Source organism: Onychostoma macrolepis, chromosome 21 (genome assembly GCF_012432095.1).
Source record: "Onychostoma macrolepis isolate SWU-2019 chromosome 21, ASM1243209v1, whole genome shotgun sequence".
Classification (NCBI taxonomy): domain Eukaryota; kingdom Metazoa; phylum Chordata; class Actinopteri; order Cypriniformes; family Cyprinidae; genus Onychostoma; species Onychostoma macrolepis.
In genome coordinates, this window is record NC_081175.1 from 11,586,851 (window position 1) to 11,704,701 (window position 117,851).

A 117,851-nucleotide genomic window follows, 5' to 3' on the forward strand; every position below is an offset into this window, starting at 1 on the left:
TTGGGACAGTCTTGCGCACTATATTTCCTGTCGCGCGCACGCGCCGTCAAGTGGCCAAGTCCGCAAGTGTGGGTATTTGAACAAGACAGAAGACCGCGAAGTGTTCAGGGTGCGATTTGGGACAGGACCTTTTTTCTTTTCCTTTTTTTTTTTTATTACAGATTTTAAAACAAAGAACATACAAGGGCAATGACATTTTAAATTAACTCAAAACAAATATTATAAAGAAAATTAAAAAGGAAAAGCAATAAAGAAATCGCATGTCTGTAAACAAGTTCAAATAATTACAAATTATTCAAAAGATAGATTTAAGGCTTCAAAATAATTTACAGTTTTTTTCGCTTTATTTATTGTTTCTTTTAATGTATACAGGTAACGTTAGTGACTCATTTCTATTTTAAAATGGGTAAAATTAGGTTTTTTCACTGCCCATTTACATTTATGAATAAAGTATTTTCCATACATAATGAGTAAATTCACAACATACCATATTTTGAAATCAACAGTATACTCATAAAAAAATAAAACATACTTTTCTTTGAGTTGCAATTCAATATCAGTATTTTGTTTGACAGGACCTTTTTTAAAAAATGGATTGATCTGTTCCTGTTCCGTCTAGTATGAGGAGGAGCGAGAGCCCATTGGCTGAGATTGTCTTCCGGATCTGACGAAGATCGTTCTGGCGGGTTCGAGACGCGCGCTCAGTTACTTCACAACAACAGTCTGCAGAAGAAGCAGCTGAGGGGTCGGTCAACAGAATAGCACTTTATCCACAAATACGCCTAATTATTTTTTAAAAATATAGTTTTTTGTTTTTTTCCCCCTGTGCTCTTTAGCGGAGACATCAATCATGCACGTGATCAAGAGAGGTAAAGTCCCACTCGTCCTCCAATTACTCGTTTATTTGCAATGTAGTGAGCAATTATTTGTATGATAATATAAATAAGGGCATACTTACCCTTATTTACACTAGCATACAAATTGTACGATTATGTTATATTTTAATGTCTAATCCGTAAATCAAAATCAAACCTTAATCGTGTAAGTTAACGTTAGCCGCGTTTATTAAACATAGAGAGAAGAATGTGAATGCCTTCGTATGAAGTCTTAAGGTCGCAGATTTGTTGATTGCGTGCTATTATATTAATTTTTCCAACTACATAACTTTACCCTTGAGAACGGTATTTGTTCATATTAACAGCACCTGAAGACTGGTGGTATTCTTTGTTAACTCAAAGTTGGCGCCAACTGCTTCTTAAACTAGGTCATCCAGTAATGAATCATGAATGATTGGCAGATGCTACATAACCAGTTACATGACGATTTATGCTAGCTTAAAATTGTGCTTTAATTATTAGCATCATATTTTTACGCACTTTTCATGTTTTTATTGATCGTTCATATCCTGTCCATCTTTCATTGAACGTGAGGTATTCTGCTTTACTTAAATTATTATAGCTCGTGTTTTTGTTCACCTGGTGTTTTTCTTGTCTCAGATGGTCGCCAGGAGCGTATTATGTTCGACAAAATCACATCACGCATCCAGAAACTGTGCTATGGACTCAATTCTGAGTTTGTCGATCCTGTAAGTTATGAAATAGCCTTCATCAAAACCTATTTCAGTAGATGCCACTGACTCCATGACAAGATCTTCCTCGTGCAAAGATTTTTTTATTTTATTTTATTTTTTTTTTTAAATTGCTTTGCTTTGCTTTAGTTACTTCTATGTTTTAATAATTTGATTTGGTTGTTTTAATCTAATTTATCCATTTACTTTTGTAATTTTAATCCCTTTGGTACTTTTGATTTTTCTCTAAACAGACCCCCACCATTTCTGTGGGGACCCCAGTTTGAAAACCCTGTGCCTAGTTACTATTACAGTTTATTATTCATCAAACAGTAGATCCATGTAATATTTAAACAAACAAACAATCCATAAAGAGTTGTTTAGTAACTTGCACAACATCCTATCCTCTCTAGGCCTTCCTTATGGCCCTGCATAAGAAGTCATTTTATTAGAGAATCACCTACCAAGAAGCAAATCTAATGCTGACCCTAAATCAAGTGGTTTTGCTTTGCAGACTCAGATCACCATGAAGGTGATTCAGGGCCTTTACAGCGGCGTTACCACAGTAGAGCTGGACACCCTGGCTGCTGAGATCACTGCCACCCTCACCACCAAACACCCTGACTATGCCATCCTGGCGGCCCGGATCGCTGTGTCCAACCTGCACAAAGAAACCAAGAAGGTCTTCAGCGGTGAGTTGCTATGCATTGCTTGTTTCATGTCTATGGGACACTTCACTTCAATTGTATTATAATGCTTTTATTTGCTGCTAATCACTTGCCTCCTCTAATCACAGAGGTTATGGAGGACCTCTACAACTATGTGAATCCCCTGAACAGCCGCCACTCGCCTATGGTTTCAAAGGAAACCCTCGACATTGTTTTGGCCAACAAAGATGTAAGTATGATGTGCTTACGTATGATTTGTCTTTTTTTTTCCCCAACAAAGTCGTATTTATAATTAATGCAATTTTTCCTTACTTCCCTAGCGGCTCAACTCAGCCATCATTTTTGACAGAGATTTCTCTTACAACTTCTTTGGCTTCAAGGTAATTCCAAAATGGAATATACAAAATATACACTTGTATATCTAAATCTAAAAGTGATTGTTAATATTAGTTTTTAACATCTCTTTTAGACATTGGAGCGCTCATATCTGTTAAAGATCAATGGGAAGGGTAAGTCATGAAATTCTTATTTGCATACATTAGGCTAATTTAGCATGGTCCAGTCGAGACAACAAAATGGAGAGGATGAAGTAATGGAGCAATAGAAAAATGGTCGAGGTAGATGACAATTTAAATGAAGGAAATGCAAGCGAGTTGAAGAAGAGCAAAGACTTGAATGATAGAAATGCAGAATGTTCCTGTGACACCTTGACTGCTTTGTTTTCAGTCGCGGAGCGGCCACAACACATGCTGATGAGAGTGTCCGTGGGAATCCATAAGGAGGACATTGCGGCAGCTATAGAAACCTACAACCTGCTGTCTGAGAAGTGGTTCACTCATGCTTCTCCTACGCTCTTCAACGCCGGCACCAACCGGCCACAGCTCTCCAGGTAGGAGAACATACAATCACTATACACCAATCAGACACAAGGGGGCAGTTTTTTTCAAAACCAATGTTTTTTTTCCAAGGTTTGACTTTGGTGTTGGCGAAACTTATAGATGATGTGTAACACAAGCAATTTCATTTTGTCAAACGTCTAGTTGCTTCCTGCTTGCTATGAAGGATGACAGTATTGAGGGGATCTATGACACCCTGAAGCAGTGCGCCCTTATTTCTAAGTCTGCCGGAGGTATAGGGGTGGCAGTGAGCTGCATTAGATCCACTGGAAGCTACATTGCAGGCGTGAGTTTTCTCCATCCTCAGCTTTAGATTTACTGGTATTATTAACCTCAGCAGTTGGGTTAATTTGTGTGTTTTTTTTTTTTTTTTTGGTCATTTTAGACTAATGGCAACTCAAATGGCCTGGTTCCTATGCTCCGTGTCTACAACAACACAGCACGTTATGTGGACCAAGGAGGAAATAAGGTAAGGTGTTTTGCATATGACTTTTAGGAGGATTTTAAGTTTGGCTTGTAAAACTGACATTTTCTCTCCTCCTCACTCAGAGACCAGGAGCTTTTGCTATGTACCTGGAGCCCTGGCATTTTGACGTTTTTGACTTCCTAGAGCTTAAAAAGAATACTGGTAAAGAAGAACAGAGAGCTAGAGATCTGTTTTACGCCCTCTGGATCCCTGATCTCTTCATGAAGCGAGTGGAGACCAATGAGGTGAGCACACTTAAACTAATATAATATTTGAGATGTATCTTAAAGGGATAGTTCACCCAAAAATGAAAACTGTCATTAATTACTCACCCTCATGTCAGTCCATATGCGCAAGACCGTCGTTCATCTTCAGAAACCAAATAAAGATATGTTTGATGAAATCCGAGAGCTCTCTGACCCTCCATAGAAAGCAATGGAACTGGAATGTTCCTAGGTCCAGAAACGTAGAAAGGACATCGGTAAAATAATCCATGTGACATCAGGGGTTCAACCGTAATTTTACAAAACTATGAGAATACTTTTTGTGTGCAAATAAAATGTCACATGGACTATTTTGCCGAAGCCTTTGCTATGTTTCTGGACCTGAGAACACTGCAGTTGCATTGCTGTCTATGGGAGGGTCAGAGAGCTCTGCGCATTTGGAACGACATGAGGGTGAGTAATTAATGACAGTTTTCATTTTTGGGTGAACTATCCCTTTAAATACAACTGTTGAAAATATAAGCTTTGCCATCACAGGAAGAAATGACATTTAAAACTATATTCAAGTGTAAAATGGTTATTTTAAAAGGTGGTAATATTTCAGGATAATTACTGTTTTAACTTGTATAAATGCATTACAACCATTCAAAATTTGGAGATTTTATATAGTTGTACATTTATTTCCTTAATCAGTTCAGTGTAGTTCAAATGCTTCATTTTAAGCGAACTCACGTGTGACTCCTATCTCATGTAGGACTGGTCTCTGATGTGCCCCAGTGACTGTCCCGGGCTGGATGATTGCTGGGGAGAGGAATTTGAGAAGCTCTACACAAAGTATGAAAATATTATTAATGCTGCTACTATGAAACTGTTAACGTCTATTAATGTCACTGGTTAATAATCACATTCAATTATATTTTGTTCCAGATATGAGAAGGAGGGCAGAGCTAAGCGTGTGGTGAAGGCTCAGCAGCTGTGGTATGCCATCATTGAGTCTCAGACGGAGACCGGCACACCCTACATGGTCTACAAGGATGCCTGCAACCGCAAGAGCAACCAGCAGAACCTGGGCACCATCAAAAGCAGTAACTTGTGCACAGAAATTGTAGAGTACACCAGTAAGGATGAGGTAAGGAGTGCAGAATATGAACAAAGTGTAATATAGCTTATTTGACTTTATTTGAAAGTGCTTTCATGAAGGACCTCTTGGTCTCTTGCAGGTGGCTGTTTGCAACTTAGCATCCATTGCACTTAACATGTATGTCACCCCAGAGCGAACTTTTGACTTCCAGAAGTTGGCCTCTGTTACAAAAGTCATTGTGAAGAACCTGAACAAAGTCATTGATATCAACTACTACCCCGTGCAAGAGGTGAGGTGTTTTTTTGTGCTTTATCCATTCTACATTATTGTAATTTGCTGCAGAGGCTGATCTTCTCTCTCACACAACAGGCAGAGAACTCCAACAAGCGTCACAGGCCCATTGGTATCGGTGTTCAGGGTCTGGCTGATGCCTTCATCCTCATGCGCTTTCCGTTTGAGAGCGCAGAAGCTCAACACCTCAACACACAGATCTTTGAGACCATCTACTACGCTGCGCTGGAGTCCAGCTGTGCGCTGGCTGCAGAATTTGGGCCATATGAAACATACGTTGGGTGTCCTGTGAGCAAGGGCGTAAGTTGGATTTTATATAGCGCCTATATAATATAAGCAGTTTCTGTGGGTCTTGAAGTATTGATTCCCATCCACAAATTAAGGTGTTAATTTTTTTCAAGCTTTGAAGTGTTGCTAATATAATTCAGTTATATGCTTGCTATTTTTATTTAAAGAACATATTGACTTGTGTTCCCATCAATTCTTCCCTTAATTTTATTGGTCTTAAAAAGGTCTTAAAGACTTTTTACCTTTTATAAAACCTGCACAATTGCTGTGTAAGGAATCTGGATATCAGTTGAGTTTTACAGAGCTCTGATTGTTCCTGGTATGATTTCACAGATCCTGCAGTATGATATGTGGGATAAGACGCCTACAGACCTGTGGGACTGGGCGGCACTCAAGGAGAAGATTGCAAAGTTAGTAACCACTTGTATGATTCGTAATTTCAACAAATCTGTGGAAGACCTGGAAATCAAATTGACATGGGAAAATGTTTTAATACATAATTTAATAATTGTAATTAAAAACACAAATATAAAAATTGGTATTTAAAAAAAAAATTTTGATTTCATGGGACTTTTTGTAGTATACACGCAGTACATTTTATTAAAAAAAAAAAAAAAAAAGTGTCCATGGTTACATAGGTCATATAATATGTATTATTTTTGCTCCCTAGGCATGGAGTGCGTAACAGTCTGCTGCTGTCTCCTATGCCCACTGCCTCCACTGCTCAGATCCTGGGAAACAACGAGTCAATTGAGCCGTACACTAGCAACATCTACACACGCAGAGTTCTGTCTGGAGAGTTTCAGGTGAGCCTGACGTTACAGTGAACGTTTGCATGAACTGATGTCTTTGTTTAAAATTAACTGGTGGGTTACATTTACCCCTCTAGATTGTGAACCCACATCTTCTCAAAGACCTCACGGAACGAGGACTTTGGAATGAAGAAATGAAAAACCAGCTAATTGCTCAGAATGGATCCATCCAGGTTAGTTGGCACTTCCAATTCGGATTACTTCCATTTTTGCATTTGTCCCTCTCTAAACTTCCTCCTTTTTGCAGAGCATTCCCACAATACCAGATGACCTGAAGGAGCTGTATAAGACTGTGTGGGAGATCTCTCAAAAGACCATCTTAAAGATGGCTGCAGACAGAGGAGCCTTCATTGACCAGAGCCAGTCCCTCAACATCCACATTGCTGAACCCAACTATGGCAAACTGACCAGCATGCACTTCTATGGCTGGAAGCAGGTAAGCTAGATCATTTCTGAGCCTGGATTTGCAAGTCTAGAACTTCAATTGAAGTCGATAGATAAACGGTACATCTGCTGCTCTCCACAGGGTCTTAAAACAGGAATGTACTACCTGAGAACTAAACCAGCTGCCAGCCCCATCCAGTTCACTCTCGACAAAGAAAAACTGAAGGAGACGCAGACAAGCAATGAGGAGGAAACCAAAGAACGCAACAAAGCTGCCATGGTGTGTTCGCTGGAGAACCGTGATGAGTGTCTGATGTGTGGTTCATGAACTCCACTCCCGTTGACGAGGACCGTTAGGATGGTTACCAATTTGCATCTTGTACTGCATTATTTACACCGTGTACTTTTTTAAATGGCTGTAAACAATATGGTAATTTTCATTATTAATTTACATTTGCAACTGTATACAATAAATAGTATGAATAAAATAAAAATAATTTTGGGGAGCTCAAACTTTATTCATGTGTATGAAAAGAGGTTTTGGACTGGAGTCATTTTTAATATGCTTCTGGTGAATTTCTATGGATTTCATGGTTGAGGGTAAATGAATAAAGAAAAGGTTGCTCATAAAATCAGGAAATTATAGTTTTGAAAGGGTACGTGTGATTGTTTGGCTTGTTTTTCGGTTTCGTGTATTTACATTCAAACACCTAAAAATGATAATGTACTAGTGCTACATATATTGTTGTCTGATGTATTCCCACCAGCATTACCCTGTGCAGTAACAGGTCATTTATTACTATGGTTATGGGAACAGGTGTGACGTTCCAGTAGAGGTGCATGGGGAGGGTCTGAGGCTGCAGGTGATTGGTTAATGAATAGTCCTGGAGGCCTCATGGGAAAAGTGGCAATTGTCACAAACAGCAGGTGTTGAACAAGCTGCAACATGTACATATGGTCTCTGGGGCGATAAATTTGCTCGCATACATTTCTTTAACCATCTCCATCTATGTATTCTGGGTTTTATATGGAGTTAAAATGATTAAATTACTGCTTTAATAGGAATTCATTTCTAGTATGATGACTTTTACATTGCATATTTATAAGTACAATATTGTGAAATGGTGCTCTATGGATTTTATTAATGACATGACTTCTACAATGATTTAATCTACATGATTTACAAGATAATTTACAGTTTCAGAGGACCGAATAACCAGAATGTTTCTTTCAAAGTACGTTATACAGCGTATGCAATGGCGGCAAAAAGTATTTTGTCACACAAGGCACACTTAAAAATAGACCACTGTTCAAAGGTTTGAGGTTGGTAAGAAATACAGCAAAACAGTAATATTGTGAAATACTATTTTCTTAGCAATGTAAAAGTATTTTCTGTTTTTGATCAAATTAATGCAACACCTTGTATTACTAAAAGTGTTATTTTCCAAAAAAATCTTGCCGACTCCAAACTTTTGAGCAGTGGTTTGTCTGCAATATCTAAGGTAACCAATTGCCATTTATTACAAAGAATATAGAACAAGTGAACATTTCAAATGAGTAGAACAATAGTATTCAAATGTCAGCATGTTTATAGTTAATGTAATAAACTACACCTCTGTGAACATTAAGTTACTTTTGAGTAAAGCTAAAAGCTCTAGAATCATTTGTTTTCAGGTGACTTGGTTTGTTAATTTATTTTCAATTGTAATGACATTCAGACATTTTTAGTGTGACAAAAGTGTCCAAATACTTTGTGAGGCCACTGTAACAAAGCATTTTATTACCTTAAAACACTAAAAATGCTCTCAGCTAGGGTTCTCATAAGCTAGTCATTTCAAACTAACTGATAACTTTTAAGGACTGCTAGTTGAGAGGTCAAATTCTTGAGAACCAAAACCGGTGTCTTGGGAGTCGTCGCTGCCAGTTGGAGATGATGCTTGGTTTCCAATGAAAGTGAAATTCTTCTCTAGCTTTTCCTCTATCCTCTTTGCTAAGAAACTCACTAGGCTTGTCTGATTCAGGTCAATCTTGATTCCCTCACCTTCATTTTCATTGACGACTTCAACTACATTTATATCATCTGTTGCTCCATTACTTTCCTCAACCTCTCCGTTTTCCTCTGTCTCTGCTTCATTTAGATCCGCTCCTCCTGTGGCCTCATCTGTATTTAATTCCTCCACATTATCACTGGCTTCCTCCGCTATCATCTCATCTTCTGTTTTCCCACTAGCTTCACTTTCAGTATCTGTGTTAGACTCTATATCTATGACTGTCTCACTTGTATTCTCTGTATTCTTTTCACCGTCCTCCTCCTCTCCCTCCATGCTTATCTCAATAATATCATCATTTCCTGTCTCCATGTCCCCCTCATCTTCTCCCCGCTCTGTCTCATTTATGTCTTCCACAGTGTTATCTGTTTCTCCCTCACTGTTTTGCTCTTCATTTGACTTCCTGTCTGGCTCTGTGTCAGCAGTCGGTGACTCTTCATCTTTCTCTTCTACAGTCTCCTCTGCTGGTTCTTCATGCAGTGTATGCTCATTTAATGGAACAGTATTTCCCTCATTGCTGTTGAAGCCCTTGAAGTTGTTTTTGGCTCCAAGGATGTACTTCCCCAGGAAAGAAGATCCGCCCGACGGGTCTCCTTTAGGGTTGTCTGAGTGGTCAAACAGGTCCGTTTGAATGTGTTTCATTTCAGTGTGTAGCTTCCCGATCACTTTGCTCAGCTCTGTGATCCTGTTCCCAACATCTGGAGGAAAGACATTCCAGATCATTTCAGTATTTTTCAGTGCATGTATAAACTACAGTAGGAATATAGTTATATACTCTGCTGTATGTAGGAAAAAAATCAAGATATTTCTCTTTTTTTCTGAAGAACCTAAATTTCTACAGTCTTGATAAAAGTGGTGTTTAAAGTATCACATCCAGACCTGGAAAAGTCATGTAAATTAATGAAATTTTACAACTCCATGTGCATTTTTATAATATTTTTGTAGTTTCGCCAAGCTCAACAGTCCTTATCAGTAAATCACAAAAAACTGGATAAGATATGGACCTTTTGAATACAAGAAAAAATACATTATCTATAACCCTTAACAGTATGAAAAGTATAGTATATATAAAAAATAAATAAATAAAATAATAATAAAAAAAAAAAAAAAAATATATATATATATATATATATATATATATATATAGTACTACATTAATAAGCATTAATTTAAGATGAAAAGAGCATAGACTTAGGGACAAGATGTATTGTTGAAAGAAAAAGAAGCTGATGTATTTAAAATGTGTGCTAAAAGAAAATTTGAACAAATATCAGACTAAACTAATCCAATCAGATTTTATGGGGTCTTTAACAAAACATGATGAACAGATTAAGAAAACCTTTTCAGTCTTACCTTTGCGTTTTGTCTCTTCAAATTCTCTCCTGGCAGATTCGATGTAGCGCTGAACCAGAGCGCGGATGACCTGCTGTCTGTAGGAAACACGGTTCTCCCCTGGACTCCCGTCATCCTTCTGTGTTGTATTTCCAAAAGAGACATAGGAGACATGGGTTTTGATGAACATGCTATACTTAAGTCATTTATTATAAATTCTCATCAAAATAGCAATGAAAAACAATACTGAGCACATCAGTATAAGTATGCAAGTAGACACTCAAAATCTAGTATAGAGTTAAGGTGAGCTGTAATCCTGAAAAAGTGTACCATAGATGCAAGTGAAGGGTAGTCTGCAGCAGAGTTACAGTTGAAGCAGCAGCAGCAGATCCGTCTGAAAATCCCTCTAAAATATACAGAAAAAAAGTTATTGTAATTACTACAATAAGTACATAGTATGTACATGAGGAACAGGACTGTAAAATAAAGTGCTACCAAAAAATCATATGCCAATTGTTTGTTTTGCCCTCAAATAAGAGCTGCAAATAAGCGACCTTAAAAGATAGAAAATGGCCTTTGGAGAGGGGATGATGTTGAACGGGACAGGCATAGTCAGTCCTTCTCTGAAGTAACTCAGGTAGAGCTTAGAACGGGCAAATTTCCACTCTACATCAGCATCATCCTACAGGGAAGAAGAATTTCAGTGAAACACCAAGCATATATTGTTACTGTAGATATGTTACACCAGAGTCAGTTCCTCAAGCTTACCTCAATCTTCTGAAAAGAGTTGGTGATCATGGCAATCAGCATGTTTAGAAGGACAATGACAATGATCAGAGTGTAGATGCCATAAAGAATTCTGCCAACAAACTCAGCCAAAACAAACTCAGGCATGTCCACATATCTCTGGTCGACCATACCAAACATGGTCCAGAAGAGGAAGCTGAAGGTTTCATTTAGCCTGTAAATGTAAACAGATGTGGCGTGGCTCCATTATGAAGATTATCTCAAACTCAACTCATTGATAAAATTTCTGAATCTTTTATCAAATGAATAAAACATAAAATACCTTCCAAGATTAGGGGAAATCATGTATGGGACATAGATATTGTTGATGCCACACAGGAAGGCGGTTCCAATGATCACCAAAATGAACATAAATCTGGAGAGAAAAAGAAGCATCTTGAGAAAAGTGTTCCTCAAATGTTCCTACAAGATACTATTAGTCTTAAACAACAGGACGCAGCTGAATACCTCATCATGTCGTCAATCATCTTTCCGATGGAGATCTGCAGGGTACCAAGAGACTCGTGTGCTGGTAGGATGTAAGCCAGGCGAGTGAAACTCAGCATGCTGGTCACCGCAAACAACACCTCAGCGATGAACTGGGGATCCTCCTGATGCCACTCATCACGCACTGTACAGCCAGAAATACATTACTGTAGTAAGCCAATGAGCTGCCAGGTTGTGGGCTAAATTGTGACAGTGAAGTATTTTTTCTCACAAGTCTCGGTGAAGTAGACACACTCGTCCTGTTTGTCAGGTAACTGGCAGACGAAGTGGACCTTGAGCATGAGGACCACCCTCAGGGCGAAGGAAGCCAGGTACATGCTAAGAACCATCACATCCAGACAGTTCCACCAGTCTAGGAAATAACTCCTCAAGCCCTCGATCCAAATTTCCTTACACTCGAACCAGAAAAAACCTGTTTGACAAGATTCATAACCACTGAATTACTGAACTGTTTCATATGTAATGTTCAAAAATGCAGACCTGAAGTTGAAGATCTTGCAGCAAAATGAATGCAGAACTGATTCCCTACCAATATCTCAAACACTTTTTCATGAAGACCTACCAACCACCCAGACCATGTGGAAGGAGTTGTGCAGGATGGTCTGCTCACGAGAGGCAAAGTTGTCTCGATACACCTCCATGGCAATAGATTCCCCCAGAAGTGTGATCAGGAACCACATGTATGAAGCCGAATGGAGAAGGAATTTAATCACTGGGATCCTCAGAATCTTCCCCAACTGAGGAAAGAAAAAAAAAGATGGTTCACTTTTTAAAAGAAAATGTCTGCTAGAATAGTCCTGTGGTGGACCATCTGTCCAGGGTGTAAAATGCAGTAAAAATGCTACAGTAAAAATCTGTTAAATGGTTAAAGGTAAGTTCCCCTACTATATATACGGTAAAAAAACTGTATTGGACATTACATGTAATTTTACAGTAGTATACCATTTTTGGAAGTGAAAAAGAATATATAATTTACAGTGAATAACCATAACTTGACATTCCCAGAATTCCCTACGTTACATTTCAAATTTGATGTTTTTTTGTTGAAATAACTGTTTTTTCTAATGTTGTTAAATTAATGTTTACTGCATTATTCAGTTTCATGTGTGTTACCATGATGGTGTTTAGTGTTTGTGTGAATGACACTGTGCACCTTCTATATATGTTATTATTTAAAAGCTGCTTGTGATGGGCTTTGGTTCATCATGTGACTCTCATCACCACCTGCATTTGCTGGGTATCAGTGTATTACAAAGGTACAAAACAGATTTCAGTACTTCAATAGGTTGGTATATTAACATTATATCAGTTAATGAAATTACGGTATTTAAATGTAAATTTAAGTTAAAATCTAAAATGTTGCTACCGTATTTCTTTTACAGTAAAATTCCGGCAACCACAGCTGCCGGTTTTTTACTGTAAATCTTACAGAATTTCTTTTTACAGTGTGCCTTTAGCCCGAGACTCTGGGATTGTAGCAACCCTACAGTGTTTTAAAGAATGAGTGGATGGATGAAAGTCTGTAAAAACAAACCTACAGAATTGACTACAACAAATTGAGGAAACTAAAATTGAGGAAACAATTTGCACTCAATTTGTTTGGATAGATTTCTTCCAATGTGTTAAGCAAAGACTGCCTAAATTAGACAGCTATAGCACACACAAAGAAATCAGGTAAAGTCTACCCAACCTTCGTCAATACTTTACACAACTAATTATGTCTAAAAAGTGAATACTATGAACTCTTCATTGTTTTTGTATGATTAAAAAGCTTCTGTAGTTAACATAGCAATCATTTGTAATGAACAAGCAAGAAGTTACTTGTGACTGCACTGACATTAGTAAAGCTATTGCTCTTTGCTCATGGAGCAACATACATGCATTCTAAATTTAATTATTATAGGCACCCACAACCTAACCACGGGCTCTATTTCTCAGCACAATGGCAACCACAAAAACTGAAACTCTTTTAAATGTCAAACATATCTGAACATTAAACACTAACGGGTCTTTCCCTGTACTCAAAAACATAAAATAACACTTCATTTCAACATTTATTCTTCTGATCCAGCCCTATGCAAAGCATGATGGAAACGAAAAATTCACTGCTCAGTTTCAGTTACTGAAAAAAAAAAAAAAAGATTTAGGTAGTTCCAACTCAAAATATTAAGTAAACTTCAGTTTTTCATATTTAAGTAGATTACATAAGTAGACTGGACACAAGTACGTTAAGTAGAAACAAAATGTTCAGCAATTCAGTGGCTTTAACTCATTTTAATCAAAGGAATAGTTGAAAAAAATGCTCACTCTCCTGGCCATCCAAGATGCAGATGAGTTTGTTTATTGGAACAGATTTGGAGAAATTTAGCATTACATAACTTGCTCACCAATGGATCCTCTACAGTGAATGGGTGCCGTCAAAATGAGAGTCCAAAAAACAGCAGATAAAAACACCACAATAATCCACAAGTAATCCACATGACTCAGTTTGATCATTTAATGTCTTTTGAAGTGAAAAGCTGTGTGTTTGTAAAAAATCCATCAACTTTAAACCATCACTTCTGGTCAAAATGTGAACCCATAATCTATAATAATGCTTCCTATAGTGACAATTCTCAGATCAAAATAAAAAAAGGTAAAAAAAAAAATGGATTTACATTTTACAAACACGCAGCTTTTTGCTTCACAAGATATTAATTGAAGGAGTCATGTGAAATGAAGAAACAAACTCATCCACATCTAAGATGGCCTCAGTGAGAATATCTTCAGCATTCTGGGTGAACTATAAGTAAATTAACCAAGCAGCCGAAATAATTTTACATTGCAGAATGCTTGAATATTTAAATATATTTGGCAAAAACCTTTGACTTTGGTGCGATCCAGTAGATGAGGCAAAGGATAGGCATGGTCAAGAAGATCCCAAAAGACACAAGGAGCTTCCAGGCTGTTCTGCTGCCCCTCCAGCCTGAAAGGGTCCCACACCAGATGGAGGAGAGCACTTGCTGGCAGATCGGGTGGGCTACAAACTAAAGTACAAACAATGGTTAGCTAAATCAATAAAAAGCAATGCATTTTTTCCCCTTGTTTTGAGGGGTTAAAGCTTGGGGTCCTACTTGTTTTTGATTATAGTTGACGGCAAGCCTTAAGCGAGCCAGGTTTGGAATGCCCTCCTCAAACGTCTGCTGGTCCAGCTCGTCCTCGCTGTCCTCATCCTGATCCCCAAGGCTGTTCAGGATGGTGGTGACCTCACTTTGGTTCCGACACATTCCAAGCAGCTCCACGGCAAACTCCTGGCACAGCTGCTCCAGGGCAAGATACTGAGGCTGAATGAAGCAAAGGAAACAGTGGCTGAGAAAAATACGCAAGAGATTCTGACATTTTAGTAATGTTTTTTTGGACTGCATGACTTTGATTTGTAAATATTAATAAGAAGTGAGGCTTTACTCAACCTTAAATTCAGGTTCCTTTTTAGACAGCTTGCGAAGATCCCGGCTGAGTCGAAAGGCACTGAGCATGGCATCTTCTGCGGTGATGGACAGGTAAGCGCGGCTGGCAATTCCTCGGTAGGTGTTGATACGAGACAGTGAGAACTTGAGCAAATCATATTGCCGTCCATTCCTGCACTCCAGACAGATGCATGAGATTTTATGCGGCCAAGGAATTTCGTGACCTTTCTGATTGAGCATTGTCACAATGTCATACAGATCCTTCTGACAGGCCAGTGTCAATGGTGTCACTCCAGGGGCAAACTGGGAATCATCAATGGAGTGGTCAAAAATGGCCATTGAGAAAGAGCGCACATCCATCTTGTTTCCCTTCTCTAGATCAAGCCGGTCCAGGAGGCGCTTGACCACACGAGGCTGGTTGGTGTCCACGGCAACCAGAAGAGATTCGTGAATCTGCCGGAAGTCAAACTTGACAGCTTGGAGAAGGGTGTCTATGGTGTCCTCGTTGCCCAGTCGGATGGACAAGTTCAGCGATTCTCTCCATAGCCTGTCCTCAGAGTCGTCCAGCTGGCGGATGATGCCGTCACCCGTCTTCAGCAGCGAAGAGACCATGTTCACGTTGCCCTCTCGGATGGCCCCGAGGAGCTCCGGAGGGAAGCGAAACTTCTTGTTCACAATCTCGCGCCATTGTTCTGGCTATTCATAGGGGAGATAAAAATAATTTTAATACACAGCAACACCAAAATATCAGTAACACAGGAATACAAGACTGATGTCTAGGCATCTGTTTGAATAAACTCTTATATGTGTCGAAATTGAGATATATGGAATCTGAGGGTGCAAAAAAATCTAAATATTGAGAAAATCGCCTTTAAAGTTGTCCAAATGAAATTCTTAGCAATGCATATTACTAATCAAAAATGAAGTTTGGATATATTTACTGTAAGAAATTTACAAAATATCTTCATGGAACATGATCTTTACTTAATATCCTAATGATTTTTGGCATAAAAGAAAAATTGATAATTTTGACCCATACAATGTATTTTTGGCTATTGCTACAAATATACCCCAGCAACTTAAGACTGGTTTTGTGGTCCAGGGTCACATATATCATCTCACAGATTGTTTCTTGTACAATTTCAGTGCTTCAAACACTATTTGATTTTCCAAAATTAAAACACTACTATGCAATGCCACACATTATACATACATTAATAATAATAAAAAAAATTAAAAAGAAGTGTGGTCCAAATGTTGAAGAGTCCATATTGAAAATTTGGGATTCAACATCTAGTAGGGAACTAGAGGGCCACAAGATGGATTAAAATCATTTTAAAATAGAGAGAAAACAAGCTTTTGATATAAGATTAATCAACTAAAAATCAAGAACTGGTTGCTTAACAACTGCCATTTTAATTTAAGAAACAGTATATTCTCATGATATTAAAATACAGGAAGGAATTTTTGATTTCTATATTTAAAAAGTCATGGAAATTACATTAATAAAATCTCAAAAGTCATTTTTTTTAATGAACGTTTTTCTAGTTATGTGAGATATTTTATCAGGTAGAAATGGCTATTTCTGAGTTATTTTCTTTTTTTCTTCTTTTCTTAATCTAAACAAGTACATTCACTGGTAATAAAAAATGTAAACTGTGAAAAATATTAAGTTTTTGAAACTTTTGGAATTTTATGATTTTAATATTGCCACTACTTTATACAAATAAGATTGGTAATTTAATCACAATTACAAGAAATATGTTGAATATATACTTTATACAAAAAAGATTGGTAATTTAACCAGAATTACAAGAATTATTAATATACATGTATTTAAATTTAGTCATTTAGCAGACACTTTTATCCAAAGCGACTTACAAATAAGGACAATAGAAGCAAACAACAAAAGAACATGTAAGTGCTGTGACAAGTCCAGGTTAGTCTAACGCAGTATAGGAAGCAAGGTTTTGTTTTGTCATTTTATGTCATTAATGAAATACGCTACCGAAATTTGTAACTTTTTACCCAAGATATTATGCTGATAATAAAATTTGTGACAACAAAATGGAAAAAATGTAATAAATTCGAAAAATACACTGCTAATTTTGTAGTGCCTTAAACATCAGGTCTGAAAAATAGACACATAATAGACACAATTCCTAAGACTTGATACATGCTTAAAAAATAAATTCACAAAATAATTTTTCAAAAGGAACAATGCATATTTCTTACCGTGAGGTTTTCCATCATCGGACACACTAAAGATATAAATATTACAGTGAGATTGTATCAATGGATGTCACACATATTCACTGTATATCCGAAAGGCAAACAAAGCAGCTCCAAAAGCCAGTCAGTAATGCTGTTTTATGAGGCTCTAATCCTGATCTGAGGAGAGTGATTAAGACACTAGTTAAGCGAGTCCACTGGTTTACCACCACTGAGGAGTCAAAACACGGGTGAATGATTTCATTCTGAACAAACCAAATAACAGATACAATTCCCCAAAGGATACGACCAATTAAAAACGCAACCGTAACATTTTGTTGCATCCCATTAGAGCTCACCAAGGACTTCTGAATTTCCACTCCCCCATCAGTGCACTTCCTCCTTTCAACACCTCTGTAAACATCAGGCCTCAACAATAAGGCTGGCCCCATGACACAGGGTCAGTGTGTGTGCGTTTCAGGCTATAACTGAAAATTAATAACAAATGATTACAATAAATGATAAAAACACATTTGTTTTATTTAAAAAGGAAAATATTTAATGAGTTTTTTCTGACACATACACTACAGTTAAAAAGCTTGTGATCAGGAAGGAAATATTATAAAGAAATGAATACTTTCATTCAGAAAGGACACATTAAATTGATCAAAAGTTACAGTAAAAACATTTGTTACAAAAGATTTCGATTTCAAATAAATGGTGTTCATTTGAACGTTCTATTCATCAAAGAATTCTGAAAAATTGTATCAGTTTCCACAATAATAATAAGCAGCTCATCCATTTTCAACATTGATAATAATAATAATGTTTTTGAGCGCCAAATCAGCATATTAGAATGATTTCTGAAGGATTCAAAACTGAAGAAATTGCTGATGAAAATTCAGCTTTGCTATCACAGGAATAAACCACATTTTATAATATATTCCAATAGTTTAAATGTTAATAATATTTCAAAGTATTACTGTTTTTACTGTAGTTTTGATCAAATAAATGCAGCTATGATGAAAAGAAGCTTCTTAAAAAACAATAAAACATCTGACCTATTAAAAACTTTTAAACAGCATTGTATATATATATATTCACTTTTAAACCAAATAAATGTATTTATTTGTGTTCTTGAACAAGTGAGACATATAACAAATCTGAACTTTCTAAACAATATATTTTATATTTATGACAATATGTTGTAATCAATTACAAACAATGGTTTAATTTAACATTCTAATTGATATCACAAAGAGAGTGAAAAGCAGATAAGACGACAAACATATTTACAGCCAGTCAAAAATGTCATAATGTCTCTAAAAACAGTCTTTTTAGGGAGGCATCTGTATTCTCCAAAATTCATAAGCCGTTTGAATGGACAAGGCCTTTCAAACCAAGAGAATACCTGATTTCTATTTGTATGTTGCTATTCTGAGAAGGTTTCTGAGACCACAGTGCTCTTCTCTCAGTTCAGCCACACAGTACCTGGGTCTACCGTGTCGCCACAGGTGCTGGCGTGCTGCTGGATACGGTCTGGGGGGAATCGGAAGGAGCAAAGAGGACATGAAACCATATGCTCATCTGCGCCAGAAGAGTACTGTGAGCTCATGACCTCTGTTTCCCTGACTCCCATGAGCTCCGCTGAATCAGAATCCAGGCAGGTGGAAGCATGGAAAGCCAGATAATCAGGACTGAAGGATTCTATGTGGACAAAAAGCAAAAGAAATAAAAGAAGAGCATGTGAGCAGTAAATTATGACCCATAGTGGGCTGCGGATCTATTTGCTTGCTAAGATCCTCTTTAATAGGCATGTACACAAACACGTTACCTCCGCAAAGAGGACATCTCGTCTCAGGAGAGCCCTGTGGAGCCTGGTGGGCACTTCTGTGTGGGCTCGTTGTGCTGGGTTTATGGGTGGATTCTGTAGGTCTGGATCTCTTTCGAGGAGCGCCACTGTTTATAAGGCTCTGCCTGAATGACCACCATTGAATACAGAATACACAGGTCTATGAAGATTACTCAGAGTGAAGTATATATACAACAGAGTCCACAGAGTCTGGGACTACTAGTGAAACATGTATTTTGCACTTTTCTCATTTAAGACATTTTGATACAAATGATAGAATTAGCATAACAATTTGAGTTCTTAGCATTCTTGTTTTAATATTTTTGTATGTCTTTTGCACCCAATCTGCATAACCTCTATAAATTTGTGTAAAACCTGACGATCACGTTATGCAGCATAATTTTAGATGTTTCAAAAGTTTAAACAAGAAATATAAATATAATAATTTTATTTAAATAATGTTTTTGTGTTTTTTAATCCTAATACTGTTTTCTTGTAAACACCACTGCATAAATAAATATAAATAAAAATATTATTTTACATGTTTTTAAAGAAAATAATACTTTTGTTCAACAATGATGCATTAAATTGAGAAAAAATGATAAAAACAGTAATACTGTTATAAAATATGTATATATATATATATATATATATATATATATATATATACATATATATATATATATATATATATATATATATATTTCAAATAAATGCTTTTCTTTTGAACTTTCATCAAAGAATCCAGAAAAATATGTATTACAGTCTCCATAAAAATATTAAGCAGCACAACTGTTTTCAACATTGATAATAATAAGAAATGTTTCTTGAGCAGCAAATCAGCATATTAGAATGACTTCTTCTGATGATCATGTGACACTGAAAACTGGAGTAATGGCTGCTGAAAATTCAGCTTTGCCATGAAATACATTTTAAAACACATTAAACTATAGAAGTTATTTTAATTATAGTATTTCATAATATTACTGTTTTAACAGTTTTTTTTTAAATTAAATATTAATATCAAATATATAAACACCGAGTAATTTTAAAGGTTTAGAAAGTCAAATTAGCTTTTTGTGGTCAGAATCAAAACAAAACTCTGCAGACCTCCATCTGTCTATGCTTCAAATCAGACTTTTTTTTCTCAATTCATACCGTGCCTTTGACTTCTTCCTTTGCTCTTGAGGGGTGTTTATTTGGTCACTGGAAGTGCTCAATCCACCTAATTCGCCCCATAAAGTCAGAAACAACATTAGTATTATGAAAAGCACAAATTTTTTCAACTCCGTCTGTGTGGTGGCCAAATAAGAACTTGCCTGGTGGGGTTTTCAACTTATCTTCTCTCGGAGGTGTTGTGCTGGATGTAGTACTGCAGGGGGATGTTGACAAGGAGCGTCTGTTAGAATGGGCGGCTTTGACCATGCGCTCTGCCCGACTCAAACTCCCAGCATTCCTTTGGCGATCTGAGGAGACATCCCTGAAAGGGAGCAGAGAGTGCCTTCTGAATATCATGCTACTACAAATCTTTTGAAATAAAGAGTGTGTCAGACACTCAATTCACACACCCTGTTATTCGCCCAAAAAATGTGTTTTGGATAGCTGGACTGGAAAGCCACTCCATCACGGATGTCATCTTTTCTGGTGTGCACTGTGAAACAATTCCTAACAATTAAAACCCAATTAAACCAGTTGCTGTGCTGCTGGATATATGGTATAAGTAAAGGCAGATTGTTTTAAACACAACAATTTGAAAAAAACCCATCAAATCTCTCACCAGATTTTCAACAGCAATATCTTCATGTTGCACTGAGGAATCTTCGGCCTGGTCTTCCATGGTGCGGATGCGCAGAAAGGACAGACCAAACTGTGACCATTTGTTGAAAGGCTGAGTGCAGGTGACTCGCAGTCTGTCCCAGCTCTCCTCAGCAGCCTGAGGGAGAAAATCAACTGGACATGGACACATTTAAATTATTACCTCAGTCTTTCAATGCCAATGAACACAATTAAATCTTACGCACTTGCATTATGAACAAAACAGGGTGGACATGATTGGAAAAGCCTCAATGGTCTTTAAAAAACAGTTACACTTGTGATCTTCACAGTCAAAAATGATAGGAAATGAATGGGAAAATCAAAAACATACAAAAATACATATACAATTTCTTGACTAATCAGCCTTGATGCAGTAGTATTTGAAAATATCTAAATATATATCCAATGCCTTGCATGTCCTATTGGATCCTATTTTTAACTTAAATGTTGCATTAACTTAAAATAATATGAAATATTTTCTAGTATTTACATTATTTTATATAGAAATAAATGATGCATCATTTAGAAATGAATATTGTTTAGTACTATGAAATCCACTCAAAATACTAAAAATTACAGTAAAAATATTATCGAAATAAAATTTTTGCATTCATTAAAAAAAAAAGAAAGTCTTTGGTCTGTTTTGACCGCAGAGAATCACAAATGTGACCCCTAAGTGAGGAATAGCAGAGGGTTGAGTTTGTAGCAAAGGTGAAGGATTTGCATGCTTTATACCTTTTTTAAACATGCGCACATTTTGACGGCCAATGCCCTGTTTCGAGTCCGCTGGACTCATGAGTGTTGCAGTGGGCAGCAGGGTGACATAAGGATGGTCTAATGACCAGGAGGAGCGGCCGACATCAACCTGAATGAACGCAGAGCCACAGTTGCCTTTACAAAGAAAAACAGGAATATCGTGAACATTAATACACCAAGAATACATATCAGATTATAATAGGTGATTTTTATGTTAACACCAACCCACCAACATCAATGAATCCTACAGCAGATACTCGCTCCATCTGTAATTCCACCCTGAGGACTCCACTGCGGTCCTGGACGCTGCACAACCACGGTCTGCTGCTGTTACTGTCTTCACACAGATTATTCACACCATTCTTACTATCCTGCAATTCAGTCATGCAAGAGAGAAAGTTATTAGACGTAACACTTTAATAACTTTCGTTAAACAGATTTAGAAACATTATTACACTACTTAATAACAGAGGTGTAAAATATTGAATAATTTTACTTGATTACTTTACTTAAGTATTATTTTGGGGGATTTGTACTTTATTCAAGTATAATTTAAACTGGTTACTTGTACTTTTACTTGATTACATTTCTGGAGGAAAAACAGTACTTTTTATTCCTTACAATTTTATTTCATCTTAAAAAGTACATTACATTTTTATTTTATCTTATGCATAATAAATATGGTAAACAGAAGTTCAAATGTACATGCAATGATCATTGTTAAAAAAAAAGTTTATTCATTATTCTTTCTGTCTTGATCGAGCCATTAGCTGTGTAATATTTTAGCTGAATGCACAAGATTGAGTGCAAATAAATCAGTGATGAGAATTTAAATACAATTGATATTTTTGTGGGAATGATTTTATTATTAATATTATTATTATTATTATTAAATGTTACAAATCTCCAAAAAAACTGTTTAAATGAACATTTTATGTTAAATAAATTGTAATTTATATTTAGTGATGTTCTTACCAGGTAGTCAAGTCAAGTCACCTTTATTTATATAGCGCTTTTAACAATACAGATTGTGTCAAAGCACTTAACAGTATCAAATTGGAGGATAGAGTGTTAGTAATGTATAATGATAAGATTAAACACTCAATTTTCAATTAAAGGCATTTCATTATTGAATTCAGAGATGTCATTGTCTAGCTCAGTTTAGTTTAAATAGTATCTGTGCAATCAAATCGGCGATAATCGCTAGAAATTAAGTGAATACAGGTAGTGAATATTATGTCATTATATGACACATTGAGTAGCAATTAAGTATTTTTTAAAAATCTTAATAATTACATGATTTGCTTATTAATTAGTCTAATTTATTTATTTATTAATTGTTTATCAATATTTGCTGAGAAAAAAACTCTAAATGCCCCAAATAAACAATTAAAAGTTTAATTATCCTTAGACAGTGGCCTTTCAAAATGTTAATGTTGTATGTTTTAATTTTATGACTCTCCTCATTAATGCAACACATTCTTGTATTCTGACTGGAATATGTTTTATCCTCTGAATCACATCTTGCTATTCAAAGGAATAGTTCACCCAAAAATGAAAATTCTCTCATCGTGTTTATGACTTTCTTTCTTCAGATGAACACAAGCAAAGATTTTTATTCCGTATAATGCAAGGGGACCAGAGGTGGGTAGTAACGAGTTACATTTACTTGAGTAAATTTTTTGGGTAACTAATACTTTTAGAGTATATTTAAAAATGGGTACTTTTACTCTTACTCAAGTACATTTTTTGTGAAAAAACGGTACTTTTACTTCGTTACTGTGGGCGACGCTCCTCTCGTTACTTTATCTTAATGCATACAAGTTAAAAATCCTTAAATTTATACCAAGCGCGCCATCTACTTTTTTTTCTGGGCAATGAGCGATGCCCGTTCGCGAATGATTCATTCTTTTGAGTCAATTCTGTTCGAAGGCTTGATCAAACCAGTTGGCAGACCAATGAATCGGTTCGCGAATCAGTTTGAATGATTCGTTCAGTTCCCTGCCGCACGCGCTGAGTCTCCTGAAGTGGCTCTCACTCAGAGTTGTAACATCAAGAGCGCTGAAGACGTGGCTTTGGATCAACAGTCAGTTGAAAGCAAATTTGTAAAGGTTATGGTTTACTAGCTATGAAGATCTTTATTAGACGAACACCGCGTGTGCTGTCGGTTCCACAGGTATAGATTCGCTTACAATACACGATACCACTATGACATTACCAGTTTGTTATACTACATGTACCTTACACATTAAATACAATGTATAATTGATTCATTAAATAAGCTGTGACAGAGTATGAAATAAACACCCGCCAAACCCGCGTTAGTTCCAGGAGGAATGCCTTGCCTAGACACAATTAATATGGAAATTTTCACAATATTTACGCTTTCAGAAATAAAGGCTACATTTGTTTACATTTTTCAGAACAGACGGAAGAAGATCCGTCAATGTGCATTTGTTTCGTTATTTAGATGTTCTGTAGCGGTCATGTGAGGAGATTTCACTCTTCTCCGTGTCAGAGGTTATATACATTTATAATACATAATTAAACTTTAAAATATAATTTAATTTAACTCAGTGATGCAAATCAGAATTTGTATCAGCTGTTACTCCAGTTTTCGGTGTAATATGATCCTTCAGAAATCATTCAAATATTGTTTTATTACCAGTGTTGTTGAAAAAAAAACAAAAAAAAACAGCATATGCTGGTTAGGGGTGAGCGTGATTTCACCAAGTACAACATGTTCCTGGATCAACATCTTTGTTGATCCTGGAACGTCATTCCAATCAACCAATCAGAATTGAGGGATAACTTTTCAGGAAATGTAAGTTTTAGGCTTATGATCAGGGTTAGGTGCTTCAACACCCTTGTTAATCAGCTATCATTTCTCACTGATTTTAGGAATAAATTATGGGTAGGGTTAGGTTTAGGGGTAGAGATTGGGTTAAGTCTATATTTTTGGACAATAATGTTGATCCAGGATCAACAAAAGATGTTGATCCAGGAACATGTCTTACTTGGCAAAATCACGGCGACCGCTGGTTAGGTATGTTTTGAAGCTGGGATGCTGGTCTTGAGCTGGTCGGACCAGCTTAGGACAAGCAAAGGACCAGCTTAAATCAGCTCAAACCAGCATCCCATGCTTCAAAACATACCATACCATCATATGCTGTTTTTTTCAACAGGGAACAGTTTTGCTGCTTAATATTTTTTGGAACCTGTGATATTTTGTTCAGGATTCTTTTATGAATAGAAAGCTAAAAAAGAACAGCATTGATAATAAATCAGGCTGATAAAAATTCTGATTTGCATCACTGAAATAAATTACATAAAAAAAAATTAAAGGTATTTTGAACGGCAGTGTGTGTGTGTGTGTGTGTGTATAAAAATGTATCTAAATATCTATATATCTAAATAAAAATATACTATATTCAGTATATGATCCAAAGTAACCGATACTTTTTATCCGATACTTTTTTACTCTTACTCAAGTAACTATTCAGACTATTACTTTTACTTTTACTTGAATAAATATTTCTTCAAGTACTTTTACTTTTACTTGAGTACAGTTTTTGGGTACTCTACCCACCTCTGAAAGGGAAAGAACCACTTCAGAACCCACACAAAGTGAACAGGACGGTCAAGTTTAAAATATTGGTATCTGTATTTTTTGTATTTATCCTTTCACTTAAGAAGACACTGATTCATTAACAGGGGTTGTATGACTTACTGTCCGTCATATTCATTTTTGGACGTCCCATACACTTGTATTAAACAAAGAGAGATGATTTTTTTCTAAAACTCTTAGTTTGTGTTCATCTGATAAATGAAAGTTATATATATTGGATGGCATGAGGGTGGAAAGGATAGTGCTTCCTTTTAATCCCTTTCCCTGTATTTGTGCGTGTGTGTGTGTGTGTGTGTGTGTGTGTGTGTGTGTGTTCCACTGTGCTGCATTTTAAATGTTGTTGTTGCACTGGATGTATGTGTTTGACCTGTGCTTTTTGTTTCGTTTTCTCCCTTTAACAAAACTTCTTTATATCTGTTAGAAAAAAAGTACTTCTACTTTTTTAATACTTGAGTACAATTTAAAGTTGTACTTTTTTACTTTTACTCAAGTATGTTTTTGGCCAGATACTTGTACTTTTAATTGAGATAAAATTTTCACTAAGTATCTGTACTTTCACAAAATCTTTAGGTACTTTTTACACCTCTGCTTAATAACATGCTAAGCATCATGTAATGCACATTCATATAGTTATAACATCCTAAGCATCATGTAACGCACATTCAAATAGTTAAAAAAATAACTTTTACTCATGTTTTTTATATATATATATATATATATATATATATATATATATATATATATTGTAACTGTACAGTTGCCAGAATAGTTTAAACATCGTTAAGTAATGTTGTTCATGAAAGTTATCAAAATAGCTTTAGATAGAGAATAGAGAAATAGTTAGATATTACAAGTATTTATTCATTACTGTCTAACTGTTAATATGACATTTCGAGCAGATATTTACCTGTGATGTAAACGAGACGATATGTTTTATTTTGATGGGAGCCATCGCAGAAACACAACTCATTCAACGTGTTGCGTCATCACGTATTTGTTTTTCCCGCCTGAACTCGATAGCTCCGCCCACAGCGCGGCCTCACCCGGCGATGATGCCCTCTCGTGGCCTTTATTATTAGTAAAAATAACATATTTATTACACAGATGCAAATTATTCAACATCTACATTGTGTACAATGCCAGTAAGAAATGGCAAATTATAATATAAAATTCGTAACAATTGTTATGAAAATTTGAAAAGGCACATTTACACTGACAAAAAGCAAAGCTAATATCAAATTAATGAATTTTCTGTAAAAACAAAAAAACAAATCTGTATCGTATTTAGGGATAATATGAAGTATGAACTCATAACTTTACATGTCATGTGTTTTTCCACTGCAGTTAATCATATTTCCAGTTCTTGCTCCAGTCAAGTAAACTCATCCTGGCTTTGATGCCAGCTGTTCTGTAAGCTAGCGAACAGAATTCCCCTAGCTGTCCTGTGGAAAAGATGAAGACAGCTGCAGACATATATTTGCCCCTTAAACACTTAAAAAACTGAAGAAACCATAATTCAAATCGTTTTTTTAAATCATATTTTTCCATGGAGAATGTATCGTGTTAAAATATGTTCACTATATGATGAAATATCTGCATATTATCTTAGTGAAACATATGAAAAACCTGGTTGGATTTTAGTTGACCATTGCATTGAGTAGGAAATGAAATTGATATTTTCGACCCTTTGCAAATGAGTTGTTATTGTGGCTTTCCCTTCTCCAGCTGTTCTCGGTCCCTCCTGTGAATCTGGTGTATGTGGGTGTGGGGAATCAGGGGGCCGCCGTAACCCACTGGCTGCTCTCCAGTAACCAAAACATCTGTCTCCCATCCCCATCATCTAAACTTCAGAAACATACCATCATCCTCCATGAAGAGGAAAACAAATAAACTCAATCTATGCATGAACTTTCCCTTTAGTTTTGTTGTTTGTAGCTCTGATTTAGAAACATCTCCTATAAAGAGTGATGTTCAGACCATAAGCTTACTGATACTGAGAGCAGGAAACAACTGGTAAACAAACCAGAGGTGAAAGTATAAATTCCAGTCTTTATGCTTTCCTGTTAGACCAAATGACTATACTGAGGATTTATTTTTTATTTAGTTAAACATGACCCATTTAATCAATTTGAATACATTTCCCACCTTATTTCTTAGAAGGTATGTTGTAAGAATGTGCCTTTACTTCAGTTTTAGTTAAAGATGAGGCAAAACACAGACTAACCACATATTTAAAAAGCTAATTTGTTATCAAAACGCATTTGAGATAGCAATGTGTGTGTAGGCCTACTCTCCTTTGCAATAACAGCTGTTACATTCATCTGCCATACAAAATGCAGCAAAACACACCTCTAAGAATAAAAATACCTGCATGCTCAATGATAAGTAACCTACACATGATAATTATTTAAATAATCATATATTTTAAAAAGAATATAATTAATTTTATGCGCGCGCACCCAACCTAGGCTTTCGATGTTTACAAACATTGAAGGGGTCTATATCAAGGAATTTTCTCAGGGTTTATCCATTTGACCTAATCAATATGTGCCTATTCATAAAATATGTGATATTTTACATATATCACAAAGTATAGTATGTAAATGTTTATGTAAATTTATAAAACGACTTTGTACACTGCAGTAGGCCTACTCCTTTTAGGCTACTTAAACTGCTTATGTAAGGGAAAATTCACCCAAAAATGGAAATTGTGGCATCATTTAGTCACCCTCAAGTTGCAAACCTTCTTTCTTCTGTTGAGCACAAAAGAAGATATTCTGAAGACTGTTGGTAACCAAACAGTTGACGGTAGCCATTTACTTCCATAGCATGGAAAGGAGTACTAGAGGTCAATGGCCACCGTCAGTTACCAACATTCTTCAAAATATCTTCTGCTGTGTATAATAGAAAAAGAAACTCATACAATTTTGGAACAAATTGAGGGTGAAGAAATGATGACAGAATTTTATTTTTTGGGTTAACTAACTATCCCTCACTCGCTGATGAAACGTTACCATATTTTATGATTAATTCAGACTAATTATATTATTATTTTATTACTACACAGCGCTTGCAGGTGAAAAGTGTGTATTGCACATGTAACAGGTAATATGGGAGGCATGAGGCGGTGACAAATGAAAACCGAGAAGGCAGGATGGAGAGCGGATGATATTGTATGCCAGTGTGTCGCCAAACTCTTTCAGCTGTTATTCCGCGCAGCAGCGTGTTTTTGCAGCTACTTCGCTGACCTGTTGTCGCTAAAACTCGAAGGACTAACTGGAACCTCAGTTTGCCAATAAGATGATATTCTTGTTATTCAAACCTATTCATCTCCTCGGACTTCTTGTGCGTGGTGGTAGGTAAAAATCAGACATTTTTAGTTAGTCCCAGAGATGGACATGGACTCTGCAGCCCCTCCTCAGAGCGTGCTGGAGTCATTCGACAGGAATGCCGCCGCATCCGAAGGCAACTGCGAATATTTACAGTCTGTTAGTAGCGAATCCAGCTCATTCATCATGGTTCAGCCCAAAAATCGTCTCGAAGTGCCATCCAGGTTGTGGGTGACAGCGGTTGTGGTCATCGTGATTGTCCTTCAAGTTGCCTCGACCACAGGACTCTTCATATACTTGAACATGTCAATGGCACAGGTAAAATTGCATTGAACAAAAAGTTGCATTGCTAATATTGTTGTTAAGGGTGATTTATGGAACAATTATGCACTGTCTATATAATTTTAAACTTTATATTATTTGCAGAAATTTTCCAAAATGCATAGCCTATGTTCCCATAACATCCTGCAGAACTAGAGCTCTTGTGCATTGTAAAATCATAATGGAGATCATCATGGAAATGGCATTAAAGTTTTTTCTTACCCTGCAGGCTGACATACTGTCATCTTGGTATCAAGTTTCCTAGTTTTCATTGTGTCAGCAATGCTTTTTCTTTGACTATAGTCTTGGGATGGTGATTACTGCATTTATTTAGCTGCCACAAGAATTAGGTCATCTTTGTCATAATCAGTTCTGATGCAATGAATCAGGTCAATGAATTTTGCTAAATTCTTGACCAAAGCTTGCATTGTATTCATCTAATCTCTGCTAAGAGCTTTTGTATGGTGTCCTTTGTATTCTGACACCTTATTTGTGTATTGTGTGGGAAAGTTGTCAAACTCCTGACAGAAAACGTCCCATGAGGCAAGCTGCGCAATGGAATGAATGTTAATGATTTTGTGTGCTATTGTTGATATTGTTTCAGCAATTTTTTTTCCTTCGCTGGCTGTTAAAACAAACAAATGCGTCCTTTTAAGCATCTCTTCAAAAAGTTAATTAAAAAAAGGTTAATAAAATTATTGGTCAAGGACTTTTCGGAAGGCTGAAAGTGGTTTAGGAAACTCCCCTCAAAGATAAACAAAAGATTTGGGGCTCTCTACCAGCATAAATACAAACTTTAATTAAACCAGAGGAAGGCTGTCAGGTTTAATTAGCATATTAATTACTTTCAAATCCTCTGCTTTATGAAAGCTCAAGGTCAGTGGTTTTGAAGAGGGGGTTTTGCAGTTTGGGCCTGTAGACACAATACACAAGGGGTCTTGAAAACAGTACTGTGCCAAAGTATCAGCCGCAGAAGCCTTTTTCCTTATCATATATTCTTGTGGTCTCTGTCAAAATAGTTTTCGTTGTGGGAATTTGTTTATTCAACCCCCAAAGGCCTCTGTTTTTTTAGTGTTTTTTTTTAGTGTGTGTGGATATAGTAAAAGTATGCAGAAATGATATTGACCAGGAAAGGCCGTTTTCTGATGTTATTTCCTAATGTTATTATTTTGACATTTTTAACCCTCCTAAGCTTTTTTAAAAAAAGGGTCACACTTTGGCTGTCATTTCTGTTTAAATGAATGTCACAACACTAACTTCCCTGACGTAGTAACAATGAAATTTTGCACTTTTGCACATTTTTTGGTCATTTCTAATTTATGTGTAAATTTCTATTTCACTATCATTTGTATAAGCAAATATGCAAACTTTTGGAACTTCAGTACAGTAAAAATATACACTTCTGTATGTACATTTGGGTGAGATTGCTGCCAAATTGTGTAAAAGAAAATTACATTTATTGTCATTTATTGTGAAAGAATACTAGATTTTATGCTTAGAAAGTTGGTGGGGTCTTTTGTACTTTGGATGTTTTACAGTCTCGCTCCTTCATTTTTGAGTGTTTCTTCAGCAATGTGGCTGATATATAGATTTTATTCAACATATTATTTGAAAATGTTTTACTTTAGGGTCTTTCCCATTCATTTCCTATGGTCGGGCAATTTTGACCACAGACAGCCAGAGTTTGACTTTTTTACAACCACTTAGACTCAGTGGGTCTTTGTAGAGATTGCATATCTAAAACAAAAAAAAGTCAGCAATTTCTGACCACCATTTGAACCACAACCATGAAACCATTTTATTAAAAAAAAAAAAAAACCTGACAAAAATTAAATAAGTCAAAAAAGACCAAAAAACCTTTATAAGAGTTAGAAGGGTGTAGTTGAGTTGAATTAGCTAATTTATAACTATACATTAGACAACTAACAAGCTAAGCTAAATTTATTTTTGAGTTATGAAAGTTCTGTCATGTATTCCTAAAAAAGAAATCTTTTTAGGATGTTTCATCAAATGAGGATACGTTTAAACATCTTTGAGTGGACTGGTGAATGTGTCATTGGCAGGCTCGGACACAAGGTGTGGTGGAGGAGCTGAGGTGTCTGGGTCTTCTGAACGCTCTGGAGAAAGAACAGGATGTACCTGATGACCTGGTCCAGCTCTTTGGTGAGCCGTGCATTAAACTGGCTGAAGGACTCAAAGCCTACATCTCCAAGGTAAAGACATGCCGTACTTTTAATAAATATGCAAGTACATCAAAAGCATGTGCTTTTTTTATCACACAAGTGATGAGAATTAGTCTGTTTATGGCAGTTCTCATGGCATTTGGATCTGGTGCCCTTTGGATATGCACATGACCAGTGGGAGACTAGCTGCAGAAAACCACAAAGCACTGGAAACCTTCAACACACAAAAACGTTCAGCACTGATCTGTTTCTTCCTCTGGAAACTAGGTTACATGCAACAGATTTCTGGTCACTCATTAGTACATTTTTGCATTTACTCAAAAATGCTAAGAATTAATAGTATGTTTGAAAAACGTTTAAAACCATTGACACATGTAAGATAAGACTCCAGTCATATCAGACACCTAACCACAGAGCACATCCCCAGCCATACTGAGATCACATGAGCAAAAAAACACATCTCTATAATCTCGCTAGTATTAAGCACTATAGCTCACTGAATGAATTAGTCATGGCTGACTGTGAATAGACATTTTTCTACAGTAGCAACAGTAGCTGGATGTTTTTTTTTCTTTTTGCTTTTGCATAATGCTACATCCACACCACTAAGTCCAAGATGACTGTCAAATCTGCAGGCTGATGGATATAATAAATATTTGATTTGGCCTGTTGCACTAAAAAATGCTCCAAATAAATCAAATGTAATGAAGCCTATTCTCTCTCAATTGTGGCTTTAATGTTTTTGTTCCACTCTGGTGTTCCAGAAAAGAGGTTGGATTGTCTTTCTTACATGGACTTGAATGTGGAAAATGTCTTAGCGATGTTGATATGTTTCAAGCATGTCACACTTTTTCAACCAAACATCTCATAAATCTGAGTACATTCATTTTTTGCTCTCTTGTAGGTCACAGAAACCGTAATCTCGAAACACACCTTTCAAGGTAACCTAAAACCACAGGAATTCAAGTGTTTCTTCCTCTTTGATTGAAGAAAATCTTTCTGCGGTTACCTGAACTAACCTACAGTCTCTTTTAAAATTTAGTACATCTGTATTTTTAAATGATTATTCTTTTGTGCTTTGTTAACTTGTTCACTCTTTGTTCTTTACTGTGTTTCGCAGAAAGAGTCGCTATCCCTCCACGTACAAAATTACTCACCACTGGCAGCCCACGGCCGTCAGCTCATCTTACTCTCAGAGACAGTGGACTGCAGGGTGAGTTTGCCAGCATGTTTGGTGTGTGTATTACAGAAGCCTGTACTCATGTCAGCAAAAAAAAAGTCTCTACAGCTGTCTTGTCCTTCTGGAAACAATCTTAACAAACCACTTCATTAGGAATTCAGTAACATAACAAAACATTTCTGACTGTTTACTGAACTGATATCTCACATGAAAACAGCAACAACAACAAAAAAATAGTTCAACAAATGCTTTGTGGTCACAAACAAATCGCAGTAGACATTCCCAAAAAAAAAAAGAGTTAATGGACCATGTTTTGTCATGGAAAAACAAGGTTTGCATAGTTTAACGATAACGGTAAACTAAAATAATGCCATAAAATGTATTGGTAACACTTTACAATAAGGTTTGATGTGTTAACATTAGTGAACTGCATTAATTAACATGAACTAACAATATCCTGAAGGCGGCTGTGTAGCCGATATGCGTAGATCTACACTTTTAACTGTTTTAATGACTTGGCCCAGTTAATTAAAGGCTTTATATTTGTATACTATACGAGTGCCTTGGAGTATTTCATCTTCTCAGTTTGAGATTCACCTCCAAATATTCAAAGAGCACCGGCGATTACGTGAAGAGACCAGTGCAGCATTCTTGACTAACAATACTTAATAATATGAATAAATAAGATTGTTTAAAATTGGTTTAATTTTATAATAATTATTATTTTATTATTATTATTAAGAGTAATTATTTATAATAATAATAATAATAAACATTAGTATTTTAATCTAATTTATTTTCCCTTTTTCCATTTGAAAAGTTTTTTTGCATTACTAATTAAAAATGAATGTTTATTACAGTAACTCAGTAGGAGGTCATGTGGACACAAATGGCTACAATTCCTCAGAATGAACCTGAAAATCTATTTAAAGGGATAGTTCACCCAAAAATGAAAATTCTGTCATTAATTACTCAGTCAAAGAGCTCTCAGATTTGATTAAAAATATCTTAATTTGTGTTCTGAAGAAGAACGAAGATCTGGAACAACATGAGGGTGAGTAATTTATGACAGAATTTTCAGGTTTACATTAATTAATGATATGAAGGAGTGTTGGAGCAGGGCTGAACTGAAGCAGAACTGCCGCTGTACACTGAGGTGATCAAGTTTTGTTGCACCTTCCTTGTTATACCAGGTACGACATCCTTAACCCCTCAGACTGACCTACACCAGTCTTGTCGCCATCCTGTTCGTTCCTGGGGGAACCAGAGTTTCGGCTCACACCTGCACAACATGACCGTGTCCAACGGACGCCTGCGTATCCCTCGCGCAGGCCGCTACTACCTGTACGCCCAAGTCTACTTCCGTTATCTCACCCTCTCCATTGACGATTACCACTCGGGCTCCGACAGCCACCAGGTGGTGCAGTGCGTCTACAAGAAGACCGCCTACGCCCGCCCTATTCAGCTCCTGAAGGGTGTGGGCACCAAATGTTGGTCTCCAGACAGCGAGAACGCCCTTCACTCCATCTACCAGGGGGGCCTGTTTGAACTTCGTGCAGGCGACGAGATCTTCATCTCCGTGTCTTCTCCCACAGCTGTGTATGCAGAAGACTCCTCCAGCTACTTTGGGGCCTTCCTGTTTGACATCTGAGGGACGCAGTTGGGCCTTGTGGTCTCATTCTAAGGGAAAGGAAATTGTTCCTGTTGGAAGGCCCCACATGGGAACCGCGAAGAGAGGGAAGCACAGATACTCCAGCATCTGAGGGGTTCAAAAGACCAAACAACTCAGAAAACCATCTAGTTATTGTGGTCTAAGGACCATTTGACCTTCATAAGCTGAATTTTAAGATTCAGTAGAGTGAGAAACTCTGGACTCCCATCTGAATGGGCAGATCATGAGCATATCTGTGAGGGCTTTGGAAAGACGTTTCTGAAAATGAGGACAATGACCTTCACTATTTAACCGCATAAAAAGCCAAAATAATTCCTTAAAATTAAGACTTTCACCTACAACAAATGCACAAAACTTTGTGCAAGCTGCTATTTGTGCACGCAAACCATGCCAGATTAATAGTTTCCCACTTTCTTTTGATGTTATACTGTTTATATTGTTCATTCTTTCCTAAAAAGACTGTCTGGGTCAGTGTGACCAATCATGGGCGTGAAGTCTCCAGTTAATTAAAGGAAGTTGTTTTGTTGGGAAGCACTGTGCCACACATACTGCATTATGAGTCAGACCAGTGCCATTCACTGATGTCTGAAGTAAAATCTAGCAAATAATCTAGAGCCAAAAATAGGGTTAGATGAAAAGTGAGACTTTGCATGACTCAAATTTGACTCAAATTTATCCAAACAATCCAAAGTTAAACTAACATTTTTCAAAAGAATGCCAGGACAAAAAGACAGACATCTTGAAATAATTTTGAGAAACATGAGGAACAACATTAATCACCAAATATCACACTGAAAAGAAACACTAAAGAGCATGTTACATGTTATATTTCATGTAATGCTTCCAAATAAATTACAATGATAATGAGACATTCATATTTAACACTAATGGATAATGCTGACATAAAAAAAAAAAAACAAGTTTACACAATTTAAACAATGAGTATAAAGAACCAAAAAAATGACTGCGCACAACCATTACATATTTTCTCAATAATTAGTATGGATGTTTTTAATAAAGTGGCCCTTTATTTATCAAAATGAGTGACATTTTGATAAAAAAAAAAAAAAAAGGAAATACTGTGAAGGTTAGCTAAGGACTGAGAACCAACCAAGCTAATGTGCCACTTGAGGAGTTTCAAGCACTGCTTAAAAGCATTCACTCTGTGTTCCACTGTGAGTTTCATAAACATAGAAGTGTTGTGGTATGCTAGCAAAAAAATGCAAATTATTAAAAAAGATCAAGTCAAACAGATGCAGGCTTAAACATTAAAATGGAAACATCTGGGTTGATATGCGTATAATAAAATTGCACGATTCAGATGACTACATATTGCATGCTCAGGTTACATTTGGACATGCATGTGATAGGAATATAAATGGTACAGGCAACGCATACAAGCAGCATTTGTTAATGGAGAAAACTTGCGTACCATTCAGCCAAGCTTCAGAAAAATTGTAATTATAGGATAATTAGAGATTGTGATAAGAGAAGTTATTCAGAATTAAAAGGCTTAAATCTGACTTATATTAACGGTATAATGTAATGCCATTTTGCATTGATTGCACATACATATTGTCCAAAAATAATGCCAACCTAACTTGCATAGAGAAATGCTACATAATGTGTCGTTTTAACAGTGGTATTAAAACATTTGATAACCACATAGTGTACTGATCAAAGGTTTCGGGTTAGTAAGATTTTTTTTAAGAAACTAATTTTCTAATTTATTCAGCAAGGACGCGTTAAATTGATCAAAAGTGACAGAAAAGAGATTTATAATCTTATTTCTGTTTCAAAAAAATGCAGTTCTTTTGAACTTCATATTCAACAGTCAAACCTGAAAAGAGAAATATTTCTTGAGCGGCAAATCAGCATATTACAATGATTTCTGAAGGTTCATGTTACACTGAAGACTGGAGTAATGATGCTGAAAATTCAGCTTTGCCACTACAAGAGTGAATTACTTTAAAATTATTTTAAATTGTAATATTATTTCACAATATTAGTGTTTTACTATGTTTTTGATCAAATAAATGCAGCCTTGGTGAGCATAAGAGACTTATTCCAAAATCATAAATGTTACTGACCCCAAACTTTTGAATGGTGGTGTAAAAATGAAGTTGTAATTTTAAAAAGTGCATGTAATCTGAAAAATCTATAGAGAATGAGTCTTTTAAAGTGTCATTTCTTGGCAGAAACTACACAGTGCTGCTTATGACTGATTACAAGTCTGGAAACGTGTTACAGACGTGACAAGATTAGGAAACTGTAAATCATCAGACTCATAAATGACCCATAAAGCATTAAGATTCAGCTAAAACAAAATAACATTTCTCCCGTGAGATTTCAGATGCTGGAATACTTGCAAGTGCTCATTTAAACAGAGTAAATCAAAAAAAGACTAAAAAATGTATATGAACATGTAAACAACAAATAATGGTTTTAACTTATGATTAACATCCATTCTGTAGTGGAAAGCAGGAGAACTCTGCAATGCACATCTGCTACCGATTGCTTGTGACTTCCTCTTGACATACACAAGAATGTCTCTTAAAATCTGAAAGATGAGGATGTGGTCTTTTCACCAGAGGTGTTTTGGGTTTGAGTAATACGATCCAACAGAGGCCGGGTAGGTGAATGTCTATATTTAGATTTATGCTACAAAATGTTACAGTTTTGCTTGTGTGGTATATATTGTTTTGTTTTTATGCACTGATATGTTATGATAGGTTGACTACCTGCAAACACCAACACTTGGTTGCACTCAATCCCACCTTTAAGCTAGTTGCCAGAGTGCATAGAACGCTGCTGAATGTCCTCCATCCTGCAGTTGTAGCGCCTGCGCCGATGAGGCTCTACAAATGGATTCACAGTGTGAATGGACGCTAACCCAGTACTGACAGTTCTGTAGTGCAAATCATTTGGCCAGACTGGTGTTTTCTGCCCAATGGGTGGTTTCAAACTGACTAGTGTTTCCTTACAGCCAGTTTGGCACTTCAGTTGAAGAGAATAGAGTCAGGGTCTCGGTTGGCCATCTGGGCCATATGTTTCAGAATGTCCTTTTTGGTGATGATGCCAAGTAAACGCCTGTGGAAAAACAGGAACAAGACTATATTGAGCTTATCCAACTATATGTGATGTGTAATAATTCTGACATATGTAAATGATGGACAAACCCAATAATATTAGTCGAGAACTTTAAAACAGACAGGCTAAGCTAAGCAAACCAAGGTTTTACCCATTGTGAGTGACGAGACACTGGCGCAGACCCAGCTTGCGGAAGATGTCCACCACAATGTCCATGGCAGTGTGGTCGGTAACAGTAAATGGGCTGAGATCCATTATACCACGAAGCTTCAATGGAGGAGGACTGTTGGGTGGCTGTGGAGGTGTGTATTCAGTGAAGAAGATTCGGGAGGCACTAACCACACCTTCCTGACGCTGACGAGCATTTTCTGCCAGAGGGAAACGGAGAATAATAAACCTTCTAATGATTGACCTACAGTATAATTCACATGATCCCTATAAGAAGGAATGTTTAAACTGCATTGTCCATACAATTGAAGTCAATGGGGTCCAAATTAACTTTGAACTCCATTAACTTTTATTGTATGGACAAATAAGACAGAAAGTCATGCAGATTTTAAATGACACGAGGTCAGAATTTTCATTTTTGTCTGAGCTACTTCCAAGATCTAAGATAGATGCACATAAAAAATGTCCACCTAGAGTTGTAATCTCTTACCAATAGAGATGACCAGATCCCTGCGCTGCACAAAGCCCACAAGTCTCTGAGACTCATGCGAGACCACTACAGGGAAACCGCTGTATGAGGTTTCAGCAATGAGCGACTCGACTTCCTCCACGCTCATCCCGTCCTGCGTGATCACAGAGAGCGGGGGGTCACTACGGCGGGGTCGCATCACGTCCATGGCCAGCGTCTTGTGGCTGAACTCCTCTTTAGGCTCCAGGAAGGGGTAACCGTTGAGACGGATGTGAGCCTCATAAATACCTTCTCGACCCAGAGCATCTGCCACCCATTTACTAGTCATGGTGGCAGCCATGAGAGGCACAATGTATTCCAGGCCTCCTGTTAGCTCAAACATAATGACCACCAGAGAGACTGTCATACGAGTTACACCACCTGTGAAAGAAAGACAGGCCTGAATAAAAGTATCTGGACAAGCCTGTAATGGTACATTTTTAATAGTAGACAGTTTGAATAGACTCTTACCCAGACAGGCGGTGGCGCCCACCATGGCATAGAGACCGGGGGTGATGCAGTCTGCTCCAGGTGAGCACCAACCTCTGAAGATTACCCAGTCATGATGGTAATATGCCAGTTGTTCCATACCCACACCAAGCAGCCTGCCTGCAATTGCTCCCACAGCCATACTTGGGATGAAGAGGCCAGAGGGCACCTGGAGGAACACAGGACACAACAGTGCAGAAAATAGCCTATGTAAACACTAAATTCTCTGAAAATAAACTGTCAAAAGGATTTTGTCAACAAATTGTCTTTCTAAGATGGAGGGAGGGATGGAAAAGTCAGACAAAATGGACAGAATGTCGGATAGAATGCATTGATAGATGGAAGAAAGGAAGATAGGATGGATGAATGAATGGACTGATGATGAAGAGAAAAAAAATAATGGAAAAGAAAGAAAGAAAGGGTGGATGGATCGATGCCAAATGAACAAAGAATGATGCATGATGAAAGGAAGGCAGAATGGAAAAAAGACTAACAGAAATAGAGAGATGGATGGATGAATGGATGAAAAGAATATAGAATGGATGACTAAAAGGAAGTAAGAAAGAAAGACAATGAAGGATGGACTGACGATGAAAGGAAGAAATAAAAAGAAAAAAATAATGGAAAGAAAGTAAAGTGGATGAATGGTTGGATGATGAAAGGAAGGTAGAATGGAAAAAAGAAGAACATGAAATGGATGGATGAATGTATTTATGGATGAAAACAAAAGGATGGATGGATGATTGAATAAAGGAAGATAGAATGGATTAATGGAAAAAAGGATGAACGATAAATTGAAGGAAGAAAGGAAGAATGAATGGACAATGAAAGAAGAGAAAATAGAATCGATGATGGAAGAAAGAATGGAAAAAAGAAAGACAAAGAAAGAAAGAAATGCATGAATGGTGGACAATTTGACAGTAAATATAAGTTGAGTTGAAATATGGATGGAAAAAAGGAATATATGGATAGTAGATGGATGGATGGATGAATGGATGGAATTAAGGAAGATAGAAATGCTGGCTGGATGGTTAGAAGGAAAGAAGGATGGAAGCATGGATAGATGCAAGGAGGGGAGAATGGATGGATGTAATAAAGAAAGGAAGGATGGATGGATGGATGGATGGATGGATGGAAGAAAGGAACATAAAATGATTGGATGGATAGAGAAATGGAAGAAAAGATGATGATGGAAAAAAGGAATATATGATAGATGGATCGTGGAGAGATGAATGTATGGGATAAAGGAAGATAGAATGGATGGAAGGATGATGGATGAACAGATGGAAAGAAGGGATGGAAGCATGAATAGATGCAGGGAGGGGAGGATGGATGGATGTAATAAAAGAAAAAAAGGAAGGATGGATGGATGGATGATGGAAGAAAGGATGGATTGATGGAAGACAGAAAAGAAGGGAGGATCAGTGGATAGAGGAAAGAAAGAAAGAAAGAAAGAAAGGAAGGAAGATAATATGGGCTTTGACCCTGTACCTTCATGCCGAAGGTCACCACTGTGATGAGCATCTTGAAGACCAGGGCCAGTGAGAGCTGCCACATGGCGGTGTACACATCTTGTCCTGCTGGTCTATCAGGCAGAGCATCACTGCTGCTCTTGGTGACGCTCACATTGGCGTAATTACACAGCTGTGAGGAATCCAGCAGACCACAATCGTTGAACAGCTCAGAGATCAGCTCGCTGGTGCTCATACGCGTGTAGCTGTTGGGGAACGCCAGCAGAGCTGTGACCGCCGTAACAACCAGCACCTCCAAAACAGGGTAGTGACCCAGCCGTGTGGTCTTACGCCGGCGACACCACGCAATGTTTGCACGGATGAAGAAAGCTCCCCAGATTCCCCCGAAAATACCCAACAGGACAAAGGGTATGAGCTCCAGCAAGTGCCAAGGGGAGTGGAACTCCACGTAGAAGAGCACCAGCCTACTGTTACCAAACGGGTTGATGGACCGAAGGGTGAAGGCCGCCACCAATGCAGCAAAGAAAGAGCGCCACAGCGTCTTCAGAGGGAAATAATAACTCACCTACAAGATAAAGTGAGAATGATTCTACTTATTAAAATGACACTAGATAATGTTGAGTGTATGAAATCATAAGTACTGTATGATAAGAATATGCTTGCCTCTTCCAGACTGAACAGAACTCCACCAATCGGTGCACCAAAAGCTACTGACACACCAACAGCTGCTGCGGCAGACAATACCTAATCAACATACAAACAGAAGAAAGACAGAACTGAAACAAAAGACCAGGCTTATCACACAAAAGGCTTGGATCAACAAAGGCCTCAAATGTAAAAATAAAACGTGATCCTATGTTTGGTCTCGTCTTCATGGTGTCAATAAAAAACACTCTCACAATGAGTAACATAAAACCACAAAAACAGGCATCCAGAATGTCCTTAAGAGTAAAGCCGCAAAAGTGTAACACAACAAATGCCGCTGTATTTTTAGAAAGAGAGAGATAGGAGATTGAAGTTTGCCTTGCTCCTTAAAAACACTGATCAAATATTTGCTGTTGGTAAGAATTTTGAATGTTTTTTAAAGAGGCGTTCACCAAGGCTGCATTTATTTTAAAAAAAATACAGCAATAACAGTAATATTATGAAATATTATTATGATTTAAAATAACTTATCTATTTGAAAATATTTTGAAAATGTCATTTATTCCTGTGATGGCCAAGCTGAATTTTCAGGATCCCTTGGGAATCATTCTGAAATGCTGATTTGGTGCTCAAGAAATATTTCTTGTTATCAATGTTCAAAACGTGTAATTTTGTGAAAACTGAAATTATTTTCAAGATTCTTTGATGAATAGAATGTTCAACACAACAGCAATTATTTGAAATATAAATATTTTCTGATAAATGTCTTTATCATCACTTTCGATCAATTTAATGTGCCCTTGGTGAATAAAAGTATAAACTTCTTTAAAAAAAAAGGAAGGAAGGAAAGAAAGAAAGAAAAGGGCCTCAATGGTAGTTTAACTGTTATTTTTCAGCCTTTTTGTGCTAATAAATATCATAATGATTTAAATTTTTTTGGAATGATGCCATTCCCAATGTTAGGAAAGAGTGGCTAAATTTTATTTTTAGAAAAAACTCTAATCATTGCACAGAGGAGTAAGGAGAGTTGAAATTATATTTATTATGACAGACATGGGTGTTTATTAAAGTGCCCCATTATGGATTTTTGAAAATTACCTTTCATGCAGTGTGTAACACAACTCTAAGTGAATGAAAACATCCTGCAAAGTTTAAAATCTGAAAGTGCACCATGTATAAAGTTATTGTCTCTGAAAAGAAAGAGTCGACTGAATCATTGAAACGAGTCGTTTTTAAAAGTACTGGGCTCACAAACGCTGCTTTATCAGACATTACAGGCATGATTAAATGAAAATGAGACCAATTGGACCAATCACCGCAGATTAGCGTCACCCAAAGGAGGGGTTTGGAAAAATGAATCGTTTGGGAGTCGTTGAGCAAATAAGGTAAAAAATAAATGCATATTATAAGACAATGAAAGTGTTTTTTGACCTTGCCTGCATGTCAACCTGTTGTTGGGGACTGCCAAAACCAAAATATGAACCTTTCATTACCCATAATAGAGTCACTTTAAAGGCAAATGTTTATTTTTCAGAGCCATAGAAGGGGTGAATTTTCAGTGCAAAACTAAAATATTTATAGTTATTTTTATTTATATTTGTGCACAAAAATGTATCAACATTATAGGGTGAATTTATGGTGGATAAAAAAGTATCTCATTTTCATCTACTCATCATACCTCTCGTCTCTTTGCCTCATTCCTACGGTACTTGGTGAACAGGTGGCATAGGATGTTGCCACAGCAACAGGCAACATGGACCAGAGGCCCTTCTTTGCCCAGACTGAGTCCAGATGACACAGCCAGCACCAGGGTGATGGTTTTAATCACAAGAGTCCATTTACCCAGGTAGCCCCTGATGATAAACCCACTCAGGATGGTCTTGATCTAGAATGTCAAACAAGAACCAGGACATTATAACAGTCACCTATATAGCAATATAACAACCTGTGTGTTAAAACGCAAGATTAAATATTATACTGGTAATAACATTTGTTTGCTTACCTCAGGTATTCCAGAGCCACAAGCATACGGGGCAAAGGCCCTGACTAAAGACACAGCCAGGAAGGAGAAAAGCAGCGCCCAGCACACATACATCACATAATTCATGATGTAGGCGAAAGGACCGTCATTAGTACCGACAATGAGCTCTGCCCAGCTTTTCCAGTTAGGGCATTTGTCTCTCTCCTGGAAGGTCGTCTCGTTGGAGTTCCAGCAGCAGTGCTCATGATTAAACCAGAAGCCGTTCAGACACACTCCCTCCTTCAGATCTGTCATCCAATGGGCAGAGATGTCGATGCCACCAGCTAGGGCACCTGAAATCAAACAGAACAACACATGCTATAAAACGTCATGGCGATGCCAAATAATATTTCAAAGGAAATTCAAATCTCTTTTTAAAGTGAAAGTTCACCCAAAAAATGTTTAATTCTGTCATTAATTATATTAATCTCATGTTGTTCCAATCCCGTAAACCCTTCATTCATCTTCGGAACACAAATTAAGGTATTTTTGATGAAATCCGAGAGCTTTCAGACCCTCCATAGACCACAACACAACTGACATGTTCAAGGCCCAGAAAGTTAGTAAGGACATCGTTAAAACAGTCCATGTGAGATCAGTGGTTCAACCTTAATGTTATGAAGCTACGAGAATACTTTTTGTTCGCAAAGAAAACAAAAATAACGACTTTATTCAACAATTTCTCCATCTTCTTCTTTGTCAGTCTGCTGATGCAGGAGCCAGCGTTCTGACGTAGAATCCGGATGTGCTGCACCTTGTTTACAAGCTAAGGAATGTACACGCATGCATAGTGGTGCTGTCGTGAACACACGTCGAAGACTGACACTGAATAAAGTCGTTATTTTTGTTTTCTTTACGCACAAAAAGTATTCTCGTAGCTTCATAAAATTAAGGTTGAACCACTGATTTCACATGGACTATTTTAACGATGTCCTAACTACATTTCTGTGCTTTGATTGTGGTAGTGCCCTTGCTGTCAATGGAGGGTCAGAAAGCTCTCGGATTTCATCAAAAATACCTTAATTTGTGTTCTGAAGATGACGACATGAGGATGAGTAATTACTGACAGAATTTTCATTTTTGGGTGAACTATCCCTTTAACTTGGTTCTCTATAATCACTCTTCATGATACTTATGCTTTATTGTTATAAAAACAATCCAACCTGACATTAGTCCCACGAGCAGCATGAGAAGCCAGCCAGAGAAGGCATCACTGATACTCTTCATCAGAGCCAAGGTTGACTCTTTACTCTTGGTAGCAATCTAACATGAAGAGAGATGAAAGATCACAAATAAACAAGCTGAAGGGAATGCATGATGATGATGTTTAAAACTCAACAAGATTCAATTGTACAGTCACCTCTCGGTGGCGATCCCGGTCCTTAGATTTCTCCCGGACCCAGTCGATGGTGTTGAAGTCTTCATATGTGCCGACCCCAGGCACTGGTTCATCTAGTAAATCCATCAGTTTAGGAACCCCATTAGGCCCATCACCAACTCCATATGAACCACCTGCACAGATAAGAGAGAGAGAGTTATTACGCATGCAGGTTAAAAGTACAAAATAAATAACCGAATGTGACAGTTAAAGGCCTCAGGTGGAATACCAAAATGATCACAAGAGCCCTTTTTCCACCGACAGGATGTTGGAGGCCAATCTGGTACCATTTCCACCAAAAAGGCCAGAGGTCCAGAAGACCTGAATTTGAACTAGTAGTCCTTTAAACTTCGCTTTTCTTGAACTAGGAAATCCTAATGTCAGAAGTCAAAGGCTGGGATAACATCATCAAAATCAACTGCAAATGAACTACTGTTCAGAAGATTGAGGTCCACTTTTTTATATTTTTGTATCATTTTAAAAATACAGTAAAAGCACTAACATTATGTAATATTATTTCGGTTTATTCCAATGTATCCCAAAGCTGAATTTATAGCATAATTTCCCCAGTCTTCAGTGTCACATGATCCTTCAAAAATCATTCAAATATGCTGATTTACTGCTCAAGAAACATTTCTAATCAATGTTGAAAACAGTACAGCTGCTTAATATTTTTGTGGAAACTGTGATACATTTATTTTCAGAATTCTATGACTACATGTCTTTACTGTCACTTTCGATCAATTTTGCCAAATAAAAGTATAATTTCTTTAAAAAAAAATCTTACCGATTTTTTGAACAGTAGTGTTTTAATATGCATGTAGTATTGCACAGTGGCTCCAGTCACTTTACTTTAACCGTATATTTTAATAAATAAATATTATTATTTATTTAAAGCTATTTTGATTATTATTAAATATATAGCAACATTATATATTAAATAAGAAGTATTATATATTACATTTCAACACAGCATATATACTTGTTGTGGGCTTTTAATGGAAATGGGATAAAGGTTGTCAATTCACATGGTAGCACACATTCCTGTTCCAGTGTTCACACTTCTTCACATGACTTTCATAGAAAGATTTTACTAGTACAAAGAACAGGAAATAAATGACACCACAAAAAAAAAAAAAAAACAGCAATAAAACTAGCTATGGTTAATAATTATCAATCTTCTAGAAACCAACTTTAATTATATATTAGTTACTATATTTTATTTACTACGTATAGTGCTCATAATTATTCAAAGCATACAAGTGTAAAGATTGTTTATGAAAAAGAAATCACAAAATGTTCATATTTAAGCGAAAAATAACCCATATACTGTGTGGAAGTAGAAAATCACACAGCAAACACAATACAAAGCAACTGATATCAAACGCTGAGGAAGTTCAAGGGAAACAGATGGATGTGAAAATCTGACACCGCTCAAAATATGAAACTAGGTACAACAGAAATAACTAGAGGGGACACTTTGATCTCAGTGATAAAAGGATTTCTGTTAGGGGGGCGGCAAATACCAAAGTTGTGACCTCAGCGAATTCTCACCGCTATTTTCTCACAGACACACAAACACCAGAGACCTATACATTACACATTTGCCCCCAAACCTATATCGTATGATGAGAGAAAGGAAAAAGTCTATGGGAATCTTGTGAATGAAGAAAAGAACACAAATGAATAAGGATAAAACTAGGCGGCAGCTACACTGGGGAAATAATATGACTTATATTGTCACCTGTCCATGTCATCATTGTCGCTCACCTGAGCTATAGTCCCGGTCCAGAGGAGGCACGTCATCGGTGCTGGAGAAGTCCAGCGTGGCTCCTGCGATTTCCACCATGTCCTCATCGCTGGTTCCGCTCTGCAGGCTGTTGAAGCTCTCGCTGCAATAGCCTGTGTTGTCCATCTTTCCTCCAGATTGTGGAGGACATGGAAATGTCCTTTGACCTGAGCATAATAGACTCCATTTGAGTTAAAGCTTGACAGGATCCACCCAACTATTAATGTTTACCACGCACTTATAGACTGAATAGTAACCTGGCAATGATTTACACCAGGGCTTTTTAACTGCATGATTCTGGATTACAAATAACAAAACACATGAACTTTAAATACTTAAAGCAGTAACAATAAGAATTTAAAATTTCTTTAAAGTTCTAACTGTAATATAAATAACTAAAGGCTTATATATATATATATATATATATATATATATTTTTTTTAAAGATTTACAAATACAGCCAGTGGAAAAATATAAATACAAAAACACAAATAAATTAAATTAAATTAAAACTCTGAAACGAACAAAATATTTTATAACTCTTATTTTTCACATTTAAATTTGTTTACAGGTATTGTTGAACTTCTGCCTTTAAATTTAAAACAAAAACTTATTTCGCCCCATATTTACATTTATGTGTACTATATTTAACTAATAAAAGCAGCAGATAAGATTAATGTTTTATCATCCGAGTTACTAAACCAAAGCTAATGACATCAGCAAACTTCAGATATGGGTCATTTTAGCTTAGCAAATTAGCTTGCAAAAAATATGAGCTATATATTGGATTGCGGCAAAATGGCATAGAAAAAGCGCCTGTAACACTCCTCCTAACATGCTTCGAGCTGTCAGCATTGATGTAAGTTACTATTATGACAAATTCACAAAAATACTCATGGGGCTGGTTAGCAGGATAGCTAAAGGGTTGCATGCTAACCAGCTGTCATTTTCATAAACTTAGGAGCCGCGGCTTAATGACATCAATGGAACTGTTTCAAAACATATGTATAATGTTAAGATACCGTACATTGACTATACTTAGATCAAAGTGAAACTAGTAAACATTTACCTTGTTTGCTATCTTGTGTCACTCAAGCGCCGATGCCAATGACGTACAATCTCCGGAAGACATGTATAGCCGAGTACCGATACACAAGATTAGACTTCAGCATTCGATTAAGAACGCCTCTCACTGTCATGCTGTTTTATTTACCTCAGACCCATTATTCTTCATAACTTTCTTTAGTTCTTTTTTATTATATACATTTTGGATATGTATTTAATCCCTTGTGAAAAGAGTTGCACTTAATTGAATTGAACGCGCAATTGTAGTGTACTTCAAATCTTAAAAAATGTATTTTGTAAAAGTATATTTTAAAAACTTAGGCTATTTGCAGATACAATAGAACTAATATTATCAATTAAATACCTCTTAGTGTATTTTAGGGTTTCGTAACGCACTTTTAACTTAACACCTTTACATTCAGCAGCGCACTTATGAAACTGGGTTATAAAAATGTGCTTTGATAGTTTGATCCTGCTTAAGTGGGTCAAAAAACCATTCTAAAGTTCAGCTGATTGCATATTATAACGAACTGTAATACATTTTCATTTAATCGTGAATAACATGCAATAAGTGTGCCAAAACTTTACATTACGTAGTTCTTTTATTTCATTAATAAATACAGTTTTTAAGTAGGCTATGCAAAGTATGCTATATTCATTTTCATAAGGGATGGTCATTGCAAGAAATGTCAACGGCAAAAATGACACAAATCATTCAAGGATTTATTTAACCAACTGTATTTAGTTAGGCTACATTTAACTAAGCCTTGCAAAATAACATTAGAAAATAAAATAAGAAATTAGTAGTAGCACATCTTTTACTGGTTATTTATTGAAATAGAACAATAAAAAAGTACTACATGTTTTAATAGGCCTAGTTTCAGGCTATATTTTGTACCCTAAGCACACAAGCGATCAATGAGTGGCTCAATGTTGCCATCTAGGTGACAGTGCAGACACATTGAGCCTACAGTACATACTGGTGGTGATCACGCAGTGTGATTACATTTGTTACCACAATTACGTGTTGCTGAACTTTACGGACTTTGTGTTGTCCTGAACCTTATGGACTTTGTGTTGTGATGAACCGTATTGACTTTATCTCTTTAAACTCTTTAAACCGCATCAAGACTGTTCCCTATAAAAACATGAAATCATAAGTGTACATCACAAATAATAGCTAATAGTACACAGATTTTCAAAACAGCTTTTTTTTTTTTTTTCCAGTTTGTGCCGATTAAACAGATTTTTGGACTGGATCACACTGTTCTGTCATTTGGAGCACAAGCTGAACTTTCACCGTTCACCAGTGTGAGGTCGGTCAGCAGCATGATGCGCATATGAACAGAGATTTTAAAATTATTCAATTCATCTAGAGTTAAATTCAAAATGTATAGCCTATATGAATGTTTAAAATGTTTATAGGCCCTATTACTGATCACCACTTCTTTTAATTTTCCCACCATTAAGTTCATTTTAAATGGTCCTGCATTGTAACAAATAATTTAAAAATGCATAAAAACTGCATATAGGTCTAATAATTAATTACAAGTCCAAAATATGGTTGCAGTCTTATAGTATCTGTTACATTATTCTGCCTTTTCCATGTTTTGTATTCATAAATTCATTATATTCATTTTATTAATACATGACTGACGCAATGGCGTGCAAGATTCTTAGTATGAACATGCCATATGTTATCTGAGTGAACTTAATGGCCTATTGATTTAGAGAGATGAGAACATACTTTTCTCTTTAAAGTTATTTGAAAATTTTGAAGAGATAAGCAACATATTATCCGTTGTCAAATAACTTCCCATGCAAATTCCCAATATTAAATCTGCACTGTAAAATGATTGCAGTTTTAACAGTGAAAGAATAAATTGCTAAGGTAAGTTCTATTACTATATACAGTAGATGGTGAAAATTGTAATACACTTAACTGGATATTTCATGTTGTTTTAAAGTAAAACAGATTGTACAGATTTTGCAAGTGAAAAGAACAAGTCAGTGGGGGGAAAAACATACATTTACAATGCCAGAATTCCCTGTGTGACAGCTCACATGATGGTTTTTTAATCATTATGTTTATCTTTTTGTTGTCGGTTATGTATGTATATTTATTTTATTAGTATTTACCTCAGCTTGTGGAAAAGCTAATGAACTTAAGCATCACGTCTATGATTTTATGGTGATTGTCAATATATTATGAAAGTACAAACCACAACAATAATTCTAAATTAAATCCATAAACCTAAAACATTTCTATGACATTTTTACAGTCCATTTCAAAGGTTTTAGATGTTTAGGTGGTACATGTATTATTATTATTTTTTAACAGTGTGGTGCATGTAATGTTTTCATTTTTATAATGCAGCACCAGCCACATTGTCTGTAAACTGTAATTTGTTAGCTTTTATATTTTATTTATAAAATGATTTATAATATTTCTTTCTTTTTACAATTCATTTATTCATTTATTTATACAAAACAGTCTAATCATGATGTAAAAGTATTCTTCTATAAATCACTACTGACAGTCTGAGAGACTGTCATTTTTTACTCCCATCGATCCCAGAAGCTAAACGACTGCACATTAATGCCAGTTTAGGCTTACGTAAACTCTCAAATATTTACTAAACACGTGATTTTATCTTGGCCATGGCCTTGAGCAGAGTAAGAGAGCAGAAGAGACGGATAGACAGAGAGGGTGGGGAGGTAAGATCAATGTTGAAGGGTTATAAATACACATGGTCATTGCAAAGCTTAAGTAATCATCTGGACACACTGACATGAGTTCTGTGGGAAATAACATGACCAAAATGATTCTGCATCACTTTAACCTGGCAAAATTTGGATTTTGCACATTAATCTTGCTAGTGCTGATGCACCAGGTGAGTTTACACCTCTTTCCAACAACTCTTTTTCACATGGTATCAAAGAACATGTAATACCAGGATATTTCTTTTGTTAAAAAATGCCTTTACATTTATAATATTACTAGGTCACACTTCACAGTATTTGCTAGTTAACCTGAGCTATAATACTGGACATTACATAATCTTAGTTGATGCTTATTTCAACACATTTCTTGAAATCCTAAATAAAATTATTATTATTATTGCATATGTTAACAGCATGCATATGTTCCCTACTGACTGAGAAATGTATGTTAGGTATCTACAGTGCCAGTAGTGACTCCTGAGGTGCGATCAGACCTTCAGTCATCACATATACTTCACCGCAAGATAAGAATGTCCCCTCTGTGGCGAATCATGGGGTTCAAACCATATGGAGCCTACTGCCATGACAACATAGAGTGTACTACAGGTTTATGCAGGTAAGTCACCGCTGCCATCATTTCCTATCGTTGAAAGTCCTAAAACTGCCCTGAAATCTGAAAACTGATTACATTTTCTACCCACAGGAACGGTCATTGTTCGTTTAATGAGCCTGTTCATTCTTAGTGGAGTGGAAGCCTGAAAACTAGTCATTTATGAGTCAACCCAATATATATATATATATATTATGGCCTTAGGCTATGTTTCAAGCACTTTAATTTCTGAACTGTATATAGCATCGTACATGTACTGTGCAGAGCATGTGGAGAAGTCTGACTTGAAAAGTTACATTGGTTTCACTTTATATGACTTATGTTCAAGCCATTTGAAAACATGAATTATTGGTTATTAAGATAATGATGTTAAACAAGAATTTTGGGGTTTGTGTTTGACTTGAAAAATACACAATTAACAAAACTGTAGTGCATTGTAAATATACTTAAAGGATTGTATTAATCTGTACGAGCATGATTTTTAATTTATGTAATGCATTATCAAGAATCACAATGCCGTAAAAGTGCATTTGTTACTGTTTAGAATGTAGACTTGCTGAAAGTATTGAGGCTAAAATCTCTATTTTGAGTTTGAAATAATTATATTCATGTGATATTTGATAAAAAGTACTGTATTAGATAAGCTATGAAGGCCTCAGTAGTGTTGATTAAAATCTATACTAGGCACAGGGCCAGTGAGAGAACGTGCACAGCAGCACATATCTTTCTCAGGATGTTCTATGTTCAGAGAAACCCAGTTCTAATGGCAAATGGCCCTGAAGTCCCTCAGTATCCACATAGTGAGAGGAGTATTTGCACAAGAATGTACTGTAACAGACTGATGTCATTGTACTGTGAACGACCTCCACATGTACCCAGATTGCATGTTCTTTTTCTGATACAAGAGCAAAGTTTAAGTTAGTCAAATAAAACACTAAAAATACCAGTATTTCTGTGCAGTTTCATTATTTAAAGTTACAGTTCATTGTTTATTTATTGTTGTGTATTCGTGATACAGTATCCATTTATGATATGTCCATGCTTAAATATGTTTTTTTTACTTTTTTTGAAGCCTTAACAACATTTCTTTTTATTATTTATAATATTTATAAAATATTATATTTGTGACCCTGGACCACAAAAGCAGTCTTAAGTCGCTGGGGTGTATTTGTAGCAATAGCCAAAAATACGTTGTATGGGTCAAAATTATCATTAGGATATTAAGTAAAGATCATGGTCCATGAAGATATTTTGTCAATTTCTTACCGTAAGTGTATAAAAACTTTACTAACTTTACATTTGCTAAGAATTTCGTTTGGACAACTTTAAAGGCGATTTTCTCAATATTTAGATTTTCAAATCTCGGCCAAATATTGTTCAATCCTAACAAACCATACATCAATGAAAAGCTTATTTATTGATGTATAAATCTCAATTTCGAAAAATTGACACTTAAGACTGGTTTTGTGGTCCAGGGTCACATTTAAAAAATGTGAAATGTGCAAATATAGGCTAAACAAAAACATCCACATCAAAATGAATGATTTTTACAGTGAACATATTCAAATATATTATCACATACAGTGTGGTTGTTCACCATATTTAGTCTTTAAACGCTTTTGCGTGTTACATTGCCAGTAGGTGGCAACAAGTGACTGTCTATGTTTGATAGAACCATTGAATCATCATTTTGTTCAAACAAATTTATTCAAACACCACTTGTGTGTTAGGCTAACTTGTATTGCATTCTCTCCAGCAAAAATAGACAAAGTAACTGGAAATAGTGTCTGAAATATAGGTTATTCACTATAACTTGTTGTCAGTGTTGGGAAGGTTACTTTGGAAATGTAATAGATTACAGATTACAAATTACCTTATTTAAAATGCATTAAGTAGTGTAACTTTTTCAACTACTTTATTAATGTAACTGATTGCATTTGATTAGGTTATTTTTTAAATACTTTTCTAATTTTCTAATAAATGTTTTCAACTGTAAATCATTTTGAAACATGAAAACAGTTAACCTTACAGTAGTCGGGCTACTCAACATTAATTAGCCTACTGTCAGACTTCTCAAAATCCTTCATCACTTGAATTAAGATTATACAAATAAAGCACAGCCACCACAACATCAGACTTTTGAGGTTAAATAAAGATTTAAATTCATATGATATATAGCAATGATGGTGGGTTTTTTTTTTTATATATAAATCATATCTTTGCATAGCTATGACAGAAAAATAAAGCATAGGCCTACATAAACCCAAATAAGAAATAAAACTGAATAAACATGTGTCCTATTCTGTGTCCTAAACTCCTGAAACAATGGTTTCTCATATTTTTGAGCAGTCACTGGAATTTGGGAAATCAATCAAATCTCTCTCTCTCTCTCTCTCTCTCTCTCTCTGTGTGTAAATATTCAGATGTAGCCCTCTTTAATCGTTAACATTTTCATAAATAATTTAATTACACTTTTTTCTCTCTCAGTAACTCTAACAGATTACAGTTACATTTATTTTAAATTACGTAATTCTGTTACATGTAAATTACTCCCCAAGCTTATTGTTTAAGTAGGCCTATTGACTCGCAATCGTGTTGTTGGTCTGAATATCAACAAAGACTGATTAATTTAGCAAAAAACAAGCGTCTTCAAATCACTGGGACAAAATGCATACGTATATATGACATAATTTTGCTCAGTGTGCTGCATTATAGGTATATGTTATGTTATTTTTTAAAAATGTCGTCTTCTTTTTTTAATTTATACTGTTGATTTTATTTTAATAATGGATGAAAATTGCACCTGTAAAAATAAGATAGGGTGCGCCTCAACACCAGTTACATCATGTGATGTAACAGATACTTCTGAACACCTCGTCCTTAAGGCTTTGACATTTGCCTGCCTCACACTTGATACTTGACCACCGGCAGCTAAGCTAAGCTCGCACTGCTAGTGAGACTGGAGAGCTAAACTGCTTACAGAAAACAACCATAATGAGAAGCCGCAGTAATTCCGGAGTGAAACTCGACAACTATGCCAGAATGTTGCAACAGACAATCCTCTGTCACCAGGTGAGACATCTCACTTTTTCTGATTATAGGGGAACAGCACGTGTTGTGTTGCTCTTGGTTCACAAACATAAACACACACACTTGCTGTGTTGACATCTATTAAAATGACAGTGAAAAAGAAGTAGGCCTACGATTTAGCATACTTTTAAGTAAGCAAATAAATGTAATGTTAATATAGTTTATGTTCATCTTAAACACAATTAGTTGAATTTAAGAGTGCTTTTAGCCAGGACTTAAATGCATGTTATATGTAATTTTATAATACTGCTATCTTTGAAATGTGATTAAAGTGTACTGGTGAATATACTGACAAACATTTATGGCAAATTAAAATATACTTCAGTGTAATTTTTATTGAAACTTGTATGTTATGTATTTAAATACATATATAATTACACAGTTGTGATGATGAAGTTGCAATTTTGTAAATTCAAAATATTTATAATATACTTTAAGTGTAATTTTAAGTTTTACGTGCACTTTAGTATTTTATTCAGAAAATAAGTACTTCTTCAAAGCGTGACAAAATATTATTAAAACGGTGATTTAAAATGTACTTAAAAGTCAAAATTATAAATCATTTACACACCCTGAAGGTGTTCCAAACCTGTATGCTTTTATTTCCTCTGCTGAACACAAAAGAAGATATTTTGAAGAATGTTAATAACCAAACATTGATTTCCATTGTATTTTTTTGTCCATAAAATGGAAGTCAAACGAAACAGAAATGATTTAGTAATCAGCATTCTTTAAAATATTTCCTTTATTTCATAGAAGAACGTTTTACAGGTTTAGAATGACATGATGGTGAGTAAATAATGTCAGTATTTTAATTTGGGGGGCGGCTGACCTTGTAATGCTTTAAGAAAAACAGTCATGAAAATGCACTTTTCATTATACATTAAGGTGGCCTTTTATTTCATTAATATTAAATGATTTAAAGTACATTTTAAGTACATTTATACATTTAAAAAATATATATATATTTTAGGATTTGAAATACACTACAAGTGCACATTCAATACAATTTATGAATGAGAATTTGAAAATATTTTATGGAATTCATTATTTGTTATTTCCATCATGCAATAGGATTGTGCTAATGTGCAATTACAAATGATAAAGATTTAAAATACAGGCTTTAGAGATTTTAAAGTGCCATATGCTTTAAATGTCATAGGCCATGCCATTGGTGACACTTTAAATTGTCACATATACAATCAATATAGTTGATTTGAGTATGGTAGACAATGCCATATGTATGTTTCCTTATGATATTTTGCAGGATCCGGTGACAGGTTTACTCCCAGGAGATGAGACGTTACCTCACGCCTGGGTTAGAGACAATGTGTACTGCATCCTGTCTGTGTGGGCTTTAAGTCTGGCCTACAGGAAGACTGCAGACAGAGATGAAGACAAAGCCAAAGCCTATGAACTGGAGCAGGTCGGTTCATGCATATGTAGTGAGATGAGATGCAAACAAAACCATACAATTTTGTCAAAGGGCATCAGAGACCATGTCTGACCATGTCCCAGACATTTAGTATTTTCTGCTCATTAGTGTTTGTGTCTGGGAGACCATGTAAAATGCCAGAGGGCAAATCATTTGGCTCATGTTTCTTTCATGGTCATACCAGATGGAGAGTTTAAGGTCACGGTCAAGGCTCACTGCTCTCTATCTCTCTCTCTCTTGTTCTGTGTCTCTTCTCATTCTGCAGAGTGTGGTCAAACTAATGCGAGGATTACTGCAGTGCATGATGAGACAGGTATGGATAAACAACATCATTCTGGTATATGCAAATAAATATTTGGAAATCATTAATAACACCATGCTTTCCCACACTTCTTATTGGTTAATTCTCCAAACTTGTCAGCACACATTCTGATTAAATCTGACCAACCCAGCTTATCTTGCTCAGCATATCTAAAGCATACACTAGATAATGTTTTGCTGTAAATACTGAGTCATCATGGTGATCGTTTCAAATGAAATTGCTTTGAAGAAGAACATACACTACTGGTCAAAAGTTTGGGGTCAGTAAGTTTTTTTCATGTTTTTGAAAGAAGTCCACTGTGCTCTTACGATCTTTATTTATTTTATTTTTTTAAATACAGGAAAATAGTAATAATGTGAAATAAAAACAACTTAGCATTATATTTCTCTTTTAATAAATTTTAAAATTTTAAAACTTTTCAGCAGCCATTACTTTAGTTTTTTTCTGGATTTTTTCTGGATTATTTGATCAACAAAGTTAGCCAGAACAGCATTTATTTGAAATATATTGTTTTGTAACACTATAAATGTCATTATGAATAATTTAATGTGTGTATACATTTCTTCCTTACTATAACATTTTTATTTTTTTTTAAACTAGTGATCCCAAACAATTGAATGATATTGTGTGCTTGGTCATATTATATAATAATACAACATCATAACGAATACAGTCAGAATTTTCTCTAAACAGTTTTGTCTAATAAATATAATTTGTTTCAAATATGAATCACAGTCTGCGCTCATCACCAAATGGCAACCCCATTATAGTTGTGAGACATTACTTAATTACTTTGTTGCAATTAATTTTCTCTCAGAGTGTATTAGCTTATTAATGTTTAGAGTGCATTACGATGGTTAGCTAGCCTATTGTGCAGAAGACTGTTTTGAAATCTTGAGATAGCTTGTTTATAGTTATTTGTGTGTGTGTATGAGTGTTTCTTCATAAACAAAAAATATAATAGTATAAGTAAACTATATACCACTTTTAACAAATAATCATAAACCTAGGAAACAGATTAATGTACACATACACACTATTGATGAATGATGTTATGTGGGCTCCATGTTACTGAAATGTGACACTTTATTAGTGCGTTGTGAAGCATGGAACAAATAGAATATGCCACTCATGTTCCAATATATATATATATATATATATATAGATATAGATATAGAGACCTGGTTTACAGTTCTGTTCAAGGATGATGCTGCATGTGAACCAGCCTTGTCATAGAAACAAAGACTTTTTGTACAGTAACTCTGAGTCTGTGTTTAATTTTCAGCTTTATAAGGTGGAGAAGTTCAAGTACAGCAAAAGCACCAAAGATTGCCTTCATGCTAAATACCATGCAGGAACTTGTGCCACTGTTGTTGGTGATCAGGAATGGGGTCATCTACAGGTGGACGCCACCTCCATCTTCCTGCTCTTCCTGGCCCAAATGACAGCATCAGGTTGACTTTAACTTTTCACTTTTTCCAACATGCAGCATAATGCCAATGTTATGGAATCAGAGTGCATTTTTAATGAAGCGTCTGAACATTTTCTTGTGTGGAACAGGGCTGAAAATTGTTTATACCCGTGATGAGGTCGATGCTGTCCAGAATCTGATCTTTTACATTGAATCTGCGTACAAAGTGGCGGTAAGCACCAGCATGCTGTTCTGATACAGAAAGATTTCACATGTTTCCATGAATATTAAGACTGTACATGATTCTCAGGATTTTGGAATGTGGGAACGAGGAGACAAGACGAATAAAGGGATCCCTGAGATAAATGCCAGCTCTATTGGAATGGCAAAGGTAAAATATTTACATTTTTAGTGATAAATTGCATAATCAGTTAAGAATTGGTTTCACATGTCAAGCAAGTGTCAAATAATGATCTCCATGTGATGAAATAACATGACCTCTTGCTGCATGTTTATTCAGGCAGCTCTGGAGGCCTTGGATGAACTGAATCTTTTTGGTGCCAAGGGCGGCCCAGAGTCCGTCGTACACTCTTTAGCCGATGACATTCAGCACTGCCAAGTAAGAAACTCATTTATGATGTCACACCTAGGAGGACAGCATCCTTCATGCCTCCTGTAAATAACAGAATGTTTTTCCCTTTCTGAAACCCTTGCAATAGTCTATTCTCAGGTCCATGCTGCCAAGGGCATCGACATCCAAAGAAGTAGATGCTGGGGTTCTGTCCATCATCTCTTATCCAGCATTTGCAGTCGAGGACATTGACATTGTTAATATCACCAAAGAAGAAATAATTTCAAAACTTCAGGTGAATACCAGCGTCTTCAGATCTGGGTATCAATAAATCTCTTGCTTCGTTTCGCAAATCTTTCATAGAAAACATGAAATGAAGCACGTAATACTGCATTAAAACTATGCAAACAAAATGAAGAATGTGCCACTGAACTGTTGAAACAATTATTTTCTTTTCAACTAAACGGATATAATGATTACATTTAAAGTTCAAGAAAAAAATTAAATAATTAGCATGAAATAAAGATTACATTATATATAATTTATGCACGTTTTAAGTACAACTTATCATTATTTTTAATTAATTATAGAAATAAAAAAATAAAAAATGAAGTCTGACAAACACCTTAGTTATTTAGTGTTTTATTTACCCCTGTACTGTCTCATAGGGCAGATATGGATGCTGTCGCTTTCTTAGAGATGGACATAAAACTCCCCGAGAGGTAAAACCAAGCTTAAACAATTTGTCGGACAAAATACGTGTGTGGTCGTCTTTTGTATGGCCGTTTGGAGCTTATTCTCACACAATCATTCTTTTCTAAGGACCCTAATCGATTGTACTACGAGTCATCAGAGCTGAAGCTCTTCGAGAACATAGAGTGTGAATGGCCACTGTTCTGGACATACCTCATCCTGGATGGTGTTTTTATCAACAGTCCAGAACAGGTACAGACAATTCACTACAGACATTCAATAAATAACCAACTATTCTTTAGAAAACAATGCTTTGCATGTTCCTTTCTTATTTAGGTTCAGGAGTACAGAGAGGCTTTAGACAACATTCTCATCAGAGGGAAGAATGGATTACGATTGGTCCCTGAGCTTTATAGTGTTCCTCCAGATAAGGTACGGTCTGGACACACTTAGTTATTTTGCTCGTGACACCAAAGCCCTGGATTTTGTACCGTTATGATGAAACCAGATTCCTGGTTGAGTGATTCTTTGTGGGTTATTCCAAAGGAAAAATGGACTTTCACCCTGTGTGTGTCATTTCAACTAGGTTGATGAAGAGTATGTTAATCCTCACACCGTGGAGAGAGTGCCAGTAGGCAAGTGTCCACTGAAATGGGGCCAGTCTCTGTACATATTGGGTAACCTGCTGGCAGAGGTACAGTAAATTCCACAAAAATCGCTCTATATGGTAATGCTGTACTGCAGTGTTTCTCAATCTGTTTCTGGAGGCCATGCTGCACATTATGTCTCTCTAATGAAATACACCTGTTTCCACTCATTAATCCTGTTCATCTCTTCAGTACAGTTCAATGCAATTATTTAAATCAGGGAATTCCATGCAACAACATTTCACAATGTACAGTACATACTGTATGTATGCTTGTTTATATTTACAATGCCATCCAAGTAGGGTCAATATGATTTTTTCAAAGAAATATTTCTAATTTTATAATACTATACATGATATATAATAATGCTTTTATTCAGTAGAGATGCATTAAATTGATCAAGAGTGGCAGTAAAAATATTTCAAATAAATAATGTTCTTTATAGTTATCAAAGAATCCTAAATAATCATGTTTTTTCCAAAAATATTAAGCAGCACAACTGATTTCAACATTGATAATAATAAGATAATATTAAGTTTCTTTAGCGTCAAATCATCATAAAAGAATGATTTGTGAGGAATCATGTAACACTGATGAAAAATCAGGTTGGCCATTACAGAAATAAATTACATTTTAAAGTATATTAAAATGGAAAACAGTTATTTTAATTTGTAATAATATTTCACAATATTGTTGTTTTTTACTGATCAAATGCAGCATAAAAGTCTTCTTTCAAAAACCTTATAAGTCTTACCAACCCCAAAATTAAAAAAACCCCAGCACATAATTAATTCAATGAAATATATTTATTTAAATAATATATTATTAAATTCTATAGATAGATCATAAAAATTTGTATATAGTTCAAATTCATCATACTCAAAACCTATATGTTGATAATTGATTTTTTCCAATGGTGGAAGGAGCGTGATTTTTGAAGATATTGTTTATTGTGGAATTATTTGGGAATTTTATTTTGTAGGTTGCTTTGAATAAACATGTTTGCTAAATATATAACCACAGTTGCACATGAATGTTGAGACTGACATATGCATCAATTACCTTGTGGCTGTGAAGCTGAGAAAACATATAATGATAAGAGTATGTATCTTTATATGTGAAATAATGATTGTTTTTGACTTTATAGGGGTTTTTAGCAGTTGGAGAAATCGATCCTCTCAATAGACGTCTCTCCACTGTTCCCAAGCCTGATGTTGTGGTTCAAGGTAAGACCTATGTTTGACAGTAGCTTAATCTGGGTGAATCTATTTAGAAACCCTGATGTTGCATATTACATAAGTATTCCATCTCACTATATTTACACTGGCCGCTTTCCATTCTTGTGTTTTCAGTGTCTCTCCTGGCAGAAAGCGATGAGATTAAACAGCTCCTGCAGAGCCATGGCATTGACGCAGAAACCCTGGAGGACGTTCACCCAATCCGAGTTCAGCCCTCCAGAGTGCTCAGTCACATCTATGCCAGACTAGGTAAGCTCAGGGTAGAATTCAAGTCACCTTAATTTATATAGCACTTTATACATAGCAAATTGTTTCAAAGCAACTTATAAACAGAAAAACGACGGATTTTAAGCCATTGAAATGCAATCAGCAGCGAAAGAGAACTTATTTCGCTATATACATGTGAAGGCGGTGCTCATAGAGCGCGGGAGTATTGAACAGTTATTTTGCCTCTCATTAGGCCTTAAACGGTTAAATACACACACTTGTGTCAGTGACCATCTTTGCAAGTATCCTTGTGAACACAGTACATCTTAAGTGAAAGCAAACAGCTGAGAAAGAAAACACATGTGTAACGGTGTATTGGATCCGGGCAGCTCTTAAAGTGACAGCAGTCTAATATTCCTGCTGTCTGTCATTCATGTTAATCAAACAACAAAAGAGAGAAAATCTCTCACTGCTCTTGACTAAATCACTTTTGTAACTTTAATAAAAAGAAATATATTTTTAATTTAAACAGTGAAGAATATGCAGTGTTTTTATTCATTTGATTACTTTATACAATGTAAGTAGCATTTCTTGTTTATTTGTTCTTCTGTAGTTTTTTTTTGTATTGCTTGTGATTAGTTTTTTTTTTTTTTTTTTTTTTAAATCGCTGACTGATTTGATTTGCTTTTTTTTTTTTTTAATTTAGGCTAGTATTAGTTTTTTTGTGATATTGACACTCCTGACAAGAATTATAACATTTCTATGGTATCAAAAATTTTGATATGATAAGACCTTTTTTAAAGCAAAAATAACTACACTGTGATATGTTATTATAGTAAAATTAAATTACTCACATTGTGATAAAAGATTTTGGTCATATCGCCCACCTCTATTCAGGCATAAACAGTTATACAGATGGAAACAGTGTCATTATTTAGTTTAAGTTAGTTCAAGATTGATTCAGTTTAGTTTTTAAACTTCTGCGGAAGAAAAAGGACCTCATTTGCATACAAAGTAAGTGGATAGCGACCGCAGAAAGATTTTCAGCAAGCAATGAAAAACAATTTCAGCCTGTTCCTCTAACAAAAGCTTCAGAAGACTTGTATTATACTGCACAAATATTATGAACTATTTGTTTGATGCTTTTATGGGGCCTTTTTGGAGATTTATAGCTGGTCCACATCCCCATTCATTATCTTGAAGGGATACAGTGTCATGATGAACAGAATTTTTGAATGAAGAGAGAGAGAGAGAAACCAAATACACACACAGACTGACAGATTTTACTGTGTTTTTGTCTTTTTTCAGGGCGCAACCAAAGGCTGGGACTGACTGGACGGCCATACAGGCGAATTGGTGTGCTGGGAACTTCCAAATTCTACATTATTCGTAACACCATCTTTACTTTCACACCTCAAGTATGTCAATGTGTGAATTCAAATTTGCTGTTGGTATCTATTTGAATATCTAGTATGTACTGTTTCTGGTTTTGCTCCTGATCGAATGTCCAGTTTGTTGACCATCATGAGTTCTATCTGGCCCTGGACAATCACATGATTGTGGAAATGCTACGTATTGACCTCTCCTACCTCTGCTCTCGATGGAGGATGACAGGCCGACCCACAGTAACGTTCCTAATTTCAAACGGCATGCTCAGTGAGTGTCCTCAACACACAACATCAACACCATATGCAGACAGGAGCTTTCTCATTCTGAAAGGCTCATTTACTTTTGGTCCTTTGTAGCCGATGATCACAAGCAAATTGATCCTGTTCTTTTGGCAACCTTGAAAAAACTACAGGACGGTTACTTTGGAGGAGCAAGGTAACGTATTTAAAGCGGTCAGCACATTGAATATTTGTTACATACCTAAAGCAGCCCAAAATCAAATCAGTTTTACATTTCAAGGGTTAAGACTGGGAAACTTTCTGCTTTGCTTGACACCTCCTGTTGTGCCCATCTTACATTTATGGACTGTGGTGAGTGAGCCACCAGCTAGCAGCACGAATAATGAGCTTTTCTCTTGAAAAATCTAAAACCATAAAGGGATAGTTAATCCAAAAAAATTTATAAATCACTTTCTTCTGTGGAACTCAAAATAGGATGTTTTGAAAAATACACTTAAAGTCAATTGGGTCCAGTGTTGCTGCTGACTTTCAAAATATAAAAAGATTGTTTGTGTGCCACACAAGAATGTAATAAAATTCAGAACAGCATGACGTTCATTTTAAAGTTAAATCATTTTCTTCTTATTTTATTGGACAGTTGTTAAGTCAGTTGCCAGGAGTTTGTTGGCTGTTAACTTACAGTTTTTCCATTTTCTGCATGACGTTTTTTGTTGAAATGTGTGGCCTGCAGTTGACAGTCACTCTGTCAGACAGTTTGCGTAGCTGCATGGGCGGATGGAGGCTTGAGAGGCAATTTTGTGATGGAGCAGTAACTGCTGTGACAGTTTTATACATTGACACATGTGGTGAAATACTCAATTGCTTCTCAAAACTGACAGAAAACGTGCTCAATGCTCTGAGGTTTTTATTTAATTGTGTGTGTGTGTGTGTGTGTGTGCAGAGGTGGATGACCTGGCTGTGTATCTGGACCAGCTGCTGGCAGTTCCTCAGCAGAGTCCCATTAGTGCCACTAAAGGAGGCCTCAACCGCTTCAGGGCAGCAGCCAAAAAGACTCGGGAGATGGTGTCTCTGGTGCACAAAGCCAGAGAGCTCAATATACACAGTGAGTTTTCAGTCATTTTGACGCTGTTCCGAGAACAGTCGCCTTTGCAAATGCTCAGAAATAATTCATGATTTTGTTTTAACCTCTCCGCAGATGTTCACATGTACCTTCCAACTAAACTTTTCCGTTCTCCGGCACCAAACCTTAATTTGCTGGATAACAAAGAAAAGGTAGATAACACAAAATTACAGGCTTTCACTTTGACCATTTAAACAATAATTAGAAGAATAATCTGGCTGTCTCTGCTCTCCAAATTGTATGCTTGATTTTTTTGATCAGGTTCCAGAAGTAAAAATCTCACTCATTCCTACACAGAGAAACAGTTTTAACTGATAATAAGGTGTAAACCTTCCAAGATAGACCTACAGTGAGCTCAAAGTATGTTAGGTGATTGCATATTGTATATTGAATGTTTATGCCTGTATATAATATCTTTCCCCCACTAACAAATTAGCAGATAAAGGTATTGATGACATTTTTCTTTCCTTTTATCGAAGCAAGAATGCAGAGAATTGATCAAAAGTGACAGTAAAGACTTTAATAATGTTACAGAAGATAACTATTTCAAATAAATTGTTCTTTAAACAGGAAAAAAAGTATCACATAACAACTGTTTTCTATTAAAAAAATGTAATTGCGAGTTTTTATCTCGCAATTCTGACTTTCTCAGAATTGCACAATACAAACTCGCAATTGTGCATTTTTTTTCTCAGAATTGTGAGTTTATATCTCACAGTTCTGATTTAATAACTTGCAGCTGCCTGTTATGAAGCCAGAACTGCGAAATATAACCTCGCAATTCTGAGAAAAAAAAAGTCAGAATTGTGAGTTTATATCTAGAAATTCTGACTTTATACCTCAGAAATGCGACTTTTTTCTCAGAATTGTACGTTTAAATCACGCAATTCTGAGTTCCTCTTCAGGAACTCAAGCTGCGTCTGAAAATGCTAGGGGAACGCCTCCAGCGTGAATATATTCACTCTGAATATCGTGTGCAATCTATCCAATGGATGGGCGAGACGTCACAGATGGGTTGACGTAATGACCAGCTGGAATAAAAGCACGTGCGGTGAAACCGGCGTCAGCTTTTTGTCTTTCAGCAAGCGCTCTGTGTGTGTATTGTTTATTCAGTTGCGGTTATAGAGCGATGCTTTGGGTGGAACAGATGCTCGCGAGCTATCTGTCCCCTGACACTGCGTCGTCTCTAAAGGCTCCGTCCTTGCCCTCCAAGCCGCTGCGTACATCTTGATAATATCTGCGTTAGCTCCGTTGCGGCTGCAAGGCATCCACATACTCAATTACATCGACGATTGGTTGATTTTAGCTCAATCAGAGCAGGTGGCGGTTTGACATCGAGATGTCGTTCTCGCTCATATGGAAGTGCTGGGGCTAAGACTGAACGCCAAGAAAAGTGTGCTTCCTCCAACTCAGAGAACCACTTATCTGGGCGTGGTGTGGGATTTGACCACGATGCAGGCACGTATGTCACCTGCTCGGATCGAGTCGATCCTCACTGCAGTCGCAAGAGTGAGAGAAGGCCGGTCACTCACTGTAAAGCAGTTTCAGAGACTGCTGGGTCTCATGACAGCTGCATCCAACATCCAGCTGCATCACTGTCTGGTACGGGAACTGTACAGCAGCAGACCACAAGACCCTCCAGCGGACAGTGAACACAGCTGCAAAGATCATCGGTGCCCCTCTCCCCTCCATCCTGGACATTTTCCTCACACAATGCTCCAGCAAAGCCAACAGTATCATGAAGGACTCCACACACCCCTCCCACAGTCTCTTCCAGCTTCTACCATCAGGAAGACGGTACCGCAGCATCAGAGCCACCTGTAGTAGCACACTCTCCTCCTCTATGCGCACTAGTCACTTTCCACACACTCTGCTGTGTGTATACAAATCCCACAAAAAGACTCAGTAATATATGTATGTTTACATGCTCATGCACTGCAAATCATCCTGCACTGTTCCCCAGCCAGCTGCTGACTCGCAATGTTTCTCTTCGCACATGTACAGTATTTATCTGAAGCACTCGTATAGTTTGTATAGTTTGTATTTTTTAGTTTATGTATAGGTAAAAAATTTTTTTTTATATATAGTATATTTATAGTCAAAATCTATCAGTAGGATAGTTGTGTATAGGTTTATATTGTTTTACTTCATTGCTGTATGCCTGTATTTATGTAGCACCGTGGTCCTGTGAGGCACGACATTTCGTTCCACTGTATGCCCCCGCATGTAGTGGAATGACAATAAAGCTCAACTTGACTTGACTTGACTTGATACCTCTTGGCCTGCTGTACATGAGACCCCTACAGTGGTGGCTCAAGATCAGGGGGTTTTCCCTGAGGGGAAACCCGCTTCGCATGATCAAGGTCACGTGGCGTTGCCTGCATGTGGAGACAACCCTGGTTCTTGTCTCAGGGCCCGGTGCTGGGAGCTCCTTGTCGCCGTGTAACGCTAGCGACGGATGCGTCCCTCACAGGTTGGGGTGCGGTCATGAGTGGCTACCCTGCCCGCTGTCTGTGGCGTGGTCGCCATCTCACTTGGCATATCAATTGTCTGGAGATGCTGGCCGTGTTTCAAGCTCTGAAACACTTTCTCCCGGACCTGAGAGATCACCATGTGTTGGGGTGTCTCTTATATCAACCACCAAGGAGGTCTGTACAGGCTGGCGCACCAGATTCTTGTGTGGGCCCAAGGGAAGTTCCGCTCGCTGAAGGCGGTTTATATTCCTGAGCACCTCAATATGGGAGCAGACATCCTGTCGAAGCAGGGGCCGAGGCCCGGGGAATGGATGCTTCACCCAGAGGTGGTGAAGCAGATCTGGAGAGTGTTTGGCCAGGCTTAGGTGGACCTCTTTGCGACTCAAGAAACAGCGCAATGTCCCCTCTGGTACTCTCTGACTCATCCAGGCCCCCAGTATGGTCTCGTATTCTCGTATTATCAGGGACCTGGCTGTGGTGCTCGAAGCTCTCTGTAGGCCTCCCTTCGAGCCTATTGAGGAGATTTCTGATCGCCATCTCACTCTGAAGGTCACTTTCCTTCTGGCGATATATTCTCTCAAGAGAGTTGGGGATCTTCAGGCCCTCTCAGTGGCCCCTACTCACTTTTTTGCGCCCGGCATGGCCAAAGCCTTTCTACACCCTAGAACAGGGTATGTTCTGAAGGTCCCCTCCTCTGCACCACGGCCAGTCGTACTGCAGGCCTTCTCATTCCCCTAGTGTTTTCGGATGCAGCTCGAGTTCCTGAAGAGGAACGCCTCAGGTTACGTATGTAACCCTGGTTCCTCGAGGGAACGAGACGCTGCGTTTCGAGGCCATACTTCCGGCATCCCTGTCAGCGCTTGCTTCATTCCTAGAAGCTGACGCCGGTTTCACTGCACGTGCTTTTATACCAGCTGGTCATTACGTCACCCCGTCTGTGACGTCTCGCCCATCCATTGGATAGATTGCACACGATATTCAGAGACACTCACGCTGGAGGCGTTCCCCTAGCGTTTTCGGACACAGCGTCTCGTTCCCTCGAGGAACCAGGGTTACATACATAACCTGAGGCGTTTTTTCTCGCAATTGCAATTTTTTTATCAGGCAATACTGACTTTATAACTTTCGACTGTGAGTTCATATCACGTTATTTTGAGAAAAGCCAGAACTGTGAGTTTAAAACTCAGAATTCTGAGAAAAAAAGAATTGCGAGATGTAAACTCATAATTGCGAGAAAAAAAGATTGAAATGCTGTAGACTGTAGACTGTAACGGCTGCTGAAATTCAGCTTTAAATTACATTTTAAAACATTTTAAAATCGAAAACTTTTATTTTACATTGTAATATTTTTAGAAATATTACTGTTTTGATCAAATAAATGCTGTCTTGGAGCACATAAGAGACTTATTTAAAAAACGTGTACCATTTGACAACATCATCCTTACAGCTGCTATGGATTTAGGTGTGCAGTTATGTACCTTTTGCCCCTTTTCAGTTCATCATATACTGTTTTACTTAAAAACAATGTCTGCAATGTGTTAATTAATATTTTCTGAGGAAGCTCTATATGGAGAAAATTAATGGCAAAATTGCTCTCTGGAATTGTTAAAAATGGCTTTATTGTAAGTCTCCACATCTAACAAAGAGCTGTAATGTCTTTTTCTCCTGCGAAGGCATCTGAGACACAGGCCCCTCAACCCATGAACCTGCCCAGAGACGTCAGTGGTGGGATTGACTACACAGCCTTAGTGCAGATGCTGAAACAAAGTCGGAGCTTGCAGGACCAGGCTGATATTCTCTACATCCTGTTCAAAGACAAGTCAGTACCACTGAAACTTTAATGAGTTTTGTTATATCTGTGTCCTAGAAAAGAGCTGTACTGTGATTGTGGAGGTTGAAGATTGTTTTGAAATGGAATAATGTTGGGATTTCTTTTATAAGGGGAATAGATTGGGACACCAAGCTACATGGGAAAGATTGGACGGTAAGACGACTACTGAGTGATTTGTATGAAAAGGCAGGAAACCTAAAACACTGGGGTCTCATCCGGATGATCTGTGGGATGCTACGCAAGAAAGTAGAAGAGTTGGATGCTGTGAGTAGCAGTTTTCCTGTATCTGCATGTAAATTAATCTACATTTTCTCTGAATGTGGTTATTAGATATGTTTTCCATTAACAGGCCTGCTCAGATTTGCTAATTCATCAGAAACATCTAACAGTTGGCCTTCCTCCTGAACCAAGAGAGAAAACTATTTCAGCGTGAGTGTACACACACATATATTTACATTCACGTTTACCTGTTCATACTGCAATCTTTGTCTCCATATAGCCCTATGCCCCCAGATAAGCTGGCAAGGCTGATCGATGAGGCTAGTGAGAACAACCTCACCATCGCCATTCTCACTCAGGTTAGAGCTGCGGGTCAGATCCACATCTCAACCTTGTACGTTTTAATTCCACTGACACTCTTGTATGCTCCTGGCAGGAGATAATGGTGTTTCTGGCTATGAGTATTCGAACCCAGCCTAAAATCTTCAGTGAAATGTTTCGCCTCCGAATTGGCCTCATTCTTCAGGTCATGGTCACAGAGCTCGCTCAGTCCCTCAACTGTTCAGGTATCTCAGTTCCTGTTTCATAAACTCCTTTAAATATTTAACCATTTTTAACATGCAGTGAACTATTTTGTGTATTCTGTTTTATTAGGACTGCACTTTATTAGAATTAGCTAAGCCAGTGATTGGTTCAATGTGCTGTAACATTATCTTCATTTGAGGGATTTCTCAACAAATATCGATACTGTATCTGAAACCTTTCAAAAGGTCGGTAAGATTTTTTAATATTTTAGATAGAAGCCTCTATCAAAAATACAGTAAACGTATTCAACAGTAATATTGTGAAACATTATTAAAATTTGAAAGAACTGGTTTGTTTTAAAATATATTTTGAAATGTAATTTATTCCTGTGATGGCAAAGCTGAATTTTCAGCAGGCATTACTCCAGTCTTAACACGATCCTTCAGAAATCATTCTAATATACTGTTTTGGTGCTCAAATTTTCTTCTTATCATCAATGTTGAAAACAGTTGTGCTGCTTAAAACCGTGATCATTTTGTCTGGATTTTTTGATAAAGATAATTTCAAAGGAACAGCATTTATTTGAAAACAGAAATCTTTTTTAACATTATAAATGTCACTTTTGATTAATTTAATGCATCCTTGCTGAATGTAGCAATTCTTTAAAAAAATGCTGACCCCACATTTTTGAATGGTAGTGTATGTAAGATTAATAAATTGTAATACCATGTAATTAAATGATTAAGTTTTTAAATCCTATTTGATATTATTTTAGTACTCTGATTAAGAGCACAAGAGGTTCATATCTTTTTTTTTTTTTTTAGGTGAGGAGGCAACAGAGAGTTTGATGAATATGAGCCCATCTGAGATGAAGACCCTGCTGGTTCACATGCTCAGTGGCAAAGAGTTTGGAGTTCAAAAAAGTGGTAAATATATTCATACACTGCCAGCATTATACTCGCCCATTAGGTCTGTGAATTTGTATATTTACGAGTTGTATTTTTGCACCAGTGCGCTCAACAGGAAATGTGATCAGCTCTGCTGTCAATATCCAAGACATGAGCAAATCCAGCTCCACCAAAACAGAAGTGAAAGTTGCAAGTAAAAAGGGTGGTGATATCAAGCTGGTGAGAAAATGCTTGGGTTTAGGACAGTTATGTCTCAATATGATGGCAGTAGTTAAAGACCAGCCACTTTTTCTGTGTCCTTTAGGCTGTGTCAGTTCATTCGCTGGATATTGGAAATATTGAATCGGGGGTAAGTGGACCAGAGACAAACAAACCTTAACTTCTTATCCAAGCTTGAGCTTTTTCTCTGTAGGTGTAATTAATCTGATTGTTTTCCAGAGATACAGACTTCCATCCATTGAGTCATTTCAGGGATCATTAGGAGCCATGTTGGTGCATGACAGCAGACATGGCCAGTGGCTTCGGCGCAGGCGTCTTGATGGAGCTCTCAACAGAGTCCCTGTTGGTTTCTATCAAAATGTCTGGAAGATTCTGCAGAAGGTGAGTGGGATGCTTTACAGTGAGTGCTGAAGCTGGGTTATTCATCGAGGTTATGCTTCAAAATGGCTTTCCTTTCTTGTCATTTAGTGTCAAGGGCTATCCATTGAGGGCTTTGTGCTTCCATCCTCAACCACAAGAGAGGTAAACAACCTTAAGAGGTCAAATTATGTGACCTTCAGGTTAAAATTTGCAGAATAATAAAATGGCACCATTTTCAGATGACTCCAGGTGAAATAAAGTTCGCCGTGCATGTGGAAACGGTTCTGAATCGCGTTCCTCAGCCTGAATACCGGCAGCTGTTGGTGGAGGCCATCCTGGTGCTGACCATGTTGGCTGAGGTGGATGTCCAGACTGTGGGTGGTGTCATTGAGGTGGAGAGGATTGTACAAATGGCCAGTGACATGTTCTACAATGATCAGGTGAGCTTCTGGAGGAGGTTCATGGGTTTAATACACCTTATTTAAAATATCTTTCCATTCAGAGAAAATGGATCAAATATTTTTTACTATATACATCTTCGTCCAATAAAATAATCTCTGGAATAAGAATATTCCTCTCACATGCAACTGATTAGCAGTGGCAAAGGCATTTGTCATGGAGTCAGTAGCACTAATAATAACCAAATTCTGTTTCTGCAGAAAGAACTGGGAGCTGATGAGAGTCTCCTTGAGAGAGATCACATGACTGGCATCTGCAGGCTGATGTATGATAGCGCCCCCAGTGGCCGTTTTGGCAGCATGACCTACCTTTCTAAAGCAGTGGCTAGCTATCTTGAGGACTTTCTTCCCAGTGGAGCTTGTGCCGTTCAGTGAAGCTCCAAACTTAATTATCACATTTTAAATGTAGTGTAGGTAGTATTAATGATCTTTATAGATATGTGTGTGAGAAAGAATGAGTGGAAAAAGTCATTTTGTCTTAAGTAATTGCGAACAAGGCAAGTTAAATATAAAGTGTGTTACTTTTGCTCCACTAGCTTCACCAAAAATGCCTTTGGTCAGCCAAGAAGTCCTGCCTCAAACACACAACATCAGTTGGTTAGCATTAGCGAATTAGCCAAAAAGCATCTTTCTCGATTGTTAGATACTCAAAAGTTGCTGTGTATTTTGATTGTTTTAAGCTTAAGCTGAATAGTGCTTGGTTTGTAGGGCTGTATCTAAAATGGCCCACTATAGAGTGCTTCAGTGATGTTGTATTTTTATAGGCCAACCCAGCAGTTGGCATCAGTCTGGCTCAATAATATTTTTTTCATTGGCTTTTGTATTATGACAGAAAATAATCTCTGTAAGCTCTCTAATAAATATGAATATAAAACTTTTTTTTTCATTAGAATAATCTTCATGAATAAGTACATGTTTATGAATTTTAAAACCTAAATACAATCTCTAGAAGTAAAAAGCTAAAGTTAAGCTATAAACTACACCATGGTCACATGACTTAAATGTCACTCACCACCATTAAGCTTCCGACAACTCTTTATTTAAGCTTGAGCTTGTATTAATCAGGCATTTAACCAAAAACCCATTAAAAAAAACCATTACTTTGGGACTGGATATGGTAGTTGTTTCTGGGTTTTGGCTTACAAAAATACATTATCCCTGCAGCACTCTATACTCTCATTTACTATTCTCTACATTACTCCTCTAATATAGTCTACTGATCCATAAACTGAGAAGCAAGAATTCATTTAGAGTGACGTTAACAGTGTGGGACTAATCGCTAGCGGCTAGCTGTTGAGTGTACATCGGTTGTACACTCATTATTGAGGTGCATCATGGGATGTCCACTACTGCCACTACAAATGCTGTCACCTTTAATAGTGAACTATATAAGGGTATAGAGGGCACTTTCAGACACAGCCATACTCTGCGTCTTTGTATCTGTTGTGCACTTTTCACCAGATATGTAATAAATTGTATAATTTCCATACAGAAACATACTGCTGTATTTTACTTTAATCCAAACAGCCATACCTTACCATACCTGAATGAGGCATTACAAGTCATGTAGAAACAAATCGAACTTTTAAGGTGAATTCCAAAATGTTTGGGGACGAGACAAATGTACGAAAAGTGACCTGTACACATTTCTCCAAGACTCAAGAAATCGAGATGCCAGCCGCTGTGGCACAATCAACATTGACAGTGGTTGATTCGAAACACTATTCAGGCAATGTGCATACAAAACCGTGGCTTGGTTTAGACATTATAAACATTGATTCAAGTGTGCACAATTACAACAATCACTTTTCCAAACGGGAGGGGACGGGGGAGGGGCTTGACATCATGACAACTTTTCATTCCACTGCAATTCACTGTACACTGTCATTCCGTTTGCATCAGCCAGTGACATCATTAAAGAGGGCTGCCTAAAAACACTAGATTTTGACACTTAGAAATTAAAGGTAACATGTAAAATGACAGAGGACTGTTATGTCGCTGGATGGAGGGGGTATGTTACAAACACACGGGCTAAAGGGGGAAATGCCACATGAACATCTTCAGTCTCTTTGAGCCAGTTGAACCGTTTCTCATGTCTGCCTTGCCATTTTTGGTTTTGGATTGGTTGATGTTTTTCCTCGGGCGTATGTGTCAGTTCATCATGCTCCTCAGTGCTACATGAAGTGCATCTGGAAAAAAAGGGATCGTTTATCACAGGTTACAAGTACAGGTATGTACTGAAAAACAGCCGTCAATATAATCTTAAGGACGCTCTTGAGCAGGTGTACCTGAGCTCCAGGGATTGGGGCGAAAGGATTGGTGGTGCGCAGGATGGGCTGGTTATATATCACAGGCTGGGGAGCCATTAAGGGCATTGACCCCATCTGGCCCACTGGAGGTGGAATCTACAGAGCAATGAAATGTTCAGCGTGAGCGTTGTACTTGTGGGTTCAAGTCCTGTTGAGAAGTTCTTAAAGGGTTAGTTCACCCAAAAATGAAAATTAGCCCATGTTTTACTCGCCCTCAAGGCATCCTAGGTCTATATAACTTTCTTCTTTCAGACGAATCCAATCGGAGTTATATTAAAAATTATCCTTGCTCTTCCAAGCGTTATCATTGCAATCAGTGGGTGTTTCTGTTCCACAGTCCAAAACATGTCAAATAAAGCGCATCCATCCAAATTAAAAGTGCCTCAGACGGCTCCGGGGGGCGAATAAAGGCCTCCTGAGCGAATCAATGTGCTTTTGTAAGAAAAATATCCATATTTACGTGCAAGCCTTTCTGGGCAGATGAAGAATGAACGGCTTGCACGTATGACAGTTAGCGAAAGTGAGAGAAAAATGTTTATAACGTTTTAAATATGGATATTTTTCTAACAAAAACACATCGATTTGCCACAGGAGGCCTTAATTCACCTCTTGGAGCTGTGTGAGGCAAGTTTTAATATGGATGGATGTGCTTTATTTAAAAAATTTTGGACCACCTACTCCAATTCTAAAGTTTGAAAGACCAAGGATAATTTTAATATAACTCTGATTGGATTCGTCTGAAAGAAGAAAGTTAATTAGACCTAGGATGCTTTGAGGGTGAGTAAAACATGGGCTAATTTTCGTGTTTGGGTAGACTAACCCTTTAATATATTTTGAAGAGTCGGAAAGGCGTAATTACGAATCAGGTGCGTTCGCATAACTATGGTCGGAGCAAGATGATAATGTACCTTTTCATAAAATCAACAGAATTTTAAATCTACAAAATGATGAATAAAGAAGGTGCATTGGGTGTGTTTTTTATTTACTTATGAAGTTTCTCTAAATTTAACTTTTATATATTCTATTGCAATTGTACAATACAATGGTATTTTGTACATGCAACTTAGATTTACTGTAAATGAAAACAATTAATTAATTTGAACAAATTTACCATTAATACAGACAATGTTTGCTCACTGACACACCTCTTTAACTCGGAAACTCTGGGCTTTAAGAATATCCAAATTCTCCGACTGGTATTTACGACTTTGTGAGGACATTTGTGTATTAGACAAGTAAATCTGTTCTTTCCAACATTACTTGAACGTGCCATACTTAAGGATTCAGGTTCAGTCACAACGGTAACTGTTCTTTGGCTGGCGACATGAAAAATGTCATTTTATTTTAAATAAAACAATACTAATATTCATTAATGATGTATTACAGCAATCAAAAGTGTACCATGGTTTCCACATTTTTAAAAGAAATGTTTCCTGAGCACCAAATAAGCTTATTAGAATGATTTCTGAGGAATCATGTGACACTGAAGACTGGAGTAATGGCTGCTGAAAATTCAGCTTTGCCGTGCCATGAATAAATTACATTTTAAAAGATAACAAATAGAAAACAGTTATTTTAAATTGTAATACTATTTCACAATATTACTGTTTTTACTGTATTTTTGATCAAATAAATGCAGCCTTGCATTAAAAATATGGTAAAATATATAGATCAAATAAAACATATACAGCCGGTGACGTCACACTTCTGAATAGTAGTGTATAAAACAGTTAATATATATTAAATCCTGAATATTATTAAGATGTCAAACACCTTAAGATAAGAAACACCTACCATCCCATACACAGGCACTTGAGGGGTTGTCATTGGAAATGCAACCGGAGCTGGTGCCTGAGAAAGACAAATATTGAATAAGTAAGAATTAAGTGTATAGAAATAATTGTAAATGGTTTATTTTGATAGTTGTTTGAATTTAGCTGATTTAATCATGTTTATGTACAAGCAGGACTTACATAGCCAGTATAAATCATTCCATTCTGTATCATTACAAAAACATGCAGAAGAGAGAAAGACAAAGACATTACTGACAATCACAGAAAACCAAGAACTTATTTTGTGTTCTGTGTAGTGCACAGGCCAAGTTGCTCGGATTTTGATTTGCAAACTTTTTGTATTCAAACATATCGACCCAAAGAAGCCAATTGAAATTTCCTAACGGGAGCATGCCTTGAGCAATGAGTCAATTTCCATACCATCTGCGGCATCGGTATGGGAGCAGGGGCCAGGTGTGTGTGGCTCCAGGGTGCCGTGCCATTCATGGCTTTAGACTGCCAGTGGGAACCTCCAGACGATTTCTTCTCCAAATGAGTCCACTGAACTTCTGGCCTGAAAAGAAAGGATTTCTGCGTCAGACTGTTACAGATTTACTTCATATAGCAACAACGATTGTTTATGTTGTCAATAAACCTAAAATATCATTAACTTTGCATGCTAAAAATCTTACTTTTTGGCTGGGGGTCCTCCAAAATGTAAATCTATGACAAATACAACATGTACATTAACATTACAGGTATTACAGTCTGTAGTGTTATGTTAAATTGCCATAGAAACAAAATAAATGAGACGACAGAAAGACTCACTGCCCATGAGATTGGCCAAGGATGAGTCCAGATCATTAGTAAGTAATTTTCCTCCATTGTAGAACTGTGTGCCTTGACTTTGGACCTGCAAGGACAGGGTGGGCTTCAAAAGAGCTCCTATGTGAAAACAAATCTGGAAAATAAAAAAAAGAGGAAACTAGTCAATTATTTTTATTCTCAGCTCAATATGCAGAGACAAATATAAAGGGATGCATATCAATTTCTCGCTTCAATTAAAGTCAGATTTCAATTTGATTTAATGCAATACAGTATTTCAATACATTATTTCAGACTCATTCAAACTGGTAACTCGTCTGTTTCAACTAGAACTGGTTCATAAGAGTCATTTGTTTGTGAATCAGACTACACTAGTCATGCTGTATGGTTTGGATTCACTAAAAGTAGCTTGTTTATAAGAGTCACTTGTTCCTGAATCAGACTACACTGGTCGTGCTGTATAATTATGATTTGATAAAAATAACTGGTTCACAAGAGTTATTTTTGTGAATCAGACTACACTGGTTGCGCTGTATGTTTTTGATTCACTAAACAGATCTGGTTCATAAGAGTCATTTGTTCCTGAATTGGACTACATTGGTTGTGTTGCATGTTTTTGATTCAATAAAAATAACTAGCTCATAAGAGTTATTTTTGTGAATCAGACTACAATGGACATGCTGTATGTTTTTGATTCACTCAAAATAATTGGTTCATAAGAGTTGTTTAATTGTGAATCTGACTACTACACTGGTTGTGCTGTACGTTTTTGATTCTCTAAAAATAACTGTTCGTAAGAGTCTTTTGTCTGAATCAGACTACACTGGTCACACTATAGTTTTGATTCACTAAAAAAGATTGTTCATAGGAATCATTTGTTTGTGAATCGGACTACACTAGTAGTGCTGTATGTTTTTGATTTACTAAAAATAACTGGTTCATAAGAGTCATTCCTTTATGAATCAGGCTACACTGGTCAAGTTGTTTTTCATTTACTAAATAATAAACTGGTTCATAAAAGCACTGGTGTGTTTTTGAGTATGAATTATCTGTTGAGTATGAATTATAATGGAAGATGGAGGGGAACCTGTTTGAAAAAGATCATTTTTGCATTTGTTCAAAAAATGACACACTTCCCTTTTAAAAGGGAACATTAAACTTATCATAAAAACATGTAAAACACTCACCCGATTGAGTAGAGAATGTGCCATATAACAAAGAAATGAAGAAAAAGCAAAATGATCATTGTATTAAAGAAAGTGCCACAACATTCAGAATATAGAAAACGAACAGAGACAACTTTGTGCCAGTTCAATTACCTCCCCAGCTGTTGTTACTGGCTGGTAGGGTGGTTGTCTGAGCAGGGGTGCTGGAATTGTGTTGGAGATCAAAATGGTCATTGGTGAAGTTGTGCACACTGTTTGGGATAATCAGGAAAATACAATTAAATCCTGTAATGGAAACACAAGCACTTCTGCAACTTGTCATTGGATAAATGTGTTTGCTAAGTGATTAATGCAAATATAGTAATACACAGTAATGTTATTTCATAATAAAGTGTCACTACACTAGCAACACTCCAGAAAAACAGGCCTCATGTACCCGTTTGTGATGGTTAGATCAGGTGGACTGGACAGAAGCTCGGTGGCACCGCTGCTGGTGCAGCTACTGTTGGCACTGCCCACAGACTGGCCGCTAGGGGATATTGTTGGGGTTTGCATGCCAATGTCTTTGAGCTGAACAGCCTGCAGAACAGAAATAACAGCAGAACTTGATGACATTGATGCCGAATGTTTCCGAGAACACATAATTGTCTGGATAAAAATATGTAAAAGGGAAGGAATTTGAAAATATGTTTCATGCTGTTGTGAAGTCGGCACTCATTTCTTACCTTTGCAGGCTGTAGTCTGTCACCCTCCACCTCCCTATGAATGCAAAAACAGAATGATTTACTGGAACGTCTGATAGCAGCGGATACATAAACAAACAAATCAATTGCGCTATTTAGGCAAGTTTCACTGTGTACATTATGAGGATCTGTGAAAACCTTACTGTGGGAACCAGAATCACCATGACAACATGATTATGAGCTGAACTGTAATGACCATTCAAACTTTTTGGGCCAAGTGGATTTTGAATGCAACTTTCAGAAAAACAAGTACGATTTTTGATAAAGATGCATGACTATAGCAGGTAATAAAAAGCGTGTCTAAAATCCTGTGGCAGAAATGAACAGATTTTCAATTTCTGATTAAAAACTGATTTTTTGTGGGAAGTCTAAAATGTGTTGATGGCATAACTGACTGGAGATTTAGTCCATTTTTTTGTGATGAAGAGAATATAATACAAATATAATAAATATTTATTTATATTTGATAATTAAATTGTATTATTATTTCTTTAAAAAGAAAGTCATAAAATAAAATAGAAATTATACCCTCTTTGACCCTCGTGAAAGCCTGTATGTTTTTAAAACTATATGATATATTTTTAGATCTTTATGAAAAGGCAAGTTTGGTTCAAGTCAAATAGAGTACCCCAATATTAAATAAATAAATAAATAAATAAATAATTTAAAAGATTAAGATCAAGATGATGGGGAGTATTTTTACACACAACTTATATTAAAAGCGGTGGTTCTCAACCACTTCAAAGGGGGCCTCAAGATAACTTGAAATGATTTAATTATTTATTTAATTAAATTTTATTAATTCTAAATTATAGAAATGTATAAATTAAAATTTATTGTATTAATTCATTATTAATTTTATAATTATTAATTTACATTACATTTTTACATATACAGTATGTACATTACATTTACATTTAAATTTTTTAAATCATGTTGTTGAGAAAAAAGGGACCTTGGAGTAAAAAAGTTTGAGAAACACTGATCTCGAGTGATTAAATCAAAATGATGGTTGAAAACTTTTTTTTTTTTTTTTATTTGTGAAATCATTATGAATACAAAGAGTACAGTTCCAAGAACTTGGCAGATATTTATAAAATTGGCAGAATTTATAATTTTTTTATCCTATTCATCAGGCTTGACATTTGTATTTATCATTGACCTGCATCCAGAATTCCAGTATAATTTTAAGTACCTGCTGACAGTAGAGGCCTCTTTCATTTTCTTGCCCTCCAGAGAAGCCAGATGTTGTTCCAGAGCTTCTAAGAGACTGCTGGGAGCCTGGTGGTGAGGTCGAGAAGGGATGAGGCAACACAGGTTTTAGGCAACACAACAAAATGGTTAAAAGCAGCTGCAGCAAACGATCAAAACACACATACATATCCAAACACACTAACATTTGCACTTCTATCTATGAATCATAAAATAAGAAACTGATGCAAAAACTACATATATTTTTATTCTATCATTTTTATTCTTTCTCTCACACACTCATACCTTCACACACACAAAGGCTACATAACTAAGAGAACCTAATAGTTATGAGATTCTGAAAACAAAGGGGAAACACAACAGAAGTAATTCAAGTGGAAAGGACTTAAGCTTAAAAGCTACACATGCAAAACAATATCTGTTTCCCATGCAAGTTCTCCGACAGGCCGTTTAAGACCTGTGAGGTCAACTGAGATCGCTCAAGAAGAATTAAAACCATGAAAAACAGAAAGCAGACTGACCTACAAGGGGGTTTTTCTAGTCATGCACAGGATATAAACACACATACTGCACAGGTATCAAAAGCCACAGCAGAACCTGCTAATCTTTGGATTCCACTTGGATTTCTTGGAAATAAATCAGGAGTAAAACTAGCCTTTTCAGCCTGATTGTAATGACCGCATCGCCATTTTGATAGATTTCCAAAACACTTGGAAGCCAAAGCAGGTTAACCAAAGAAAGGCAAACATTGAGTGAGCCCACACCGCCAGTACTTTATGCACGTATTGCACTTTCATCCAAAAGGAGCAACGTCAATTGAATCGAAACGCTGGCCGAAAGGTTTCGGCACACGGGCACGTGCGTCCGCTCTTATACAACGTTTGCCTTTGGGCCACGAGCTGTGTCCGGTGTGCATGCCAATTCAGAGGAGGAAATTTCATGAATAACAAAAGAGCAGATTTCTCAGACGTGTAATTTTAAGGAAGACAACAGAGGGAGCATTCTACTGAGAAATCTGAAACATATGCAACAAAACAACACACTATTAAAGGAGAGATAAACAAGGAAGAGAAGTTAAGACAAGGGTACTACAGGAGCAGGAGTATACAAAAGGCCGTGATGAATATCTGGCTTACAGACAAGAAAAGGCACTTAAATAGGACTCATGAAATAAGCCTAATCAATGGTGCTAATGCTAGAGTACTTGAGAATAGAACGCAGGCCTTCTGAATACTGCTTCAGCTTAAGAAAACAAGGCACTCCTTCCAATAAAATGTTTTGTTGAAGTACCACTCTGTAGTGTGCCAGCCCAACACCTTCAGGAGTCCCTGTCCAATGTAAATGAAAATGTCAAATATGCCAAATGGTGGCAAACTGAAGGGGGAAGTCAATGCCGGGCACCCCGGTAGAATTGTCGAGAGACGCTGGAAAAGCAGGTCTATATTTGGCAGTGCTGCTGACTATAAAACTTCATGAGGTGCCAGGCAGAATTTAGTCCCCAGCTCCAGTTTTAAGGCATTCTTTTAGTTTAGTGCACATTCACTGTTCTTCCCAAGAAGCTATCCAAGCAGAATACCCTACCAGTACAGAGATATATGGCAAAGGTGAGTGCGTACAGGTTAGAAGAGCTCTTTATTTAGCGAAGCTGTGCCCACAACGTCAGACTGGCCACGTACAGCGTGGCAGAGATCGTCGCACAAGCACCATTTAGCCATATATCAGTCCGTGTAAAGCCACCTTTTCGCTGTCTCCGACAAACGACCGACCAGTAGTCGCTCCTTTCCAATTAGGAGAATCGCTAATTTGCGGACTGGAGTTGTGGACTGGACTTGAGCTTCGGTTGAGTTGAAATATTTCAACTTCTGTGACCAGACCAATCCATGAACCATGAGTGCGACGTTTCGCCATATTTTCTTTGCTAAAACTTTAAGCGTAAATAAACACTCTTGTAGATTTGGTGGTAATAATAATTCAAATCCCAAAAAGTCATTTAATGATTATTAAAACAATTATTTACACTCATAATATATATTTTTCTCCAACTGCCATTTGTGAATAAACATTCATTCATTCGTTATTCTTGGTGAGTACGCGGAGGGTAAATGCGATCATCTGACAGTCGTACACAAGTGTCGGAGACGGCGAAGACGCGGCTTTCGAATTACAAGCAGTCAAATTTCTCATGGGTATATGCCAGTAAGAAATAGTGGCTCGAGGGGCAAGCACTAAGCTTTAATGAGACCTTAATAGACTTTTCATTGCTAATCAAATGTGGTTATAATCAAGGCAACGGCTATCAGAGATAGCACCTGTAAAAATTCACATAGACTAGCTTTGGTACCCATTTACCTCTGGCGACAACAGAAAATGCAAAACAGCACATCTGATTCCTTGGGAGTGCGCGGGTATGGAGTAAGTTTCTTGAGGCCCCTATCCTAAAAGTCTGATAGATGAGGGGGAAATCAAAAGAAATCAGGGCTGGGGATGATGGTCTATGGGGTGAGACGTGAATGAGAGATCAGGGTGAAGCCACATGAGAGAAACTGAGATGAAATGCACCACTAACCTGTGAGAGATCTGGGATGTCAACCTGATCAATTCCAACTTGCTGTGACACAAAAGAAAAGGAAGGGAGGGAGAACGGAAAACAAAACGTGAAACCAAACGGTAAAAAGAGAAAAACCGAGGCACGTGGAGAAGGGAGAAAGAAGAATTAAGAAAAAGAGCCATTACTCCATGCAGTGTATGAAAACCAAAAACGAAAGCATGGACGACTGGATGAATGGACACACACAGACACTGAGGTTCTGGAGGTGGCGGAGATGGTGAGTGAGAAGACACTTGTAGGTCAATGGTGAGATATTTACATGACTAGGTGAGAAACATCCAAAAGAAACACACAACTAATGTTGACTTTGGAAAAAAGACAAGAAAAACAAATGGCATACACACATTGTTATACAAAGAAAGAAATGTGCTCTTAAAGTCAACTTTAGTCAGTTTTTGGATAGCACTTCACCCTTTTCCTGAAGTCATATTATTCAGCCAGAAAGCAAAAAAGAAAAGGAGAAAAACCAAAGAGAGAAGAGAAGAAACCAAACAAAAAACTCAAGAAGGATGTGCTTAGCATTTTTCCCCAATATATGCCTCCATACACATCAAAAGAATGGGCTTTACAGACAAAAGTAAACAGCTAAATTCCAACCATCGCACTGGCACAGTTGTCAAAAATATCATGTCCTTTGTCAAGGTGCCCAGTGTTCATTCATCTATACAGAATCAAAGCTTTATCTTTGCAGCGTATCTTATCTTGTCATTAAAGCAATTATTCATCCAATAGATCCAAATTGACAACTGTGCCTGCATCCAAACTGCAAAACAAAGGTTCAACTCATCGTTTGCACATTAAAGGACTGTCGTTGCAGTCGTATCATAGCTCTGGTCTTGCGGTTGTTGAGAGGGACAGATAGATAGAGAGACTTTCTGCTAAGGCATGCAGTGCAGGCACCAGAACAGGCAGCATGAGGGGGGGGGGGCTCTGATACAGGTTCTTGGACCAAAAGGCAAGAGGGACACTTAGCAAAAAAGGGCCTGAATAAGATGAGCCCAACCATCCCATGCATGGATTATATCTGGAGACGTTTTACCTCTGCCACCTTGAGAAACTCTGAGAGCTTGGTCATCCTGATAAGAAACCTCTTGTATATCTCCAGCGCCTCTTTGCATTGATTCTTCTTCATATTAAAATATTTCTCTTTGAAGTGAAGAAAAAAGTCAATTTAGCAAGTACAAAAGATATTTTTAAGACATATAATATATTCATATATAAAAGTTGCTGTGACCAACAACTTTTGCACCACACATTCATATGCCTACACAAACTACTGAATTACTGAAATTACATGGATCTTTGCTCTGAGGTGAATGCATTACCTAGCAGATTAATGACACCCTCGTTGTAAGCAGCAAAGATGCGGATAGAGTCCTTGAAGAGCAGCGTGAAGGCACAATTGATCACCCCATTGGTCAGTTCATTAGAGCTGGCCTACAGGGAAGCACAAAGTCACAAATGTAATCAAAACATTTAAATATCGGCTTGCGGTATTTCTGCATTCCTACTAGGCATCTATAAATCACCAAGCAATATCAAGCTTCCAAACTTCTCCTTCTGTCGGAAGCCGCATCTGAAGTGCCATAGAGGGGTAAGTTGTTACAAGGGTTGTATCTCAGTATGGTTAAGTAAAAGGTTCAACTATGTTTTAAAGAAGATCTTTCATTATAGGTAGGGGAAGACTGAAAGTTTTTGTTTTGTGTGTTTTATATTTTATAATTTAATTTTTTTTTTTAAATCCAAAACAACAGTTATTATATCCTTAATATCCATATCAAATATTTTATTCCTATATCATGTTATATTTTGCAGTAGTTTTATAAATATAAAACTATAAATACAATTTATATTATCTATACTACATATTTACATATATATAATTTATTGTGTACATAATGTAATTTATGCCATGGTCTGTCTGAATACTGGATTCTGATTGGCTGGCAGGTGTTGATTAAATTCGTTTAACTGCACAGGTAGTTCCAGGTCAGTTTAATCACGTTCTATATTAATGTGCTTCCTATAAACATTGGTAACCATAGTAACATACAGTTACAGTTGAATAGTAACACAGACGAAAATAACCGTCATTTTTATTGTTACGGTCAAATATTGCAGCGAAAATATTATTAACATCTTTAGTATGTAAATGCTGGGAAATGACCATGGCATAAACGGGATAATCAACGGCTAGCTGTGCATTAAACGATTTGAATGCACTTCGCGGAGGTAACCACCCTCCGCTGCGCGTCGGGTGGTTCTTCGCCTCCACGTCGTACATTCAAATCGTTTAATACACAGCTAGCCATTGATTATCCCGATATATATATATATCAGTGCTGTCAAACGATTAATCGCGATTAATCGCATCCAAAATAAAAGTTTTTGTTTACATAATATATGTATGTGTATATTTATTTATTTATTATGTATATATAAACACAAACACATGCATGTATGTATTTTGAAAATATTTACATGTATATACATTGATATATTTATATTCTTATATTTTATATTGTATATAAGTATATTTAATCTATAAACAACATATTTTTCTTAAATGTATACATGCATGTGTTTGTATTTATATATGCATAATTAATATACACAGTATACACACATATATTATGTAAACAAAAACTTTTATTTTGAATGCGGTTAATCGCGATTAATCGTTTGACAGCACTAATATATATACTGCATTATACATACACCATTAATGTGTTATAATAATATAAAAAACTTAAATGAAGCAACTAATTTTTTCAACTCATCGGCTCATTTTTATTTACTTATTAATTACTTTGTATAAATGCAATATCACATGAGTACCCATGTGATATCACTATATATCAGCATGGCTGTGATTTCCTATAGCCTAATCACACTCATCCTGATATAAAGCAACTTACCCTATTATATAGACCAATTTTTGGAGTAGACGTCACAGTTATGTCACTTGCAGCTGTGTGCACATTGTGGTGGCAGAAAAACACTGGTAACAAGTGGGGGTAAACTCCATGGAATAAGAGAATGTGAGAATAAGAGAATAGGATAAGAGATTGTGCCTTTGGATGTCAGAATCGGAATGCAAATCATTTTTATAGAATACTGTTGTCTAAAATGCCATTTGAAACTCAACGCAGACGTTTAAACGGACAGACTATGAATGAAACCTGCTGTGATTACTCTATTTTAAAAGCATAAATTTGATCTAAACAGTAGGTCTACATAATATTCACATATGCGCTTCATAGGGGACATATTTTATTTACAGTTACAGCACAAAATACTATTTAAACACATTTTACATAACATTTACCTATTTTATCTCACAATTCTGACTTTTATTTCTTGCAAATGCAAGTTTATATCTCCTAGTTCAGACTTTATAACTCGATTTAACTCAACAACTGCGAGATTGTCAATTGGGAAAAAAGCCAGAAGTGTGGGATATGAACTCACGATTCTGAGCTGAGGGGAAAAGAGAAAACGACGAGTTGATTTTTCTTATCAGTATTGTGACAAATAATCTCGGATTTACAAAAAAAAAGTCTGAATTTTGAAATATTAACTCAAAATGACCTTTTTTATTCTTTTATTCCATGGCTTCCATAGACTGCTACTTTAAAACTGACATTTTCTGCCACCAGATAGGCTCCGCCCACAAAAACACTGAAATTGGTCTATACTTTGACAACATTCCCTGCTATTAAATCCACATGTGTTAAATAATGCATGATATTTAATAAAAAAAAAGAAAAGAAGAAATTACAGTCTGTGAAATGCAGTGTTGTGAAAACTGCTGAGATGGAAGAGCAGATGTGAAATAATTATACCAATAAAAATCATTCATTTTATTTGTTTATTCACACAAAATTTTGGCTTTGGAATCTGAGATATTTTATGTCCTTTACCTCAAAGTCCAGAAGGGCGTCCAGCTGATTCTGAATGATAGGTAGAGTCTTCATCAGCTTTTCTATGCTCATACTGCGCATCACTCCATCCGTCCTGCGCAGAACATATTAATGGTGTGAGGTTACACATATTTGAAACTGACAGGTGTGACCACAACTGTACACCTTCAAAGGCTGCCGTTCTTTTTGCAGTAATGCTGCCATTTGTCTTATTGGGCTCATTAAGGAATATTTCCCCAGAGCAGACGCCTCACCCTCTCTTCATCTTGGTGAAATCAGCTGCAACGAGTCTGTAGGACAGAGCCCTCTCGGTCAGATACCTGCTGTAGCGTCTAATGTAGATGGACATATCATAACCTAGAAGAGACGTTCAATGATACAGTGCTTTAGGCTACTTAAAGCTTCACATACAGCATAAATCTGATGAGAAGGTTCACAAACACAATTATTAAGAAGTATTATTAACCATAAAACATACCTTGTAATGCGCCTTTATCTACGAAATTATTCAAGTTAAAGAGTGTGCTTCTTGATGCAAGGTACTGGATAAACCTCTGGATGATAAAAAGCAAGTGCAGGGTTATCAGTAGAGCAAACTGAGCAGAATAACAACAATAAATACCTACTGAAAAACATAAAAACAAGAAATAATATGTTTCACAGCTACATGAAAGATTTAATACTTTAAAAATCTGAGAGAATGGTCCTGGCAAGTACTTTTACATTGATTTTGTGACACACTACATTTCATTGAGAAACTGACAAGAACAACAAAAATTCAAGCAGCGACTCTTACCTCATTGCCGTACATCATGAGGTGGTGTGTAGTAATGAGAGCTTTAAAGACCACCACCCAGCTTTGATTTGCTGTCCTCTCAAACAATGTGTCAGCCAAGTGAGGTATATTCACGTTCAGCTCATTGGTGCAGTGCATTAGATCTGAGGAAGGTGAGCAAAACAGAGCAGAAACAATGACTGTACATGATCCAGGACGATTGTATTGTGGTTGAAAAAGTCTGTGGACCTACTTATTAGTTGAATACTGTTCAAAATCTGGGGTCAGAAGGATTTTTTATAGAAATTAATCATTTTATTCAACAAAGACTGCATTAAAGGGATAGTTCACCCAAAAATGAAAATTCTGTCATCATTTACTCATCCTCAAGTTGTTCCAAACCTCTATGATTTTCATTCTTCTGCTGAACACACACACACACACACAAAAGGTATTTTGAAGAATGTGGGTAAACAGTTGATGGTAGCCACTGACTTCCATATTATGGGGGGGGGGGGAAATACATCAACTGTTTGGTTATTAACATTCTTCAGAATATCTTCTTATGTGTTCAACAGAAAAAAAAAAAAAAAACTCATACAGGTTTGGAACAATTTGAGGCCGAATAAATGACAGAATTTTTATTTTTGGGTGAACTATCCCTTTAAATTGATCAAAAGTGACAGTAAAGACATTTACAATGTAATCAATCTGAATTCTTCTGAATCTTCTATTCATTAAAGAACCTGAAAAATGTATCATAAAAATATTACACAGCACAACTGTTCTCAACATTAATATCATAATAATAAGAAATGTTATTATTATCATGTAACACTGAAGACTGGAGTAACGGCTACTAGAATTCAGCTTTGCCATCACAGGAATAAATTACATTTTGGAATGCATTAAAACAGAAACCAGCTCTTTTAAATTGTAATAATATTTCACCATATTACTGTTGCACTGAATTTTTAATCAAATAAATGCAGCTTGTAAGAATACAAGACTTCTTTCAAATAATTACAGACCCCAACATTTTGAACAGTATATTTGTCAAAAGAAAAATAAATTTTTTATGCATTTGAAAAATTGCATGGCCAACGAACAGGTTATAATGAACAGGGTTAGCTATTTCAGCTACACCCATTACACAGTCGTCCAATTTACTTAAACGTTTTAGTAGAAATGAGTGTACCAAAGCCCCCTTGGGGGTTAGTCCATAAAAAAATGATTTATGAGTGAGTCTGGTGAAAAGCCTGCACAAAGCCCAGACCTGAACACCTTTCGAATGAATCGGAAAGCTGACTACGAGCCAGAGATGCGCTTTTGTGTGAATAGGAATGCATCCCTGCATCCATGTTCCAAAATCTAGGAAAGCCTTCCCAGGAGAATGGGAGCGGTTAGGAAGGACAAACTGATAATGCCAATGGTTTTGAAATCAAATGTCCAATCATTTTGTATTATAAATATTTTGTTCAGGTGTCCACATTCTTTCTGTCATATAGTTGGTATAGTTAATCTAGATGTCGTTCCATAGCTTTCTCCAAATCGGCCAACAAATCATTCTAACGACAATATTTATTTATCTGTTGTCTACTTCAGTGGTTCATAATTATAAAAGGTAAACTGCCAGAAATGTGATGTTTCACTGTAATAGAACAATCCGTACTGATGCTGGTCTGCTATCTAACATGACATTGCTTGAATAGCGGTTACTCAAAAGTTACACTTGATTTCTCTCTAATTAACTGATAATAGAACCTGTGTTGGTGAATGCTAGTACACATTCAGAGAACACCTGCTACCTTTATTACTTTGAATGAGCCTGGCAGTTTATTAGATCTGCAGGCTGCTTTCTTTATGTCCCCCACAGGACATCTGCTCTGGACTCATTAACTGACAGCTTAATTGATAACCTGCTTCATTAATCGGCTACGCTTAGTTATTATTAGTGATTTGAAGAAAAACTCATTTTGACATGTAAAGGAAGGTGCACCTTCAAGTCTTGTGCTAGGTGTCCGTTCTGACTCATTCAAAGGTGGGATTAAAAAAAGAAAAAGAAAACTCGAACCGCAAATACAAATATCGGTCATAGCGATCACCTTGCCAAGATAGTGCTGGCATTTCGATTTCAGAATCAAATCTTTCTCCATTATTGTGACTCATATCACTATAAATAGGATTTTTTTTTTTTACATAAATAGCTATGCTTCTTGCATTAACCTAACACATAAAAAAACAAATGCAACGCAGCATATATATTCAAAGAAACCAGATTAAGGCTAAGGTGATCCAATATGAAACACCTAAACTACAAACACCACTGCATTATACTGCTGTCACCTTCAATGACTCAGACTAGGATAGCAAACTGTGTAAGTCAACAATGGAGAAATACAAACAGCAACACCAACATTGAAAACAGGAATTAAGGTACAAATCACGAGCAATCTGCACCTTGCATTGTGTACGCAAGCTAGTGTGCATCATGCTATGCCCTTGACATTGTATGTTTCCTATAGGATTTAGCCATGAACACGTTGTCTTCATAGGAATCTGCATAATTATTTAATAAACATCTAGTTGTGATATCTCCGGTGTGGCATGCATAGAATCAAAATGATTCGAATGCATTTCGAATTAATAAATAAATAAATAAATAACGTCATGTCAAATGGTTAAGAGGTCCCTGTCGTATGCAAATTGGTCAGTGTGTCAATCACGCATTCTAATTTGCATTACGTCCGTACTGGACCATGAACGTGCCACGGTGACCTTCAGTTAATTGATGAAATGAACTCTATAATGGCTGTCCAGAAATCATCATCTACTGTAATAATTTGAATGTCCTCGATTAGGTTGTAAATAGCACCAAAGCATCCGGCAAAGAGTGAATGTATATGACAGCCGAAGCACAGTGCAAAACACAACGGGTGACATTTCGCAGCGTTTTTCTGCTTTAACCTACAATCAAGGTGCTTCTTCTTGGGCGCGCTGACTTCGTGCGTCGTGGCCTTGCACACGGCTTTGCTGATGGCAGATCCGGTCATGCTGTGCTGAGCCGCGGCGATACGGTCCGTGATGGACTGTCCCGACATATTACGATTTTCAATAAATCGTCTCTCAATCAGATCTATTCGCTGCAGGGGTGTGTGGGAGCCCGCTCCGTGGGCTTAGTCGGTCTTGCGGAGAGCGCTACCCTGATACGAACCGGACACGGGCGAGGATGCTCTGACATTCAGATAACGGCAATCACCGCGCGCTGAAACGATGACAATATAATGACCGATCGTTATTTAAATAGGCCTACCCGTTCAGCACGCGCAAAAAAAAGACACTATGTTACTCGCTAGCCTCCGGTGTTGCCGGTTAACCATGTAATTGCTGTTTGAACGAAGGTAACTACGATCTCGGCGAACGAAAATGAAAATCGGAGCGTTCTCGACGTCTAGCCGCGGAAAATCTCACCCTGCTTCATTGCATGCGCGGAGTCGGTGCATCACGGAATTTGATACCAAGCATCATTTTCCAAATTCCTTCAGCGCCCTTACGCGTTATATAAATGCATGCACTATTGAGAATACGAAATATTATGTGGATATTATCCCAGTCGAACAGTTGCAGCAGTGGTCCTAAATGTGAAAATTCAGCATCTCGTCGATGTCATCTTTGATGAAGCAACAATTCCAATTTCCTATAGTTAACAGTCGGACGCTCCGCGCAAAATGGCAGTATCAGAATCAGGTGACTGGAGAGGGGGGCGATTGGCCTGTGTCAGAATATCTGGGGTGGGCACCTTAAGGTGGAATTTCCGCACTGCTTAAACCCCCTCTGTACATACATAAGAATGCATCAGACGGCCATTTCAGAGTCTTTAATGGTGCATCTTGCCTCTTTTCATTGCACAACCCTGAATTGCGCAGGACTACGATATCATATTCAAGAGCTTACATGGGGGAAAATACTGTATGCTTTATTTTTTAATGCAAGAGGTTGCAGGATAACATTCCTAGATACTGTGGCTGTGCAAGTATTAAGGCATTTTTGTGTGCACATCATAGTTTTTCAGGCTAACTGGATTAGAGGCCACTTTTAATAAATATTACATGCTCAAAGAGTCCCCACACAAAACAGCAAGAAATGCATATTTGACCTGGACTTGTGTCATAAGATACTTGGTACCTGGCTAAAATAGCAGAGCGTTCACCTGTAAACAGAACACTGATGAGTGAAATCCTTGAAAATCGAAGCGCAACCAACACAGTGTATCTAATGATGTGAGATTTCACGCTACATATAATCAGCACAATCCTTCTTCACAGTCCCCGCCATTTTGTTGCATTTCTTGTGTCTTGAAGATGAATCTCATTGTTTTGGGATTACCGTTAAATGGCTGAGTCCCCTTAAATCTATAACAAACTGCTACATGTTTTCTTTTTTTCTCACTGACTTTCATCCTCCTGTATATTCAAAATTTGGAACATGCCGTGCATCTGGCTCGGACCCGTTTTTTGGTGTTGTTGTTGTACCCGGGGAGGGCCACCACATCTGGGTCTGTGTTGCTGGTGATGTTCTCCTCATGGGCTAAAATGTGATCCACCAGACATTTAGCTGCTGCCTCGATGTTTGTGTTCTCCTTCGGTGGGCGTAAAATAGAACACAAAGAATATGGGAATCATTCAGACAATAAGATCACAAAGCCCTATATTACAGCCACATTGAAAACCGTTGAAAAGTTTGGGGTTAGTAAGATTTCTTAATGTTTTTGAACATTAAACATCAAGAATATGAACATTAAAGTCTCTTATGCTCACCAAAGCTACATTTATTTGATCAAAAATACAGTAAAAATTTTAATATTGTAAAATATTATTAATATTTAGACTGTTTTTTTATTTTAATATATTTAAAAATTTATTTTGTTCCTTTGATGGCACATATGAATCATTACTCTAGTCTTCAGTGTCACATGATCTTTCTAATATTAATATTACAAATCATTCTAGAGGCTGATTTGGTGCTCAAGAAACATTTCTTATGATTATCAATGTTGAAAACAGATGAGATGCTTAATATTTTTGTGGAAACCATGATAAAGTTTTCAAGATTCTTTGATTAATAGAAAATTCAAAAGAACATAATTTATTTTAAATATATATTTTTTAGAAAGATTATGTCTTTACTGTCACTTTTGATTAATTTCATGCATTCATGCTGAATAAAAGTATTAAATACCATATTAAATATCTTATTGACCACAAACTTTTGAACAAAAGTGTATACATACACTTCATATCATTTATAATAATTTTATCACACACATAATTCCCAATTGCATGTCAAATATTATTCTAATGCATACATACTGTACTCATACTATAACGTGCACATTTTTTTGCCCAGTCCAAATGTAAAGAAAGCACTGTCTATACAGCTCAGATCATGTGAGATTTACCCAAGGATGAATGCAACAGTTGTATGGCTTAACATTGATGCAACTCTACCCCACATTGTGGTTCAAAATTTATAGTGGCAGCTGTAAACTGCCTGGTGAAATTTTAAATTGTATTAAAAAGTTAAAAAGAAAGTATATAAAAAGCTAAAATGTTTCAGACAGTATGGTGTCATGTCATTTATTTGAGGATCCACTTTATACCCTTTCACACATAACTGTGTAATTCATTAAAGTGGGGCTGTAGATGGTAAACAATGGCCTTCCTGCTAATGAGCACAATGCATTCTTGCTGTATTTGTGTTAAATGCAACCATGCAAACAGCTACACAAACACACACACAGATCCTGATTCTGTATCTGTGAAAATAGAGCAGAACCAGTGGATGATCATGAACATCTAATAAGTAGTTCATATCAGATACTGAGGGTCATAAAATAAACCCCTCACCTTTGCAGAGGTCTCAAACCAGCCCACAAATCCATTCTCTTTGCAGAACGTATCAAGCTTTGGAATCTGGGAACGCAGACCTTCACGTGACTGGTCAGACTTGTTGGCCAGAAGCACAGCTGGGACAGGTTTGCCATTGCTGAGAGTGACCTTTAAGTCCAGGTCGTCTTTCCATTTCAGCACTGCATCAAATGTGGAGGCTCTGGTCACGTCAAATACTATGAGGGCTCCCACGGCCTCCCGATAGTAAACCCGTGTCATGTTCCCATAGCGCTCTTGTCCTATGACGAATGTGGGATGGCAAATTGGAGGTTAAACATCACTCAGACATAAATAGCATAATGTTTTTAATGTTTTTCTTAATAATAAATCCTACTATAGCACTGTGTTGATCTACACTGTCTGTCTGTCTCTCTCTCTGTGTGTGTGTGTTTATGGACTTTACCTCAAACTCTCATGTGACTTTAGCACGAGTATGAGACCAGCTGAGATTAACACAAGACACATTCCTTCACATTCACACAAGGAAACTCAGCGGGAGGAGATTTCAGAGAGGCAATAGCATACTTACAATGATTTATCACATTATATGGACCATCAACACTACACAAATGTTGTCTAATATATCTTGTTACTTTAATTGCCTTTGGACTAGCAGCATTAAATAATGTGAATTCAGCATCTCGTAAAGTAAAACAAAACAAAGCATGTTTAACATATAGCCCATAATTAAATATTAAACATTTGAATAAGAGAACGTACCTGCTATGTCCCATAACTGCAACCGGACCACCGTCTGACTGTCCCAGTGAAGGACTTTAAGAGCAAAATCCACTCCAATGGTCGCGCGATAATGCTGAGAAAATATCTGATGAACGTATCGTTTGATTATCGACGTTTTTCCCACTCCGAGGTCTCCGATGACTAGAACTTTGAATAAATGTTCTTTCTGCATGACGACTTAAAAAATAGCAAATAAACCCCCGGATCATAAACGCCCTGACCTATTTTTTGTACAGTTTGTAGCACATGAGTGCTCTTATGTTTCACAGCTTATCCATTGATCATTGTTGTAGGATTAGTTTGTGAGAGGCACGCGCTCTTAAAATGTTTATATAATGCTCAAAGTTAAGTCAAACCGCTGTCATGTTACTTTGTGCTCGTCCTCCTTACTAAATACAAACACAGATTGTGATTCAAGCTTTACCTTCCCATTAGCTCCACATGAGAAAAAAGTGGACGTATTTAAAAAAATGAAAAAAACAAGAATAAAATGTATTTAAAAGTCTTTTCTTCAAAGAACACAAATGGTAAAAGCCACGGATGAACTCTGCTTCTTCATCTAACTGTCAAGCACAGAAGTGATGAATGGTGATGGAACTCAAGGACGCCACGCCCATTAACACAAGTTGCCTCATAGCCACGCCCCATCTGATTGATTGATTTAAAAACGTTTGTTACATTTGTTGTAAGATAATGTTTGGTACATTTATAACATTTGTAAAAAGATAACTAGATAACTTTGAAGGAACAGAAGTAGCAGGCTAATAATAAAGTACTTTCATACGTTAGAAACATTTTATATTTTAAAGATTATTTGTGACCCTGGACCACAAAACCAGTATTAAGTGTCATTTTTTTCGAAATTGAGATTTATACAGCATCTGAAATCTGAATAAATAAGCTTTCCATTGATTGTTTGTTAGGATAGGACAATATTTGGCCGAGATACAACTATTTGAAAATCTTGAATCTGAGGGTGCAGAAAAATCAAAATATTGAGAAAATCGCCTTTAAAGTTGTCCAAATGAATTCAATGCATATTACTAATCAAAAACGACGTTTTGATATATTTACAGTTGTAAATTTACAAAATATCTTCATGGAATATGATCTTTACCTAATATACTAATGATTTTTGGCATAAAAGAAAAATCTATAATTTTGACCCATACAGTGTATTTTTGGCTATTGCTACAAATATACCCCAGCGACTTAAGACTGCTTTTGTGGTCCATTTTATTTCAACACTTAAAGTAGCTGAATCATTGATTAAGTTTAATTTGATTTATGTTATGATTTGCTTTATTTATTTGTTTGTTTGGTTAATTTATTGCGTTTGTGTTTAACAATTGTAATATAAATGTCTATATGTCTATATAAAATTTTAAACTATGGTTTATGCATTTGTTCTGTAGGCTATGTAGTTTCCACTCTATTTGGTGTTTAAATACAAAAATAATCATTTGAATTAAAATGCTCAAAATTAGGGCAGTGATGAGAGCTGGCATATGTGACTCTGGACCACAAAACCAGTCATAAGTAGCACGGGTATATTTGTAGCAATAGCCAACAATATATTTTTTGGGTCAAAATTATAGATTTTTTTTTATGCCAAAAATTGTTAGGATATTAAGTAAACATCATGTTCCATGAAAATATTTTGTAAATTGCCTACTGTAAATATATCAAAACTTAGTAATATGCATTGCTAAGAACTTCATTTGGACAACTTTAAAGGCGATTTTCTCAATATTTAGATTTTTTTTGCACCCTCAGATTCCAGATTCTCAAATAGTTGTATCTCGTCCAAATATTGTCCTATCATAACAAAGCATACATCAACAGCTTATTTATTCAGCTTTCATGTGATATATATAAATCTCAATTTAAAAAAAAATTGACCCTTATGACTGATTTTGTGGTCCAGGGTCACATATTCAAATATTCGTATATGAAAAAGTCCATTTGAAAGTCACTAATGATAAGCATCAGTGGTCGGGCTCAACTGTAGCTGCCAGTATAAACATACAGTATACAGTATAACGCCTGGAAGTGTTGAATGAGGGAGCAGAGATTTGCGACACCGCCAGCAGTGCGTCGCTCTATCAGTTCTTACGGTAATGGTACTGATGAGGGATGAGTCAGGCTATATGATGCTCATGATCCTGCCATTTCATCAGCACATTTTCACAAACATCTCTTTATCCCCAATCATGAGATTGACAATATGAATTTACAAAGAATTTATGGGCATTCTGAAACTAACAGGTCTTAATGCAAACGCCCCAGTCGATTATGTTCATTCGTTTGGTCAGTTAGTGCATGTTCAAAGCGGGACTAGTTGCACATTTATCCTCAAAAACATTCGGGTGTGCTCGGATGCCTTGCCTGGGAACGCCGCGGTATTATACGCTTTCTGACTGAAAGACAGCGAAGAATATGGGGCTTGCCATCCTCAGACACTGAGAAGCATAACCAAGGTAATAATTACACGAAATATACAATAATATGTGTTCAGAGAGCGATTTCTTTAAACAAGTGCGATGCTCGACTCGTAGGCCTGCAAGCATCTACTATGCATTAGCTAACTTAGCTTTAGAAACTCGTATATCGAGAGATGCACGTTGTTGTTATAAAATTCATTATCGTTTGGATACTAAAGAGGTCGTGTTAAACAGTTTATGAAATCATATAAATTATATTACATTTTACCATAAAAATTCAGGTCTGATACAAGCACTGAGATACACATGGGCCTACTCAAAAAGCATTTCATTGACACATTTTGGTCAATTTGATCACAGTTATAGCAATTTGCAACATCATTCCAATGTGTAAATGTATAATTTGGACTGCCATACAAATTAAGGGTCTCGCATCATATATGGATTAAGGTAATTATACTAACACCTATTTGAATGATAGTCGTCCATTTAAAGAACGAGGCTCAGTTGATAATCTATTCCAATTCTCCTCTACATTATCTGATGCTTAAAAATGACTTTCATTATAATAATAATAATAATAATGTATTTGAGTTGAATAATAGCCTACACAAAAATGAAAATTCAAGGGTAAGTAAATGTTTACGTAATGTTTTTTTTTTTTTTTACTATTTACTCAGAAAACATTTATTACTGTGTAATCTAACAAAACACCGTTATTCATTGACAGATCAAATAAGATATGGAAGCTATATGGCTGTACCAGTTCCGGCTGATTGTCATTGGCGACTCGACGGTGGGGAAGTCTTGTTTGATCAGACGCTTCACAGAAGGACGTTTTGCACAGGTGTCTGATCCTACTGTTGGCGTAGACTTCTTCTCCCGTCTGGTAGAGATTGAACCAGGCAAACGCATCAAGCTTCAGATCTGGGACACGGCAGGCCAAGAGAGATTCAGGTACATCTGGTGGTCAAGTCAAGTCACCTTTATTTATATAGCGCTTTTACAATACAGATTGTGTCAAAGCACTTAACAGTATCAAATCGGAGGATAGAATGTCAGTAATGTATAATGATAAGATTAAACACTCAATTTTCAATTTTCAGTTAAAGGCATTTCATTATTGAATTCAGAGATGTCATTGTCTAGCTCAGTTTAGTTTAAATAGTATCTGTGCAATCAAATCAGCGATAATCGCTAGAAATTAAGTGTCCCCAACTGAGCAAGCCAGAGGCATTTCATGCCTCCAACATGGTGGTATTTCATGTTTGTTAGCTTTGAGACTCTCTATATGCTAGCGTACACCTAAACATGGGCAAAATAATTTTTTTTGGCAGATAAATGCATTCCATATGTATAGTCTTTGTCTTCCAGGAAAACAAGCCAAAATATTGATGCCTCATCCTGCACTACACAGATTTTTTGACCAATCATATGCTCTCTAAAATGAGAATGACCCTCCCCTGCTGCTACTTAAGCTAACTAAACACTATTGGCACACATTAACACAGTTGCTTAATAACTTCATTGTGCTTATGAAGGAAGTTAATTTTATGATTTTATTATTATTTGTTTTTAAATTAAAACCCCCCCAATGTTGGAATGGCCTTACAAGTAAGTTTCATTGATTTGATTTCAACATTTCCTTATAAGAGGACAATACATGCAATCTCAGACATTAAACACAAATAAAACATTTTAATACATTGACAGAAGAAATATCACTGTGCACTTATTACACTAAAAATTGGTGTAAAAAGAGTTTTCACTCTGAAATTGCGAGTAAATTTCACAAATAAAAAGGAAATGGCAAATAACACACTGAATTAAACATAAAATCATGAAATAATCTTTATTTTTTATTTTTTCACTACAGTTTACTCAGTTAAGTATTTTGTCTTAGTACCAAATCCATATTTAAGCTTATGCTTCTTATTACACATTATTGTAACTATATACACAAAGACATTTTCCTCACAAGTAATCTTGTTCCCAATCTGGATATTTTTATACTTCAAACTTTCAAAACTTTTATTTTCTCAAACCTAATTTTTCAACAGAATTTCCTATTTGAGTTTTTAAAATTCCTATACTAGATCTGGTCTCAGTGGAAGATTATAAAGATAAATTTAATAATAAATAAATAAATAATAAATGAAAAACATGTCAATGATAGAACAAGTGTGTCATTGTACATATGAATTGCATTAAATAAATGAAAAGATAGGACAAAAAAAAATGAGCATCATAGTAGTCTCTACATCACATAGAGTTCATAAACTATTTCAAACCACTCATTAAATTCCTGGATTTCAGGCTGTAATCATCAGCTTTCTTATAGGCTATTAGCATCAGTTCCCAACAAGTATACAACAGTAACAACATGCTAGTTTAATTGCTTTCCAAAATAAAAGTTTTTGTTTACATAATATATGTGTGTGTACTGTGTATATTTATACAGTATATCGTTTGAAAATATTTACATGTCTACGTTTATAATTATATCATTTATATTATATATAAATATATTTAGTATATAAATAAACATAACACTTTTTCTGAAATATATACAAGCATGTGTGTGTATTTATATATATACATAATAAATATACACAGTACACACACATATATTATGTAAACAAAAATGTTTATTTTGGATGCGATTAATTGTTTGACAGCACTAAATTTAATACAAATGAATTCATCCTTTTGAATATAAAATACTGCTCATCCACAGCCGTTAATTTATATGATGTAACATGCGACGTGTTCCACCACCTGTCTGATATCGTCTGCTCTTCTCCTCTGTATGTGATCTAGATCTATCACAAGGGCTTATTATCGTAATTCAGTGGGTGGCCTTTTGCTTTTCGACATCACCAACCGCCGCTCCTTCCAGAATGTCCACGAGTGGCTGGAGGAAGCGCGCAGTCACGTGCAGCCGCACAGCATTGTCTTCTTACTGGTGGGCCACAAGTGTGACCTGGAGCAGCAGCGGCAGGTGAGCCAGCAGGAGGCCGAGAAACTGGCAGCCGCTTACGGCATGCGCTACGTGGAGACCTCGGCACGCGACGCCATAAACGTAGAGAAGGCCTTCACGGAGCTGACGCGCGATATCTACGATCTAGTCAAAAGTGGTGAGATCACCATCCAGGAGGGCTGGGAGGGTGTTAAGAGCGGTTTCGTGCCCAACGTGGTGCACTCATCCGAGGAGGTCACCAAGAGCGACCGCCGCTGCCTCTGTTGATCAAGTGACTTCTGTATCATGCTCCTTCACTGCAAAACCAGTGCTGTCGTTCTCCCTTAGCTTGACAACCCACAAATACTCTCGTCCCCTCGATCAATGTTTCCTGCTTTCATAGTTACTTCAAATAAAGTTCCTATTCTCTTTAAAGCCAATTCAGATAATGACCTAAATATCAGCAAATGTGAATTTCCTGGAGCTTTGGCAAGTCTGGCAGGATGGAACCTGGAGAACTGAGTTGTGGGAACCGTTTAAGTAAAAAAATGCAGAAACACTGATCCTTTGGAGCAAAGACTGATCTGAAGTTTAAACCAAAAGTTCACCTAGAAATGATGGATCATTTGAGAGCATGTACAGGAGGACCACACCAATCCAAACGTCCCATTGGACTAAATAGCCCCTAATGTGTTCACTTAATAATCATTTTCTGTAATTTCTTTTTGAACGAAATTCCAAGTTTTATTCAGCAAGGTTGCATTCAATTGATCAAAGGTGACAGTAAAAACTTTCAACTTTCTATTCATTAAAGAATCCTGAAAAATGGTTTCCTCAATGATATTAAGCAGCACAACTGTTTTTACCATCAATAATTTCAAGAAATGTTTCTTGGGTACCAACTAAACATATTAGAATGATTTCTGAAGAACGGAGTAATGACTATGCTATTACAGGAATAAATTACATTTTAAAATATATTATAATAGAAAACATTCAAACTGTGCACAATATTGCCATTTTTACTGTATTTTTGATCGAATATATGCAGCCTTGTCGAGAATAATAGACTTCATTCGAAACATTAAAAAAAATCTTACCAACTGCAATGTTTTGAATGTTGATTATTTATATGCTGGGACCTCTGATTAATATAATTCAACAGTAGGGGGAGAAATCGTAGAGGTTATACCAATAATACGGAATATAAGAAGTCAGTTTTTTCTTCAGGATGCACCCTTGTTAAATGGCCCAATACATACTAAATAAAATGCATTTTAAATCACTACATGCAAATCTCTGAGAAATAATAAACCTTACAGAAAATCCTCAGTTATTAGCCACATTTGAGTTTCCAGCTTTTTCCAAAATGGTCATGATTTCACTAAAGACACTTTTCCAGAAACGTGACTGACATACCTATTTGTAAAGCACTGTTAAATCATGTCTTGGTTCTTCTTAATAAAGTTCACTCTTTCATAACTGTTGCCTGTCACTTGAGGTTAGTAGCTGCTGAGATGTACATTTTTTGACTTACAGACTAATACAATGTCATTTAGCCGACCGAAATGACTATTAACTGTGTATTTATTGATCTTGTGTGAGAGACGAGATGAACTATCAATAAAATGTGTGACACAAAAGATTTTGTGTCTAAAAATGATTTCCTTCTCATATATTTTGCACAACAAACAGCCTCTGATGTTTTGCGAAACATTTTATTTAAAAAAAAAAGGAAGAAAAACATGAATTTTTATAATACAGCTCATTTTCTTTGTACATTGCATGAATATTTACAGTTTAAAAAAACCCAAAGACAATATATTTATATACTGATAAACACATGTAACACTACAAGTGTATCTCAAAGGCATGTGACTTGGTATGTATTGAAATCTACCAACCATCTTTGAGGTACATTTGAAACATCAGGCACTGATCTACAGGAGACATACATCTCCAGACTGAATCAAAACTTTGTAATGCCTGGGATCGGACAACAATGCGTCATCAGACACGTTTACATGCTAAGCTTTACATTTCTGGAACGTAAACAAAACCATTTTTAGCTGATTGTGAAACACAAATATAATAGAGAAAGCTATACAAAATATGTTTCTAATGAAGTCATAATGTTAATATAATAAAGACAAAATGGGTTTAAAAATAATAGTGGTTTTAAACAACTTCTACTCTATTCTGTCGCACAGACAAACTGTCGCTCTCCGATTATCTGAACCCCCCCCCCGCTGAATAGGAGCTGAATTTCAGCATCCTGAAGGGCTTAAATATTCTTACCATAAAATATCAAAAAGGTATGATGAGAACACAAGATAAGTTTGATTGAACAACAGTAAACTAGTATTCCACTACATTACAGATTCTCTACAATAAACAACGAAATAGAAAAATGTACATGAGCTCAACAGCCAAGCTGCCAAGAACAAGTTTCAATAGAAAACTAAAAAACAACAAGAACAAAAAAAAAAAACATTCTTGTCAAAAATAGTGACACTTTTTTCCTCAAGTTCAACACCTTCAGATATGAAAGAAAGGCCATTGAAAGCCTGTTTCTTTAGGTCTTCAGTCTTCAGGCAAGTTTAGGTGTTACCCTCGACCTGTGAGTTAGTTATTACAGTAAGTCAGCACAGTAACCATAGTTTCTGCTCAAAGACTACAGTTAACACTGTTAAAAATGAAAGATTATTATGGGTATTTCCTTCAAACAATAGAAGTAGCTTTCAGAATCTTTCAAGTACTATCAAATTACCAGTTGGTACAGATAACTGTAGATACTCTACTGTTCAAAAGTAAACGCTTTTGATAGAAGACTCTTATGATCATCAAGGCTACATTTATTCGTAAAAAAAATTAAAATAAAACAGTAAAATTATGAAATAATATTTTAACTCTAAATAACCATTTTCTATTTTAAAATGCAGCCTTTTAATATTTTAATACTTTTTTTCTAATTTTCTTTTCAAGATTCTTTGATGGCAATTATTTGGAATAAAAATATATTTTTAAATATTATACATGTCTTTACTGTCACTTTTAAATTTAAGGCATCCTTCCAGAATAAGATTATTAAATTTAAAAAAAAAAAAAATTTTTTTTGAACGGTAGTGCAAGTAGTTTTGGCAGAAACAATAGTTACTAAGGCAACCTTCCATAAACGTTGTCTAGAAATACTGTTATACAGTATGCCAAAGTAAAATCATCAAGTTTAAGGAGTTGGATGGGTAAACTATACATGTCCATATAAAACAGTTTTTTCCAAAAAATAATTTAGTATTTTGTAAAACGGAACAGATTCTAGCGCAACCTTATATATTCCATTCAAATCTCTCTCTCTCTCACACACACACACACACACACACACTTTAAAATACTAGCATTTTATACCACATTAGCCAATAACAATATTCAAACATACAGCAGTGCTAATATCACACTGTCATACTTCAACCATTTTTCTATCCATACACTCTTTGGACAACTCTCAAACTCATGGGATTTTATTACTGCTAAAAATGTCTAAAAGCTTTCAGTCAGTTTTTTTTTTTTTCAGTTTCACTTCTTCAATTATTCTGTCTAACAGTAACCAATGACCACAAATACTGTCCAACGGTATTGCCATTTTCAAATTCTGGACACTAGGGGTCCCTGTTGTACTTCACAACCTCATTCTGGAAAACCAGGAGGTGGAAGGAGACCATTTTGGACTCAAAGGTGCACAAACAACGCGCTTGGAGCTCAATCCCGAAAATAAAATACCCTGTATACAGTCAGTTCATTGTCTGCCAGACAATATGGCCATTACAGTACTAGCAATTACAGCAGGACATTCAAACCAGCATTTACAGTACTGGATGGCCAAAGCTGCACAACAACCTCTAACAGAAAACACTTAGGGTTCTTTAAAGAATCCTTTAGCAATTGTGATGTTTGGGGCAGTTTCTACAATAAATGATCCACGTTTTCACAATAAATCTGTAACTTCAATGAAAATGCGTAGGGCAACATGCCTGTCGTTCCATCTCTATCAAGGAGAAATGCCCTCCACCTCACTCTCCTCACCGCCTAGGTATATGGGGCTTTTGTTCTGAAGGGCCGGCTCGTATTTTCGGAGGGAGCTGTTCATGGCTTCGGTGCTGTTCCGGATGCCGTAGCCGAAGTAGATTGCGAAACCTGGGAACGGACATGAGAAAAGAAGTGGGTGGTTTGGAATGAAGGAAACAAACAGGACGCCATCGCAGGCAGAAGCCAAATGAACAGATGTACTCACCGATACCCATCCACACGGTGAAGCGGCACCAGGTGGCCACATCCAGCTGCATCATGAGATAGATGTTGACAAAGATACTGAACAGAGGCAGCCAGGGCAACAGAGGCACCTGCACACAGGAAGATTTAGATAGATTAAGGTTAGAACAATGTATGACTTTTAAAATATAAGCATATTTTAAAATACCAGGCACTTTCAGCTCGTTTTGAGAACAAACTCGTGCAGAAATGTGCATCTCATTGCACAGGACACATGACAAATGAAAACTGTTTGCTAAAATCAACTTAAAATATTAAACATGTTTGAAATCTTAAGACTGGATGGAATCATAGTTTGGAGGCATTGTCTTTTCCCCCATATTGTATTTTATTTTATTTTTTTCATTTTAGTTTTTTGGATTTTCATATCATATTTTCTGGATTCCATTTTAATGGTTAAATTAAATTTTGGTATTAAAAAACAAGTCTAATCGATTAATGAAACTTTTACAATTTAACACTAATTTATTAAAAGTTTAACAAAAATGACATTTATTTGACCCTATGAAATCTTTAATTTTTTCCCCTAAATTCTATTTTATTAAAACTGTGTGCTAAAATCAACTTAAAATATTAAACATGTTTGAAATCCTCAGACTGGATGGAATCATAGTTTGCAGGTGTTTTTTTCTCCTCCACAAATTCCATTCAATTTTTTTTTCTCAATTTTTTTCCCCATTTCAGTTTTTCTGGATTCCATTTTAATAGTTAAAATAATATAAATTTGGTATTAAAAAAGCAGGTCTAACTAATTTATGAAACTTTTACTATTTAACAACAATTTAAGTTTAACAAAAATTACATTAAGACCCCATGAAATCTTTTATTTATTTATTTTTGCAAATTGTTTTCTGTTTTGATTTTTCCATTCCATCTCCAATGTATTGATTTAATCAAATTTTTGTCAAAAAGCATGTCTATTCAATAGAATTTTTTAAAACTTTAACAATTTAATAATTTATTACAATTTTATTTTTCCAGAAATTATCCATTCCTTGATTTATGATTTAATACAAATTTAATCTTTATTTGATTATCTGTCATAATCAAATAAAGGCATAATTCATTAACAATTTAATTAATAATTTGAAATGTATTCAAATGAAAATGCAACTTTTTTGTGTGTAAAAAAGTAAAATGTAAAAAAAAAAAAAAAAAAAGTGATATTACTAATTAAATTTTTAATGACTGTATTCCATCTGCGTTTTCTGCATCACAGAAATCATAGGGCGCTTTATTTGGTGTTACACAGAAAAAAGAAATTCATACAGGTTTGGAACATCATGAGGGCGAGTAAAAGCTGACAGAACTTTCATTTTTGGGTGAACTGTCCCTTTACGTCTGTGAGTATTTGTGTTCTAATAGCGCATTTCCTTTTATATCACTTCAGTGCTTACGTTCAAGCCTGAGGCAAAGATTTATAGCATAATAAAAGGCAAAATCAATAACGAGGACATCTGGTACCTTGAAGGTGAGAGCTTCCTTGCTCTCAGGCTGCCTACAGATCACAATGACACACAGGATGCACAGCAGGACCAGAATGACACACGCCATCACCCACACGATCTCCAGATTCACGATGGCTTCCAGACGCAGAGCCAAAACCACGCACAGCACAGTGATCAGCACAGCTACACAGACAAGAGGATATTAGAATTAGTCCATATTCAACAGATTCAGGATGAGCCAAATCACTGCCAACTATATCACTGAATCACAATGAAATAAATACAAATAACTGGGTCTATGCAGAGTGTACATACACTACACATACACTACAGTACCATTCAAAAGTTGAGGCTTTTTTAGGCTTTTGTGCTCACCAAGCATTTATTTGATCAAAATAGAGTAAAACAGTAATATTGTGAAATATTATTACAATTTTAAATAACTTTAATACATTTCCTGTGATGGCAAAGCTGTAATTTTAGCAGAAATCATTTTTAAATGCTTACTACCAATGTATCAAAAAAGAAGTTGAATATTTATTGCTTAATATTATTGTGATCCACGTTTTTTCAAAATTCTTTGATAAATATAAAGATCAAAAGAGCAGCATTTATTTGAAAGTGAAATATTTTGTAGCATTATCAAAATATTATGTCACTTTTGATCCAATGAATGCATCCTTGCTGAATAAAAGTATTATTTAAAAATAAATAAAAATTGTACTGACCCCAAACTTTTGAATTTTAGTGTATATTTTTAGCACAAATTCACACCATAAGTCATTTAAAATGAATATTTAAAAACACTAATAATTTAATAAGACTTAAATGTAATATTAAGCAAATCTCAAAACCAATATCCCGTTTTATATTGTACATTGTAATATTGTGTTGCCTCAATCCACTTGAATTTAAGATTTTAGTTTTTTTTTTTTTTCCGTAACTCGCACTTTTATAGTTTTAACAGATTTTATTGATCAAGATCTTTACTCACAGATAATAGCGGTTGTGCCGTAGACAATAGTTCCTGACATTTCAGTTGGCGAGTCCTTGGAAGGAACCAGGAGGAGTTTTGGGGAGAATTTCTCTTTGCGGGGATTGTCATCCAGGTCTATGCCATATTCATCTCCACTATCTCCACATACGGCCACCTTCTCCCCACCGACCAGCTCCACCAGTTTCTCAGTCTGACTGGAAGAGCTCAGGTTGCCTGGCTGATATCTAGACACATAAAGATCGGTTGAGTCACATGACCCGGCAGCAAACCCACAACATGCAGTATTGTTAATCATTTTACATCAAGTAACAGTCAAAAGTTTCAAGAGTCAGATTTTTTATTTTTTTTTATAATATTTTACATTTTTAATATAATTTATAACTTTACATTTATAATATTTAGGGCTGCAAAACAATTAATTGCAATCAAAATAAAAGTTTATGTTTACATACTATATGTGTGTGTACTGTGTATATTATGTATATATAAATACACACACATACATGTATACAAAGACAAAATATGTTAGATTTATATAAAAATATCTATATTTACATATAATATAAATTATATACAAGTATATATATATATATATATATATATATATATATATATATATATATTAAAAATATATATATCAGGATCAGAAAGAGCTTTATTGATCTGTTTTTGTGACAGAAGCTTGACAGTGAAAGAACAAAAACACAGATAATAAAAAATAAAAATAGAACAAGTATATATGTATGAGTATTCATATATACATAATAAATATACACAATATACACATGTAGTATGTAAACAAACCTTTATTTTGAATGCGATTAATCGCGATGAATCGTTGCAAATATTATATTACAAAAAACTTCTATTTCAAATAAATGCTATTCTTTTTGACTTTCCATTCAACAAAGAACCACAGAAAAAAAATGTAAATTATTAAGCAGCACAACTGTTTTCAAAATTGATAATACGAAATGCTTCTGGAGCACCAATAAACTACATTTTAAAGTATATTTCAATACAAAACAGTTACTTTCAATTGTAATAATATTTGAACAATAATACCATTTTACTATAGTTTGATCAATTAAATGCAGTCGTAGTGACTTCTTACAGACTCCAAACTTTTGACTGGTAACATACAAAATTTTTTTAAAAATTGGCCAAATATAACAGATAATTTACACATAGGAGTCTTAAAGTTACCATAGCACAAACAGTTTTTAAATGGAAATGGTCATGTAATACTAAATTAATAAATGACTGTTTTTAGAGCAACAAACTGTAATTTTACATTATACGTTTATGGAAAACCATGTACAATAAAGCCTCTCTAAACAATTTAGGCAGTTGATGTTGGTTTTAACTTACCTGAGGATGAGAACGCACACGGCCACCAGAGAGTACGCAAGCAATGTCCCAATGGACATGAGATCAACCAAAGCAGCCAAATCAAACAGAAACGCCATGAGAGCTAAAAAAAGAAAACAAACATGTCTGGAAATCCATCCATATCAAATCTTACATAACATCACCACCTTTAAAAGGTTAAACACCACTTCTTATCCAGAAACGTAGCGATAAAAGCCATCGCAATCATGTAAACATACATTTCTATCAGTAGCAGCCACAAAAACAAACATTTGTTTCCATTTCTGCAGCACTGCACTGGGTAGCTCCGCCCACAGTGAAATCTCATTGGTCCAAAATCCACATAACTGTATATTAAACAAACAAGTATGTTTTGACTGGCTGCCTCACTTCCCATTTCAGTGTGAACAAAAATTAAGTGACGCCTGCAAAGTTAGAACATGTTGTAACACAAACAAACAAAAAACGCCTCTCACCTGCCACTATTCCAGACGCAATAGTCGCCAGCAGTGGAGTTTTGGTTTTCTTGTTCATCCTAGAGAGGGAACGGAAGAGCAGCCCGTCCTCTGCCATAGCGTAGATCACTCGAGGCATGGGGAACATGGAGCCTAACAAGCTACAATAAAAATAAAACACAGATTCAGATAAATGGAAAACGCTGAATGGAAACATTACAGGACAAAAAGTCCTCGAGTTACCTTGTCGAAAGGGCACAGAGTGAACCAACGGCCACGATATAGCGTGCCGGTGCCCAGCCCACGTAACTGAAGGCCTCGGGCAGGGGACTCTGGGTGTTGAGTTTGTAGTAGGGCATCATGAGCGTAAGAGCAGCTGACACACCAAAGTAAGCAAAGAAGCAAATGAGCAGAGAGGCCACAATGCCCACAGGGATGGAACGCATGGGGTTCTTGGCTTCCTCACCTACAGGAAAAAATAAGGTTAAAGTGAACCACATACATTTCTGACTCACCCTGCAGAAGGTTTCAGAAGAAACAAAAACAGAATGTTCAGCAATCAGTATTCATGCTCTATAATTATGACATTTAAAAGACGTACTTGTTGTAGCAATGCAATCAAAGCCCACAAAGGCGTAGAAACAGGTGGCTGCGCCAGATAAGATGCCGCTGAAGCCAAACGGCGCGAAACCTCCGCTTCCAAATGTGCTTTCAACCCATCTGTGAGAACAAATGGATTTGTCAAATCTCTTGCATGTATTTTGTACACAAAATCACATTATCCATCGCACAACTGTGAGAGATCCTCATTTGCACCACTTCAAAAGCAGCTTGTGGCTGAAACGATGAGCGGGATTCTTTCATGTCAAACTTACTCTGGTTCGGTGATATTCGTATCGTTGACAAAGTCCTCATATGTGAGGTTCCAGTTGGCGGTGTTGCCTTTGACGAAGCCGGAGATGATGACAAAGCCCAGCACTATCAGGTTGATCCCAGTGAAGATCTTGTTCACCAGAGCAGACTCGCTTACACCAAAAGCAAGCAGTCCTGAGGAGGAAATCGCAAATCCTTTATTATCTTTTTATCAGTAGCAGCCACAAAAACAAACATTTGTTTCCATTTCTGCAGCACTGCACTGGCTAGCTCCGCCCACAGTGAAATCTCATTGGTCCAAAATCCACATAACTGTATATTAAACAAACAAGTATGTTCTGACTGGCTGCCTCACTTCCCATTTCAGTGTGAACAGTTTGTTTTTTAATTATGATAATTATAACAAGTTCGGTTTGTTTTTTACTTAAATGTATAGAGTGCGCAAGTGTACTGATTACGCTATTTAAACTTTATACTTAAGGATAAACATTCATAAGGTCACAATTATCATTTTATTTTTTCATTTAAATAAAAAACAAATATTACTACATAAATGTATTACTTGATATGCACAATATATTGGTACCACACTGATTACCTGTCGATACTAGAGGTTGTTTTTTTTTAATCTGCATCGGCCAACATCAAATATTTAATTATAAATGCTCATTTCCCGTTTTTGCATCTGCGTCATCTTTTTCATCATCTAACCGTCACTTAAAGTTGCTATTTAACACTTTAATTTTTTTAATCTGTAATTGAATGAACAATGTAAATGTAGCTTTAGCCAATATCCAAATGAATTATGAATATTGTTGTGATGCCTGAATTTACTTGTAACAACTTTTAACATGGTTGATTTTTATTTATTACTTATTTACACAAAATAATATAGAACTTACGTTAAGTTTATTAAATTATAGTTATCAACTCTTAAAAAAATAAAATTAAAATAAAATCGGTTTAGCTAGAATTTTAATATCGGTGGATCCCTAATAATATTTTTTTATATTAATATATATTTAAATATTTTTACATTTTAACATTTTAGTGTTTACCAAATGGTTGTTCTGTTCATTTCTACGTTTCTTGTTATTAATTAAAGACACATCTAAAACAAACAACAAAAAAAAGCTGTAAATCTTTAGATACCATATTTAAATTATAATTTCTATTTTTAATTTTCTCACCAGTCAGTAGCAGGATGAGAATGAGGGCAAACAGGTCTGGATATTCTGCAAGAACTTTCCCAGGAACCTTCATGGCCATAGACGCCCTGAAGAAGTTAGAGATCTTCTGCTCGACCAGGTTATCGAATGTAGAGCTCCATGCTCTTGCCACACTAGCTGTACCTGAAAACAAGAACCGACTTTTTATTGCACTTATAGCTACAACAGATTTCTTTAAAATCATTTATCAACTGGTACTGGACACACTTACCTATAACGTAAGAGAGGATGAGGTTCCAACCAGTGATGAAGGCCCAGATTTCTCCCACTGTCACATAGCTGTACAAGTACGCAGACCCAGTCTTAGGGACTCGTGCGCCGAACTCTGCATAGCACAGTCCGGCCAGCATGGAGGAAAGTGCAGCCACAAGGAAACATAAGATGATAGCAGGACCTGCCTTCTCTCTCGCAACCTCCCCAGCCAGCACATACACTCCAGCGCCAAGTGTGGAGCCCACGCCGAGCGCCACCAGATCTAGAGTGGACAGACACCGAGCGAACCGCGTTTCCTCACCAGAGCAGTCCAGCGCACGACGGCGCAGCAGTGCATGTCCAAAAGAGGCCAATTTGTCCACCATGGTTAATGCGGAATGAGGTGACCGGTTCTTGGTTGTGCTTGTTCTTAGGAGCTCTCAGTTACTTAATACTCCTAGAAGAGCACAAAGAAGAGGAAGGAAGAATTAGACATATTTGGGTGTGACAGTCAGTTGCCCAAGGCAGTTCACCAAGGTTTGATCTAACTGGTTTAGTCAGGACATGTCTCAATTTTTTTTTTTTTTTTTTTTTGCTGAACTTTGTGTTCATCACATCTCACTGCCAAATTTCAGTGAATGCATCATTTTGTGATACTCAGAATTCCTAGCGCATAAGGAATTACAAGAGTACCAGAGTACAAGAGGTTCTTTGGAAGAAGGATTTGTCCCAAATCTTCAGATTTATGCCCTCTAATTAAATAGTTGGTTAGGGCCGGATATAAAAATGGAATCAATTACACACTGATCCAGTAAAGTAGTGTTCCCAGAGGAAAAGTCAGGCAACAAACTTCATGACATGAATGTGGAACTTCAGATTTGTGCTGTTCACAACCAAAACCATATCTGATTTGATTTACAAAAGTGAAAAAATAATCAAGTGACAGAGCCCAACAGGGAGTAAAGAGGAAAATTCACAATAATTTTCCCATGGATATTTCTTTTTTTAAAATAACACACAGTACTGTTGAAAAATGTAGGGTCGGTAAGATTTTAATGTTTTTAAAGTGCTCACCAAGTCTGCATTTATTTAAACAAACAAAAATAATGAAGTAACAATAATTCAGAAACATTATCAATGTTAAAAACTGTTGTGCTGCTTAACATTTTTGTGGAAACATGATAATTTTTTGTTCAGGATTCTCTCACGAATAGATAGTTAAAAAAAACTTCAACAGCATTTATTCTAAATATTTTGTAATATTATAAACTGCCTTTACCGTTACTTTAATGCAACTTGCTAAATAAGGGTATTCATTTTTTTTTTTTTTTAATTACTGACCCCAAACTTTTCAATGATAATGTATAAACTTGTCAAAACAGACTTACAATGAGATCTGAGGTTTTAATGCAATGATAATAGCTTCAATAAAAGCCACAAAGCAGGGCGAATTAAAAAAAAAAAAAAAGAACTACACTACCCACAATCCTGAAATGGCTTGGATCTACCAATTAGATAAATCTATGTTACCACAGAAACGAGAACCATGAGCAGTGAACTCCCAATCACATGAAGATCTGCGAAAAAGTACTGCTGTGATTTAGCTTAGAACTGTTTATTAAGGATATTTTTGAAATTCCTATGGGAAAAAAAATAATGCAAAAATCCTAGTAATTTCAACAGGAATCCAAACGAAGATTTCGAAAAACAAAAATAAGATTTCGCCAAAAATATGCTAATGTGACTGCAACTTAATCTGATTTCATATTCAGAATTCTTAAAGACTATGATTTCTAAATCATAGTAAAAGATACCAACACATCTGAAAGAAATCCCTCAAATATTAATTTACCCATTGCCAAACGGGTCAAAACTTTCTGTAGTGCAATTATAACTGCTGATGTAAATGTACTGACTACCGACTACATTGTTCTGTGTGAACGCTTCAGTATCTTATTGACCCGCTTGACTCCTTATCGGAGCTGTCTGATTCCAAAGCACTCCTGCTAGCTCATCAGGTTACGTGGTCATGTTTATGTCTGCGCAAGCAGTAGTACACTGATGTTGACAGACAGTTCTTTAGGTCATCATTCTTACTGGTGACGTTTACAGAGATGCCAAACAGAAATGATTTGGAAACACATGCAAATGAGGACACGTTTGAACCTTGAGTTGCAGCAACAGCTATTAAAACCACACAAACACTGACGCAACGACAGTGAAGAAAGATGGAACATGGAGCACTCTATCTTCTTACATTTCTCACAAACCGCCGTGACGATTCACCTTCCCGTCCCATGACGGAGATCAATTATTTAACACTTATAAATAAAACTTGTCATAAAAACAACAAAACTAGAACAATGAAATCGCTAAAAATGGCTTCATGAAAGTTGTGGAAATGCTAGCAAAGAACCCCATGTGCCGGATCAAAGTCAGGTTTGACAAAGAGGACAGAGTAGGGGGGAAAAACAAAAACATCCCTGTAATTCACCGTACAATGGAGGGGCTGAAATAGACTCTTTTTATCTGTAAGGTGGTTTGTTTCACTTGGCACAGCAGCTGGCAAGATCCTTAGTGGTTTGAATCGAGCTCAGTCCGGACAAGAGCTCAGAACTTTAAGCCACTGTTGTGGTCTTACACAACGCATACAATAGCTGCTTTCTTTCACTACTCGGTGCTTTTCGTTATCGTGAAATGAATACGCATAAACAACATATTAAATGTGGCACTGATATATCTAGCGGTTGAGAAAGTCCGGAATTATGTCTTCCTTTCTACCAGGTTGGAACCTCGACCTGTCATGGAGGTTATGGAGTGCACCCATATCAGTTGCCTTGAAAATGTTCCCTACCAGGAGTTTCTTTTTGGGCTGTACAGTACACACATCTATGATAGGCCACAGCGAGGGCGGCAGGACTAATCTCTTTCTTGTGGTCTCCACGAGGATGGCTGGGTGACACGTAGGCGAAATTAAATCTGTAAGGCTTTTGATCTGGCCATGAGAAATTCATGAATGCCATGACGTCTGTTATCCCGTGGAAATTGGCACACCAACGAGACCTACACTTTTTAGTGTAACTCTCCGATTTGGCTAAACTTGGGTGAATGAAATAGAAGGATCTTCTCAAAATCTAGTCTAAAACACACGTGGACTCATTCATGTTGGTTTCATACGGTTTTGCAAAACTTTTATACCATTTTCAAGAAACATTGAAACGCAATGTCACGTGGTGCAACCATCAAGTCAAATTCAGTAATAGGCCTATACTTACATTCCCACTGTTATTTTATTATTATTAATGTATCATAATAGCATTTATACATTTTTTAACTACTTTTATTTTTATATTTTCAGTTTTTATTCTTTACTATACTTTTCTTTCATTGTAGTTTTAGCAAATTTATAGTTTATATAAAATTGTATAGATTTAGTTTTTAATTTTATAGTTTAGTATCATGAGTTTTTCCATTTATAAATATTAAGTTGCACCATTTGACAATAATTAGTTTTTTCAAATTTTAATAATGCATTTCTGAAAAAACAATAAGATTACGCTAGATAAATTTTCCTTTTCAGAAATTTAATTTGAATTCAGATTTTTTAAAAGTATTTTAAAATAAATTAATAGTTGGGACAAAAAAGGAATATCATTGACCCACTTATTATTTATCAAACACTAGACATGCAGGCTAGTAGCAACAACGATGATCAATGAATGCTTAGACGTGAAGGAACGCTGAAGTACACAAACACATGCGCTACAGTAGCTATACTCTCACAGGACTCATCATGTCTATGGTTCAAGTAACCCATACCTGTGAGATGTTAGTGTTTTGAAGTGACTCACTGGGCTTTTCTCAAAATAAATACCTCAATGGATTCTAAGAGGCTTACATAAAGACCCGCCAACGAGTTAACCTTCTTAACAGGAGAGCGAGGACTCCATTGGTTTACATTAGGTGTTGTTTTTGTTTTGGTTCGCTTTTTTGCAGAATGGATTTTGTATTATTGCAACTCAGTAAATGTGTTAGTCCAACATCTAAAATTTCAAAACAAGCACCACAAACCCCATATTCAATGTTTAATAAGTACAATTTCCCTGGAACTATGAAATTGGGTGATTACATACTGTAATAAACCATTTATATGATATGAAAGATTATATATTTGAACTATTCAGAAACATTATAGGCCTATTCAGGCTTAATAAAGTTACTCCTCTTGACAGGATTTGCTTGGAACAATCATTCCCAGGCTCTGCTTCTTAAGAAAGCATTAGTATTACTCCTTGATAATTCCAATAACCCTTATAGCTGATTTAGCACACTGATATACACAAGTATGAAATGATATCTGTGGGTAAATGGACATTTAATAGTCTACATGCAGTGCATATAAACACAGCACGGGAATATATATTTCTTATACCAAACAACGAGAAATGCCGCAGAGAAGGAGATACTACAAGACTGTTTGGGGATCCACAGGTTCCACTGGCCACGGGTGCCACATTACAAGCAGAAACCAGCATGAGAGCTTCATTCCTCAAGAACTCAACTATTCATGGTTATGAAACGGACTCATTCAGGCCTCAGGGTGGCACATACTGCTGTGAATGAACCTGGCAACCTCTCAAATAGTGGCTTAATGCCATCACACAGCCCCCTTAACAGGGCTCCACAGATTGTGCAAAATACAAGCCGGAGATCCTTCAAACTGAATAAACTTGAGGGATTAACTGACAACTGCGAATTTGTTCAACCTATGCTATTGCATAAAATATAAAAGTTTATAAAGTACAATAAACAAGCAAAGAGAGCTAAATGTTTAAGTTTAAACAGCAAGCCAACAGTATTATCTAGCACTGTTTTCCCCTTAATCTGAGATTGAAAAATATGAAAAGGTTGAGACTGTAAATATATTTAACCAATATTTGCACTTATCTACTTAACTGTTTATCGGTTCTTTATTATTAGGACAACTGATGTTGGTTAGTTGGTTCTTTAAAGAATAGCACCCAAATGCCATACGTGACCCTGGACCACAAAACCAGTCTTAAGTCGCTGGGGTACATTTGTAGCAATAGCCAAAAATACACTGTATGGCTCAAAATTATCCATTTTTCTTTTATGCCAAAAATCATTAGGATATTAAGATCATGTTCCATGAAGATATTTTGTATGTTTCTTACCGTAAATATATCAAAACTTCATTTTTGATTAGTAATATGCATTGCTAAGAACTTCATTTGGACAACTTTAAAGGCGATTTTCTCAATATTTAGATTTTTTTGCACCCTCAGATTCCAGATTTTCAAATAGTTGTATCTCGCCCAAATATTGTCTGATCCTAACAAACCATACATCAATGGAAAACTTATTTATTCAGCTTTCAGACTATGCATAAATCTCAATTTCAAAAAAGTGACACTTAAGACTGGTTTTGTGGTCAAGGGTTTGGTCCAGTTCACAGGAAAAGTTTTCCATTTAATTTATTCAATAATAATGTACTGATATTTATATTATATTTAAATAATTTGTTAAATAATTTATTTGCATAATACTTTTTCAATCATTTATTCTCAAGTGGCAAACAGCCTATGTAGTAATGATAATTATTATTATAGAAATTATTGTACACATAATATGCATAATATGTTTTCTGTTATTAATCAGTTCTGCATGTTGGTTATCAAACGTATTTAAACATTGGTGGTCAAAAACAGTGCCGGTTGGTCAAAAAACAACACTGTGTTGGTGAAGACGACTGGACTGATGCGAATTAAACCAGCAAAAACCGATCATCATGTGCCAAAACACAGCAAATTATCTTAAAATGGAATTTTTAGAAGAAGTAAAATATATGGCAACTTCAAAATATAACGAACGTCACGGTACCCCTCATACATAATATTAAAACAGCATCATTTGTTACAGGGATAGGTGTGAGATCCGGCCAGTCTGAACTGGCACCAATCAGTTCTGGGCTGATGCAACTGTTACAATAGATACAACTTCCGGGGCGCAATGTCCAAATGTGTCCGATGAGCGGGAACTCGCTTCAATGAATGAAACGCGTCTAGACCTAAAACCACCACGTTTTGTGAAAATCTTAAATATAAGATAGGCTACAGCAAATGTGAGGAACAAAAACGAGGCAGATGAGAAATTTAAACAGACACTTGAATTATAGCCCATTTAATCACGTGTTCGTTCACCCTAGCTACATGACTTATTTCACTGATAAATAGTCCTCCAGAATAAGAGAAGGACGAATAGTTGTGATCGACAACACTGAAGGTGTGTTATTTTATAATTAGACAAGTAACAAATTAAGATAAATAATATGCACAGGATAGACGGATATTTGCAACATTACGTGTAAGTTAAACATAATGACATTTATTTTGTAGGATGAAATGTCAGTTTACTCCGTAATTAATTTATTCACAATTGATGCATTTGTACATTATTGTTTGTTGACAAGAGTGCACTAATCTAATGTAACGTTACGTTTTAATTTTATTTTTTATTATTGCACGGCTAATGCATGCTTCAAAATATTATTTTATATAATATAGTTAATATCGTGGATGTAAGTTAATTTGACAAGATGATTACATGCACGAGTTCGATTGCATCAGATACCCGTTTAGTGCAATAATGGATCCAGGCTACATCACAGAGTCAAGATGGACTAATATGTAATATCTTCTTAGTTATCAAAAACCCGATGTCTAATACATTTAAAATAGTGAAAAGTTACCTCTTGGTTTCTGATATGAAGGCGCCGAAGTCTTGAGTCTTTTGTATTTACCTTCTCAACCTGTGTGCGAGTATCCAGGATCTGCTCGTGCGTCTACGTTTTGACGCTGAAGCGGTATGTGACGTAGTATAAACAAACCGTGACACGCCCATTTCTCCGCCCATCCGCCAATCAGCTTCGAGGACGTTTCCATTCAATAGAAAGACGTTTCAACGTGAAAGGTGACGTTGGTATTATAGTATTTCGGTAAATGATTCATATCCATATCAACCAATGTACGCAAAAACCATCTCAACAAATCCAGATGGTAAATAAAAAACATAACCAGAGGTATAAAAAGTGCACAGATGTTGTGCATTTAAGTTTAAGCATGGGTATTAAAATGAAACATTGCCACATTGAATTGACGAAAAGTAAGTGTGAGGAACTCCATCCTAAAATTTAAAAGATAGCTATATATTTTCATGTTTAAAGGTTCAAATACTGTGAAAAATAGAACGTTAGAATGTGTAAAATATTTTTTATATTACATTACGTTTTTTTCTTCTGCTCACTAATGCTGTACTGTTAGATGTATTAGCTATTTATTCACATAAATCATTTTTATTTGTATTATTTACTTTAATAATTTTATTCAATTTATTTATTTAGTTGGTTAGTTAGTTAGTGAGTTAGTTTACTCCCTGGCAGCCTTCTGCTCTAGAACACACCCGAAAACTTGTCACCTGAAATGGCCAATTAAATTTATCTGCAGCTTTGAAACAACTATCTAAGATTAGATTACACTTGTCATTAGGTTGAACCTCAAAATTGAACCTAATCTGATTTTAACGTTGAATATGGTATTTATAGACTGTGTAAACTACCAAAAAGATACTTAAGAACATGAACATAACCTTGTTAATGTTCAAAATTTAAAGCGCATGCGTTAGAAACCAACCTTGTATGCACTATTATACATGTATAGCTGTCTATTTTCAGAATTATATATATTTATAAGTAAATCAGAAGGTATAAAGAGTCATCAGGTGATCCCATGTGAAGAGTTATTCTTATTCTTATCAGTCAGATTGTGTCAGAAGTCACAGTGGGTATTATTTATGTGGGTAAAGGAATATTGGGCAGAGATCCAGAAGGAGGGAAAATGGCTTACCGATCAGTTTCAACATTTTCGTACTGTTGATACTGTCCAAGCCCAGCAAGTTTAGTATGGTATCCGCTTCAGCTTTGGGATTCATACCCACCGGCTCTTTCTGAGGTGTAGTGTGAGGGAGGATCTGCTGGTGTTATAAAATAAATCTCCCATCGGCCTTGGTAAAGTTCAGATTGCTCTCCCAAGCAGGGGGCCCATTATCCGCAGAAACATAGACTTAATCTGAAACTTTTCCAAGAAATGAACTTGGACGAGCGTCAACAAACTAAGGAAAGATTTAAATCTACTTTGTATTCAATGTAACATAATAAACATCGACAGGTTTTAATACATACTCTCTTAAAAATAGGTTCCAAAAGGTGGTTTTTGCGGCAATGCCATAGAACACTCTTAAAAATAAAGGTTCTTTATTGGCATTAAGAAGTTTTAACATCCATGGAACGTTTCCATTCAACAAAAGGTTCTTTAGATTATTAAAATGTTTTTCTCTTCACACTAAGAAAATAATGGTTCTATTAAGAACTGTTTACTGAAAGGTTCTTTGAGGAACCAAAAACTCCTTTTTGGAACCTTTATTTTTAAGAATGAAGAACCATTTTAGGTTTTTCAAATTATGTTTAGGTAAACATCTGCTAAAAGGACCATTTTTTTCTTAGTGTAAATAACCTCAAGAACCTTCCTTCACTATAACAATCACATAACATAAAGGTTTTTCATGGAACCATCAATGGCAATAAAGAAACTTCATTTTTAGGAGTGTACAGTTAGTTTTGTTGGTTCCTGTCCAGACAAAAAGTCTGGTGCATATCCTCAATTCTTGTTTAATCTTTTTCCATCCCGTCAAGTTGACTGAAACATCATAAAACAATGGTAACCAGTGGAAACCAGGTCACAGCCTTGCATTCTGTGATCTCATCCACTGCAGTTTCAGAGTTAACAAAGCACATGTAATCTCACGTCTGTCCATTTGGCTGCTCCTTTTAGCATGTTTTCATAGGGAGGGTTGAAGTCTGTTCATCAAAGAAAGCCTTGTGGTCTTTGACATCGGTGGATATGTTGTGTCAGCTTGTGTAGGCATCAAAAATATCCCATTTAGCTTCCACTTCACGGACTAATGTTGCAATCATGCGTTATGCGCAAACTCATTTACAATCTACTGCTGCTAGTCAGATGAAATCTTTTAAAGTGAATGGCAAGTGTTACTTAATGAATATTTATCGCTATTCTTCTCTGTAATGTTTGTGAGAATGGGTGATAAGGGCAAGCTCTCTTTTTACACCTTGTGAATCTGTGGAAACGTTATCAAAATAATCAAATGTATACAGTGAAAATAAAATCACTTTTGAGCTTGTTTGTCCATGTGACTCACACACTGTCGATTAGACTCGACTTGCATATCCAAAAGTATCCGGGATCTAAATGAGGAACATATTAATCCTCTTAACAGGTCTCTTCTTGCAGTTGTAAGAAGTAATGGTGTCCGTTTATCCACATTCAAGCAGCGCTTACACAGCTTACACGACAGGCTCATTCAGGTAGACTTTACCTGGCCGCCAACGCTTTCCCTCCCCCATGTTTAATCCACAGCAATTAACACAAGGGCAAGTGGCCTGAAAACACAGTTGTATTCAATAAAATGGTCTTAAAATAAACTGGGCACACCGAGATTTGTTTTTTTTGTAGTTCATTAGGGGTGGGGGACCTTATATGCTTACAAAGGCTGTAATTAAAAAAAAAAAAAAAAAAATTGTCATATTGTGAAATGTTATTACAATTTTATTACAATCGTTTTCTATTTTTATATATTTAAAAAAGTAATTCATTCCTGTGATGACAAAGCCATTACTCCAGTCTTCAGTGTCATATGATCCTTCAGAAATCATTCCAATAAGATGATTTGCTGCTCTAGAATTTATTAGGAAAATCAATGTTGAGAACTACTTTTGCTGCTTAATATTGTTGTGGAAATAAATGCTGTTTGTGGCCTTTCTATTCATGAAAGTATCCTGGAAAAATCTAACCGTTTGCACAGAAATATTAAGCAGACATTGAAGACTGGAGTAATGATGCTGAAAATACAACTTTGTCATCACAGAATAAATTACAATTTTAAAAATATTAATACACACCATAGACAAAAATAGAAGTTATTTAAAATGGTAATACTTTTTTTTTTTTTAAGTATAAGATTACTGTTTTTACTGTATTTTTTTATCAAATATATAGACCCTTGCCGAGCATAGAAACGTCTTCCAAAAACATCCTAATCATTCCACAATTTTGAACTGTAGGCATGTAATATAATATAATATATATAAAACGGCACGTTTATTGTGTAATAACCCCCACAAGCAGTGATACTCAAATCTGGCTCGCGAGATCCACTTTCCTGCAGAGTTTAGCTCCAACCCTGCTCAAACTCACCTACCTGTGATTTTCTAATGATCCTGAAGACACTGATTGGCATGCTCAGGTGTGTTTGATTAAGTTTCGATCTAAACTCTGCAGGAAAGTGGATCTCGCGAGCCAGATTTGGGTATCACTGCCCACTAGGGT

The 117,851-nt window shown here is 36.3% G+C and overlaps 11 protein-coding genes across 19 annotated transcripts; 5 read left to right on the plus strand and 6 right to left on the minus strand.

The window, feature by feature from the left end:
* Nucleotides 1-618: 618 nt before the first annotated feature.
* Nucleotides 619-7,183, plus strand: rrm1 (ribonucleotide reductase M1 polypeptide). Of its 2 annotated transcripts, XM_058758012.1 has the most exons (20): nt 619-745; nt 837-869; nt 1,497-1,585; nt 2,082-2,259; nt 2,364-2,464; nt 2,556-2,615; nt 2,705-2,744; nt 2,962-3,124; nt 3,276-3,417; nt 3,517-3,600; nt 3,681-3,842; nt 4,576-4,655; nt 4,749-4,950; nt 5,042-5,191; nt 5,272-5,493; nt 5,815-5,891; nt 6,152-6,287; nt 6,371-6,466; nt 6,541-6,729; nt 6,820-7,183. In XM_058758012.1, the coding sequence occupies exons 2-20, from the start codon at nt 851-853 to the stop codon at nt 7,003-7,005; spliced, it is 2,376 nt and encodes a 791-aa protein (XP_058613995.1). In that variant the 5' UTR covers nt 619-745; nt 837-850; the 3' UTR covers nt 7,006-7,183. The 2 variants fall into 2 exon arrangements, with proteins under 2 accessions (XP_058613995.1, XP_058613994.1); XM_058758011.1 differs by having other exon boundaries at nt 707-869.
* Nucleotides 7,184-7,326: 143 nt separating this feature from the next.
* Nucleotides 7,327-17,436, minus strand: trpc2b (transient receptor potential cation channel subfamily C member 2b). The gene is made up of 13 exons (XM_058758010.1): nt 17,032-17,436; nt 14,800-15,492; nt 14,464-14,673; nt 14,212-14,376; nt 11,913-12,087; nt 11,562-11,762; nt 11,312-11,474; nt 11,127-11,219; nt 10,826-11,018; nt 10,612-10,739; nt 10,388-10,463; nt 10,079-10,196; nt 7,327-9,423 (listed from the first exon to the last, which is right to left on the minus strand). The coding sequence occupies exons 1-13, from the start codon at nt 17,047-17,049 to the stop codon at nt 8,531-8,533; spliced, it is 3,126 nt and encodes a 1,041-aa protein (XP_058613993.1). The 5' UTR covers nt 17,050-17,436; the 3' UTR covers nt 7,327-8,530.
* Nucleotides 17,437-17,539: 103 nt separating this feature from the next.
* On the minus strand, nt 17,540-26,468 carry xndc1 (xrcc1 N-terminal domain containing 1). Of its 2 annotated transcripts, none has more exons than XM_058758015.1 (10): nt 26,379-26,468; nt 25,966-26,125; nt 21,660-21,801; nt 21,410-21,539; nt 20,637-20,809; nt 20,428-20,510; nt 20,179-20,339; nt 20,018-20,084; nt 18,842-18,984; nt 17,540-18,714 (listed from the first exon to the last, which is right to left on the minus strand). In XM_058758015.1, exons 3-10 carry the CDS (start codon nt 21,663-21,665, stop codon nt 18,479-18,481), a joined length of 999 nt encoding a protein of 332 aa, XP_058613998.1. In that variant the 5' UTR covers nt 21,666-21,801; nt 25,966-26,125; nt 26,379-26,468; the 3' UTR covers nt 17,540-18,478. The 2 variants fall into 2 exon arrangements, with proteins under 2 accessions (XP_058613998.1, XP_058613996.1); XM_058758013.1 differs by having other exon boundaries at nt 21,410-21,565; nt 26,379-26,462.
* Nucleotides 26,469-28,034: 1,566 nt separating this feature from the next.
* tnfsf10l3 (tumor necrosis factor (ligand) superfamily, member 10 like 3) lies at nt 28,035-34,793 on the plus strand. The gene is made up of 5 exons (XM_058758315.1): nt 28,035-28,705; nt 30,772-30,921; nt 31,796-31,832; nt 32,012-32,104; nt 33,265-34,793. The coding sequence occupies exons 1-5, from the start codon at nt 28,451-28,453 to the stop codon at nt 33,720-33,722; spliced, it is 993 nt and encodes a 330-aa protein (XP_058614298.1). The 5' UTR covers nt 28,035-28,450; the 3' UTR covers nt 33,723-34,793.
* Nucleotides 34,352-46,471, minus strand: clcn5a (chloride channel, voltage-sensitive 5a). Its single transcript, XM_058758314.1, has 12 exons — nt 46,372-46,471; nt 45,284-45,469; nt 43,496-43,647; nt 43,299-43,398; nt 42,118-42,428; nt 41,794-42,000; nt 40,134-40,214; nt 39,490-40,035; nt 37,981-38,167; nt 37,492-37,890; nt 36,985-37,201; nt 34,352-36,833 (listed from the first exon to the last, which is right to left on the minus strand). The coding sequence occupies exons 2-12, from the start codon at nt 45,426-45,428 to the stop codon at nt 36,743-36,745; spliced, it is 2,436 nt and encodes an 811-aa protein (XP_058614297.1). The 5' UTR covers nt 45,429-45,469; nt 46,372-46,471; the 3' UTR covers nt 34,352-36,742.
* Nucleotides 46,472-49,072: 2,601 nt separating this feature from the next.
* On the plus strand, nt 49,073-50,650 carry si:dkey-22f5.9 (liver-expressed antimicrobial peptide 2-like). The gene is made up of 3 exons (XM_058758488.1): nt 49,073-49,261; nt 49,544-49,707; nt 49,795-50,650. Exons 1-3 carry the CDS (start codon nt 49,160-49,162, stop codon nt 49,832-49,834), a joined length of 306 nt encoding a protein of 101 aa, XP_058614471.1. The 5' UTR covers nt 49,073-49,159; the 3' UTR covers nt 49,835-50,650.
* A 1,953-nt stretch (nt 50,651-52,603) lies between these two features.
* Nucleotides 52,604-70,545, plus strand: phka1b (phosphorylase kinase, alpha 1b (muscle)). Its single transcript, XM_058757887.1, has 32 exons — nt 52,604-52,773; nt 54,059-54,217; nt 54,492-54,539; nt 55,834-56,002; nt 56,109-56,191; nt 56,270-56,350; nt 56,480-56,578; nt 56,679-56,825; nt 57,199-57,252; nt 57,353-57,475; nt 57,560-57,655; nt 57,810-57,917; nt 59,018-59,096; nt 59,223-59,357; nt 60,624-60,733; nt 60,827-60,971; nt 61,061-61,139; nt 61,224-61,294; nt 61,884-62,045; nt 62,139-62,215; nt 66,211-66,356; nt 66,479-66,632; nt 66,718-66,797; nt 66,868-66,946; nt 67,024-67,153; nt 67,937-68,038; nt 68,124-68,239; nt 68,325-68,369; nt 68,459-68,620; nt 68,708-68,761; nt 68,839-69,039; nt 69,259-70,545. The coding sequence occupies exons 1-32, from the start codon at nt 52,696-52,698 to the stop codon at nt 69,430-69,432; spliced, it is 3,546 nt and encodes a 1,181-aa protein (XP_058613870.1). The 5' UTR covers nt 52,604-52,695; the 3' UTR covers nt 69,433-70,545.
* Nucleotides 70,546-70,624: 79 nt separating this feature from the next.
* Nucleotides 70,625-88,105, minus strand: LOC131528609 (phosphatidylinositol-binding clathrin assembly protein-like). Of its 4 annotated transcripts, XM_058757888.1 has the most exons (19): nt 87,362-88,099; nt 84,412-84,554; nt 84,094-84,169; nt 83,870-83,972; nt 83,616-83,709; nt 81,018-81,129; nt 80,732-80,838; nt 79,651-79,692; nt 77,068-77,153; nt 75,855-75,888; nt 75,566-75,708; nt 75,283-75,380; nt 73,967-74,083; nt 73,831-73,861; nt 73,580-73,712; nt 73,340-73,363; nt 73,161-73,217; nt 71,346-71,462; nt 70,625-71,246 (listed from the first exon to the last, which is right to left on the minus strand). In XM_058757888.1, the coding sequence occupies exons 1-19, from the start codon at nt 87,489-87,491 to the stop codon at nt 71,232-71,234; spliced, it is 1,662 nt and encodes a 553-aa protein (XP_058613871.1). In that variant the 5' UTR covers nt 87,492-88,099; the 3' UTR covers nt 70,625-71,231. The 4 variants fall into 4 exon arrangements, 3 of the variants coding, with proteins under 3 accessions (XP_058613871.1, XP_058613872.1, XP_058613873.1); XM_058757889.1 differs by lacking the exon at nt 73,340-73,363 and having other exon boundaries at nt 87,362-88,101; XM_058757890.1 differs by lacking the exon at nt 79,651-79,692.
* A 140-nt stretch (nt 88,106-88,245) lies between these two features.
* On the minus strand, nt 88,246-91,649 carry rab38c (RAB38c, member of RAS oncogene family). Of its 2 annotated transcripts, none has more exons than XM_058757891.1 (3): nt 91,059-91,649; nt 90,297-90,577; nt 88,246-89,029 (listed from the first exon to the last, which is right to left on the minus strand). In XM_058757891.1, the coding sequence occupies exons 1-3, from the start codon at nt 91,249-91,251 to the stop codon at nt 88,862-88,864; spliced, it is 642 nt and encodes a 213-aa protein (XP_058613874.1). In that variant the 5' UTR covers nt 91,252-91,649; the 3' UTR covers nt 88,246-88,861. The 2 variants fall into 2 exon arrangements, with proteins under 2 accessions (XP_058613874.1, XP_058613876.1); XM_058757893.1 differs by lacking the exon at nt 88,246-89,029 and adding an exon at nt 89,943-90,205.
* Nucleotides 91,650-93,220: 1,571 nt separating this feature from the next.
* rab39ba (RAB39B, member RAS oncogene family a) lies at nt 93,221-98,145 on the plus strand. Of its 2 annotated transcripts, none has more exons than XM_058758124.1 (3): nt 93,221-93,559; nt 94,254-94,480; nt 96,344-98,145. In XM_058758124.1, the coding sequence occupies exons 2-3, from the start codon at nt 94,266-94,268 to the stop codon at nt 96,768-96,770; spliced, it is 642 nt and encodes a 213-aa protein (XP_058614107.1). In that variant the 5' UTR covers nt 93,221-93,559; nt 94,254-94,265; the 3' UTR covers nt 96,771-98,145. The 2 variants fall into 2 exon arrangements, with proteins under 2 accessions (XP_058614107.1, XP_058614108.1); XM_058758125.1 differs by lacking the exon at nt 93,221-93,559 and adding an exon at nt 93,573-94,153.
* Nucleotides 98,146-98,188: 43 nt separating this feature from the next.
* On the minus strand, nt 98,189-114,255 carry slc7a3a (solute carrier family 7 member 3a). Of its 2 annotated transcripts, none has more exons than XM_058758123.1 (12): nt 114,194-114,255; nt 107,393-107,830; nt 107,143-107,304; nt 105,955-106,126; nt 105,681-105,799; nt 105,323-105,545; nt 105,101-105,240; nt 104,625-104,727; nt 103,251-103,477; nt 102,273-102,439; nt 100,771-100,879; nt 98,189-100,673 (listed from the first exon to the last, which is right to left on the minus strand). In XM_058758123.1, exons 2-12 carry the CDS (start codon nt 107,757-107,759, stop codon nt 100,528-100,530), a joined length of 1,935 nt encoding a protein of 644 aa, XP_058614106.1. In that variant the 5' UTR covers nt 107,760-107,830; nt 114,194-114,255; the 3' UTR covers nt 98,189-100,527. The 2 variants fall into 2 exon arrangements, with proteins under 2 accessions (XP_058614106.1, XP_058614105.1); XM_058758122.1 differs by having other exon boundaries at nt 114,143-114,255.
* Between the last annotated feature and the right edge of the window lie 3,596 nt (nt 114,256-117,851).

Bases quoted from the DNA above. Each gene is read 5' to 3' on its own strand.
- rrm1 (XM_058758012.1), top strand. The intron at 2,465-2,555 runs GTAAGTATGATG...TTACTTCCCTAG, and splicing joins TTGTTTTGGCCAACAAAGAT to CGGCTCAACTCAGCCATCAT. The intron at 4,951-5,041 runs GTAAGGAGTGCA...GGTCTCTTGCAG, and splicing joins AGTACACCAGTAAGGATGAG to GTGGCTGTTTGCAACTTAGC.
- trpc2b (XM_058758010.1), bottom strand. The intron at 14,674-14,799 runs GTTGAGTAAAGC...TGCTTCATTCAG, and splicing joins AAAAGGAACCTGAATTTAAG to CCTCAGTATCTTGCCCTGGA. The intron at 11,220-11,311 runs GTATTCAGCTGC...TTTTCTCTCCAG, and splicing joins ATGATTGACGACATGATGAG to ATTTATGTTCATTTTGGTGA.
- xndc1 (XM_058758013.1), bottom strand. From the start codon at position 26,028: ATGAGTTGTGTTTCTGCGATGGCTCCCATCAAAATAAAACATATCGTC. The intron at 20,085-20,178 runs GCAAGTTCTTAT...GGGGCGAATTAG, and splicing joins TAAGTTGAAAACCCCACCAG to GTGGATTGAGCACTTCCAGT. The intron at 18,715-18,841 runs GTAACGTGTTTG...TTGTCCACATAG, and splicing joins GAGATGTCCTCTTTGCGGAG to AATCCTTCAGTCCTGATTAT.
- tnfsf10l3 (XM_058758315.1), top strand. From the start codon at position 28,451: ATGGACATGGACTCTGCAGCCCCTCCTCAGAGCGTGCTGGAGTCATTC. The intron at 28,706-30,771 runs GTAAAATTGCAT...TGTCATTGGCAG, and splicing joins TGAACATGTCAATGGCACAG to GCTCGGACACAAGGTGTGGT. The intron at 32,105-33,264 runs GTGAGTTTGCCA...TTGTTATACCAG, and splicing joins CAGAGACAGTGGACTGCAGG to GTACGACATCCTTAACCCCT.
- clcn5a (XM_058758314.1), bottom strand. From the start codon at position 45,428: ATGGACAACACAGGCTATTGCAGCGAGAGCTTCAACAGCCTGCAGAGC. The intron at 37,891-37,980 runs GTAAGAGTCTAT...TTTCTTTCACAG, and splicing joins GGGCGCCACCGCCTGTCTGG to GTGGTGTAACTCGTATGACA. The intron at 37,202-37,491 runs GTAAGAGATTAC...TCCCTCTGGCAG, and splicing joins GGATCTGGTCATCTCTATTG to AAAATGCTCGTCAGCGTCAG.
- si:dkey-22f5.9 (XM_058758488.1), top strand. From the start codon at position 49,160: ATGAGTTCTGTGGGAAATAACATGACCAAAATGATTCTGCATCACTTT. The intron at 49,262-49,543 runs GTGAGTTTACAC...AATGTATGTTAG, and splicing joins TGCTAGTGCTGATGCACCAG to GTATCTACAGTGCCAGTAGT. The intron at 49,708-49,794 runs GTAAGTCACCGC...TTCTACCCACAG, and splicing joins TGTACTACAGGTTTATGCAG to GAACGGTCATTGTTCGTTTA.
- phka1b (XM_058757887.1), top strand. From the start codon at position 52,696: ATGAGAAGCCGCAGTAATTCCGGAGTGAAACTCGACAACTATGCCAGA. The intron at 52,774-54,058 runs GTGAGACATCTC...GATATTTTGCAG, and splicing joins AGACAATCCTCTGTCACCAG to GATCCGGTGACAGGTTTACT. The intron at 62,216-66,210 runs GTAGATAACACA...TCTCCTGCGAAG, and splicing joins TGCTGGATAACAAAGAAAAG to GCATCTGAGACACAGGCCCC.
- LOC131528609 (XM_058757888.1), bottom strand. From the start codon at position 87,491: ATGTCGGGACAGTCCATCACGGACCGTATCGCCGCGGCTCAGCACAGC. The intron at 81,130-83,615 runs GTAAAGGACATA...GCTTCCCTGTAG, and splicing joins ACGCCCTTCTGGACTTTGAG to GCCAGCTCTAATGAACTGAC. The intron at 71,463-73,160 runs GTAGGTGTTTCT...ATTGCTCTGTAG, and splicing joins AAGTGCCTGTGTATGGGATG to ATTCCACCTCCAGTGGGCCA.
- rab38c (XM_058757891.1), bottom strand. From the start codon at position 91,251: ATGCAGAAAGAACATTTATTCAAAGTTCTAGTCATCGGAGACCTCGGA. The intron at 90,578-91,058 runs GTACGTTCTCTT...CATTCGTCATAG, and splicing joins GCAGTTATGGGACATAGCAG to GACAAGAGCGCTATGGGAAC. The intron at 89,030-90,296 runs GTGAGGGGTTTA...CGCCCACCGAAG, and splicing joins GGTTTGAGACCTCTGCAAAG to GAGAACACAAACATCGAGGC.
- rab39ba (XM_058758124.1), top strand. From the start codon at position 94,266: ATGGAAGCTATATGGCTGTACCAGTTCCGGCTGATTGTCATTGGCGAC. The intron at 94,481-96,343 runs GTACATCTGGTG...TATGTGATCTAG, and splicing joins GCAGGCCAAGAGAGATTCAG to ATCTATCACAAGGGCTTATT.
- slc7a3a (XM_058758123.1), bottom strand. From the start codon at position 107,759: ATGGTGGACAAATTGGCCTCTTTTGGACATGCACTGCTGCGCCGTCGT. The intron at 106,127-107,142 runs GTGAGAAAATTA...TTTCCTCCTCAG, and splicing joins TCTCATCCTGCTACTGACTG to GACTGCTTGCTTTTGGTGTA. The intron at 104,728-105,100 runs GTGAGAGGCGTT...TTCTTTTTTTAG, and splicing joins TGCGTCTGGAATAGTGGCAG to CTCTCATGGCGTTTCTGTTT.